The sequence below is a fragment of the Erpetoichthys calabaricus genome, chromosome 9 (genome assembly GCF_900747795.2).
Source record: "Erpetoichthys calabaricus chromosome 9, fErpCal1.3, whole genome shotgun sequence".
Taxonomy (NCBI): domain Eukaryota; kingdom Metazoa; phylum Chordata; class Cladistia; order Polypteriformes; family Polypteridae; genus Erpetoichthys; species Erpetoichthys calabaricus.
In genome coordinates, this window is record NC_041402.2 from 69805781 (window position 1) to 69913276 (window position 107496).

Here is a 107496-nt window from a genome sequence, read left to right on the forward strand (position 1 = left end):
CCAATGTGTCAATGGACACACTCTCACAGGAGCCAATTTGGAATTACCAATTTACCTTCTCCACATATATTTGGGCATGTGGAAGGAATAAAAGAATACCCGCAAGAAAACACATTTAGACATGAGGAGAACATGCAAGCTCCACATGGACAGCAACCATGTGCATGATTTGCTCTTAGGACGTGAGATCTGTGAGGCAGAAGGATACATACTGTACCATTCTAATAATATACAGTGTTTTCCAAAGAAAATAAATACTGCCAAAGCACCTTTAAGAAAAATTTTATTGGATGGCCTTTGACTTTTAAAGTGTACACTTTCTCTCTCTCATATATATGAGAGATATTGTGAGGTTTCTGAACTCTTTTGGGGCATAAGGCAGGAGATGGATACAAAAAAATCTCAAAGGCTTTATCAATCCCAAGGAGCACAATAAAAAGTCCATAAGAAGTGGCAAGCGTTTGGTGCTACTAGGACCCTCCCTGGATCTGGCCATCCCTCCAAACTGGATGGAGGAGCAAGGAGGAAACTGGTTAGAGAGATTACCAAGAGGCCAATGGCCACTTTGAAGGAGTTATAGGATTTTATGGAAAAGAGTGGTTGCTGTTTGCATGTGACAGCAATTTCACAAGCGCTCCACAATTGTGGCTTGTTCGGGAGGGTCACAAGAAAAAAGCCACTTCTCAAGAAAGGCTATATTAAGGCTCATTTGAGCTTTGCCAGAATGCACCTTGAAGATTCTGATGCTAAGTGGAAAAAGGTCTTATGGTCAGAGAAGACCAAAATCGAACTATTTGGCCTCAATACCAAACGGTACACCTGGCGGAAATCCAATGCAGCTCACCATCCACAACACACCATACGTACACTAAAGTATGGAGGTGGCAGCATCCTGTTGTGGGGGTGTTTCTCTGCTGCAGGGCCTGGGGTTCTCGTTAGGGTAGAAGGAAAAATGGATGGGGAAAATACCATCAAATTATTGAGGAAAACCTGCTACCCTCTGCCAGAAAGTTGAAGATGGGCAGAATGTTCACCTTTCAACACGACAACGACCCGAAGCACACAGCAAAATTGACCACACAGTGGATGAAAGAGAAAAAAGTGAATGTCCTGCTGTGGGCCAGTCAGAGCCCAGACCTAACTCCCATTGAAAATCTGTGGAAAGATTTGAAGATAGAAGTCCACCAACGCTCACCATCCAATTTGACCAAACGAACAGTTCTGTTAAAAAGAGTGGGCAAATATTGCTCAATCTAGATGTGCAAAGCTGATAGAAAAGTATCCCAACAGACTCAAGGCTGTCATTAAAGCAAAAGGTGGTTCAACAAAATCCTTTATTAATCTCAGTATGTCTTGTTTTTGATTTGTTTTATAATTTTTCTGAACTGTAGCTGTGATATTTTTCACTTGGATGTTATAGGTTGCATTGAGTAAGTAAAGCTGGGAAGAAATATTTTTTGTGTGTGTTTTCATTTAAGGCTGTAAAGCAAAAAAAATGGGATTCTTTTCTATACCCACTATACATGTATACATACCTATACACACACATATACATTTATAAAGGTTGATCAAATAGTTTTGAGCCTGATCTATTAGGAGAAACAACAATATAACCAAGCAAGATTTATTTGTTAACATAATCTTCATGAACACTAAAACAGTTCTTATAACACTTATAAAGGTTTTCTATATCACTCACATAAAACATTTTGCCTTACATGTCCAATGACTTTTCTGTTCCTGATATGTTTGTTGTCTTCGGCATGGAGCATACTACAATATTGACAGGTCAGACTGTGGGCAGGTGGTAGTTACAGTCATGGCCGAAATTATCGGCAGCCCTGGAATTTTCCTTGAAAATGCACCATTTCTCCTAGAAAATTGCTGCAATTACAAATGTTTTGATATACACATGTTTATTTCCTTTATGTGCATTGGAACAACACAAAAAAACAGAGAAAAAAAGCCAAATCTGACATCATTTCACACAAAACTCAAAAACCGGGCTGGACAAAATTATTGGCACCCTCTACTTAATATTTGGTTGCACACCCTTTGGAAAAAATAACTGAAATCAAGTGCTTCCTATAACCATCAACAAGCTTGTTACACCTCTCAACTGGAATTTCCGACCACTCTTCTTTTGCAAACTGCTCAAGGTTTCTCAGATTTGAAGGGCACCTTCTCCCAACAGCAATTTTGAGATCTCTCCATAAGTGTTCAATCGGATTTAGATCCAGACTCATTGCTGGCCACTTCAGAACTCACCAGCGCTTTGTCTTCAACCATTTCTGAGTGCTTTTAGAGGTATGTTTGGGGTCATTGTCCTGCTGAAACACCCATGACCTCTGACACAGACCCAGCTTTCTGATACTGGGCCCTACATTGCGCCCCAATATCTTTTGGTAGTCTTCAGATTTCATGATGCCTTGCACACAGTCAAGGCATCCAGTGCCAGAGGCAGCAAAACATCCCCAAAACATCTTAGAACCTCCACCATGTTCGACTGTAGGTACTGTACTGTGTTCTTTTCTTCGTAGGCCTCATTCCATTTTCTGTAAACAGTAGAATGATGAGCTTTACCAAAAAGCTCTACCTTGGTCTCATCTGTCCACAAGACGTTCGCCCAGAAGGAATTTGGCTTCCTCAAGTACATTTTGGCAAACTCCAGTCTGGCTTTTTTATGTTTCTGTGTCAGAAGTGGGGTCCTCCTGGCTCTCCTGCCATAGCGTTTCATTTCGTTCCGATGTCGACGGATAGTCCGAGCTGACACTGTTGCACCCTGAGTCTGCAGAACAGCTTGAATATGTTTTGAAGTTGATTGGGGTTGTTTATCCACCATTCGGGCCATCCTTCGTTGCATTCTTTTATCAATTTTTCTCTTCCGTCCACGTCCAGGGAGATTAGCTACAGTGCCATTTGTTGTGAACATCTTGATTATATTGCGAACAGCGGGCAAAGGAAAATAAAGATCTCTGGAGATGGACTTGTAGCCTTGAGACTGTTGATATTTTTCCACAATTTTTGTTCTCAAGTCCTCAGACAATTCTCTGCTCTTCTTTCTGTTCTCCATGCTTAGTGTGGCACACTCAGACACACAACAGAAAGGTTGAGTCAACTTTTCTCCATTTTAACTGGCTTCAGGTGTGATTGCTATATTTCCAGCACCTGTTTCTTGCCACAGGTGACTTCAAACGAGCATCATATGCTTGAAATAAAATGATTTACCCACAATTTTGAAAGGGTGCCAATAATTTTGTCCGGCCCATTTGTGGAGTTCTGTGTGACATGATGTCAGATTTGGCTTTTTTTCTCTGTTTTTTGTGTTGTTCCAATGCACATAAAGGAAATAAACATGTATATACAAAAATATTTGTAATTGCAATAATTTTCTGGGAAAATTCCAGGGGAGCCGATAATTTCGGCCATGACTGTACATGGGCCAGGTGTGGAGAATGGGGTAGGTGGGGTATCTCTTCAAATTACAATTTTGAATAGTAGCCTTTACAAACCATGCAGCATCAGAAGGGGGTCTTTGTTGTAAAAAAGAGGAATAGTCAACATATTCTGTTTCACCCAGATCGACTACCACATATGTTAAAGGAAATCAGTATAATATTGGCCCCTTATGTGAACTACGCCTTTAATATCGTCACAAATTGTGCATATGATTTTGCAAACATTGGTTGGACCTTGAATTTCATTGGTGTTGGAGAATCACTATACAGTACTTCATTAGTTTTTATTGTTAAAATTGTTGTTTCTTAAAATTCTTCTACTCTAAATTGAGATTTTCCCTTGTAGTTATTCCATGACTAATTTCACTAGTGTTTGTTATCTCACAAACCACCATTATTTTATTCTCCATTACTTTTCACTCCATACTAGCAACAATTTCTTGTGCCATTGATGTTGAAGGCTGACCATACCTAGGGTCATCTTCAAGACATACTACTACAATGGAATATCACCCATCTCCTGACTAACATTTGAAAGGGACTGTTCCTGGTATTCATTAGTTAGATGAGAATGACTCTTTAAAGGAATATTATTCTATAACATTAGAAATGTACTTATGGCACAATCCTGTATTTTGCAATTTTCAGTATCCATGTTGGCTAGTTTCTGAAACAAGAAACATACACTATAAACAACGAATCCAAGAATGCTGTAATTGACATCAAAGATTGAATCTGGGTAAGAGTAACTTCCTTGACTTATTTTGGCTTGGCCATTCTTTTTCAGACTCCCATTAAAACAATGGTCCAAACAAATGGCATACTAAATATCAGCATGGCAAGGCCAGGTCAGTCTTGTAAATGATTAAAATGGCTAGATTTATCTAGCCATTATGCTAATAACAACCATTAAAAGGCTGCAGGGGCAACGCCCTGGAGTGGCATAATACAGACCAGCCCACCCCCAATTCAGGCATGGGGGAACATTATTACTAGATCACCAGCTAAAGATGAGACATATACAACTCCTAAATTGGTTGTCTCTTGCTCTTTTCAATGCACTCATGTAGATGCTGGAGCAATAAGTTGCCATAGTGAAGTGTATTGCCTTGTAGAGTACAGGGAGCTTCAGCTTTGTACCCTTGATTGTTAAGACCATGCTTTACAAACACTTTCACCACATCGACAACATGTTCTGTCTTGGGGATTGCTGGAGGTGGTAGAAAAAAAACACATCAAGATCTTTGGACTGGAGACGTGCAAAATCATCAAAGTTTGTCGCATCCATCTCTACATTCCTTTCATTTGCCTGAGTATCTCTTCCTTTATCCTACTCAGCTGTTGTTACCTCTGTTATGCACCTATAAGTCCAACCCACTCTTGTCTCTGGCATAGATACAGAAGTTGAAGTAACCTCCATCCTTTTCTACAGGGCAAGCCTCATCTTAACCCCTACTAAACTCAGCCCCATTTTTTGGAGCTGCTGGTGGTACTGAACAATGATGCAAAATTAATGAAATAAAAACTGCACATAATCATTGACTCCCTTATTGCTATAATTAAAAGTACAGTGCTTGCCTTTAAAATGCCATATTGCATACCCTGATATGCCTAAAAAATGCCTATTAACACCTGCTCCCGTAATGGCTTTCTTGAATTTCTAATTTATTTGCATACAATTTGATGGACAGACTGTTGACCAAAAGACAATTGAGAGGGGATTTTCATCTTTCAAATGACACCACATTCCACTTTCTATGTTTTTCACATTCTATATTTTACAATTTCATAAGAGCTGCACGTCAAAATGATGCGAAAGCCATAGGCCTTCAATAATGGTTACGTAGTCTATGGATACTTATTTGAAAACAGTAAAAGCAGAAAAAAAAAAAAACCTTTTTGTGCTGCTTGAAAACAGTAAAACTAGACATATGACTTGCAGATATTTCATACTTTTTTCTGGGTGCGCCTCACATATTTGCAGACACTTTTATAGTATTTGGAAGTTTATTCCAACATCTATGCAAATAAGTACATTTATTGGAAAAAAAAACATTACTGAAAGTTGCAATTTATTCTGCTGCAACATATGTGTACAATTTAACTAATTCTCCAGGTAAAAATTCAAAAAGAGAAAAGACTCACTTTTTTTTTTTTTGAGGGGCGGAACATGAATCTTATATCTATAATAATAAAAGGCAAAGCCCTCACTGACTGACTGACTCACTCACTGACTCACTCATCACTAATTCTCCAACTTCCCGTGTAGGTGGAAGGCTGAAATTTGGCAGGCTCATTCCTTACAGCAGGGGTGTGCAAAGTCATTCCTGGAGGGCCGCAGTGGCCGCGGGTTTTTGTTCCAACCCAGTTGTTTAATTAGAAAACAATCCTTGCCAATAATTACATTTCATGGCTTGTTAGTGCTTTAACTCTGCTATGTCAAATCATTCTCAAATCCTAGATTTTTTTTCCCATTCTAAAGATATCATCCAAATATTTTGAAGTGTAAAACGGATGGGTAATTCTCAATCCTTCACTTTTTTCTCTTCTCTTTCCTTCCAAGTATTTAATTAAACCAAATAGTGCCTGATAAATACACACAGGCGTAAAGGGTAACAAGCAAAATGGAGAACTGCTGGTTTCTTTTGTCATTTGCATCTTATTGCTAATAAGGAGCAATTACAAACCAAGAATGCAGCTGTTTAAGACTTAAATAAGCAATAAGGGTTCAAAATCTTAACGAGGGAGATAACTAAAATGAAGCAGAAGTGTTTCTAGAGCAATTAGTGCTTCTTATTAAGCAATTGGGTTGGAACAAAAACCTGCTGCCACTGCGGCCCTCCAGGAATGACTTTGCACACCCCTGCCTTACAGCTTACTTACAAAAGTTAGGCAGGTTTCATTTCGAAATTCAAAGCGTAATGGTCATAACTGGAACATATTTTTTGTCCATACACTGTAATGGAGGAGGCGGAGTCACGTATCGCGTCATCACGCCTCCTACGTAATCACGTGAACTAAAAACAAGGAAGACATTTACAGCACGAGTCACACGCGGGAACGAAGGTAAATTACGTTAATTTTTGACTGTCTTTTAATACTGTGTGAGCATACATATTAACACATGTGCAATTAAACGTGTGCATTTACGGGGTGATTTCTCAGGCTTAAAAGCTCACCTTTTATCAAACGCGGGAAGAAAGGTAACTGACGTTGTTCACTGTCTTAATACTGTGTAACCATACATATTAACACATGTCCAATTAAACGTCTGCATTTACGGGGTGATTTCTCAGGCTTAAAAGCTCGCCTTTTACTAAAAAGGTAAATGCAAAACTATTTTCAATCAGTTTATTGAAACGCTCCCGTTAAGGATTGCAATAACATATTCGCGAGATAAAAGAACGAAGTAGGGGGAAATGGAGGAACAGCCGCAAACAGCGAAGAGCAAAAAATTAATTAAACAATTGAGAACGGAGCGAGTTAAGCATACAAGCATGTTCATAAGGGAAACAAAGCACGGTGTAAAACGTAACTTTAAATTAAGTTAATAGAAACGCTCCCGCTGCGGATTGCAATAACATATTCGCGAGATAAAAGTTTAATGAGAAGACACGAGGTATAAACGAAGCACACGCCGTGGCGCAACGTTAGGGGCAACAGTTTCAACCGTTCTATGATCTGCTTCTCGCAACTGAAAGACGGCACATGGCGGATGTTAGCCGACTTGCTGACCGCAACGTTAGGGGCTTCAACTATGGCGCTGACGCAACATCTCAGTGCCAACACTTTGCAGACTGTACTTAAAAGACACGCCCTCCTCACTGGACAGTTAAAAACACCAATCAAACTAACGATGACATCAAGTATTACCCAATCAAAAGTAGGAAAGGAGGCATCTTCATAAAATGCGTGTGGGATGATTTGCATGAGACGCTGCTTTAAAAAAAAAATAAATCCCGTCCAGTATTGATTCAAAACGGGACGCGCAATTTCATTCTCAAACGCGGCACGATTCCGTATTTTAAAGGACGGGTGGCAACCCTACAGTGCCAGGTAACCACCCATACAATCAGATTGTGATTCAGACTAGGAATGCAATGAATGTAATTACCTCGATCTACATACAAGGCGAAAGTCTTGCAACATTCAATGATGATGGTTTGGGATAATTAGTACTTATTAAGTACAACATTGAACATAAAAGAGCTTATGAAGCCTTGAACCGAAAAAAGCAAGATCTCAGAGATCGTAAAAAAAAAAGGAGGTAATGTCGTTTTACTCGCTGTAGATTTTACTCAAACATTACCAGTTATTCCACGACGGAGACCAGCAGATGAACTCAACGCGTGTTTAAAATCCATGCTTCTCCCACGGTCGGTTATATGTCGCGTGTTCTCGGGTAGGTACACCAAAACATTTATACATTTAAGCATGTAATGGGCAAAGAAAAAATGAGGTATACCCGAAGGCACTGCAGTAGTACTCAATGTAACTTTACTTCTTAAATGTTAATGTTTTACTGTTTAATAATTTATACGCTTCTTATATATTGTTAATTCTTTTATGAAAATACCAGTGACAGCGCAATGCACGATAACATGGAGTGAATACACCATACGCATCTGCCCACGGCCGCCCTGGTGTGCGCAGATAGGAGTTGATTCTAAAATAAAATAAACATAAAAAGAGTAATACATTCATCACCCATAAAGCGGATAGCAGACGTGACGTATTATATGTCTACCACATTTCAAGTCAATACGTGAAACGGTTTGCAAGCTACATGTGATTTAAAATCCTGGACAGACCAACGAAAAGCCATGGTAGCAAATTATTGAAGAAGATTTTACTGTTTAATAATTTATATTTATATGAAATGTGCTTCTTATATATTACTTCATATTCTCATATGATAATGATGTTAATGTTGTTTATATTGATTTCTATGTTATTGTAAGTGCATCTATGTGTGTATATGTATGTATGTGTATATATATATATGTATATATATATATATATAAAAAATATATATATAAAAAATATGTGTATATGTATATATAATATATCTGTATATGTGTGTATATGTATATATATATGACAGCAACACTCATAACAATGACAACACAATTACATTGACAATCATGTTATGTTATTTTTAAAATGTTTCCTTTACTTTTTCATAACCTCTTTAACACACTACTTCTCCGCTGCGAAGCGCGGGTATTTTGCTAGTACTAAATAAAGGATGATGAAGTTACAGCTGTTTGTGGGAGCGGAACTGACACTCATCTGAAGCGTTTTGTTCTCTATGTTCACTAGACATTTTTTCCTTTCATAATAGGCTATACAAAGCCAAAATTCTAAAGCCTGCAGCTACTTACGAAAGGTAGGTAGCAGCGCTAAATTACAATTACTCTTGTTAGCCGGTAAGTTTAATGAGCTGACGTTAACAGTGGTGTCCGCACGTAGGGTTACTTTACTTTCCGGACCAAAACAAAAAAATCTGAAAAAAAAAAACCACGAATCCCCTGGGTGTTTTTCCCCAATTCAGTGGCCAGTTTGGATGGTGTGTGCTGGCGTTACCCTCCCTTGCAATTGTTCTTCTTAAGTGCGTGTGTAATAACCCGTTGCGAGTTCGTGTTCTGTTTGTTAAGTGCACAGAGGAAAGAAAAACAAACACACCTGGTTGGGAACGACCCGGCCGCAGTGTGAAAAACCTGAACAACCTGATAGTTTTGTAAAACTCGCCTGGATTTCAGGATAGACGTTAAAAAAGATCATATTTCCGGGAAACCCGGACATATGGTAATGTCCGCAAGTCAAAGTCAGGTAGTCACGCCGTGTTAATAACAAATCAGCGATATGACAAGAGTGTAAAGCCTGTCACATGTTCTACTGTAGCGAGTGAGCTATTTTGCCGTCACCTACTGAAGTCACGAACCAAAGTAGTGTTATAATGCTAACGGATGTGAACATTTCTCACCTGTGCTAAATAAATCCTAAATTTTTCGTACATTACGCTGCATCCGTTTCCATCGCCGTTTTCTTTGCTTAATCCTTATGTTCTCAGCATCACCTTTCTTGTTTCTTTTACCTTTGGTGTCCATTGTAAAATGGTTGAATGCAGCTATGAAAGAAGAATTAGCAGTGAGCAGGTTAAGAAAATGGATGGATGGCTTGTTTCAATACACATGCGCGGGGTTATTACCTAGAATGTATACCTGCAAGCAAAGCGGGGTTATAACACTTGGGTGGCGGCGGTCTTTTTTACAGATTTACTAATTGCGTGTGCATTTACTTATGATAATTTGAAAAGATGTGCAGGGCAGCTCGAAAATTGCCCGGTGTTCCTGATTGCCACTCCACCCCTGGAAGGCTGCCATTTCCATTGGTTTGCTTCAGATCTTACCCAGAATGATCGGATCAAATTACTGGTTTTCTTGAAGCCTATTGTTTAGCACACGGTACCCATACTGGATGTTTGGATGTGACTGTAGACGGATGTTGGTGACATCAATTATAAGCATGCCCAGTTTTCATGGAATCCATGACCCAGTTTCTTCTGTTACAATAAATTAAATGTCTCTTTATTAATTTACCAAAATCCCAGTGCTTCTTTCCATCAAGGTTCTGGGAATAGAACAGTCATTGTTTATCATTACTAATGTGAGGGTGGCTAGCATCAGGTCTAATTCTAAAAAGGCTTTAAGTATATATGTGGTAGTAACACATGAAGTTGTAAGATTGAAATACACATCAGAACTGGCTGTGCCTCGTTGTGGGATGCTATTGCCTTGGACAGTCAGTTACATAACAATTATTTACATCTGCCTATTAGTGTCACATCAAGGGGCTCCAGTTAAACAGCTCCTGTCAAATACATACAAACCTTTCATGGCAAGTCTTCCTATTGCTGTTTTGCAATAAGAAGATGCCTGCATGGCTCTTGAAATGGCCAATTTAATAACATTCCCGGTCCCTGTAAGAGCACATGAACAATGCTTAGTTAGGTGTACTTTAGGACACTGTTTGGCATCTGTATGACTCCATGTCTTGATGTAAAACTGCTTGAAACACCAATAATGGGAGTTTTATCCCAACGTTAAGCATATTCTGAACCAATAAATATTCCCTTTGTGCTAGTTTTGGGATAATTTCTTACTTATGGATCACCTGTTATATTCACTGTTTTTACTCAAGCTACAACACTGCTTTCAGATGCTACTTGTTTCGTTACATACACACTCAAATACACAAATCATATATATATATATATATGATTGTTGTGAGTGGAGGGTTTAATAATCTAACTTTATCTTTTGTCTTGAATATTGTTGAGGGCTGAAACCAAAGCCTGGGACTAGAACCTTACAGCAAATAATGAAACCTGACACCTACAGTACAATAAGGCTTTATTTGACCCTGTGCTCTGTGTGCCCCTAGACAGAGACCAAACACAGGCTTAGCAGGAAAGGTTTAACCTAAAGAGTACAGAGGGCATGAAGAAAAAAGGAATGCCAAGTGTGCGTGGTGGTACTGGTTGTACAACATAGTTCTGCTGGACTGAACTAAGCAAATTAATGATTGAGTTTCAAAGGTACATTATTTCATGTTTTAATAATATTTCCTCGCCACCCTTGGTAAAGTCATCAAACAAAATGTGATTAGTTTTGCTAAAATGGTTAATTCAGTAATTTTAATAGCAGTTTACTGACTGATACATAGCATTCCCAAACTCACTCAATTCAGTTTAGGGTCCTGTGGGGTTGCAACATACCCTAGCAACACCAAGTGTAAGGCAGAAAACAGTTGTAGACAAAAGGCCAACCCACTGCACTATCACTCACGTTCACATCCATACAATTAATTACCCTAAGCAGTACATCTTTAGGAATATGGGAGAAACACCCATACAGAGAATGTACAAACTTCATGAAGCAGCAGTGCTAGTAACCATAAAAACATGCCTCCACAGACAGATACATGGTATGTAAGCATGAAATAAAATAAACATGTCTATAAAGTGATTTAAGGATTTTCTCTTCAGTTCCCCTTGACCTTAAAAATTTAGAAAATCTGATTATCCTGACATTGGGTCACTGGACATTGTGGGAGAAAATGTATAGGCAACCACAAAATAGCCGGGGTGCTCAGGTCTACAGTGTTTTGTAGCTTTCAGAAAGCCAAAGTACTTCATAGAAAACCTTCAATAGGGAAGTCTCCAAAGCTTGTGTACTATTTCACAAACAAAATTCTGCCAATGATTTATTGAAACAGTAATATATTTTATATATGCATCCAAACAAAAGAACAATAATACATAAAATAGAAGACCAACAGAAATATTAAGGAAATGTAACATAACATTCTTAGAAACATTTAATTCAACTGAGGTTTGAAGGGAGACCCAGAGCCTATCCAGGGTACACATGGAGAGAACATGCAAGTTCCACATGGAAAATATCAAGCATGGGACACAAATTTAGGAGGCTGGATTCATGAGGCATCGCCACTACCCCCTGCACCACCATGTGACTCCAGACTGAAATATTGTATGCTGTTTTTCTTATACATACTCATACTTGCACTTGAAGAAGGGCTATTTTAGTTTCATTAATTAATTAACCTAACATGCATGTCTTTAGACGACAAGATTAATTGCTGACTCTAAGGTGTCCCAATGTGAGTGAAAGTGTGTGTGTTTATGTCTGTGCTCTGTGAGGGATTTTCAGGAATAGTTCCTGTCTTGTGTCCAATGACACTAGAATAGGCACTAGCATCCCATAATCCATCCATCCTTTTCCTAAACCAGCTTCATCTTGTACAGTGTCTCAGGTGAGCTGAAGCCTATCCCAGCAAGCACAGGGTACAAGGCAGGAACAATCCCTGGACAAGGCACCAGTTCATCACTGGGTGAACAGACACACACACCTACACACTCATACTTAACATACATTATGTATGCACACAATAGGGCTAATTTAGCTTTGTGTATACACCTATCCTGCATGACTTTGGACTGTGGGAGGAAACTTGAACACCCAGAGGAAACACATGCAGAAATGGGGAAAACATGCACGCTCCATGCAGAAAGGATTCAGTACATGAACCCTGGTCTTGTTACTGTGAGGTAGCAGCATCACCACTGTGCCTCCCACATCCCATAATCCTAAACTGGATAGGCAGTTTTAAAAATGATGGATGGACAATAATTTTTATTTGCAAATGTAAAAAACAGTTTTTATCCTTACTAATTTGAAGCAAACATAAGCGTTTGAATACTTTTTGATAAATGATATTAAAGTTTTAGGGTTATTCATGTTACATGACCAGTAAGTGAGATGGAGTCCATTTATTACTAAGCACCCTTCACCACAACTTCCACAGATAAATGAGATGTGAAACAAAAGTTGTAAGAGTTCCCAATGCAACAAAATCGTACAATACATTCAAGAAAGACAGGTAAGCCCCGGCCAAGATTCTCATTTTGTCAACTTTTAAGGGACATTAAAGTTCAAGATCACTTATAGTACATATCTCGAAAAACAGATTGCTTTACTTTGGCATTAAAGAGATTTTACATTTTTAGATTGTGGCAAAATCTTTTTCAATGATCCTCTGTAACTGATTCTAACCATAAACATCCTCTGCATGTTTGAGGCCTAATAATTTTCTTTCTTTTCAAAGTGTTGGTACATGGCTGGTTTTGGCAAGCTCTTCTATTGTTTGCATCAGTCTTGTTCTGCTAAACTATAAAGTTGTAGTCTAGCACTTGTTCTTGGAATGAACATTTCTACTTCGTAAAACTCAGGGAACATTGTTCTTCCAGAAGAGTTTATAGTCATGGCCAAATGTTTTGAGAATGACACAAATATTAATTTTCACAAAGTTTGATGCCTCAGTTTTTATGATGACAATTTGCATATACCCCTGAATGTTATGAAGAGTGATCGGATGAATTGCAATTAATTGTAAAGTCCCTCTTTGCCATGAAAATGAACTTAATCCCAAAAAACCCATTTCTCTGCTGTTGTGAAGAAGGCTTCAGGGTGCCCAAGAAAGGCCAGCAAGCAACAGGACCATCTCCTAAAATTGATTCAGCTGCAGGATCTGGGCACCATCAGTGCAGAGCTTACTCAGGAATGGCGGCAGGCAGGTGTGAGTGCATCTGCATGAACAGTGAGGCAAAGAGTTTTGGAGGATGGACTAGTGTCAAGAAGGGCAGAAAAGAAGCCACTTCTCTCCAAGAAAAACATCAGGGACAGACTGATATTCTGCAAAAGGTACAGGGATTGGACCACTGAGGACTGGGGTAAATTCATTTTCTACAATGAATCCCCTTTCTGATTGTTTGGGGTATCCGGAAAAAAGATTGTCCGGAGAAAAAAAGGTGAGCGCTACCATCAGTCCTGTGTCATGCCAACAGTAAAGCATCCTGAGACCATTCATGTGTGGAGTTGCTTCTCAGGCAAGGGAGTGGGCTCACTTACAATTTTGCCTAAGAACACAGCTATGAATAAACAATGGTATCAAAACATCCTCCGAGAGCAACTTCTCCCAACCATCCAAGAACAGTTTGGTGATGAACAATGCCTTTTCCAGCATGATGGAACACTGTGCCATAAGGCAAAAGTGATAACTAAGTGGCCCGGGGAACAAAACATTGAACATTTAGGTCCATGGCCAGGAAACTCCCCAGACCTTAATCTCATTGAGAACTTGTGGTCAATCCTCAAGTGGCGAATGAATATACAAAAACCTACAAATTTTGACAAACTCCCAAGCATTGATTATGCAAGAATGGGCTGCCATCTGTCAGTATTTGGCCCAGAAGTTGATTAACAGCATGCCAGGGCATACTACAGAGGTCTTGAAAAAGAAGGTCCAACACTGCTAATATTGACTCTTTGCATAAACTTAATGTAATTGTCAATAAAAGCCTTTGAAACTTATGAAACGCTTGTAGTTATACTTCAAAATACCATAGAAACATCTAACAAAAAGTTCTAAAAACACTGAAGCAGCAAACTTTGTGAAAACCAATTTCGTTATTCTCAAAATTTTTGGCCACGACTGTATGTAGTTTTAAAGAGATGCCTCGTCACATCTGACCTTTGAATGCAAGCTCAAGCTACTTTTAAGAAATTAATCAGGAAATAGAATTAAGTAACCTATGTGTAAAAGTTGCACAATTTATCAAATTAAACAGGGAGCTCAGTTAAAGGAAAGAATATGCAGAGTGGCTAAGGCAGTGCATGTTATAAATGTCAAGGCTGCTGGGGTATAGTGACTCACTGTGTGAACAAGCAGAACATGTTGTGGAAAAAACTTTCCTCTATATTAAAATAAATCATTCCTGGAGGCCAGATGAAAATGCAGAGCGACTGCTTATTTGCACATAGATATGCACAAATGTCTCAGTCCATGAAGTGAGCAATCAGAAAAACAATTCATTCCCTTTTATACTTTTCTATTACTATTACTTTATCTAATACATCATCTGACTTTTACTGCTGTATCATTTTAACCAATCAATCACAGCCACCATTAACATTGTATACTGTACATGTTGATTCATCCATTATTCTGAGAACAATTCATTAATAGGGGTGTCCTACGAGTTTTACCATTAATCATATCACCACTTCTGGGGTTTTTGGGGATGTTCATTACAAATTTATTTCATTTTAACCTTAGCAACTATCTTGGTTGGCTCCTCTAGATGAGGAAAAAGCCTCACGTGCCCAAGCTTTAAGCAGTTATTAGTTAACCCTTTAGTTACCTTCAGTCATTTTCCTTATGTGTTAATAATCCATTGTTACAACTTCATTTAAGTATACTGTATAGGTTGGGAGCAAGCCCTGATAGTGCGTTGCTGCACCATTCAAACGACGAACCACCTGGATTGGGAACCGAGTGAAGCGGTTAAAACCTCAGCAACACACTGGAACAATGTGAGTTTTTTTTTTTTATGGTGGCTGGAGTGCCAACCCTGCCACCAACCCCCAAGTTTTCCCTGCAAGTTGGAGGACCTGCTTGCAGAACTGGCTATGTTTTTATTAAATTGTAAAAATTATGATGTATTGATTAAAAATATTTTATTAAAACTCTATAGTCACTTAACATGTCTGTGTTCCAACTGTAAAAAATACACTTGTACAAAACTCTGAAATTACTGTATGTTTATTATGATGTATGGTATGTAATTGGTTTTCCCAATTACTGAAGACATACAACCCTTATGTCACTTTTATAACTGTACAAATATCTGTCAACTAAAAAGATATTTTTTATGTATAAAGTGTTGATATTTAAAATGTCGATACAACATTTATTTATTTAAACAATGTAACTCAAAGTGCTTTACAATATGACAAAAAGAAAGTTATATGAAACAAAAACAAATAAGATTAGGCTGTAATATTAAAGAGTAGGAAACAAAAAAAGTAAGGTCAGATGGCTGCGAGGACAGAAAAAAACAAAAAAACTCCATTTAGGCTTGAGAAAAAAACCAAAACCTGCAGAGGTTCCAAAACTTAAAAAGACTTCCGAGCCCCCACTGAGCATCCTACCTAACATAAATGTTCTTAAATCAGTCTTCTTGGTTTTCAGGCTTCACATGATGGACAGCTGGGACTCATCCACCTTCAAACAATCAATGCAGGGGGCTGTGTGGTGCCTTGATCAGATGGTGGTGGTGCAGATAACCATCACTGAAGAACCGGAATAGACAGCAGAGAATAGTACAGATTAATAAGGATTGTGGATCCCTGAAGAATATGATAACTCTATGTCCATATAGTCCATCAGGAATATAACTAAACTGTTGCTATGAAAAATCCATATTAAATTAATGGGTTTTAACAATTTGTTTTTTTTAAATGATCCACAGTATTAGCCTGTCAAATTTCTATCAGTAAAGTATTACAGATTTTGGGTGCATAACAGCAAAAGGCCAACTCACCAACTCTTTTAAGTTTAGCTCTTGGAATTATAAGCAGACCTCCATTTGAAGATCTAAGGTTACAACTTGGAGTGTAGGGGATAGGTTTCTAAAATATAGCACAGAACAAGATTATTTAAAGCTTTGTAAACCATTAGCAGAATTTTAAAGTCAGTTGTGAATGACACTGTAACCAATGAAACAATGCTAAAGCTGGTGAGATGTGCTCAGTTTCTTTTCCTACTTAAGATTCTGACTGTTGCTGTCTTTCTTAGGAGAGCATTAAAGTAATGTAGTTGACTGAAAACAAAAGTGTGAGCTAATTTTTCAGTGTCTTGTAAAATTATAAGAGATTGAACTTTTGCTATTTTCCTTAAGTGAAAAAAATGCAGACTAAGCAATCTGGTTAATAGGCAATTTAAAGTTTAGGTCAGAGTCAATAATTATCCCTAAGGGATGCGGTTTATTTCTAATACCCTTGCTATATCCACATTTGTTAATCACTAAAATTTTTGCACAAACAAGTAGAGCCCCCTAAAACTCTTTGCAACATTTTTAAAAAGGAGATACCTTTTGCAAATTAACTGCTTTTATGCAAAATAGTCATTTTTAATAAACAATCTTAAAAAAAAACTGTGGACACTTTTTGTGACTGAAGACAGAGAAGAAAATTAAAATTAGTAAAAACCCTTTATTGATACATACCAGACAAGGGTAAAATGACAGAGAAATACAGTCCTAGGACACCGCACTTCATCTGCCTCGAGCGCAGATGTCCTTGCTCTTTTATACCTTTCTAGTCTCCTGATCGTTGACCACGTAAGCAATAAAAATAGCGTCCTGACTCATTTTGTATTATTCCAATTTGTAAAGTCCTTACCCTAAAGGTATATTTTCTTGTCACACACATCATTGAAAGAAAACTTCCAGAAAGTATACATGCTTTTTGTCACGTACGCAAAACACAAACAAGTTTGATCATTCTGTTCTATTTTCTGTACTTACACACATACATTTTGTTCAATTACATCATTTTATGTTTTTACACTCCTCCCTTTTTGAACAAAATGATGTGGGCAGTAGAATTAAATTGAAATGGTTGATGAAGAGGAAGGGGGGGGAAAGGGGTTTGGGAGGAGAAAATGGAAGAAGCTATACGAGACATGTGCTCCTCATGTAGCATAAATGCCCTTTCCATAGAGGCGGTAAAGTACTTAGATAGAGATCACCACCCATCCTTGGGTAGCCTGAGAGGGTGCGGGTAACAGTCAACAGAAAAAGTATTTTTAAGATAGCCATTTCTTGCAATGTGATGCGTGGATCCAGGCAGGCAGTCCTTCAACTTTCACGGCATGTGGTGTGGATAGAAGAATTTGGAATGGTCCTCTCCACCTAGGCTGATGCCAGTGTTTCCTCCGAGTATCTCGAACCAGGATCCAGGTGCCCAAGGGAATTGGTAAATCCTTGGAAAGGGGGCTGGTCCTCCAGGCTTGATTAACCTGCTGGTGGATTTCCTTCAACGAGGTTCGCAAACCTGCAAGACTAGAGAGAAGATCATTGTCCACAGTATGCAAATTCACATTTCCTACAACCATGCCAATGGGCATGGGACGTCCGGTCAGAATCTCAAACGGCGATAGTCCCAGTTGTCGGTGTGTCCGTCCCCTTAGTCCCATTAAAGCTAAGGGTAGTGCATCCGGCCATGATAAATTAGTTTGTTCACAAATTTTTGCGAGTTTAGCTTTTAAAGTGCCATTGCATCGTTCTACGATGCCTCCGCTTTGGGGATGGTATTTAACAGCACAAACTGGAAAATATCTAAAAAACTGCACTCTGTCCAAGCCCTATTTTTTCCAAATTAAAAATATTTTTAAAATTACCTGATTCGCAACATTATTGTGTGAAGCTGTAATACAAATGATGATTATATGGCTATCACATTGACTTTGTTTGAACAGAAATGAACAACATTACTGCCAGTTGTATTATAGAAACAGATACATACAGTACAGCTTACAAACACTCTTGTACTGATTTCAATCAACTTAAAGGCAAATTTTTCCCAGAAAAAGTTGTTTTCAAAGTTTTGAGTAAACTGAACAACTAATTGCAATATACCCTGGAAAATGATTTGTGTAATTGGTGCTGGTGTTTAAAACAATGAAATCCACTTAAGTTGTTCAGAATTATACTTGTAAATAAATGTCACACCCAAGAAAATACACTTCAGTTAACTAGAAAATGATACATAAAGCCTTAAAACATGCTAATTTTCAGTAAATTCAATTTAAATTGTATGGCCCATATGGGACAACCGTGGGTCGAGCCTTCAAGAAGTTGTAGTACTTTTACAAGTACTGAACACTGTAAAATTCCTACTAGCAGGGATAAGTGCTAGACCAGAATGACTTGCGATTTATTCAAAATATGTATGTTTACTTATTTGGCTTACGCATTTATTCAAGGCAACATTTTTGATACAACTGGTTACATTTCTTTTGGTTTGGAGGACAGGCAGGTGAAGTGACCTGCTCATGGTCACACAGTGTCAGTGCCTTAACCACTACACCACACTGCCGTTCTATTACATTATGTATTTTGATAAAGTCTTGCTTATCATGACGTCGAAGAGTGGCGAACTATTAGTACTTCACAGAACATCATTCACAGCGAGAAAAAAACGCTTTACAAAGCAATCAGGAAGCGAGCGATAGTAAGCTGTACTAAAACTGTAACCAAGAAGGAGTCCCAAAATTACACCAGCGCTCTCAAAAAACAATGAACAAACAAGTGAAAGTGTCACAAATGGCATATACCGAAAAACGTAAATTTTGTAAATACTATTACGTATATGATGTATGATTAACCAGATTTTTCTGAACTACAGAAGTGTTTGTTTAAAGCCTATCCTGAAAGCATCCAGCAAAATTAAGAGAACCGCCCCGAACGAGCGCTTGTCACCATGGAAAAATCTAAAAATGTTCTATTTTGTTTTTAGTGAACATATACGACACAAATGTTAGATTTTTAAGTTCTATTAAGCATTTTGAAGTCCAAAACCTGTCCATTAATTTCATTTAACAAAATGCAAACCCCAGACCAGCAAACTATTTGCTCTTCGCTTTGCAGTTCCTTGACTACCGCATCCTGATGGAAGATTGTTGAGCGCGGGGTGGGGGGTGGGTCGGTGGTGACGCCTATCAGTCATGTGACGAGAGGCAACGTTTCAACTGTACCTGAATTGAAGCGCCATGCATGCAAAGGCTGTTGGTGCATCGTGGCCTGGGCGTATAACCGAGTGATGAGGCTGGTTCACATTTGCAGCACAAGGGAACGCGGAGGTAAGCGGTTGGCTTGGTCTTGTACACGAATCTCACCAGTGTTGTGGGAATGTATAAGTTAACCGTGTATGTCCCGTGCTGGCTCGTGCCATTCCCGGTGTCCCCTTCTCAGTAGGAGATCGGCGGTCGCATTGCCGCCGCGAAGCGCTATGCGGTCGTTAAGGTGTCGTGGATAGCTTAAAGCTTCCGCGGTGATGTCACGCAGTGCAGCTTTCCAGGACAAGTTGCGGATGCGTTTTGTGACTGAGGCTGAGACTCCGGTTCTTACCCACAGTTCATCAAGTTTTATACACAGATTTATCCAAAAGGAAGTTTGTGAAAAACGCTTCCTTGTTTCTTTGTGCTGAGCGTGTACTGGCGGTGTTGTCGTTTTATGTCTTTTTTCTACATATATTCTACAAATATAATACATGCATCCTATATGTGGTGGTTAGGTAGGATGGATCTTGAGTTCGGTAGACTTGGCTCAAGCACGTTATGCAAAGTGTCTGTGTGATTTGTGTCTTTGATTGAATTATTTTTATATATGTATTTATTTTGAATAAACGATAGACCCATTAAGTTTTTAAGGTCGGATTGGTTAACTACTATAGTCGATTGCCCCGTAGTTCTGTTGTTTATCAACGAGATAACTGTATTTACAGGCTGTACGAGTTTGGTGGTTGTCGTTATGGTTTGGTATTCAGAAGCGAGAATCGCGAAGGAAGCCTTTCCCTGTGTCACGAATAGAGTGACCGATTTTACTCATAAGCAGGGCAATACAAGAAAGGTCGCTGTTTGTTAAACGGGGGGCAGGGCTAATACTTCCTGTATAGATAAGAAGGTTGCATCATTCAATATATGAGAATGGCACTAAATCGGAGGGAGAACACACGGACACATCCAGAAGTTTTAAGTCATCAGTACATTTGCAGGACAACCATGGTCCATAGAGCTTTAAGGAAAACGTACGAACAACACATAATAACCAGACACGAATTCAAACCCGCTCTTCTAGAACTCTAATCCTGCAGGACTAAGACTTGCTCCAGTGCCATCAGCCACTAAGCAAGATGTATTAAAGCTTAAAGTTTTACATTCTTTTCAACGCATTTTGACAAATATTTCTTTAAATGGAAAGGCAGTGCTGATGTTGGAGGTTTGCCTTTTGCTTCTAATTATCTGTTGACTGTTTTTCATAAAGTGTCTGGAATAAGTGGTTTAATTTTGTTCAGAGTGGTGATACAGGGCTTGGCACAGCTGCCGCACACCTCCTGGGACCAGGATTTAATTCTCAAATGGGTCATTATTTGTGCAGTGTTACTTTTCATCTTGGAGTGGATTTTCCCAGGTACCTTTGGTTTACACTCACAATCCAGAAATGAGCTTATTTGACCATTTAGTGACGATTCCTGCTTTGTGCTGGATAATTTTGTCAGCTGTTAAGTTACACACAAATAAATAGGTTCATGAGTGAACCATACAATGGACTGCTTATCCTGACTAGGGCTGTTTTCTTCTTTGTGCCCAGTGCTACTTAGGGTGTACTCTGGCCCCAGTGACCCTAATTTTATGGTTTTGAGAATGTGATATTATTCAATTACTGAAAATACAGGAAATAGGCTGATGTCAAATTGATCTTTTGTCAGTCTGCCAAAAACGTTTGTGTTACAAAGAAAATTCAAAATGCAATGCAAGGGAATATGCAAAAATGTCATAGTAAGATTACGTTTAGTCAGTCAGTCAGTCATTTTCCAACCCACTATATCCTAACACAGGGTCACGGGGGGTCCCCTGGAGCCAATCTCAGCCAACACAGGATGCAAGACAGGAACAAATCCCAGGCAGGGCACCAGCCCATCGTAGGACACACACACACACAAGCATACACTAGGGACAATTTAGGATCGCCAATGCACCTAACCTGCATGTCTTTGGACAGTGGGAGGAAACCGGAGCACCCGGAGGAAACCATGCAAACACTGGAAGAACATGCAAACTCCACTCAGGAAGGACTCGGGAAGCGAACCCAGGTCTCCTTACTGTGAGGCAGCAGCGCTACCACTGCGCCACCGTGCTGCCCCAGATTACGTTTACTGCTGGGTTGTTCAAATGACTTTTGAATGCATATTTAAGTATCAGCATTTTTATCTTCTTTCCTAATCCCACAAGTTGCCCTGAATGCATTCATTCATTTCCTTTGCAGTAATAGTGAATCTGACTTTGGAAAGGATGTTAGAAGGAAACCAGGAAGTTTTCATTAAAAATAAGAACACGATTGACATTAACAGACATTTAGTGTGCAAACACACTTCTCAGGTAGTCTTCACTTGGGTCTGATTGAATTAAAGCAGAAACTGCTATTTTGTGTGTAATAGCAAGTTAAATGCACAGTGAGCTGAAAATGATAGTAAGTAAAATCCAAATTATCTCTTAGTAGCATAGATTAGTTTTATATGTTTTCTGTTTTCATAAAACTGTATAAATATTTTTTCTTAAGTTGATAGGCAAATATTTAATTAAACAAGTTAAAGCTCTTGCTATTAAGAGCAATGGTAAATAATGGTCACACAATTATAGTATTATTTTAAATAAATTGTATAGCAGCCAGTGATTGCCACATGAATGCTAGTTTTGCATTATCAGCTTTAAAATGAAAATGAAAATTTGGCTGTTTTTTTAATTAAGCCTGTTCAGTCTCAGTGATAAAACTTTGTTTTTCTTTATCAAACACCTAACAACTTTTATCTGTGAATTTTTTAACATATTGACAGAGAGGGTGAGGTGGTTGAATTCGTTAGTGCATGTGTTTTTGCATCTTGAGCTTAGCATCCCACATTTCTTCTTCAACTCATTCTCTTTGTGTTCTTGGGCCCCTATAAGAGAAAAAAATCTTCAAGAGCTGATTTCTCTGTAGACATACCCAGGAGTTAATGATAAACTCGCACTTAGTTTTAAAGGTGCTATTTAAATGAAGTCAAAATTATGTACTGTGTAGTGAATGTGCATAACTTAAGTGGCAAATTGGATAGAATGTGTATGAGAATGTTGTCACATTTTTTGTATCAAATAGGCATATAATAAAAGAAAAATTGTTTTGAATCTTATTTTACAAAGATGTGATTGCTGTTTTTTGTTATTCTAAAATTGGTGGCATATTATACAGCTTAAAGTTGGAGTGGATGTCAGACTTAATAACTGCAGTTGCAAATCATGTCAGATTACACAACTAGAAATCACAGGGAAGAACACTGATGACATCACAGCACAGTTTAAAAACTGTCCAGACATTGCAAGCCTGCATGCTAACAGCCTGATTGCGCTTGTGTGATACCAAGGCTTTCAATGTATGGCAAGTTCAGCCGCAATTTAGTCCCTTTTTATCCTTTTTGCATTCTGTAATGATATGACAAACACGCAACATCAGGTCATATGAATCACTTTTCTGTTTGCACACACCTGTGTTTCTTACTCTTGAAGGCTATATTCAGTGTTTTGTACTTCTGAGTGAGTGCTCATTGGTTGTCAACTCTCATATACACACAACCTGTTTGATTTAGTTAAGGCGAGTTACAGACATTTCTGACTGAGTCACTGGGAATGTTAAACTACATGACTGACTGTGTCAGCAGAGCGACATAATCGACACTAAGAATTTATAAATTAAATTTGTTATTGAAAAATTGCTTGAAGAATCATGTAGTGTGATAAGGCATTAATGTAAACACACGATTACAGGTATGTACTGCCACTGTTTATTATTCCTGTTCTTTGGGATTCCATCTTAAGAATTCTTTAATTTCATCCTCGACACATGGGACATTTGCTACCTTTCAAGTAATGGAGCCATTTAAAATGTTTTATTATTATTTGTTGAAAATTGTAAACTGTCAACCTGCTTCTGCCTACACTGTCAATTTCAGGACTCCATTCAAGTGTGGAATTTTAAAAATAACGCAACAGTGCTGTCTCTTGCATCAGCTGGGAAAGCAAGGAATGAGAATGACATCAGTGCTTTGTCTGTAGTAGGCAGCATTATGAGCTGGGTTTAACTTATTCAAATGAGCAGCTTTAGTGCCACCCACAGGAGAGTCAACAAAAAAGGATAAGGCTGCCACAGTCACACGGTCATAGTTATAGTGTGGCGAAAGTGAGCAGTCCTACATATAGCAAACTATCTAAAAGAACAATAAAATGAGCAATAATCCATTGGGCCAACGCTGGTAAGCACCATGTAGTGGTACAGTACTTTAATATTTTTAACATTAAATGGTTCATTAACTGCGGTGGGTTGGCACCCTGCCCAGGATTGGTTCCCTGCCTTGTGCCCTGTGTTGGCTGGGATTGGCTCCAGCAGACCCCCGTGACCCTGTGTTCGGATTTAGCGGGTTGGAAAATGGATGGATGGATGGTTCATTAAGTGCAGTTGAATAAAGATGTTTTAGTTCTTACAGCAGCCACTTTTAATAGTCAAAGAAATTTGATGTCCAAGGGATCTACCAGGTTTAGCTTAGAGAGACTGAATAGCCTCTTTCCTCTTTTCCTGTATTCATTATTTATTTACAGTTTGAAAGGCATTTTGATGTTCAAAGTAAAATATAATTTTATTATTCCATACAAAGAATTTTGAATATCACTTCACAGAATTGAGATGTAAAATATTTTATTCACTATAATCTTGGTTTTAAATTTCAGTATATAATTACAATGCCTGCATTACCCATCACCCCCAAACTCAGTTTTATATATGGACCAGTGGTGGCTGATAGTGAGTGGGCTCGATGGGCTGCAAAAAATGTTTTGGATTCAGCTAATAAAGTAATCATAAACTATTAAATTAAACTTTAACATTCTGTTTACTTGGCCACAGCAACATCTATACATATGTATTATAGCACATGGGTTGATGATACTCTGACTGATTTTTTCCTCTGTGGTCAGTAATACTGTTTGTGTGTTAGCTTTAGATGTAAAAGAGGCTTGTTTGTTTAATTATTGGAGTAATCATTAAAAAAGTTCTAGTGGACTCTTAAACCTGGGCAATATGATCATCTGTAAGGCTAACAGATCCCTATTCGTCTTAATCATTTTGAGGAATCATTACTGCAAACACTGATTTCCAAGGAACACCAAATGATTCTTGGGTTTTGTGTTTAGCATGGAAAGCTTATAATTTTAAAGTAATTTGGTCTCATCCATTTCGAGATGTATGTTGACTCCGTTAGCAGCGGTGTTACATACTTTTTTTTTAAAAAAAAAGGAAAAGTAAGTATGACTGGCAGAAAAAAGGCTCACAAAGGAATAGAAAAGACAGCTAAAGTTTCATCTAAGTCTAAACAGGCCTCAAGTTCAAGATACAGCCTAGCAGAGACTGACCTGGAACAGATAGACGAAAGAATGGATCTCCCGGGACATGACGCCACAGCTGAATTCTGGCTGAATCTTGGCTATCAAACGAAATGCCATTAACAGACATTTGGACATAAACCCAGCATATGCAAACTTAAGAAGAATATCCTCATAATAAATAAAACCTTACGACCAATACCCCTCCCAACCCCACCTCATTACCCCCCCACACCTTATTTTGCTATATATTGCCTTTGATTCTTGTATGTCTAATCATTATCCTCTGATGACGGCTCCTGGCAGGAGCTGAAAGCTCAGGAATAAAAACTGTTTTATGATACATGATTCATTTTCTCACATTGTGGATCTCCAGCTACAAATATCCAAACCATATCATTGACCTTCGCTTCCAAATATATATATATATATATATTAATATATTTATGATCCACACACATATATACACATCCTGTATATTGTGGTGGGTGGCCGGGACGCCCCTTCTACACATGTTCCAGGGGAGCAACCATGGACTACTCAATACCCACCCCCCCGGGATGCTTGATGGCAGCCTCCGTGGCTAACGATGGTGCCTCAGTTTCCCGCAGGGCTCCATGGGAGATGGAGTCCTCCACAGCCCTGTTGGGATCGGGGGTGGTCGCCAGGGGAAGCTGCATGGGTCTCGGAGCCCTGCTGGAAAAGTCTTCATCCCCACCCGGAAGTGCAATTGGAACCAGGTGGTCAAGCACCTGGAACACTTCCGGGTGGGCTATAAAAGGGGCCAGCCACCACCACTCAACAGCCAGAGCCGGGAGGAGAGGACGAAGCTTCAAGGGAGGAGTGGTGGTGCCAGAAGGGCATGTTTTGGTTTGGTTGTGTTGTGCTTATTGTGGGACTGTGTTGGGCCTGTGGGGTTCACGGGGAAGACGTACCCCACAGGTGAAGAAAATAAACAGTTTTTGTGTTATTTTTATGCGTGCCTCCGTGTCAGTCTGTGTCAGGTCAGCACCAATAAAGCGCTTTTGTTACAATATATATAAAATATATATATACCAGTAACGGCGTACTGCACAATAACATGCAGTGAATACACTTGACTTGAGCATTCCTAGTTTTTATACTCTTTCTCTGTATGTTTACCATTCGTTTGCTCAGAGGTTGATGCGCTTGCTGCTTCCTGAGCAGCTCTTCTTTTCTCCATCCTAGCGGCCCGCTGTTTCTCTTCTTTTGTCAGCATCTTTTTGCGTTAAAACTGATTAAGTTAGTTTTTGTGTTGCAATTACTTAGTACGTTTTCTTTAGTTTTTCACTTAAGTACCAATCTGCCTCAAGAATGATTAGTGAAGGTGGTAGGGAATGAGAACGGCACCCATACGCATGCGCCGCACGGCCGCCCTGCTGTGCGCTGCTGAGAGTTAATTCTACAATAAAATAAAAATAAAAAGAGTAATAAAAATCATCACCCCAAAAGCAGATAGTAGACGTCACGTAGTATATGTGTACCAAATTTCAAGTTAATAGGTGAAATGGTTTGCGAGCTACAGGTGATTTAAAATCCTGGACAGACAAATGAACAGCCACGATAGTGTATTATATAAGAAGATACACATATATACATACATACAGTATATAAAACAAATTTTGAGTCCAGATATCTTTTGAACAAAAGTGCTTTTTCAAGTGAATTCTCTACCAAATAAAACTAGATTGGACACCTTCCCTTTTATCATTGTGGATCAGTTTAAATACATAGGGGTCAACATCACAAGTAAATATAAAGCTCTTTTTCAATGAAATTTTGCTGTTTGCATTGACAAAATTAAACCAGACATGCATAAATGGTCTACCATCCATCTTACTTTAGCAGGGAGAATTAACATTGTCAAGATGTATATCCTCCCTAAGCTTCTGTTCCTATTTGAAAACATCCCCATATACATTAACCAATCATAACCACATTTATTTGGAATTCGAAAAACCCATACATTCAAAAGGTGACCCTACAATGACCTAAATCAGAAGCCGGCATGGCTCTACCTAGTTTTTAATTTTATTACTGGGTGGCAAACTTACAAGCTATAAAAACCAGGACATTAACAGAAATAGATGAACACACATCTGCAATAGAAATGAAATCCTGCAGTCCTCCTTTATATTCCTTGCTTTGTACCCCAGTACAGTAATCCCTCGCTATATCGCGCTTTGCCTTTCGCGGCTTCACTCCATCGCGGATTTTATATGTAAGCATATTTAAATATATATCGCAGATTTTTTGCTGGTTCGCGGATTTCTGCGGACAATGGGTCTTTTAATTTCTGGTACATGCTTCCTCAGTTGGTTTGCCCAGTTGATTTCATACAAGGGATGCTATTGGCAGATGGCTGAGAAGCTACCCAACTTACTTTTCTTTCTCTCTCTCTTGCGCTGACTATCTGTGATCCTGACGTAGGGGGTGTGAGCAGGGGGGCTGTTCGCACACCTAGACGATAAGGACGTTCGTCTAAAAATGCTGAAAGATTATCTTCACGTTGCTCTCTTTTGTGCAGCTGCTTCCTGAAACGACATGCTGCACGGTGCTTCGCATACTTAAAAGCTCGAAGGGCACATATTGATTTTTGTTTGAAAAACAAACTCTGTCTCTCTCTCCCTGCTCCTGACGGAGGGGGTGTGAGCTGCCGCCTTCAGCAGCTTTGTGCCGCGGTGCTTCGCATACTTAAAAGCAAACAGCCCTATTGATTTGTTTGCTTTCCTCTGCCTTTCTGACAGACTCTGCTCCTGATGTGCACTCCTTTGAAGAGGAAAATATGTTTGCATTCTTTTAATTGTGAGACGGAACTGTCATCTCTGTCTTGTCATGGAGCACAGTTTAAACTTTTGAAAAAGAGACAAATGTTTGTTTGCAGTGTTTGAATAATGTTCCTGTCTCTCTACAACCTCCTGTGTTTCTGCACAAATCTGTGACCCAAGCATGACAATATAAAAATAACCATATAAACATATGGTTTCAACTTCGCGGATTTTCTTATTTCGCGGGTGGCTCTGGAACGCAACCCCCGCGATGGAGGAGGGATTACTGTAAATGCAAAGTATCGTCAATTTCCTAACAACTCAATTGTTCTTCATTCATTCAGAGTATGGAACCAATATAGGAAGCACTTTAAGTTAGAGAATATTTTATCTGTGGCACCTCTACATGATAACCACCTTTTTACACCCTTGAACTTGCAGTTTTTAATGTTTGGAAAAATGAACGGGATTAAATCTTTTAGAGATTTGTATATAAATAATGTCTTTGCGTCCTATGATCAATTATTCTCCAAATTTAGTCTGCCATCAACACAGTTTTTCCACTATCTCCAAATTAGAAACTTTGCTAAACGAAATCTGCCCAATTGTCCTCACCTACCACCAAGTTCTATTCCAGAAGAGATATTGATCAGTGTTGGGAACACAGACAGAATTTCTATAATATAGAAAAACATTTTAAAGTCCCTTCCTTTTAAAGTTTCCAGGGTACAGTGGAAAAAGGATCTCTTACACAACATTTCAGAAACTGAGTGGAAGGTAGCCACACACAGAATTCACTCTAGCTCCATTTGTGCAAAGCATTCAATTATTCAACTCAAAATCTTTTAATCAGCACATCTGTCTCGTTTAAAATTGACCAAAATGTTTCCAGGGCAAGATTCAACTTGCGAACATTGCAATTGAGCTCCAGCTTCACTTGGCCACATGTTTTGGGTGTGTACCAAAGTAACATCTTTCTGGGCAAAAATTTTGAAATGCCTATCACACACCGTTTGTGTCACAATCACTCCTAACCCATTTAAAGCTGTGTTTGGTGTACTCCCAGATGAGCTTAAACTGGAGAAGGACAAACAACTGTAATTGCCTTTACTTCACTATTAGCACGTAGACTTATCGTGCTCAACTGGAAGAATCCTAACCCACCTCTTTTAAGTCCGTGGGTAACTGATGTTATATACTATTTGAAATTGGAAAAAATAAAATTCTCACTTGGAGGATCTGTTCAAAACTTTTTTAAAACCTGGCAGGGCCTAAACAATAATATTTTAGAATAAGCATTTATATTGGGGGAAAAGACTCCTTTCTCTCTTTACTACTCTCAGTTGTTTTACTCTGGCTGTTGGCCTTCCTCTTATTCTCAAGGGAGGGGGTTGATTGAATTTAGTTTTGTTAAGTTTTGAGTTAATGTATGAAATGTTATATGTTTTAGTCACTTTATATATATATATATATATATATTTTATTGAACTAATCTCTGTATAAGAATGTGGTGTGCCTTTTATTGGAATTCAACTAATTTGTTTTCTGTACTCTGCTTTGACGGAAAATACACATTTATATGTTGTTTTGACCACAGCTTTGTGCATGTTACTGCAAATTTCATCTCACTTAGTACATAGAGCATAATGTTCCAGTAACTTTTTTATCCTTACGTTTATTTCCTGCCCTGCTTGTGCAGTTCATCTAACACTGAGTATGGCACTAGCCTATTGCTCGGCACATGTACACACCCACTGCTAGGGTTGAGCAATATGTAAAATTCTAATGTTTATCATCATTCCCTTAAACATCGTCAGTATCCAATATTATTGGATTAGGTTTCAAGGCTAAGTCAGCATTTTTACAGAAAAATCCAAAATTGCTTTTATTGCAGTTCCTATAGCCTTAAATTTGGCCACTGGATGTCCTCATTGTTAATTACCATGCATTATAACAAGGATGAAAATATCCTTGTTTAATATAGATGTTGAAATGGTTGGCTAAGAAGAAATCAGCTTTGCCTATCCTGTAACAGTTTGCCTTTAAAACAGCAGCCTTCAACGCCTCCAAAATGGCAAACCTGTACAAAAAAATACCCTGGAGTTACATTAAGCGATGGCATCCCTTTCGATTGTAATAATCCTTGTCAAATGTTTTTGGGTACTGTAACAGGGGTACGTGAGCTATTGATTGCACTGCCACACTGAGTCACTTCCCTTGTGTGAACCTGATGAGGTGATTGGAGAGCACAATATATTTCTCAGATGCACTGGTTCACTCGCTGGTGGTTGTTTTATTCCAGAAAGACTGAACAAGGTGTTATAGAAGTACCAGTGGTAATATACCATGATGCTGGATGAGACACACTTTTTATCAAGTATATATTTTTGAAATCTCATGTCTTTTTTTCTCTGCAGCTTGAGAGGGTGCAGTCTTTTGCAAATGCAGAAAAATGTGTAACAGCTCCTGCAGATACTCTGCAGCAGTAGCGGTCATTAACAATCAAAGCAGGAGGTTTTCTAACCAGTCTTTATTCCATTCACATATTCATTCTGACTGCAGCAAAGTTTCAGCTTTGGCTAGAGCTGCAGTAGTATCTGTTCAATCTTCTCCAATATATCACAATAGTTTCTTCCATCGGCCTTCAAAATGGCGTGCCTACTACATTAAACCCCATGACAGAGGAGGTTGTCAGGTTCCTTATTTGTATCTATTTAGTGAAAACATATTTGGACTTGTAGCTTTCTAGTGTGAATAACTGCAGTGCATTTGCATCCTATCTGCGTACAATATTGTGATTCAAGCGCATAATGTGTTTAATCACTTAGTTCAAATGCCCAGCAAAGGGAAGTCCATTGACACTGTAAGTAATAAATCAACAATTGGCATTGATAACGCTTATTGGCACAAGCCTCCTAAGTACTAACAAAGAAACGTATATAGTCTTTTCCTGATAAACCATCTGCCAACACAGCATCAGGGTGTAGAGCAGCATTCAGAGACTCAAATATGCTAATACATTGTCATGTGAGTACAGGTGCCTGCCTGTCATCCACTACATCACACCTGATGTCTGCTGCCTGTTCAAAAACGCATTAACTTTCTATCCTAACATGTGCTTGTTATTATTACATCACGAAAAGTGGACAAAAATGCACCAGTTTACTACATGTTGCCAATTCAGTTCCATCCCACATTGTGATGTTCTTGCTTCATTGTTACAATATAGTACCCTTGATTTAAAAAAACAAAAAAAAAAACACACACTTGTGAAACTAATAGCATGGTCTGTGCATTTAACATTGGCAGTATTTAGAGAGCTTGTCGCAACAACGTTAAGATTATGACCAAAATACTAAAACCAAACCAGCCCAGCTGGCTTACAGCTGTACTTACAATTAATAATGCAACAAGTGTAATAAAGGCTACTGCATTTTTCTTCAGTTTTCTATTCATCGGGCACAGCACACAATCCATCAGCAGAGTTCTCTGCTGTGTGCTGCTCGAGGAAGACCCTGTTTTTTTTTAAATTTACTGGTTTATGTTTTTCATCTGACTTCAAACTAAAAAAACTGCCAAATGACTATCAATTTTCTTCCAAATCTGCCACCTTCAAATAGTGGTTAGTGACTGCTAGTTCCTAGTTACTGTGTTCAAAGCTGGAAATGTTGCTACAATAATCCATATTACTAACCGAAGGTTATGACGCAGGGCGCATCGAAGCGCACGCGTACTGCCGCACTGCAACGAGCCCGCCCATAGCTAACGACACAGCCACAGAAAACACGCCCACCAGTGTGATCACCACTACAACGAGCCCACCCATAGCTAATGACACAGCCACAGAAAACACACCCGCTAGACAAATGAAGCGCACGAAACAGCTCCCAGGCAAAGGAGTCACGGCTGAAAAACGAAACAGCTCAACTAACGGAAATACAAATCCGAGCCCATAGCTAACGACACAGCCACGGAGAAAACAAAAACGAAACGATTCAGCGCATATGTGAATCACATTACAGTATTACAGTACGGAATCCCCAGACGTCCAGACTACACAGCATATTTGAATCACATTACAGTATTACAGTACGGAATCCACAAAGGTCCAGCCTACACAGCATATTTGAATCACATTTCAGTATTACAGTAATACATTATAGAACTCAACTAAATACAAACACAAGCCCGTATGGCTACGACCTGTAAACGAGCCTGTATGGATAAAAAGAATGAACGAGGGTGCCCACACAAAGAAACCGCTTTAGTACAAATATGTTTATTTAATTAAATGAAAACTTTACCATGGCTACAACCTGTACACTAAACCTGAGGTAAAGCGTGCACGCCAGGTTATACAGCCGCCCGAGCGCGACCGCCCACACCACCGCATATACCACGTTCATTTAGTAATGTAGCCCTCCATGCCCGGATCCGCCGCCATGGCCACTTCAGCATGCGAATCCGCCGCCGTCAGCAAACGACTTCTCGCTGACGACACAGCCATAGAAAAACAAACACGCGACTGCATGGCTGAAAACAATAAACGAAGGCACCTACAACTGAGTCACAGCTCCAAAAGAAACCGCTTTAGTACAAATATGTTTATTTAATTAAATGAACTGTCCCCGGGACGCACCCACCCTCCATGATATTTCATCCCTCCAAGTATCAGAGGGAACAGAAAGTGATTGCCATTCTTGGATTTGCGATTCTTTTGAGAATCGCGGGCTTGCTGGTATCATCATATTGCCCAAGTCTACTCAACACTCAGTCATACTCAACACTATTACAGAGTTACCAGTTGTTTATCAGTTATCCCATGCATGTCTTTGGGACACTTAGCCTTTTTAATTTCCTTTGCACATTACTTGAAAGATGAGAATGCTGAGTCAACACAAACACCTTATATCTTTTTAGAGTCTTCTTCTTGTGCACCATCATGCATTTCTAATTAATGTTCTTTTTCCTGCTTGTTTTAATTTGCTACTGTTTTTCAATTTCGGGTCATTGATCATCTTACCTCATGTTGAGTTAATCTCATTTTACCACCTTGCAAGTCCAGCATTGTAACTTTAAGTTACCGTTGTTGCCTGTGTCTTTTTCTGCTTCAATCAACTGATCTCAAAAGGTTGTTTAAGCATCGTTTTGACAAAGTATTTTTCCTCTTTAATTCCTTATCCCCTTTAATCCCATGCTGTCTGTTATTTCGACACAGGATAGGGCGCCGCCGTGAGTGGCAGCCTTTTCAGCAGCTACGTGTATGACTGTATATGTATGTGTACTTTTCTACTTTTATTTTTCTATTTTTTATTTATTGATCACTCCTACCACTTTATTTTATGTGGATTCCTTCCCTGGACACACTTACTTTTACAACGTGGGCATGGATTTTAACACGCCGAGACTCGCCTATTCAAGTACTCAACTTCGGGCGCTGAGAACAAATGCCAGTGCCGGTGTGGTTCCATATTTACCCGACGAGGTAAGAAGGCGGTATCGTGGCAGCAGAGCCGGCACTAAGCTAAAAAAGAAGCGGCTTGCGAGAAAGTGGCGTTTCAAGCCTTCGGTGCCTTCTGTGATTCTGGGGAATGTAAACTCAATCTCAAATAAGATCGACGAACTGGCTGCGCTGGTGAAAAATGTAAGGACCTACAGAGAATGCAGTTTGTTGTGTTTTTGCGAAACCTGGCTAAATAACACCATCCCAGATGCCAACGTGGAGCTACCCGGGTTTAGCACAGTTAGAGCGGACAGAGATGCAAGTACCTGTGGTAAGCACAAAGGAGGAGGACTCGCTCTCTATGTTAATACACGGTGGCGTCACTCTGGACATGTTAACGTCAAAATCTCCACTTGCTGCAGGGATATCGAACTGTTGGCCGTAAGTTTACGTCCCTACTATTTGCCCAGAGAGTTTGGACACGTCATTGTTGTTATTGTATACATTCCTCCTCGGGCAGACGTGGAGTCAGCGAGTGACATCATCCATTCCGCTGTTGCTAAGTTACAAACGCAGCACCCCTGAGGCGCTTGTGCTAATCGCTGGAGACTTTAACCATGTGACGCTGGACAAAACATTACCTGCATTCTCCCAGTATGTGGACTGTAACACCCGGGGAAATAAGACTATTGATTTACTGTATGCAAACGTTAAAGACGCATACAGCGCCACCCCGCTGCCTGCGCTTGGGAAAGGAGATCATAACCTGGTTCTGCTTCAGCCTCACTATAAACCAAAAGTTAGAGTCCTACCTGTAACCACACGATCATTCAGGAAGTGGACCCCGGAGGCTGAGAATACTCTGAGAGAACTTTTTGGAACTACAGACTGGGATATCCTGCAGGGATCTCATAATGAGAACATTGAGGAAGTTGTTGACTGCACTACTGACTACATCAACTTCTGTATGGACATTGTAGTTCCAGTAAGAACAGTACGCTGCTATGCTAACAACAAGCCATGGATTACAAGTAACATCAAGGGCCTTTTGAATCAGAAGAAAAGGGCTTTTAAAGACGGTGATCAGCATGAGCTCAAGCGCGTGCAGAAGGAACTCCGAGTCCAACTCAGGGCGGCGAAGGAGCAGTACAGGAGAAAGCTGGAGCAGAAGTTGCAGAATAGCAGCATGAAGGAAGTGTGGGATGGGATGAAGATCATCACTGGCTGCAGCTCGAAGCGGGGTACCACCATTGAGAGAGACGTGAAGAGAGCAAAACCAAATGAACAACTTTTTTAACAGGTTTGACCACCCTAACCCACTCTCACTCTCACCTCGGAGTACTGCACCCTCCACACATCCTTCTGCTGATACCAGCATAGGAAAAACATCCCCACCCATAATAACAACAGCGCAAGTGAGCAGAGAGCTGAGGAGACTTCGTGCCAGCAAAGCAGCGGGTCCAGATGGAGTATCGCCACGACTGCTGAAGGTCTGTGCATCGGAGCTGGGGGGTCCTCTACAGCGCATCTTCAACCTGAGCCTGGAACAGGGGAGAGTCCCGAGGCTTTGGAAAACATCTTGTATCACCCCAGTCCCAAAGGTATCACGTCCTAGTGAGCTGAATGACTTTCGGCCTGTTGCTCTGACATCACATGTGATGAAGACCATGGAGAGGCTGCTGCTTCACCACCTTAGGCCACAGGTTCAACACGCCCTTGACCCTCTGCAGTTTGCATATCAGGAGAAGGTGGGAGCGGAGGATGCCATCATCTATATGCTACACCGATCCCTCTCTCACTTGGACAGAGGCAGTGGTGCTGTAAGAATTATGTTTCTAGACTTCTCTAGCGCCTTCAACACAATCCAACCTCTGCTCCTTAGGGACAAGCTGACAGAGATGGGATTAGATTCATACCTAGTGGCATGGATCGTGGACTATCTTAAAGACAGACCTCAGTATGTGCGTCTTGGGAACTGCACGTCTGACATTGTGGTCAGCAACACAGGAGCGCCACAAGGGACTGTACTTTCTCCGGTCCTGTTCAGCCTATATACATCGGACTTCCAATACAACTCGGAGTCCTGCCATGTGCAAAAGTTCGCTGATGACACTGCTATCGTGGGCTGTATCAGGAATGGGCTGGAGGAGGAGTATAGGGACCTAATCAATGACTTTGTTAAATGGTGCGACTCACCCAGACCCAGTGATCATCAGAGGTGACTGTGTGCAGATGGTGCAGACCTATAAATATCTGGGAGTGCAGCTGGATGATAAATTAGACTGGACTGCCAATACTGATGCGCTGTGCAAGAAAGGACAAAGCCGGTTATACTTCCTTAGAAGGCTGGCTTCCTTCAACATCTGCAATAAGATGCTGCAGATGTTCTATCAAACAGTTGTGGCGAGCGCCCTCTTCTACGCAGTGGTGTGCTGGGGAGGCAGCATTAAGAGGAAAGACGCCTCACGCCTGGACAAACTGGTGAGGAAGGCAGGCTCTATTGTTGGCATGGAGCTGGACAGTTTAACATCTGTTGCAGAGCGAAGGGCTCAGAAGGCTCCTATCAATTATGGAGAATCCACTGCATCCACTTAATAGTATCATCTCCAGACAGAAGAGCAGCTTCAGCGACAGACTGCTGTCACTGTCCTGCTCCACAGACAGATTGAGGAGATCGTTCCTCCCCCAAACTATGCGACTCTTTAATTCCACCAGGGGGGGTAAACGTTAATATTTAACATTATACATAGTTATTGTCTGTTTTTTTCACCTGTATTATTATCATTCTTTAATTTAATATTATTTATTGTATCAGTATGCTGCTGCTGAAGAATGTGAATTTCCCATTGGGATTAATAAAGTATCTATCTATCTATCTATCTACAGTACAGGTTGTGTAGCTTCAGATTTTGGATATTATTGGATTTCTGAAAGTTTGCATATACATAATGAGATAAGTTGGAATAATTCATATCACCCAGCTGTTGTTACAATGTGCATTGACATGTCAAGCATAGTAAACCTTAAAGTGATGAATATGATGTACAGACTGTATTTTAGTTCCCTTTTAAGAGGACCAATTCTGCATATTTGCATTGAAAAGCTTTTTGTGTTTTTAATTTGTTTTATATAGGCTACCTGTTTTCAGTTCTCAGGGATGTGGCCATTATTGCTGAAATATCTCAGTCCACTTTCACTCCATTATGCACACTGTGCTGGAAGTCATTAACTGACTGACAAGACACTACATTGTTTTCATATGGTTTGAGTATATATAAATAAAATGGAATATTTTTGCCAACTTAAAAATGCAATGCAGTGCCCGGTTTTCCTAGTGTTATTGGAGCAATTTACTGCACTTATATTGCAATAATAGCACCTAACAAGAATGAAGTTGCTTTTGTTAACCGTAAGCAGTGAGATTCCATTAACATATAGCTCGTGTTATCGCTTCCTTCCCAAAACCCCTGCACAGCATACTGAAACTATGCAGCATCTCTCCAGCATTACCGCACTTTACAGGGGATTCCCAGCTTCATTTTCCTAACAGTCGATTGAGTGACTATATTTTGTGGTGCTTGCTGTTTCTTTGGGGACTCCAAACCTGCCCTCATATCTTAGAATGAATAAATCAGTTTAGAATTTGCAGAAATGTTGGTCACATCTGCTCAGCAGAAAATACAAGGAATATAGCTGACCTCATGTTGGCACTCAAAACGTGTTAAATTTTGGACAATTTTAGTTTCCACTAGTTTTATGCTAATAATGTGACATTTGTTGGCCTGTAATGACAGGCTGTTCATCTGTCAGGCAAAAAACCACAAACCACTGAGCCTTGAATCTTGATCCTTGGTCTCAGTTGAGAGCTTATGTTGTGATATGCATAATGCAACCCAGTGCCTATCTCAGCCATGAAACTGGGCTTTGGGTCCTTCTCATGACAAGTGGCAGTGTGGGACCTTGCTGTGGCGTACAAGAATAGCACACAACCTAAGTATTGAAAGTTTGGGCTTCCTCCACCACATTATTGAGCTTTGTGTCCTTCGTATGACAGGCAGCAGTTGACCACATTGCATGGTTATCAAAAAAACAACAGCAGCTTGAGCATATCTTGTCAAGACGAGAGCCATGGTGACAACAGATGGAAGTGAAGGTCATTACAGCAGCCTTGGTGGTGTGACCTACGGTGATGTGTTTGGTAAGAGGTGCATGACCCAACTCTCTTTGAGGACCGGAGGTCTGAGTTTTACAAGTAACATTTAATTTGTTTCACCACTGCTGGTAAAATATCAATGGGAGCTGGTATTTTGTCTTTAATATCCATGGTGCGCATCTAATGGTCATGACTGATTGACAATAATGGATCAATTAATTAGGTCCTAGATTGTGAAGAAATCGGTGTTTAGTCCTGCAGGCACTTTTATATTAGCCACTTATGTACTATACAAAGTTTCTTTGAAAATTATTTAGCAATACTTAATTAATGTTTGTTGTTTTAAATACCCCTTTTAATACATATTTGTACAAATTTCAGTTTAGTAACATACAATTTAATCAAATATTCTGCAGTTTAATCAAATATTCTTTTGACCACATTACCCCAAAAAACCTTTGGATTGTTAGTATTTTTCTAATAGAATATTAGTCTTGTGATGTTTTTATGATGTCAGTGCATTATTGATTAGTTCTAAATTTAGATACACAATTCTGTGTATTTCTTTTTATTTGTTGGTTATATATTTAAAAATATGTTGTTGCTCTCTTTAACTATTTTAGAACACTACATGCTGATCTTCTTTATCAGTATGCTGCTGCTGGAGTATGTGAATTTCCCGTTGGGATTAATAAAGTATCTATCTATCTATCTATCTATCTATCTATCTATCTATCTATCTATCTATCTATCTATCTATCTATCTATCTATCTATCTATCTATCTATCTATCATTGCAAAGCAAAACCACACCTGATTGTTTAATGACACTAGGCCCACATTACAATTTGATCAGCACTAGATACTACATTTATACAGTTACAGAAAGTTCAGGTTTGAAGGTAGTATTTTAACAAACATGCAACTTAAACGTTAACTGAAATTAAAGGGCATTTCTTTAGTTGATCACAGTTTGTAACACTGTTTTAAAATTCATGTTGAAGTATTTTAAAGTCTGCATTTAATTGAATTAGTTTGATTTACAAATGCTTATTTAAAAAAAATCCTTACATTTTTAATACCTTATTTATGTTATTTGAATAATTCTGTGAAAAATACAGCTTACAGAAAATACATTACTTGTGTCTGAAATTTTCTTTACTAGAACAAACTGCAGTACTACAGTTTACAGAATTACCATTTCTGTCTGCTATAGAGACACTGCACAGGTAGGCTGGGAATTTCAAAATGATACCAATATTTACAGAATATAGATGGCATAAAACAAAGCTGCAAAGAAAATTGCATATTCACAGTGGATAAGAACAATTTCATTTGAGCTCTGCATTTTCTAGAATTGATATTATTTGGTAGAAAAAAAATAATTTAACTAATATACATATACATTCCATTTGAATAAAGTTGTTTCTAATTAATGAAAACTGTTACTTGGTTGTCTTTTTATTTGTGAATAGGCAAATGCCAGTAGATTACAGGAATGGTTTGTCTGAGAAGTTCCAGATTTTTTTATGTGAAAAGGCATTTGACTTGCACTTTGGTACATGGTTTCCATAGATCTGGTTCAAGGCTCTTTGAAACAACCGGGGTGCTTATAATTGGCATTTATCAAGTCGTAAGGATTAGTTCAATATTAATTTTTAGTAAATTGATAAATTTGGCAGTAATTCTTTCTGTTAAATTTAATGTAACCAACAGCTGGGACATTTTGACCTGGGCTCATTGTAAAAAAGGACGGTGCATAGCAGCTGCATAGTCAACTGCCTTCATAAGGCACTAACTCTGACATTGAGGTGAAAGACTGTAAATTTCCATCCATCCATCCATTTTCCAACCCGCTGAATCCGAACACAGGGTCACGGGGGTCTGCTGGAGCCAATCCCAGCCAACACAGGGCACAAGGCAGGAACCAATCCCGGGCAGGGTGCCAACCCACCGCAGGACACATACAAACACACCCACACACCAAGCACACACTAGGGCCAATTTAGAATCGCCAATCCACCTAACCTGCATGTCTTTGGACTGTGGGAGGAAACCGGAGCGCCCGGAGGAAACCCACGCAGACACGGGGAGAACATGCAAACTCCACGCAGGGAGGACCCGGGAAGCGAACCCAGGTCCCCAGGTCTCCCAACTGCGAGGCAGCAGCGCTACCCACTGCGCCACCGTGCCGCCCGACTGTAAATTTGAAAACACAATATGTATTAGTAGTATTGTGATGTGTATAGTGACTAGTGAAGTTCTTATTTGCATGTCTGACCAACTTACGGTATGTGCAGCTGGTATACCAATTTAATATTTGGAATTGAGTGTAGACGTTTTTAACATGTCCCCAGTCTGCATATGGTGGAAAGGATTGCACCTTAGGGGGGGAGCTCTAACGGGTTTACTGCAGAATACTATGTGAGACTTTACTTTTACATTGATTACAAAAGATAAATAACACAATGTGTATATCCTGAAGAATCATTTTAATGACTTATGTTCACCCAAGTTTAATGTGTTGAGTAGGTAGTTTATATGTGTTAGTAGAGACATCACATGCTTGCTGTTTCAAAACATATACAAAAAAGTGTGGTACATAGCGGCCACTGTACAAAAATAATGGTATAACATAAAAAGGAGCATATATTTTGTAGCTTGTGCAAAAAAATTGTTGCAAACTTAGTGAGCAGCAAAGCTAAATTTCATTCATGGGCCTTTGTGAGTGAACTCTGAACTGATTTATACATCTACTGCTTTTGAAATCATTGTAATCCTCTACCCCAGGGGTGTCAAACTCCAGGCCTGGAGGGCCGCAGTGGCTGCAGGTTTTCATTCTGACCCTTTTCCTAATCAGTGACCAGTTTTCACTGCTATTTAACTCCTTTTCCCTTCATCTTAATAGCCCTGGTTTTAAGGATTCAGTCCTCTGAATTGATTCATTTCTTCATGAAATGGCAGCCAAACAGAAATGAGACATGAAACGAGCCAACAGATGAGCAGCTAAACTGGGATTTCAAACTCCAACCAATTTCACTCCAACCAATCTATTAATGAGAAGCTGATTCTTGCTATTAATTAAGCCCGTTATTTAATTTTGTGGCCTGTTGCTGCTTTCATTCTGCCACAGCAGACATTTCCAAAACTGTTGATTTTCTGTTCATCAAAATGTTTTGGTGACCTGAAAGATCAACCTTACCGAGACCTTCACTTTTCTTTATTTTCAGATATTGTGTGAACGGGCACAGGTGAGCTGGTCATGTGGCGGCTCGTTGTGTCTCATTATTGTTTGGCTGCTAATTAAAAAAAGAGACTACTAAGGGTCCTGAGTCAAGTTAATCAAAATTAAAGCAAAAGAAGTTAATTAGCATTAAAAACTGGTCACTAATGAAGACGATGGTTAGAATGAAAACCTGTAGCCACTGCGGCCCTCCAGGCCTGGAGTTCGACACCCGTGCTCTACCCAGATTCCTCAAAATATTTTATTTTTACCAACAACTTGTTACAGTTGCCCCAGTTATCATTTTTAGATGACCACTCTATCTCTGTTCTAAGTATTTAAAAAAAAAAAAAGTTTATTGTATACTACTGTATGCAGCTTTTACAGACAAGGGGTTTTCTTCCCATTATAGTTTAGTTAAGTCAGGTTTAACTAAATCTATTGACCGCAATTAAAACATTAGCAAAAAAAAAGAAAAACAAAGATTAAGTACAGACATAACATGACCTGGCAATCTGCAAGCTATGAACTCTTAAAGCATCACTTTCTTTTGATGTTTCATGGATTAATTTTACAGACAATCTCTGTGATGAAACTCATGTATATTTTTTATTAATATTGTGCATTAAAGTATTTCAAAAATCATAAATAGGCATTTTTTGTTTGCAAAAACGTTTTCATTTTACCTTAAGTGAAATTGGCAAAACCAGTAAAAAAAAAAGCTGCATCTAATAATACATTCAAATAGTAATATTTATGCATCTTAATCTGTTCTAATGTGCACTAATCTGAAGTGAGTCAGGTACAGAATAGAATGAAAAAAATCAGTTGTAATTTGAGATGGAACAGAAATGTGTGAGTATACATTCTTATCAGAATGAAATAGGGTGTGAAAAACAAATATCCTGTTGCTTTAAGAAGGTGAAATAGTGTAATGGTTGGGTAAACTGCTGAAAGCAGTGACTGTTTCCCATGTTCACAAGAAAATACTTCAACCACTATTGGAAGGTCAAAACTAAAATAAATGAAAGAAATGTGCCTTTGTGTGAAGCGCTTATAAAATTGAGTTCAGATGCAAAAGTCCTTGATTGTTTATTCTAATGTCTGAATTGCCTTCAGAATTTGTTGTTGCAAAATGCAACATAAGTGAAATTCAACAAGCAATTTGACTCTGAGTATCAATCAGTGCTACCATGTAAGCAGTATACAGAGGTGCAGTATATTGTAATGTATAATTCCGTTTTTGTCTTATCCCTATATGCAAAATCTGGTACAATCAATAAGAAAAACCTCTGACTCTCTTTATCCCACATAAATACAGTAAATGTTTTTTATGTAGAAATTCATTTCAAATATCTCAGCAGGCTACACATTATGATTAGAAATTAAACAGTTACAGCATGTAGCTTAAACGCACATGAGCCCTATTTAGTTGTGGGTTTGTCCTTATGACATGAGCCCTTATGTTTGGCATAAAAATAGTAAGTTATAGTGCTGTATGGTTCAACCTGATTGGAGATTCTATGCAAACAGGCAGAAGGACAAAAAAAGTGACAACTTCTGCTCTGTTTGCCTGGTAGTGAGTGTGTGAAAGAATCATACTCTACTTTTGTTGGTTTGAGAGGGGTGAACACCTACAGTTGAATACATTGCAGTAGCAGAGGATTAACAAGCTTTTTGATAAGAGGATTGTCCATATGTGTAATTAATCAATAATATAGTTATTTGTTGAAAGTTAAATTTCAGTTGAAAAGTATATGCAAACACATTATATCATCACAAGTTTTAGTTATACCATGGTATGAATTTAGGCTATACTGCTTACTCCGAAACTGCAGCAGACCAAACTGACACAAAAAAAAATTACATTCTTAGGCATATCTGTCCAATACAGTCTTTTCTTTTTAACCTGCTCTCCCAGTCACCTCTTTTTCAGAGTGTGTGAGTTCTTGAAAACACTACTGTTCTGTCTCCATTCATCTGACTGGGATGCAAATCCTCTTTTTAAAGTTCACCCTGGGTTTATTTATGGCACAATTGGTTGCATAGTCCAGAAGTGCTTCTAGGTAAGACTAAACCTTTGTGAAAATATAAATAAGGCTGTCTCTCCAGAGAATCCTGAAAATGCTGCCTCCCAGAGCTTTAATTTCCAGACATCCCAGAGGGGATCCAAAGCAGGGCAGGATTTAACTGCTTGTATCTACAATCTCATTTTTTTTTGCCCATGGTCGTAGTTGAGGATGGATAAGTATACTAACTGGTAAACAAAGATTGTTTTTCTATGAACTTGACTTTATCCCTCACCATTTTCTGATTAGAAGTTGATGTTTTCTTTCCAAGCTGTGTCATACTAGACTGTGAAATTCGCCAATGCACAGAAAGTTAGCCAAGTAAAGTCTGATGGGGCCCTTGCTTTCCTGCCCATGAAGATTATAAACAAGAGAGAATATACTCCTTGTTCCCTCAAATTCAAAATGACAATGAACATACAAACACAGCTTAGACTATACAAACAATGAGAACAAATAGCACACAACAGGTATACCCAGAGCTACATACATTTGTATTGTAACCAAGGAAATACCACAGAGGAAACATCACATGCCTTCGCCAAGTCCACACAACATACATCCGAGAATGCTGAATTTCAAAACTATCTTGACCCTTCAGATATCTGTGCAAGGACAAAGAGTTGGTCCACTAAAAGGCATTGCTACAGTTGTTTTTGAGACTTGTCTAGTTGTTAATAGTTTTTATTTACCATATCATGCTCACCAAAGTCTCCTCTTTGCTACTTAATTTTGTTTTGAAGAGCAATTTTCATCCCCTCAAACTCCACTGGGGGCTTGAGTCTCACAAAATCTGACCCAGGGAGACTATGTAAGGCAACCTTTGAGAAGTCTGGGTCCAAAGCATATGCTGTGTACAGGGTAGAATCTGATTGTAGTATATGTAACTTATGTAGCACAGGCTTTGGCTCTTTTCTAGTTCTCTGGCATAACAACTAGTATCTTTTTCCAAGATCTAGTATGTCTAACTCTATGCCATTCGTGTTTGTTATCTGAAGGTCATTGCTTCTGAATCTCTACATTCACCTTGCAGGTAGTAAACCTGTGCCTTGCTGCTGTCTAGAAAGTTAATGAAAATATGTTGGCATGGTGGTAGTGGGTGCATCAGAGTTTCTGCTCTAGGTTCACACTAGCCAACCCACGGCGTAGCATACGCCTTATAATTATGTATTGATGGGTGAACACTTCCTGAACGACACAGTTGTCCAAATGGGATGGGTTTGTGGATACCACTGTAAGTGAATGAAAAGATAGACCTCTGGAGAGAGCAACATATAATTGTCTGTGACTGAAAGTGGGATTGTCTGTGACGAAGAAGGCCACGCTGGTGAAAGTTATTTCGTCGGTAGGGATAAGTGTCGGTACTTGTAGATTAAGGTGTAGCAAGTCTTCGTTGTTGACGCTTAATATAGCTTGCGTACTGAGATGTTCTGGAGTCACAGTTGAGAAACACTTTTTTAATGTCTTTTAAGCACAGGGGAAAAAATGAACATATGAAACATCCGTAATGTAATAAGCCACCAAGAAAAGTAACATTGCAACAATGCTATCTACGACCCGATCTCTGTAAACAGAAGTGAAAACAAAATCGAGCCCGGTGTATTCTTTAACTGCCTTGTGGCGCTGTAGTAGTGCTGCTGCTTTGCAGTAAGGAGACTGTGGAAGATTGTGGTTTCGCTTCCTGGTTCCTCCCTGTATGGATTGCGCTTTGAATACTGAGAACACCGCTGTATAAATGTAACAAAGTATTAACAGGAAATTGTCTTTGTGTAATAGTAAAAGGCAAATTATCCGCGACAAACAAACTGTTTTACACACTGCATACCAACCCGCGGCGTAGTATATGCTGCATAATCACACCGCTTTTTAAATGTTTTTTAAGCAGAGGGAAAAAAATGAACATTTGCAAAATCCGCAACGCTGCTTTCAGTAAGTACAATGCACACGCGTTTAATTTGTCGGCCACTTTTTTGCCAGCCGTCTTTTCTGGTTTGGGCTGCCTTTGCAGTGTTACCGCTTGTGCATATTAAATCTTGAAATCCTTCGAGTAACTAATTAACTAACTAACACCAACCCACCCACACACACAGCTTGTGTGAAACAAATGCGCCCGTACTTTCATAATTTTGTTGCAGCCTATAGTGGAGTCAGGCACAGAGAAGGTCAGCTGCTGAGAGAGCGTCTCGACTGTTGCGGGGCCTGCATCGGTGAAGCAGGTGAGACGCTAATGAAACAGAGGCACAGGGCTTATTGGTTTTTAAAGACTGCTTCCTTCATTGTGTTTTAACCTCAGTTTTAAAGGATTGTTTTAAGGATCCCATGGGATACCCCTCGCAAACTGTTTTAGACTCTGCATTCAGCAATTCACATCCGCGACAAACATGCGGATGTGACCTGTGGTCCTGCCGCGTCCACCCTCGTTCTCAAAGCATACACACCGCCTGGTCATGTGCCCGCTCGCAAGAGCAACTCATGGAGACCCGCCCACCAACTCTAAGACCATGGCATGTAAAACAGTTTGCGATGGTGGTGCGTGCGTCATAACCGAAAAGAATAATGAAAAGTCAACGTGGCTCAGAGGTGCATATGGACTCCTAGCACAGACCAAAGCGACTTACGGGGTGGTCGGTGAGTTGTTGCGTACGGACACATGAGCAGGCAGTGGGAATGCCTAGAGAGTGAGGGTGGACGCGGGCCGGGGAATAAGGAGTGTTGGTGGGCGGGGAAACGTTTTCCGTGTTCCTGCAGGACCATCTAAGAAGACGCATGTTTGTCGTGGATGCGGGCTGGGGAATAAAGAGTGTTGGTGGGTGGGGAAACGTTTTCCGTATTCCTGCAGGACCATCTAAGAAGACGCATGTTTGGCGCGGATGCGAATTGCTGTATGTAGCGTGTAAAACAGTTTGCCATGTTGCACGTGGTGGTGCGTCGTAACCGAAAAGTCAACGTGGCTCAGAGCTGCATGTGGACTGTAGCACAGACAAACAGAAATGACGGCGTATTTTCCGAGGCATCGCGTCCGAGTTGGTGTGCGTGGCTCTGCGAGTTTTCGTCGTATCGAATGGTCTTAGAGTTGGTGGCCGTGGCTCCTTCCTGCGTGCTTTCATGGGTGTGGGCGTGGCTCCTTCCTGCGTGCTTTCATGGGTGTCTTGCCCGCTCTGGCGGCGGCTTAGAGAATTATATATATAGATGATTTAATACTAGTATTACAGGAAGGGAGGGAGGATGAGAAACTAATTTAGTTTCAGTAATTCAGATTTCTTTAATAATGTGAATAAAAGGCACCTGAATGCATTTCATGTATTTAATAGCATGCAAGCTTTCAGCAGCAAAAAATTGTCTGACAATGAATTATTTGAGATATTTATGGATTCCTAAGAAAATAGTTCACTTTTTTCAAAGATTGCACTGTATTATTCACAGTCTAAAATTTCTAACTGGCATAGACAACATCAAGGAGTTATTGCTGCCACACGCATACAACGTCTTTTATTGATGTGCCATTAAAGTGTGCAGCCCAATGAAAAATCCAGCCAATGTTTCCCAAAACACATACTAGGAATCAGTGTTCTCCCCAGAAATTTTTTCCAGCCGAGTGGCATGAAAAAGTAGCCGGGTAGGGCAGGGTGGGGAAATTTGGTGGTGGGGAAAATTAAATGTGCACTATTTTTATTAGTTAATTATTATTATTTTCCATTGCTCAATATGACTTCCTTTTTTAAGGTTTGACACTTGCGCCAGAATATTTTTATTAAATTTAAGAAGTATCCAATTCAGGATCCTGCAACAGTAAAAAAAAATTTAAATAACAATTGTTATGACATAAACCAAGAGGCACAAGTATTGTTGCTGTCGGGTAGAAAAGTGAAAACAATGAAAAAAAAAGTATGGGAAACCTAATGAAGAAAAATGAAAAAATATTTTTCAAAGCCAACTTGCATATGCAGAAGGTGTCTTCAGTTAAATATTTATTCTTCTTTTCTTCCTAGAGGCCCATTTGTTTGCAGCTTTTCCATAATCAAAGTCCTCAGGATCTGGGCTCTCCAAGGAGATCAGCATGAGATTATTTAGCGTGCTTTGATTCATGCGATTTCTCAAACAAGTCTTGATCCTTTTAAGGGCAGAAAACCCCCTTTCACATTCAGCTGTGCTCACTAGGATCGCTCGCCCAATATGAGCTAGTTTGGCTAAATTTGGAAACAACTCTTTGAGCTCTGATGTCGTTGCCATTTTTAGTAAAATCTGTTTTGGACTGAAGTCTTTGTATGATTGACTTCTGATCATTTTTGACACAACTGTCCATTCTTGCCTGCTACTTTCATATTTTAAAATTGAAGGGCTACCATTTTTGGAGTAATGATAGAAAAGAATGTGGTATAGCGGGTCCGTGGCTTCAAAAAAAAAAAAAGGGGGGGGCAGTTTTAAATCCATAGAGCCGTGTTGCTCTCCGTGGGCGCGATTGCACAACCGCATGGAGTTAATGAGGTAGTTGGAGCGAGTCGTACCTGCACGTGTAGGTGTGATCGTTCTCAATTGCTTCATTGCCTTCCTGCGGCGGATGATTAAGGCGCTGCACCCACGGAGTGCAGTCGGCACAAGGAAAGGGGGAGAATTCAAAGGGAAAGAATTCAAAGATGGAAAAATCAAAAAATAAAAGAAACAGAAGGAGGTTAAAGGACGTGAAAGGCAGTCTTAGAAGGATGATCTGGCCACCTGAAAGGAGGAGACCGCACGAGCTGGGGCCCCGTGAAGGAGCGTTAGCTGTGGCGCTCTAGGGGGTAGTTCGCCCCACTGAACATCCAGGTGGAGTGTGGCAAGCAAGGCAGGTGCCCTCCCTAGGCTTTCGAGGTGCGACCAAGTGAGCGTGAAGGAAGAAGGGAGTAGAGCCGACCTCGGACAGTCTGGCCGTGATGCCTGGAGGCAGCCAAGATGGAGGTCAGCCGAAAGGAGCTCGTGGCTGCTGAGTCTCCGCTGGCTACGCGAGCAATGGGTGAACTGGGGAGAAAGAGAAGAAGGTGGGCTGAGATCAGGAGGAGTTAGACTGCATTTTTAACCACAGATTTTTTAATGTATTTATTTATTGATTTTTATTCACACTTTTTATTGGATTTTTTTATGGATTTATATATGTACTTTTTTCATGGTCCAGCAAGCTTTCTTTTCGAATTCTTGTGCATGGCACGTTTACCCAAGGTAACTCCCTCCTTGTGGGGGTGTTTGTTTGAATATTTCATGCACAATGAGCACCACATACCATTTCCTTTGACCATTAGCCAATCAAAATCTTTAAACCATTGTTGGTTGATGCTGGATAAGCAGTGCTTAGATTTATCAATTGGCAGAGTGTGTGCTGAAGAGATTTCCTCTGATGGACCAGCCTCTGCAATGTCTTTGTCTGAAATTGCCACATCAGGAGTTGACGCTGCACCGTCATTAGTTTGTGGCGTCTCTTTTCTGATATGTTGGTAAAACGTTTGGAAAAAAATTAAAAATGCCTATGAATAAGACTTTTGAGTGGGAAAGTGGGAGCCTGTTGGATATTCAATGCACACTTGCACTATGGTAGGGCAATATATGAACAAAAACAGGAATGGGAAGGGTCACTTTAACAAAACCCTCAGCAATTCAGTGTCAAAACTTTTGCTCAGGACACAGTGTGTGCTGCAAGGGTTTCTGCACACTTTATGCAATATGTACGCAGGTCCAAATATGAGAAAATATAAAAACGGCAGAGGGAGTCACTTTAACAGGAACCACAGTGAGTATTACAAGGATTTTTGCACACAGAACACACCTAATTCTTAAACAACTATATATATATTGGTTTGCTATGTACTGAACAAGAAGAGAGCAGCTGTACGTTACACAGACTGCACTGACACTGAGAACAGAGACTTCACTTCCTGACGCCCTTTTTCTGATATCTGACAGGCTGGTTCCACTAGATTTTTTTTTTATTTTATCAGTCCTCCTCTTGCCCGACCACCTCCACATCCTCTTTGCTAGTGAACTGCCGCTCCGCCCCTGCTATTACCATTTACAGCCCCCTCTTGAAAGCCCACCTCCCCATACTCTTTGCTTGTGAACTCCGTTCCGCCTCGTCCCTGCTATTAGCTTGTTCAGCACCGAGTGACGGCAACATTCCGCCCCGCGCCTCTCCCCGCGCCACATGCGATCCTGCTTCTAAAATATTTGCCCACCTGCCCGCTCGTCCCTTGCCATCTCTGCAGATCATTAGATCTGCCTGTGTCTGTAGATCTGAGGCGGTCATCTCACAATGTCATGCAAGATGACAGCCGGGCGCTCAACTAAATTAGCTGGCTTTGCCCGGCTGAAAGACGCTAGGGAGAACACTGGGAATGCACATTATGATACATTTTGATATTCAAATGTTCATAAAAGTGAATGTGTAGATGTTTGGTTAATCACAAAAAAGTGGAAATAACAAAATAAGTGTTTCACCAGTTTGTTATCTGAAAATAGGAAGGTATGCTTAATTTGATGTTAATGAAATTTGTTTGTTTGAGAATTTAAGTAATTACACATTAAAGCTTAAACATGTACTTAATTAAAGTAAATTTAAAATGTTATTTAATGCCAACATGGGCTAAGGCAACATTCAGTTCATAGTTTTTAAAAAATAAAACTTCTGTGCTTACACACTCAGGGAAAGTCTGTCTCTGAGCTTGTTAATAGTTATGGTAGTAGTGGAAAAATACCCTTTCAGAAGGCTCTGACATTGCAGGAACAAAGAGACAGTGCTGGGCTAAGTATCCGAGTTTTGGAAATCTATTTTTATAGTTTTTCCACCACAGAAAGCAGTGTTCAGCTGAGAAAAGTTGAAACTCATCCTGTGTTGTGGTACATTTAGTAACATAATCATTGCTGAACAGAACTGTGACACCATCTTCTGTCATTAACTTTTTTCTTGCTGGTTGTAGTGCACGAGTGAGTGTTTTGCTTTCAGCTGTGTCTTTGATTTGTTCAGAGAGCGTGTGGAAATTTTCTTCAAGTTTTTGCTTTATAAACGTCATGGAAGCTCGGATGTTTATTCTGGGATCAATAGCTTGGGCAAGCATTGCAAGTTTGACTGCTCTCACAGAATTGGGTTTTATCTGCCTGCAAAGTAATTCTGCCACTGTATTTTTACACTCACACTTTGTAAGATTCTCCATCCTTAGAAGCCTATTTTGAAGTGTGCTGGTCACAGGCTAGACCATGGATATAGACATTGCACTCGCTGCACAAAGCAGTGGTAGCACATTTAAGTGTGCTAAACACAGGTGTTATTTCTTTGAGAGTCTGCTAGCCATTATTTATTGGTTCAAGCTTTCTGACTTATGTTAACTTGGCCACATTCCTTTCAGACAATGTAGCACAAATTGCACATCGCTGCTCATGCATGCATTCAAACGTGTCATACACACTTTCCAACAGGTCCAACAAAACAATGTAAGTTTGTGCTTGGGCAAATTTTGCTGTTGTTGTTTGTCTTTCAATGCATTAGTAGCAACACTGGTGTGACGAAAGTCGCATGCTAATCTGCTGCAGGTTCCCATCAGACAATTTGTGTTAGTCACTTTGAATCCATCAGTAAAAGCAAGTTGAAGCATATGAGCGAAACATGCCACATACTCCCATTCCAACAAAGCATTTCCTGAAATCATATCACTGGTATTTTCATGTACACATTGCGATGGAACCAGGGGCATCAGCAAGCCCCAATCCCCCAAACACGATCGCACAAAGTCCCGGGTTCAAATAATGAAAGGTTTATTTATCAAAATCCTCCAAAAGTAACACAAGCACAGATACAGAGGTTCTCTCTCTCTCTCTCTCTCTCTCCACAATACCTCTCTTCTTCTCCCCAACACACTGCCCTCTTCCGCTGAGTGTTGCTCCATGTCCTCCCTTTTATTACGGACCCGGGAGTACTTCCGATGCCTGGGCGATTACCTAATGGAAGTACTTCCGAGTCACACGGACATCCCATATATTGTGGAGTGCATCTTCCTACAGTGCCCACCTGTGGCACCCATGGTTCCCAGCAGGGCTATATTGCCGAAGTACATCTCCCAACATTCCCTGCTGGTTTCTGAATGGGCGCCATCATGGAGGGCTGCTGCCGTCTAGTGTCTGGGGGGAATAGAAAATCCCCAGCAATCCCTTCCACTTCTGGTGAGCTGTCCGTCCATCTTTTCTGGGTCATCTCTTCCAGGTCTGGCCCCTTTCTCTTCCGTGACCGGGATGCTCGTCTGCCTTTCGGGAGCCTCCTGCCTGGTTAAGGAACCATCCCCTCTTCTAGTTCCAATGCATTCTAGCCCATGTGGTATCTACAACATTTATCGACTTTGTTTTGCAAGCCCCAGGCATCGATAGCTGTTCTGTGTTGATAACACAACATATTTCAGTTCCCACTGCTATGACAGGTTGTTGTAATGAAAGACTCCATTGTTAATGCAGTCTAAAGGTTTGCTGTAATTGCCACATACTTTGCTGTTTGGGGCTTATTTTTTGTGGCAGTTGCTAGTTCTTCAAACTGCCATTATTCTACCTTCTTAGTTATGACTTTTTTGGAGGGTACTTTATACTCTGGCTCAACATAATTTAGTAGCTCTTTAAAGCTCTTCCCCTTAACAAACCTGATCGGCAGCATCTTTTTCACTGTCATGTTTGCAACAAGTTCTGATGTTGTTCCGCTCATTTTCAGCACATTTTTGAGGAGCGGTAGTAAATGCTGCTACAGCCAGTTGTTTCTGTTTGTCTGTTGATTCAAACGTTTTTCCAGGATTCTTTAGTCTCAAATGAATGAGCACTGTATTAGTTGAATTGAGGAGGAAAGTTTAGCATTGCATATTTTGTACATAACAGTGCTGAACTTTCTGTTAAAAATACTGCTAAACCTGACTTCTCTTTTTTGTAGATATTGGAAAGTCTGACATCCCAGCATACGACATGAATAGAACACCCATATGGTTAATGGCATTCAAATAATAGCACCCCAAATGGTTAACCATTAATTCAACTCCCTGAGCATGTCCTTAACACATACAGTACATTAAATGTTTCGTTAGACAAGTGGCCAACTCACCTTTTCTATCTTACATGGGAAAACACTTGAATATACAAACAGTGTTGGACATTATGCAAGTGGTGGATTTATACAATGTTATTTCTTTTTACTTAGCCATGTGTTTCAATCTCCTGCTTTTTCTATTCCCTCCGTTTTCAATCCTGTAATCCTGTATTAATATTTGTACAGCAGCATCTAATGGTTTCCAGTTATCTAGAAAATTTCTATGATTTACGTCAAAGATACAAAAAAGTGATGGTGTAGTTAAGAGCGTACCAGCTGCTTGAGTTAGTTGCTAATTTTTTCAAGGCCTGTTGTTCATTTATCTTGAGAGAATGGTTGAAATGTGGCAGGAGAGCAAGGAGTGTAAAATGCAGTAAAAAAGGAAAAAGAGAGCCTATGCTTACTTCATAGATTTTTTACTATGTAAACTAAAAGATATACAGTAATTCCTCCTCCATCGCGGGGGTTGCGTTTCAGAGCCACCCGCGAAATAAGAAAATCCGCGAAGTAGAAACCATATGTTTATATGGTTATTTTTATATATTTTAAGCCCTTATAAACTCTCCCACACTATTATAAACATTTCACGCACAGTTATACAGCATAAACCCTTTGTGTTCTCTTAGATACTAGGGGGCTCCGCCCCCTGCTCGCTTCGCTCGCCAACCCCTGGTGTTGGGAATGACAAAGAGCGTGATGTATGAATGAGATATAGAATAGTGTGACGGTGTAGATGATGCAAATAGAAAGCAAACAATAAAGTGTGTGGCACAGTGTAAAGGTTTATTGGAAAATTTCTTTGTACACGCCGTTTAAGTGTAAAAGGTAATTCCAGCTCAGAACTTGTAAGGTCATTTAAGATGGTTATTGTTGTGATCAGAGTCAAGTTTGTCAGAGCTTAGAAAGAGTTGTGTCTCTCCAGGAAGTAATGGAATGACTTGGGTATTAATGTTTTCCATATTAATATTTTTTGGACATAATATAGTGCGTTGTGTTAAAAGGGGCATTTGGTCTAATGAGATTGCTGTTCGAAATGTCTCTGTAACTAAGTTGTCGCAGATAAAGGCTTGAGGAATTGTAATAATCTGTGGCTGAAGTCCATCTGTATTGGTGAGTGTACCATCTCTCAGTTGTAATAAGCAATTGTTATGATCTGGTTCTGGACATCGTATCTTTTTTACTAACTGTATCTTTTGAAAGCAATGCCAATTGTCTGCGTATTTTAAGGTGCACTGAACAATAGCTGAGTGCATGGCATCTGGAAGAATAGCTAAGCACTGTCTAAAATCTCCTCCTCATAAAAGTACCTTTCCTTCAAATCGAATATTATTATTCATAAACGTTTGTAGAAGTTTATGAATGGTGTTGAGTAAGTGACTTCATGCCATTGAACATTCATCAATAAACAACATTTTTTTCAAGACGGATGTCACGTGCAGTGCCACCGTTAATGTTCATAGTGGATACCGATTTGTAGGATCTAATGTAGTTGATAAAGATTTAACTTTCAGGTACATCGTTAGTTAGAAGCTTTTGTAGATATTCAGTATATGAATGTAAAGGAGGCAGTCTAATTTGACCCTTTTGACAACAACGTGTAAATGTATAACTTGTATTTCCAGTTGTTTCTTCAGGGAAGTGAACTGAATGACAATGATTGCAAATGACATTCATTAATCCGAATGAATTTTACTGGTGTATGTTTTTCTTGTGCCGTTTGAGAGGCGCGTTGTTGCATGTGTAGTATTTGGGACGTGTTGTTTTGGAGCTGTAATCGATTTGCCTGTGCTGTGTGAGAAGCCCGTTGTAGCCTTCGCTGCCATTAACGTATGTCTGAGACGGGAGGTGTTTCGTTTTGAATCCGTGCCTGTTGCGATGCAGCACTTTGATTGATAGTTTGCGTCATGTGGATCTAGGATGTAGATTTGTGCATATTTTCGTTGTTGATTTGTTTCAGGGTGCACTGCTCCAATGCGATGCAGTATTTGTGCACATATGCGAAAGCAGTACGGGCCATTGCCTTTTGGTGGCCTGATATTTACTCCGGTATATGCAAAAGCAAATGAACCATTGTAGGATCTAATGCAGTTCATAAAGTTTTTACTTTTAGGTACATCGTTAGTTAGAAGCTTTAGTTGAGCTTTGCGTTTTTGGAGTCGAGACATTTTTTCTTTTAGAAATATGGATAAGTAATAAGGAGAATTGCACTCACTGTTAATACGGAGCCTTTTCTGCGGTTGAACGGTTAATAGTGCCTTATTGTAATGAGATCCACCTATGCTGCATAGCCGTCTATTTTGTTGTTTCTTTCGTTTTCGTGTGTTTGTTCCTGTTATCCTTTCCTTTTCGTTTTGTACCCGTGACCGTGTATTCATGACTTGTTTCTTTCTCAGCATGCGAAATATGGATAAGTAATAAGAAGGATCGCAGTCACTGTTAATATGTTTCTTTTTCTGCAGTTGAACGGTTAATAGTGCTTTATTGTAAGGAGATCCACCAATGCTGACACCTATGCTGTCTAGTGTGAAGGTGTTGATGTTCACTTTAGAATATGTGGCTTTGGGTGTCACTTCTTATGGATGTGTGTGTGTGTGTGGGGGGGTTGAGGATTGTTGTCGCGCAAGCGTCTTCTTTCTTTTTGTGTTCCTGTGTCTTGTTGAATCCCCCTCTTTGTGTGTGTCTCGTCCCTTGCTTGTAGGGTCTGTGGGGTGGTTTTGTGTTCTTTTTTTTGTGTTCCATGGGCTTGTTGAATCCCCCTCTTGGTGTGTGTCCCGTCCGGTGCCTGTAGGGGGGGGTGCCTTGCTGTTGTGCGCGAGCCTTTTTTTTTTTTTTTTTTTGGGGTCTAGTTTCGTGTGCAATGTGTTTCGTGCTTTGCTTGCGTTTGAATACTTTTTTATGTGCCATTTCCTTTTTTCGGTGCTCTTTGCGCCTCATTTCTCAATTTTTCCTGTGCTCACTCCTTTTTTCTGTGGTCTTGTCCGCCTCTCGCGGCCCCTCATCCGCCTCTCTCGCCCTCTTCTATCCGCCTTTCTCGGCTCCTCAGCCGACCCTCGCGGACTCTTTTTGCGCCTGCGCAGTACGTCTTTTTGCAGCTACGGCCCATTGCCGGATGTGCCTGCGTCCATCATCCGGTTTAGCATTCTCGGTTAGTAATATGGATTAGGTAAGATTCGTTGAAATTATGTATGTAAACACAGTTTACATACAGTAAAACCTAAATATTATTTTAAAGATATCGAGCGTCTCCGATATCAATACGTTACAGCCATTACAGCAGACAGGCCACCAGCAATAAATACGTACAATGCAAGAAAAATTGTATACAGTAAAATGTGTGTACAGCGACACTAAACTATGTACATGTAATAAGTACTGTACGTAAATAATTAATTATGGTTACTCACCAACAATGACACGACGACTTGTCCGATAATGATGAGTTTAATTTTACTGCACAACAAAGGATAGCGTTACAGCTCTTCTAAAGGAGCCTCTTCAGGCGACTGTTTAGCACTGCCGTTGTTCTTCTTCCATCACTCTTCAATCCAAATCCCTAAAGCAGATTCCATCCATACTACTGCCTTATCACGTCCACTTGCAACTCGTTTTGCGCCCTGATTAAAGGACACTGCGGCCGTAGATCTTATATGCTTTTCCTCCTTTTTAAATAAAAAGAATCGTGGACTCATTGATGCTGTAATTGTGTCCTGCAGCGGTGTAGCTGTTTCCCTTCCTTCAACATATCCAAAACTTTTACCTTTTCTGCAATCCTGAAGCATTAGCAGTAACGTGCATTAATGTTGAATGAGTGAGATTAGACTTCCTGGTTAATGCAGAACTCCGTTGCTGAGCCAATCAGCAGCACACAGGAACTTAACCGCGTGCTCTGATTGGGTAGCTTCTCAGCCATCCGCCAATAGCGTCCCTTGTTTGAATTCAAATGCGTCCCTTGTTTGAATTCAAATGGGCAAATCAACTGAGGAAGCACACGTACTGTAGACCCGCAGACATCCGCGAAGCAGTGAAAAATTCCGCGATATATATTCACATATGCTTACATTTAAAATCCGCGATGGAGTGAAGCCGCGAAAGATGAAGCGCGATATAGCGAGGGATCACTGTATATAGTTTCAAGAAATAAAAATGTAAAAAATATACCTGACTGTCTAATGATGCATTTTAGTTTGCTTTGTATTTTCATTGCATTGTTTAAATCTGCAGTGCAGTATTTCATATTTAGAATTTTAACTAATTCCCTGATAAAATCAAGCAAGACATCCTTGCTGTTTTTTGCAGAATAATAACTAAAAAATGTGTGCATAAGCAAGCTAAGGTTAGTGAACACATTCCCTGGGTTTAGTTAATTTCAGGATTCCTGTGAAGTCAGTTGAAAATGTTGTGGACCTTTTGTAAAGACTTTACTTCCTAAACGAAGTCAAAACATTCTTGTTGCCTGACTAGTTTTCTCATCAAGCAATATAGGTAATTGATTCCGAAGTTTCTGTTTTATACTTAATCAATACAATATACTGTGTCTTTGTTGACCAGATTTAAAAATATACAGAGAATCGATCCATTTGTAATTTTTTTTATTTTGTTTACAGACTGACCACAGTGATTGTCTTGCAAAAGACTTTCAGGATGGACAAGGAAAACCACTGTGCCTTGCCCTACACACCTACTACAGAAGAAAATGGTGAAAGCAATGTCTTAAATGGAGAAGTACAACAAACAAATGAAACAATGCAACTAAAGAAGGAGATATCTCTTCTTAATGGGGTCAGCCTCATTGTGGGAAACATGATTGGCTCAGGGATTTTTGTTTCTCCCAAAGGTGTGCTGATATACAGTGCCTCCTACGGACTGTCCTTGGTGATCTGGGTAATTGGGGGTATATTTTCAGTAATTGGTGCTCTGTGCTATGCAGAATTAGGAACCACTATCACCAAGTCAGGGGCTAGCTATGCATACATTCTGGAGTCATTTGGGGGATTTATTGCATTCATTCGTCTCTGGACATCACTTCTAATCATTGAGCCTACCAGCCAGGCAGTAATTGCAATAACCTTTGCTAACTACCTTGTGCAGCCCTTGTTCCCCACCTGTCAACCTCCCTACACTGCATCCAGACTGATTGCGGCTGCTTGTATCTGTAAGTATGTCTTTATGCAGTATCTTTAAAATGTATAGAAGAGCAGTAAAAAGGTGATGAACGTTCTTTGCTTGTTATTGTGTGTGATGTTACTGCTGTCAGTTAAATATAAAGTTAATTTCCCTTCATACCAAATTTCTAAATTTTTGCTACATTTTACTGCTTAATTAGCACAATATTTTGCTTTGAAAACTGTATTTCAAGAAGTTTCAATGTAATATGTTCATAGCTAAAAAGAAGAAATATAAAAATACTTCGCACCCCTCTCCTCACGAGAGGAAGCAACATGTTATAAAATACTGTGGATTTTTGCTAACTGTACCTAAACTGCTTTTACCAACACATCTAAAGGAACTAAAAGTTTTTGGCCAGACTGACCATTATTTAAAAAAAAACTCTCGGCATTCCTAATATTTTTTCTAAAAGTAAAGAATGCAGCTATGCTTGGAAATTTCAGTTTGATTGAGTGAGTATTTGTCAAATTTACATAATTGTTTACTAACACGTGTTTTTTCTGCCATAACCCATAAATTACTTGCAAATTAGTGGTACTTTTATAGTATTGTAAGAGATAATATTGTGCCCATGTATAACTTATTATATCACAACAGATAACAACATTTTTTTATGCAATAACTGAATACAACTGTTATTGTCATATGGAAAAAGTAAACACACCCCCATGATTTTTTTTTTCTTCACAAATTTGAACATATTAAGATATGAACTTCATTTAAGCAATAACTTTAACTGAAGGCAAATGGGAAAGAAAACATGTCTTCTGGTACTGTGACCAAATAACTCTATCTTGGCATCATCTGTACAGAGCACATTGTTTGAGAAATCTTGGTCTTCGCTTAGGTGTTCATGAACAAACGTTTACTCTTATCCTGACATTCTTTATGGACACCAAAGTTTTCCTTCTAGCTTAGATCACATATAAGTTTAATTTGTACAGACACTTTCTAACGGTAAACTTAATGCACTTTTGTGATAGCTGTGGCAACAGCTACCTATAGGCCCCATGATAAAATTCTGAGGTCTTTGGAGACTCCTTTCATCATCTTATGTTCTGCTCTTAGACTAAACTTGTTTTTTGGTTGATAAGTAATAACACTTGGAAGATTGTATAAGGGAATTTACCATATTCTTCAAAAAGAAAACGTATGGATGAGGAAGTCCTACAAAATTAACAGAATGATTGTGATACGGAAATTGAAGATCCTGGGGCACAGTTTTGACTCTATTGATAACAAGTAATTTGTTTAAAACTCTGAAATGCTTTGTTTTTAAGTAGTGTTTATAGTATAACACTGAAGCAACATGGCGTGCAGTTTTACATTTCAAGCATCACTGGCTGAATTACTATATCCATACGCTGTTTGCTGCACATTTTCCCTATGTTCGTTTTCTGAGTAGCTACATTTCTTATTATACAAGTGAAGTACCGTTATGCTGTATCAGCTCGAAGTTTCAAATGAGGACCCCCTTCTTTTGATCGAATGTCACTGAATCATGGTGTGTGAACTTTCATGTAGGAACCGCTCATGAATCAAATCTATTTGCATTATGCTATGCTCTGTGTCACTGCTTGTGGTGAAACCCCTGATCCGATTGAATGTCACCGAATCACACCATACAAACTTTCACGAGGGACCACTTTTCCATCGTATGTATTTGAATTGTACCCTGCCATGCCATACCACCACTTGCAGTATCACATGGTAAATCACACCGCCCAAACATTCATAGGTGACTGCTCTTTGATTGAATGTATTTGTGTCACACTCCACTGCCACTTGCAGTTTCATGTGGGGACCCTCCCTGTAACCTATCAAATGTCACCGAATCACACCACGCAAACTTACACAGGGGACTGCTTTTTGATTGAACGTTACTGATTCATGATGTGCCACGCCATGCTGCTGCTTGCAGTTTCATTTGGGGAACCCCTCAACCTTCGATCGAATGTCACTGTTCCATTTCTGAGTATGCCAGTTTTTGAATTGCATACCGAAAATGTGCTGTTTTGGTTGATTGGACACTCTTTATCGGCCTTGTGTGAATGGTTTAGGTGTATATGTGTGACTTGTCCAGGGCTGTTTCCTACCCTGCACCCAGGACTGCCAGGAAAGGCACTGCCTCCAGCACTGGAAGAAGCTGGTGTGAAAATGTACTTCTGTATTTAGTATATACCAGGTGTGAAATACAAGAAAAAAGCAGCAACAACAAAATGAATTAAAAAATCAGTCAATCAATAAATACAAATTAAGCCATTGTGTGGCAACTGCAGCAGAAGGCAGGAAAAAATGTGTCAATTGCAACACAAAAAAACAATTTGTTGTACATACAAATTGTAAGGTTTCTCTGTGTCTAGTGATAAACAGAATTTGTTACTGGTGTTTCATTTTTTTTACCTTCTGTTGGCTCAAAATGAGGCAGTGGCATTAGTCTAAACAGTTTTTATAGCTGTTTCATGTTCAAAAAGACAAATGCTTGAATATTCACTGCTCAAAAAATTAAGGTGAACACTACTTAAATCACACAACAGATCTTAATGAACAAAATATTCAAGTGGAAACTCTTTACTGAGTACTGTAATACAAATACTGTGTAATTCATTGAGAACAAAGTGATGAAACAACAGTCAATGGAAACCAGAATCACAAACCCATTGAGGTCTGGATTCAACATCACACTAAAAATCAATGTCAAAAATTGAAATCAAAGGCTGATCCAACTTGTGTGAATTTGATAACAACAACTCATAATGTGACTCAATAGTGTGTATGGCTCCTACGTGCCTTTATGCACTCCTGACAACATATGGGCATGCTCTTGATGAAACGGTGGATGGTGTCCTTGGAGATCTCCTCCCAGACATGGATCAGGGCATCAGTAAGGTCGTGGACAGTCTGTGGCGCTACTTGGTGCCATTAGACGCACCAATACATAATGTTCCAGAGGTTCTCAGTTGAATTCAGGTCTGGGGAAGGTGTGGGCCAGTCAATGGCATCAATGCCTTCATCATCCAAGAACCCAGGGCTCATGGCACTAGTGTAAGGTCTGACAGTGGCTCTGAGGATTTCATTCTAGTACCTAACAGCAGGCAGGTTACCATTGCCTGGCACGTGGAGGTCTGTTTGACTCTCCAAGGATATGCATCCCTAGACCATCACTGCCAAACTGGTCATGCTGGATGATGTTGCAGGCTGCATAACGTTCACCATTGCATCTCCAGACACATTCATGTCTGTCGCATGTGCTCAGAGTGAACCTGCTCTCATCTGTGAATAGAACTGGACGCCAATGACTGAGCTGGCAATTGTGGTATTGGAGAATGCCAAACAAACTGTATGGTGATGGGCTGTGAGCACAGTTCCCACCAGACATTGGGCCCTGTTCCCACCCTCATAGAGTCAGCTTCTAACAGTTTGGTCAGAAACCTGTATACCAGTAGCCAGATACAAATCCTGTTACTGGGTTGATGCCCCTTCTTCGGCCCTGTCCAGCTCTCCCCGTGTAATGAACTGATATCTCCTCCATGCCCTTGAGACTGCTGCAAGACGCAGCAAACCTTCTTGCGATGGCACATATGGACCTGTCATCCTGGAGGTGGAATACCTGTGTGACCTCAATCGGCTGCAGGTACTGCTGCATGTTGCCACTAGTGACAAGGACACTAGCAAGATGCAAAACTAGAGAAGAATCAGTCTGGAAAAATTAGTAGAGAGCATTATTGTCTGTAGCCATCCACCCGCAAAACCATTGCCATTTTGGGGGTTGTCTTACTGTTGACTCTACAGTGCATCTGTTTTCACTTTAATTTGCACCGAAACAGGAGAACAGGTGAAGTTGTTTTGCAATCGCCTATGCTTCTTAACTGGACATATTGATATCTCAGAAGCTTGATTGACTTGGTGTTAGACTGTGACAATTAAGTGTTCCCTTATTTTTTTGAGCAGTGTATTTAAATTACTTCCTCTAACTAAACAGTTAGAAAACCATTTAACAATAAAGTCCATTTTGGCTATCTTATAAACCCACTGTCTCCCTTCCTCTAGTTGCAACTTGGCATCTGAATGTTAGAATGTTTTGTCCTCGGTTTTTTCAGTAGCTCAGAATTGTTTTTGTTTGCTTCCTATATTTCAAAATGTATGATTTCAAAAGTGGTTGTATGTTATCATGCTAGTGATCTGGTCTTTATTTCCTGCCTTGAAAACCAATAGTACAGTTCTGTACTTCTTTCTGTTTGGCCATATTGCATATGGCTGAATTTGTCCACTCTGAATATAAACTTTATTCACTATTAAAATTAGATAATACAACTTAATAAAGCATCTCTAACACATTGTATAAAATGTTTTGTGAACAGTAAATAGTAAAAATTTAATGTCACTTAACAGCATCTCCAAACACCCATTGTTTTCAATCGAAAATTGTTATTAGTGTATAAAGTATGTTGTTGATGGAGTGGACTCTTGGAGTAGTTGCAGAAATAAATAAGTAGTACTGCTAATTACATTACACAATATAATAATATGTGTATTATGGAGTGTAATACAAAATTTTATAACTTTAAAGGAATACATACAGATTTTTAATTAAATTACAATAAAAGCATGAGCACAAAAAAGGCATGCATGCAAATTTTTAAACTTGCATTTACAAAAGGCATGTCAACAAAAAAGGTATACACATTTTTAATCACACTTTCTAACTTATAATAAACAGAATGCTTTTGTTTGCTTGTCATTATAAATTATTGAAATGGAGTGATAATTGCAAGAGTGCATTGGCTTTGGGGGGCAAAGGGGATCATGTTATTTCCTTAAGTTAGAGAAACATCTCACAGTGAGTTTTGGGTAGATGGCATATTACATTTAAGGACTATAGTAAGGCAGTCAGATTGAAAGTCATTATTCAGATATAATTTGAATTTATTTGAAAAAGATATTATTTAAAGGCAAGCTCATATCTGATTATAAAAACTTTTTTTATAAATTTTTTTAATATAATTTTTTTAGCACGTCAGCCTTGATCACCCTTTATAAAATTTTGAATCATTAGCTTATCTTAATTAGTAAAACCTACAGTTTGTCCTTTCACTGCATATTTTGGGACAGCTTTTGCTGATCCGCTGTTCTTTTATTTGATCTGCATATGTACTCAGAGCGAATTTACAATATAAACATCTCTGCGGTACACTAACATGTCACCTGTGTCTGATCCTGTACCTTTTCAGTCTTAAACCTAAGATCATTCATTGTTGTTTTATACTAAGACATTAATGCAAATAAAAAATAACTCATAACTCTGTTTTTATTATGTTATGACTGGTAGTTTCATTCATAAAGCCTAAAACAATGAGGCATAATTAAAAATATTCATCCATCCATCCATCAATTTTCCAACCCGCTGAATCCGAACACAGGGTCACGGGGGTCTGCTGGAGCCAGTCCTAGCCAACACAGGGCACATAACCAGATGCAGCAAAGCCTTTTGTCCTATACTAAAGTGTTAACTTTGGTATTTTTTTAATTAAAGTATAGACCACTGGTGTTACCCGTTTATTTTTAATTAACAAAATTAAATTCTGTAGGCTTCAGGGACCATACATATACAGAAATCAACAAAATTCTCTTAAAATACATACTTTTTAGCTAATAAAATATGTAGAGAAAAAGAAATTATCCATAAAACATATGTCATTAAAGAAAAACAAATGTGCCTCATAATTACAAGCTGTGATAATGTACTTCATAATGTATAATATGAAAGCTTAATTTAAAAAGAGTAGTTTTCACTATTTGTCTAAAAATATATATATTCCTAGACATTAATGTAATTAGTAGATACTGGCAGTTAAACACTGCTTAAATATAAATATACATGCAATTAAAAGGTTTTAATCATTAATTGCACTACAGATTTTATACTATTAAAATATGCATTTACTATTATTTATATAGGATTTTTATTTCTTCCATTTCACCAGCTAGACATTCCTCATTTTTGAGATGTAATTATAAATATGGATTAGCATTTTAATTATGCAGTACTTGTTTCTTACCAAAACATATAATGAGTGACACATACAAACAAATAAAAAACCACAACATAAACCTAAGGAGCTTCAGTGAACTAATAGTATTACCCCTGGATAAACAATAACAAATATTGTATACAGAAAAGCACTCAGTTACATAGTACTTCTAATACATCAGATTAACTGATACCACTATAACCTAAGTCACTATTTCTTGGGTGTGTGTGTGAGTGAGTGAGTGAATACATCACTGTCCGTATTACATGTTTTTGTTGACATTTGAATTTAAAAAAAAAACAAGTAAATACAACTTAGTGTGCGTGGTATGCTGAAACAGAAAAAAGTACCTAAAAGTCCAATTTTTAAAATGGTAAGTTACCAACATTTTGTTAATTTCAGCACTGGCAGTAAACTGTAGTTTTTAAGTACCGCTCACTCAATTATTTCTAAGTGTGATCTGATCTGATCTGTAAGGCAAGCCGGACTGTTGATTTGTATTAAATTTAGCTCATATCATCAAGGGGCCCATATCACACTTCGAATATATATACAGTATATATTATATACACAGTCATCCCTCACCTATCATGGGGGTTACTTTCCAGAACCCCCCTGCGAAAGTGAAAATCCGCAAAGTAAAAACCATATGTTTATATGGTTATTTTTATATATTTTAAGCCCTTATAAACTCTCCCACACTCTTATAAACATTTCCCGCATAGTTATGCAGCATAAACCCTTTGTATTCTCTTAGATATTAGGTAAGATTCATTGAAATTATGTATGTAAACACACTGTTTATATACAGTAAAACCTAAATATTATCGAGCGTCTCCGATATCACATATGTTACATGTTATGTTACAGCCATTACGATAGACAGGCCACTAGCAATAAATACGTACAATGCAAGAAAAATTGTATATAGTAAAATGTGTGTACAGTGACACTAAACGTACGTACGTGTACTAATTACTGTACATAGAAAATTAATTATGGTTACTCACCAACAATGACACGACGACTTGTCTGATAACAAAGAGTTTAATTTTACTGCACAACAAAGGAGAGCGTTACAGCTCTTCCAAAGAAGCCTGTTCAGGCGACTGTGCAGCACCGCCATGTTCTTCTTCCAGCAGTCTTCAATCCAAATCCCTAAAGCAGATTCCATCCGGACTAGCGTCTTATTACATCCACTTACAACTCGTTTTGCGCCCTGGTTAAAGAACACTGCGTCCGTAGATCTTACATTTTTGTCCTCCTTTTTAAATAAAAAGAACCGTGGACTCATTGATGCCGTAATGGCGTCCTACAGCGGTGTAGCTGTTCCCTTCCTTCAACAAATCCAAAACGTTTACCTTTTCGGCAATCATTAGCATCTTCCGTTGGAGCTTGGGCACGGCCCCTGAAGCAGTAGCAGAAGCAGAGCGTTTTGGAGCCATAACGAAGGGCTTGACTATGCACAAAGATAAACACAAAATAGCACAAAAGTTAACACTTTACACAGCGAAACACGTTGATACTGAATGAGCGAGACGAAATTTCCTGGTTAACGCAGCGGAATCGAATTCAGCGCTCCGTTGCTGAGCCAATCAGCACACAGGAACTTAACTGTGTGCTCTGATTGGTTAGCTTCTCAGCCATCCGGCAGTAGTGTCCCTTGTATGAAATCAACTGGGCAAACCAACTGAGGAAGCATGTAGCAGAAGTAAAAAGACCTATTTTCCAAGCAGAAACCCGCAAAGCAGCAAAAAATCAGCATTATATATTTAGATAGATAGATAGATAGATATGCTTACATATAAAATCCGCGATAGAGTGAAGCCGCGAGAGTCGAAGCACGATATAGCGAGGGATTACCATATATATATATATTCATTGCATTCGTAGTCTGTGTCACAATCTGATTGTATGGGTGGTTACCTACCAGGTAACGCTTGTGGTTGGTCAGCAAGTCAGCTAACATCCACTACGGTGCCCTCATTTCAGTTGCGAGAAGCAGATCATAGAATGGTTGAAATAGTTTACTGTCAAATAATGCAAAGAATACGTGACACGTGTTTCGCCCTAATTCTGGGCTCATCAGGCGTACACACTCACTGCACCCCCCTCTCAGGGAATTGAACCTCGGACATCAGTGCCAGAGGCGAAGCCTCTAACGTTGCGCCACGGCGTGTGGTTCATTCATTTGACAGCATGTAGATTGGGGTAATTACATTCATTGCATTCGTAGTCTGTGTCACAATCTGATTGTATGGGTGGTTACCTACCAGATAACGCTTGTGGTTGGTCAGCAAGTCAGCTAACATCCGCCATGGTGCCCTCATTTCAGTTGCGAGAAGCAGATCATGTAATTAGGGCGAAACACGTGTCGCGTATTCTTTGCATTATTTGACAGTAAACTATTTCAACCATATATATATATATATATATATATATATTGTGACAGATAGGGGGGCTTCCGCTCCCTTGGACACCACGCCAGACACCAGGTAAAATCCAAATGTTGAATTTATTATAATAATTACGTGCACAAAGCACCCTCCTCTCCACAATACTCATATACAATAACCAATAATAAACAATAATCAATCCTCCACTCTCCCAGACGCGTTGCCACCGTTCCACCCAGCTCAGCTCCACGTCTGGAATTTCCCACAGTCCTTTTATAGTCCTTGACCCGGAAGTGTTTCGCTCTCTCTGTCCATGTGACTAGGAACACTTCCGGGTCAGATAAAAACTCTTCTTCTTCTTCCTGGAAGCACGTCATTCCTCCTGTCGCTGTGACTAAGACGTACTTCCGGGTTATAGTGCACGTATGAGTCTCTGGGCCTCCCTGCAGTGTCCTCTGTTGGCCCACATGGTATCCATTAGCAGGGCTGTGGATAAAAACTCCATTGTCCAGGATTCCCTGCTGGCCTTCGGAGCACCTCCATGCTGCAGGGAGATTTCCACCTGGCAGCCTGGGGGTATTGGCCGGGATGAACAGCCGGCCATATATTGCAATATATATATATATACAGAGTGGAACGGTTTGCAAGTAACTTGGTTTACGAGTGTTTTGCAAGATGAGCTAAAATTTTTAATAAATTTTGACTTGATAAACGAGCGAGGTCTTGCAATATGAGTAGTATGTATACGCTTTGTCTGCTGAGCGTCATGTGATCACAATTGAGCTGATAATTCTTCTCTCTCTCTCACTGTGGGATTGTGGGCAATCGTCTCCTATTGTCCGTCTGAGTCAGTGTGCCTCACTCATATAGTCAACATCTGTACGAGAATATACTGTTTTAGTACAGCATTGTGAATGTGTGTTTGTGTGTGTGTGTGTGTGTGTGTGTGCTGTGACGTGCGAGTCCCCGTCTTGCACCCCAAAACACGAAGCTGAGTCTCAGTACTTTAGCAACACCAGCTTTATTCAGCTTGAAACAGCAATAGCGCGGTTATTTATTGTAGCAGGATCTGCCACTCTCCTATACACAGACACAGCAGTCAGGCAAGGTCGTGGCCAAGTAGTACTGTGCCCTGCGCATTTATAATGTTCCTTGTTCCTTGTATCACCCATCGACGGCAGGCGCTTATAGCATGTTCGCGATCTTTTCGGATTTGCCTTTACAGCGAACTGCTACAGCGCTGGGAGACTGCGATTGCTTTGGGACGCTCTTCTGCGTGTTGTCCCGTTGGGTGGAATCCCACAAGAGTTTAGAAACTCACTCACACCAGTCATGATTCTTTTCAAAGGTAAAGTTCAGGTTAATTTGTTTTATGTATTTTTACTTTATGTTTTGTATTAATCATTTTTATATGAATAGTTTTCCACTGTATGTATGTATAATATATATATATATATATATATATATATATATATATATATATATATATATATATATATATATATATATTATATCATGGGTGTGGAAATCAAATTTTTTTCTACTTGTCCACGGACAAGTAAACTTAGAAAATCCACTTGTCCGCCAGTTAAATTCACTTGTCCATAAACAAATAACAAAAGTGAAAAATAGTTTATTTTTTCTGATCTCTTTTATCGATACCAAAACTGCCTTCCATTTTAAAACTGAAAAAAGTTCTTTCAGGGAGTAGTATTTTGCCATCTTGCTCTAGAACATTTTATAAAAGATTCCCTTATCATTTTAACTCACTAATAAACAATGCCTTCATTATAGCTACACTAGTTCTGTTTCACATGCTACAGTTACAGTGAAGATTTTTATAGATATTTCATAACCTTTGGAAACCGTTAGAATGTTTTCTTCTTTATTTTTAATAAACTGACAGCGCGAAACCAACTTGTTTTATATGAAATATTCGCTAATCAAAAACAATCTATTGTCAGCTCATCAAAATTGATGTTGTCACACAATAAATTTCTTAACTCCTCAATATATCATAACCTACACGAAATCGCAAATTTCAGGAAAGATTAACTGCCTAACAAGCTTTGTTATGTGGTGAAAACAATTGTATTGTAAGTAAAATGACTGCATTTTTATGTAGAAACAATGAATTTTATCAGTCTTCTTCTATAATACGCTAACATGGCTGTTCATTTGTCTGTCCAGGATTTTAAATCACCTGTAGCTCGCAAACCATTTCACCTTTTGACTTGAAATTTGGTACACATACAGTATACTACGTGACGTCTACTATCCGCTTTCGGGGTGATGATTTGTATTACTCTTTATTTTTATTTTATTTTATTGTTGAATCAACTCTCGGCAGTGCGCAGCAGGGCGGCACATGCGTATGGGAGCCGTTCTCATTCCCCACCACCTTCGCTAATCATTCTTGAGGCAGATTGAAGACTTAAGTGCCAGTTTAAGTGAAAAATTAAAGAAAACGTACTAAGTAATTGCAACACAAAAACTAACTTAATCAGTTTTAACGCGAAAAAATGCCAACGAAAGAAGAGAAGCAGCGGGCCGCTACGGTGGAAAAAAGAAGAGCTGCTCAGGAAGCAGCAAGCGCATCAACCTCTGAGCAAATGAATGCTAAACGTACAGAGAAAGAGGATGAAAACTAGGAATGTTCAAGTCAAGTGTATTTATTCACTGCATGTTATTGTGCAGTACGCCATTACTGGTAATATATAAAAGTTATTGATTATAATGAAAAATCATCAGATTACATCGTAATGTCGGCATGAAAAAAATGATCGCATCTCCAAGCGTGTACGTATTAGGGTAAAATACTTATGTAAGACCGTAAGAGTGCTTCCCCTTCATTTTGTAAACAATATTGAAGACCAATTTGAGACATGAAGAACATGCCTAAGTAGACTGTTTCCGCACAAAGTACGTACCCAAATGTTTAAAATGTGAAAGTAGTGGTAAAATGTGCCCTGCACAGCACATATATTTTTCTCCAGAAAATTGCACTTGTCCGCGGACAACTGACACAGAAAAACACGCTTGTCCGACGGTCAATTTACCCGTGTCGGACGAGTTGGGCATTGGATTTCCGCACCCCTGTGTGTGTGTATATATATATATATATATATATATATATATATATAATATATATATATATATACAGTAATCCCTCACTTATCACGGGAGATAGGTTCCAAGGCCGACCGCGATAACTGAATTTCCGCGAAGTAGGGACACCATATTTATTTAATTATTTAACTTGTATTTGGACGTTTTTAAACCCTCCCTGTATTGTTTACAACCCACCCTTTACTCTGTTAATAACAGGGACAACTGCTAAGCAATATGAAATCAGTAGATAAGTTTACACGTACTGTATAGCGAAGTACACGTAGCAGCTTGTAGGAGGTCATGACGTCGTCGACCTTGTTGCAAAGATTCCTAAAGCAGATTCCATCCAGACTACTGCCTTATCACGTCCACTTGCAACTCGTTTTGCGCCATGGTTAAAGGACACTGCGGCCGTAGATCTTATATGCTTTTCCTCCTTTTTAAATAAAAAGAATCGTGGACTCATTGATGCTGTGATGGTGTCCTGCAGCGGTGTAGCTGTTCCCTTCCTTCAACATATCCAAAACTTTTACCTTTTCTGCAATCATTTGCATCTTCTGTTGGCGCTTGGACATGGCCCCTGAAGCAGTAGCATGTTAATGCTGAATGAGTGAGATGAGACTTACTGGTTAATGCAGCACTCCGTCGCTGAGCCAATCAGCAGCACACAGGAACTTAACTGCGTGCTCTGATTGGGTAGCTTCTCAGCCATCCGCCAATAGCATCTCTTGTATGAAATCAACTGGGCAAACCAACTTAGGAAGCAAGTACCAGAAGTAAAAAGACCCATTGTCCGCAGAAACCCGCGAAGCAGCGAAAAATCCGTGTTATATATTTAGATATGCTTACATATAAAATCCGCGAAGTCGTGAATCCGCGAAAAGTGAACCGCGAAGTAGCGAGGGATTACTGTGTATGTATATATATATATATATATATATATATATATATATATATATATATATATAGTGGTCCACCAGGCTGGCACTGACAGTTTAACCCAACACAGACACGTGTGGGACACAAGTTCATGGCACACAGGTTTTATTTTTCCTTTTTTTTCCTTTGTGGGAAACGCCTTCCCCGTTCCTCACAAGTATAACACAGTCCCAGCACAAGCACAGTACAATACGATACGTCTCTTCTCTTTATCTTTCTCTTTCTCCACCTTCACTCCTCGGGTCAAGCTTCGTCACTCCTCCTCCTGACTCTGGCTCCCCGAGTACTGGCTGCTGGCTCCTTTTATAATGCACCTGGAAGTGATCCAGGTGCTTGATTACTCGTTTTCGGCAGCACTTCCGGGTGTGGCTAAAAAACTGCTCATAAGGGCTCAGCAACTCCTGCTGCAACACCCCCTGGCGGCGCCTGCAGATCCCAACAGGGCTGCACCACACTCCAACTCCCATGCAGCCCTGCAGGAGTCCGTGGCACCGCTGCAACCCAGGGGGGTTGCCATCTAGCGTCCCGGGGAAGGTAACGCTCTGGGCCCATTTTCTCTGCCCGTCTTCTCAGCGTGGAGGCGTTCCAACCGGGCAAGTGCCTAGGCCGCACACTACAATAAATATATCTTCTTCTACACCGCGTTCCAAAGTATTATGCAAATTGTATTTAAGTGTCATAAAGATTAAATATTTTGTTTTCAATTAAACTCATGGATGGTATTGTGTCTCAGGGCTCTTTTGATCACTGAAATTAATCTCGGACACCTGTGATAATTAGTTTGCCAGGTGAGCCCAATTAAAGGAAAAACTACTAAAGAAGGATGTTCCACATTATTAAGCAGACCACCATTTTCAAGCAATATGGGAAAGAAAAAGGATCTCTCTGCTGCCGAAAAGCGTGAAATAGTTGAATGCCTTGGACAAGGTATGAAAACCTTAGATATTTCACGAAAACTTAAGCGTGATCATCGTGCTGTTAAAAGATTTGTGGCTGACTCAGAGCACACATGGGTTCATGCAGATAAAGGCAAAATGAAGAAGGATTCTGCCGGACAAATACATCGAATTAAGAGAGCAGCTGCTAAAATGCCATTACAAAGCAGCAAACAGGTATTTGTGCCTCTGGAGTCCCACGAACATCAAGGAGCAGGATCCTTCAGAGGATTGCAGTTATGCATAAACCTTCTATTCAACCACCCCTAACCAATGCTCACATGCAGAAACGGCTGCAGTGGGCCCAGAACTACATGAAGACTAATTTTCGAACAGTCTTGTTTACAGATGAGTGCCGTGCAACCCTGGATGGTCCAGATGGATGGAGTGGTGGATGGTTAGTGGACGGCCACCATGTCCCAACAAGGCTGCGACGTCAGCAAGGAGGTGGCGGAGTCATGTTTTGGGCCGGATCATAAAAGGAGGGAAACTCATGGTGTGGCCCCCATCCTCCCCTGACCTCAGTCCTATTGAGAACCTTTGGAGCATCCTCAAGCAAAAGATCTATGAGGGTGGGAGGCAGTTTACATTCAAAAAGCAGCTCTGGGAGGCTATTCTGACATCTTGCAAAGAAATTCAAGCAGAAACTCTCCAAAAACTCACAAGTTCAATGGATGCAAGAATTGTGAAGCTGCTATCAAATAAGGGGTCCAATGTTAATATGTAACTTGACCTGTTAAGATGTTTTTGATTGAAATAGCTTTTGATTTCAATAAATATGACCTCCTAATGCTGCAAATTCAACAAATGACCATTTTCAGTTCTTTCAAAACATTTTATAGGTTGTAAACTCTGTTGTGCGTAATAATTTGGAACAGTGCATTTTAAGTTTTTTATTTTTGAAAAACATTCCGTTATCATTAGGAGGTTTGTTCAGTAACATTCGAATTATACTCTAATGGTTGATGACTCAAAAATTATGCTGACTGCCACTTGCATCGACTATTTAGGAAAATCAGAGAAAAATATCATTTGCATAATAATTTGGAATGCGGTGTATAATACGTTACCGTGGCTGTTCGTTTGTCCAGGATTTTAAATCACCTGTAGCTCGCAAACCGTTTCACCTATTGACTTCAAATTTGGTACACATATACTACGTGACGTCTACTATCCGCTTTTGGGGTGATGATTTTATTACTCTTTTTATTTTTATTTTACTTTATTGTAGAATCAATTCTCGGCAGCGCACAGCAGGGCGGCCGTGCGGCACATGCGTATGGGCGCCGTTCTCATTCCCTACCACCTTCACTAATCATTCTTGAGGCAGATTGAAGACTAAAGTGCCAGCTTAAGTGAAAAATTAAAGAAAATGTACTAAGTAATTGCAACACAAAAACTAACTTAATCAGTTTCAATACGAAAAAATGCTGACAAATGAAGAGAAGCAGCGGGCCGCTTGGGTGGAGAAAAGAAGAGCTGCTCAGGAAGCAGCAAGCACATCAAACTCTGAGCAAACGAATGCTAAATGTACAGAGAAAGAGAATAAAAACTAGGAATGCTCAAGTGTATTCACTGCACGCTGAATAGTTCCAAAAGGAGGATCTTGTTATCGATTTATGGAGTGCAGTGCACATGGAAGGCGCATGATTGTTCAGAAGAACAGCGAGACATGCGTGCATGTGGCCTCTGGGAACAAAGCAGCTGTGAGACGGGGGGTTGAATTCATGGACATCATCTGTTTGCTTCAGAACCCTTTTAGTACTGGTATTGAGGTCCAGTAGCTTGTATCAATACCAAAGTCATAGTTTTAGTATTGATCCAACACTAATACAATGTGAAAAGTGAAGCAGAAAGAGCCATTATTTCCCTTCTCTATTGATTTAACTAGACACATGGATGTAGCTGCAGGGAAAGCAGTTTCCTTGACACTACTCTGTGAATCCCACAGTTCCTGCATGGACCTCTGAATACCTGAAATAATGCTACAGACATCGAGGAATGACCCCAGGAAGGCATTAAGGGTTTACACTTGATTTGTGCAAGGCATTAATATAGTCCTATAGAACATATCCCAGTCATCAATTTATGTAATGCAGCAACATTGTTTTAATTCCAGAAAATTGTGACATATTTTACTGGGAACATAGCATGACAGTGTTCCCTTTCTTTACAGCTGTCTTGGTCCACAGCCAAGACATGTTGGTCAAGAACCTTATGTTATACATCCAATGTAATATTAAACAGCTTATGATAGGAGAGGCAGATTTACTTGCATTGAAATTTGTCATTTTAATTTTTTTTATCATTTATATCATTTATTAGTGGAACTTCACAAATCAACCCTCCTCTGTTGTTTCAGTTTACTTCTTATTGATCTAGAAAAGTGGTAACAGTGTTAAGTATAAGAACAACATCTTTGTATGCAGTTCTATTGCTATGAGCAAAGGAAATGACCGAATGCTTTGTATATCTCTTTTAGGTTTGCTAACCTTTATCAACTCTGCATATGTTAAGTGGGGCACAAGAGTTCAGGATATGTTTACCTATGCTAAGGTCATTGCCCTTATTGTCATCATCATAACAGGACTTGTAAAACTATGCCAAGGTAAGTAATAAAATATAGTGCAAAATTCAGAGAAAACTTGCAAATCAAAAATTTTTAATCAGACTATCTAAAGTATCTGTTTCTGATGAAAAACGTAATTTAAATATGTACCGATACTGCCTAGAAGACAAGTGTGTTTTTACAATTGTCCTAGTCTTCCTGGTATAATCGGCATGGATTTCAAATATAAATCAGACACACCACTAATGTAACATTTTGTGATACTGCTTAGTACAATTTTAGGATGATGGGATGGCCAACTTCCTAGACTGTCCCTGGAACATTTACACACTCGCTCACATTGACTCATACTGGATGACTCATTTTTTGATATGGGAGGGAAACTAGAGTAATTTGAGAGACATTCACACAGAGACGGAGATAATTTGCAAGTTCTGCACAGTTGGTGACAGGGAAGTGATATATGTATTTAATACTGTAATTTAAGTATATGCAGAGATCCTGTTTGTAGTCCTTTAAAATCATATACTGTAGTGCTGTTTGCTAAAACATGATACTAATGGGATGTGTAAGATAAATGACAGTGGGGTTTTATTGTGATTATTGTTTATTTTCATTTTACTAAAAAACATCTTGAGTCCTTGAATAATATAATTTTACTTGTCAAAGTTCTTGCCTAGTTTGCTGTTTTGTGCTGAGAAAACTGCTTTTCATTTCTGCTATCCATTTATATTAATGTCCATTTATGTAGATTGTTTTCTACTTTAGCATTCTATTAATGAAATTCTAACATCTATTAAATGCTTTAGGTAAGAAAAGTATCCTATTAAAACTTTATTTAGCTGAAACTTGGCAAAAACAGATGAGAGTTGAATTACCACACCCCTAGTAAAATGTGTTAGTTTGTCAAAAAGAAAACCAAGGCCATTGAATCAATATGTTTGAGTTAGTGTTCATTTCAAATTAATTATGTAGTAGAGATGTATTAATTATAGAAACTGATAATTGTTCTTATTTTTCACTTGAAGAAACACTGTGGTAATTTGACAGAACAGTATCCAGCATTGTGTTATCTTCAAATTTTGCTTCACTCTCTAGCAATTGGAAGACTGGTGTGGTGGATGATGCCTCACTTGATTGAGTATAACTGTTTAAAAGAAGTACAAGAAAACTTTTTGGAAGTAATGTGCTGAACTAAATCCGTATGTCTTTGGCAGGACATACTAAAAATTTGGAGTCTACATTTGAAGGCTCTTCCACAAACCCAGGAGACATTGCTCTGGCTCTCTACTCTGCACTTTTCTCCTATGCAGGCTGGGACACTCTGAACTTTGTTACTGAAGAGATCAAGAATCCAGAAAGGTTCTTTAGTGTTTTACTTCACTAGTATTGGGGTCCAATGATCTTCCACCAAGGGAATGCTCTGCAATAAGAAAAATTATTAGACTCTCATTGTATATACAAATATTGTGCTTTTTTCCTTTACAGAAATTTGCCTCTGGCAATTGCAATTTCTATGCCAGTGGTAACCATCATATATATCCTGACAAATGTGGCCTATTATGTGGTTCTGGACTTCAGCTCCATTATCGATAGTGATGCTGTGGCAGTGGTGAGTGTACAGCAGTAAATTTTATTGTTAAATGTATTTCTGTATATCATTAGTATAAATTTTATATTCCTTATAGTACATCACTAGGGGGCTTCGCTCGCCAACCCCCGTGTTTGGCTAAGCTGATATACAATGTACATTTTTTTTTTCTTTGGAATTGTTTCAATTTCATTATTTGCACTTTTACTTTAAAGCTTCATTAAAAACAATTTTGTTTGGAGACACATTGTGACAATGCCCTTAAGTAAATATTGTTTCTGTTTCTCTAATAAATAATCTGAGTTTTTCAGATTCTCATAGCGTATGGTCCATCATTGTGTAAATCCACGTTTTGTGCATTGAATGATGCAAATGCGAAAAGACTGTTGTTTACTCTTTGCCTTTTATTTGTGACCCTGATTTGTCCTGCTATTTTTTCAATTACACCTGGCTCTGATGATTAATCACCTTTTGTTTGCGGTAATGCAATCTTTTCTATCTTTTCTTTGATACTGTAGCGAATGACATGATAAAGTGTCATAAATGTTTTACTTGAACAATCGCCGACTTCCTAACCCCAAACACAACTTTCTAGCACCCTCTCCAACGCCCCCCCCTTACCGCATCAATCAATACCCCGCTATCAGTCTTCCGTGCTGTACTCCACTCTCCCTCTATCGGACCTAACAGTCATGTAAAACCAAACAGCCCTCAACCTGGCTGGGATGCTACAATACTTTTGGTGTTTACTGCTTACATATTCTGTACCTTCGTCTGCATGTGTATCGCGCCATCGTTTGTTGGAGCCTTTCGAATTCCACCGCTTTCATAATCTCTTATCTGCTTTTTTCACGTTTCACTCTGGGGCGGGGGGCTGAATCTTCTTTTTTGTGTGTCTGTGTTGTCGCCTATGGGTGCGTTGCCTCATTTCTTATTTAAGTTAGGCGCTTATTTACGTCAGTTGAGCTCCTTTGCTTTTGAGCCGTGAGGCGTGGTGGGTTTGACTATGCTGTGGTTTGTGGACGTCTCGGGACTCCATACTTTGTGAGATTTGACTGTAGGGCGGGACGCCGAGGCTTTGACTATGCTGTGGTTTGTGGACGTCTCGGGACTCCGTACATTGTGAGATTTGACTGTGGGGCGGGACACCGAGGCCTCTTGCGGTTGTCTGTGAGTACTCATATTATTGTAATACTGTGATGTGATGATTCACATATGCTGTGGACGACTTCCTAACCCCAAACACAACTTTCTAGCACCCTCTGAAATTTAACTTGTCGTTCCTTTAACTGTTGTGGGACCACAGATTCTCATAGCATATGGTCCATTATTGTGTAAATCCACGTTTTGTCCATTGAATGATGCGAATGCGAAAAGACTTTGTTGTCTGCTCTTTTTTTCAGACCTCAATTTGTCCTGGTATTTTTCAATTACACCTGGTTCTGATGATTAATCACCTTTTGTTTGCGGTAATGCAATCGTTTCTATCTTTTCTTTGATACTGTAGTGACTGACATGATAAAGTGTCACAAAAGTTTTACCTGAACAGTCGCTGACTTCCTAACCCCAAACACAACTTTCTAGCACCCTCTCCAACGCCCCCCCTTACCGCATGAAATCAATACCCCGCTATCAGTTCTCCGTGCTGCACTCCGCCTTCCCTCAATCGGACCTAACAGTCACTTAAAACCAAAAATCCCTCAACCTGGCTGGGACGCTAAAATACTTTTGGTGTTTACTGCTTACATATTCTGTACCTTCGTCTGCATGTGTATCGCGCCATCGTTTGTTTGAGCCTTTCGAATTCCACTGCTTTCATAATCTCTTATCTGCCTTTTTTTCTCTCCAATGCCTTTGGGTCTCTATTCTCCGTATTGTCCTTATACGCTTTATATGCGCTGAGAGCACATGATTTGTGTGTACTATGTGCTTTTACACGATTGATTTTTTTTTTGATGGGTGTGCTCTTATATATTCCGTACTATCTTTGTGGACCTTTGCGGACCACGTAGTGTCTTACATTTGACTCTGGGGTGCAGTGCAGAATCCTCTTTTCTGTGTGGCTGTGTCGTTAGTCGTTAGTTATGGGCGCGTTGTTTATCCAGGCGGGCTCGTGTTTGTATATCCGTCAGTCGAGCTCGTTCGTTTTGAACCGTGCCTGCTTTGCTTCCGCAGTTTCAGACGTGCGTTGTAGGCGCCTGCGTTCATTGATCTTATCCAGGTGGGCTTGTGTGTGTATCGTTGAGCTGTATTGTGTTTGAATTTGGTGTAAAGCGTTCAGCGGTTTGTACAATCCCAAGCAGCACATTATTCCTAACTTCACTCCGCAGTAGTTCCACTCACAATATGGTGGTTGTTTTATTTGCTATTTCTGTTAGTTGAGCTGTATGTGCCTGCGCAGTACGTCTCATGGTCCCATCGCCGTGTACCTGCGTCCATGCCATCCGGTTTACCATTCTCGGTTAGTAATATGGATTATTACAAAAGTACTCTGTAGTACCACATCACTTAAAGTATCTTCCCTCTGTACACGAAGAGCATGTGCTTAAAAAAAGAAAAGTAAGCACAGTAAATGCTGAAAACTTAAAAAATGATTGCATATGAGCTAAATCTGCTACATTCTTGTGTAATCTATCAAGAAGATACAGAGCAAAGACGTGTGGAATAGTTGGAGAAAGCAAAATGCCAGAAAAACGTGTAAAAACAAAGTAAGAGTCAGAAGTAAAATTTGCTTTGACATTCACATTTTTATAGTCGGGGAAGGTGAAATCTAGATCAGTAATCTTTTGCAGAGGTCTGTAATCCTAATGGCTCCGGTGTGTTTTCTGAAACACAGTCATATGAAAAAGTTTGGGAACCCCTCTTAATTCTTTGGATTTTTGTTTATCATTGGCTGAGCTTTCAAAGTAGCATCTTCCTTTTAATATATGACATGCTGTATGGAAACAGTAGTATTTCAGCAGTGACATTAAGTTTATTGAATTAACAGAAAATATGCAATATGCATCATAACAAAATTAGACAGGTGCATAAATTTGGGCACCCGATCAGAGATATTACATCAATACTTAGTTGAGCCTCCTTTTGCAAAAGTTTAAATCCAAACAATATATTCGATCTCTTTTTGCTGTTCTGTTATTACACACAGTAATAATTTCCATTTGTTTGCGCTGATGCGATCTTTACTATCATTTTTCTGAGACTTTCTAATTTTAGTACTTCCATTATCTCTAACCTGCTCTGCATGTGTATCACACCAACATTTTTGAATTCTTTGCAACGTTCTACTTTGTCATCTACTCTTTGTCTTTTATTTCCGGCCCCAGGCGTAGTTAAATCTCTTGGCACAAAGTCTCGTCTCACGGGATGTGAAAGTATCTTTCTGAAAAAGTCACGTCTCATCCCAGGCTAAAAAGTCTTGTCTCGTCCCAGGATTTTTTTTATTATAATAGAGAGATGTAACACAGCAAGGGTTTCATATTGAGCACTTAATGTTTAAGAAAGACTATTTTCATTCACATCTGATACATTTGTCTGCATGGGTACTTAACTAGGTAAATTTAGAGGCCTACCACCTGAGTATGATAGATCTGACAGATTATTGGATTTTGAGGTTGAATTCCTATGCAAATGTAGGCAATGGCTGTGTTTAAGTTTGTTTTCTAATAATTGAAAATGAATTATAATTATGTTTTATGTTTGTTTTTGTTTCTGAATAAATTTGTAACTGATTTTCTGAGCTCAGTTGTACTTTTTCATATTTGTGTAACAGAAGCAGGTTCTGGATAAATTTTACTTTCCTTACTGAAAGTCTAATGCACAAGAGAGGGGGAATTGTACCAGATAATAATTTTAGCAACCTCCTGAATATTTGGGTGGTTGATGGGGTGAAGTCTTGTTCTTAAGGTAGAAAGAGACTGCATTTGGTATTGCATGCAGTTTGCTGTACAGTGATCCCTCGCAATATCGCGCTTCGCCTTTCGCGGCTTCACTCTATCGCAGATTTTATATGTAAGCATATTTAAGTATATATCGCGGATTTTTTGCTGGTTCGCGGATTTCTGAGGACAATGGGTCTTTTAATTTCTGGTACATGCTTCCTCAGTTGGTTTGCCCAGTTGATTTCATACAAGGGACAATATTGGCAGATGGCTGAGAAGCTACCCAACTTACTTTTCTTTCTCTCTCTCTTGCGCTGACTATCTGTGATCCTGACGTAGGGGGTGTGAGCAGGGGGGATGTTCACACACCTAGACGATACGGACGCTCGTCTAAAAATGCTGAAAGATTATCTTCACGTTGCTACCTTCTGTGTGCAGCTTTTAAGTATGCTGCACGGTGTTTCGCATACTTAAAAGCTCAAAGGGCACGTATTGATTTTTGACTTTGTTTTTCTCTCTCTCTCTCTCTGCTCCTGACGGAGGGGGTGTGAGCTGCCGCCTTCAACAGCTTTGTACCGGCGGTGCTTCGCATACTTAAGCCAAACAGCCCTATTGATTTGTTTGCTTTCCTCTCTGTTTCCTTTGAAGAGGAAGATATGTTTGCATTCTTTTAATTGTGAGACAGAACTGTCATCTCTGTCTTGTCATGGAGCACAGTTTAAACTTTTGAAAAAGAGACAAATGTTTGTTTGCAGTGTTTGAATAATGTTCCTGTCTCTCTACAACCTCCTGTGTTTCTTCGCAAATCTGTGACCCAAGCATGACAATATAAAAATAACCATATAAACATATGGTTTCTACTTCGCGGATTTTCTTATTTCGCGGGTGGCTCTGGAACGCAACCCCCGCGATGGAGGAGGGATTACTGTAATATGTTAATGTATTTGCTGTATCTTCCCGTTCAGATGTGTTTTTTTAGGAAATTAAAGAGCAAGTTCAGTAGAGAAGGTGTATTATTTTGCCTGTTAATCAGACATATTTAGTAACTATAGACACCCAGTTTTTGTGACAATTATAATGCTTCCAAACTTAATGTTAATTTAAACACTTTGTGTTCACAATACTCTTGTTACATATTTTGTCAAAGCTCCAAAAGTCAAAATGTGGCCCAAGACCTGTATAATTTTATTAAACTTTTTTTGATATATTGTGTGATAAGCAGTTACAAAATGAAATGCATATATGAAAACTATCAACCCTTTTGTTATTGCTTTGTGTGTAACCAATATAAGCTGCACCTAAATGTGGTGAACAACTCAACAGATGCTCATTTAGGAAAACATGCCGCCGAATAAATTGTCAATTACTTCTTCATATTTAAAAATGTCCCTTTACCTTAGCTTGAATATTGGTGTTAGTATAGTGAGAGGCTATCAACATTTGAGTATAATGGTTGACGGTGCCATGCAACTTTGCTCATTTCTCACACCTGTCATTTTGAACTTCAGCAGCATAACACATACTCCTCACTAGCATCAAAAAAGTAACATCCTGTGTTTTTACATTCCGTTACATTCCGTCCAGTAAACTCAGCTACTTTTTATTTGACATTTGCTTTAATATAGTTTTTAAATGTCTTTACGCAGATAACTATGGTAGTAAGAATTTAATCTGATGAATAAGTGAAATGAAAGCCAATAATGCTAGAAGCAGATCTAAATGAAAAGCCTTTCACGTGTTCAAGAGAAGACCTATCAGATAACATAAAAACATAAGAACTGGGGCTGGGCGGTATGACCAAAATTCTATATCACGGTATTTTTCAAAATAATTCCAGTTTTACGGTATTCAACTGTATTTTTTTCCCCCATGCATGAGTGATTGTTAACCACATTTTCCACTGCAATTACTGCAGTAGACTGGCTAAGAATAACTTATTCCACTGTCATGAGAATTGTATATTGTACAAGAAAACATTTTAATGTGCACACAAGTACGAGGGTTGTCTGGGTTCCACGCGGAATCACTCGAAATAAGTAGCCAAGGATTTTTTTTTTCTATTTTTCTCATGTACTTCGATCCTTTTTAAACTTTTTCCAAGTATTCACCGCCAACATCAATGCACTTTTGGGCACTTCTGACCCACGCCGCAAAACACTCGCGAAAGGCTGTCTTAGGGAGGTTGTCCAGCTGTTCTTTGACAGCTGCAATCAGTTCCTCTCGAGTTTCGAAGTTGTGGCCTCGCAGGGGTTCTGTCACCTTCGGGAAGAGCCAAAAGTCACATGGTGCAAGATCAGGCGAGTAGGGTGGCGGGTTCAAAACGTTGACACCACTGTCTTCAATGAAATGCTTCGTCGCATTAGCCGTGTGGGCTGGCGCATTGTCATGATGCAAAAAGTGCCTTCGCAGGTTCTTGGACCGGCCTCTAGCCATCGCAGAAAAAACGTCAGGTAGGCACTGAATGGTGTACCACTCAGAGGTCACAGTTGTTCTCTCCATCAGCGGAATTGACACGACAATGCCATCGATGTTGAAAAAGATGGCAAACATGGTGCGTTCCACCGAGCGGATTAAACCATCAGAAAAGTCATAAAAAATCATCACTCGAAAGTCACGCACGCACGGAGTCGGGAGCTTCGCCGCTAGCGCCGGCTGCACACTCTCAGTTCATTTGCTTCTAGTGTTCATTCTGAAGGAAGAGAGGGAGCAAAACATCTGAACAAAAACATGCAACCACTTGAATAATCCCTCTACACAGCAGAACAGGTTTCGACAGGCTGACACTCGACAAACGATAAAATTCTGCGCGGAACCCAGACAACCCTCGTATTAATACAGGTTTGCATGGCCCCATAAAGTGATAGTTTTCAGGGGCGTGGCACTAATGAAGAGAAGGAAGCACACTGCATTACAGTTGCAGTCAAAATATAGAACCATTTTATTGAACAAATTTTGCAAACAACTTAAACTATAATTTTGACAAAATATGTTCAACCATCCAAAGAGGCATTTAGACTTAGTAAAATATTCAGAGGTGCTTGTCAAAAGTTGTATTGCACTGAACATGTCTTAGAAAAGGAATAAAGAGTAAATATTTTTTGTAAACCAACTACACTTTCTGTTAATGAACAGTCTCTGTCCACTGACATGTTAGCTATATGGATTGTAATGGCGTTGGTTATCTCGATCCACCGCTTGATTTTTTTGTCGTAGGCAGTACCTCTAGCAAATGCGTCTACAAGTAACGTCTGACTTGAGTGTCCTGTAGCTTTTTCAGTTTTACCTGAGGACGTGGCGTGTGCCAATCTTAGTTCCATACATTCATGGTACTCCAAAGCATGTTTGCGGCTAAGGTGGTGCAGCAAGTTGCTCGTGTTGCCACTTCCAGCAACAACTTTAGCTCTACAGCATTTGCAGTAAATAATTGTTGGTCCACATCCGACCTTTTAAAACCAAAATCTCCATACAACAGACGTAGATCCTTTTTTCGGCAAAAGTTCTTCAGTGTCATCATGTTCAACTTTATTGTCTGCTACAGCTTCAGTTTCAAAATGTTCTCTGTCCATTTTCACCGCTCAATACCTCCACCAACGCATGCACTCCGTTGCATGCGTGTTTAGTGGTGTAGCAGTGCAAAAAGTCCCCCCTTAAACAGTTTCCCGCTGTGCCACCTTCCGACCGTTGTTTAGGCTATTTAAACCGGTATTGCAGTATAAGAAAAATCCATATCATAATAAAAATTAAAAACGGGTTTCGGTATGAACTGGTATACCTCCCAGCACTAATAAGAACTTTGACAAACGAAAGAAGATCATTCAGTCCATTAGACATGTTTGTTTAGCTAGTAGCTAAGATGTCCCAATATCTCATCCAGATACTTAAATGTTGTCAAGGTTTCTGCTTCAGCTACATGACTTGGTAGTTTGTTCCAGATTCCCACAACTCTACTTTTAAAGTAAAGAAGTGCTTCCTGGCCTAATTCTTAAATGCACTTCCCCTTAACATCCACTGGAAGAGGTTTAATTCTATTGAGGCTGTCAGAGTAGGATATGTCCTTAAGTCCTGGGATACCCTTGTTTGGTCGTCTCTGCACAGTATTAAATGGTACTATGTCATTTTTTGTAGCATTGTCACCAGAACTGCACACATTAGTCCAGACGTGATGTTACTAGTGCGTTATGCATTATATAATCTGAGCTTTATGTCCCTTGATTTATATGCAAGTGTTTACAATATAACATTTTATATGCATTTTTGGCCCATGTCCTTGTTGAAATGGGGTCAGTAAACTCCCAGGTTTGAGACTGTTGAAGATAATGTCAAGAAGTGGTTAAAGAATAATACGTTCAGAAAAAAGTTGAAGGTTTGGTCTAGAAAATTGAAACAGTTTTATTTAATAATATGAAGAATATAAACAGTCATGTCACAGTTGTGGAATAATTCTTGCTTATGTGAACAGTGTGTCAGCAAAGTTTGCTGTCCTGTGTTGACCCCCAAAAATCGTGCAAAGAGACAATTTACAATTGAGGATTAACAAAGCATATCAAATCAAAGTTAACATTGAAAATACAGTTTGAGATTTAGAACAATGACCGGAAATCAGTTTTATAACTACAAAGTCTGAGAGAGAATGGAAAAGCCACAAAAAGGTAACAGTTTGAATCATTATATTTAAAATAAACAAACATTCTGGCTTCAAAACGTTCTTTGACCAGTAACTGTATAGTTTATGAAAAAACTGGTCTTTTAAAGCAAAAAAAAAAAATCTGGATTCTTTTGTCCTCTAAAAAGTGTCTGTTCTTGGCTTTCTTCCTGTTTAAATGATAAACGAGTTTTAGTAAGATAGTACATTGGTCATTTTTACTCCAACAAGTACAAGATGTTGTGTTTCTCCCTTGTCCCACACTCTATTTAGGACGTTTTCCTTCTGCACATGCCATAAGTGCAGGCCTAAGGGTCTGTCTTGACTAGTTTTAAGTGAAATGTCCAATGTTTTCTCAGTCAATAGAATACCATATGCAAGGAACATTTGCATACTTTCATTTAGGCCATCCACTTAACTCTGTAAGGCTTTCTGTGTGCTCCACATGTTATAATCATGAATGGCTATTTTTTGTACAAAGTTTGTGGCTAATATGTGTTGAAGATTTTCAAGCAGAGGTTACACATATACAATATTCTACAGTGCCACAAATTTGCAATTTGGTTTTTTTAGGTCTAGTTGTGCAATTAAAAGTTAATTAAAAATAAAATAGGCTAACATTGTCAATATTGTATTTGCAGACATTTGCTGATCAGACACTGGGTGTAATGAGGTGGAGCATTCCCATTGCTGTTGCCTTGTCTTGCTATGGTGGATTGAATTCATCAATCATTGCTGCTTCTAGGTGGGTACATTTTATACTTTTTAAATATCTTTCACGTTCTGTTTTTGAAATGGAATTTAGCATCTTTTGGCTCATTAATGTCATTTGGTTGTATTTTTTAATTTTTCTTTTTTTGTACAGGCTGTTTTTCGTGGGATCACGTGAAGGCCACCTTCCAGATGCACTATCTATGATACATGTCAACAGATTCACCCCCATTCCTGCACTGCTATTTAATGTAGGTATTTTGTAGCTTATTGAAACCTGGACATTAAACCTTAAGCATCCATCCATCCATCCATTTTCCAACCCGCTGAATCCGAACACAGGGTCACGAGGGTCTGCTGGAGCCAATCCCAGCCAACACAGGGCACAAGGCAGGGAACCAATCCTGGGCTGGGTGCCAACTCACCGCAGAAACCTTAAGCAACAATAGCAATTTCATTAAATAGAACCCATTTAAATATGCTAAATAATAATAATAATAAGGTTGTATTGTTTTGATTGATAGGTTATGTTATAAAATTGCATAAGTAAATATATCTGGAGACTGAAGGGAGCATATTCATGTGGAGCACACTGCTTCTGTCAGAATATTAACATTCAGTCACCTGTAAAACATAATGTCTCGAGTATTTTAAATTGCTGTATCTGTGTTTTATTTTAATATCTAATATTCAGTCTACTCTTATTTTTCCTTTTTTTAATCCTCCTTCCTACTGTATGCTTCATAATGTATGTGAATTTGTCTATTGCTTGAGATTGTTGAAAAGTTAATAGTTAAAAAGTTTCTTAAACTGATAGTGACATATACTGTATCAGACCATCCAATATTATATTGCTGTTGAGCAGAATTAACATGGCTGTTACCATTTAATGTTGTTTCTCTGCCCTGAATATTTAATATCAAACATTTGTGTTTGGACAAGTTACCTTTTACATCTCTCTACTATAATGTCAAATGTAAGCATTGTTGTGTCTGAAGTAAATCCTAGAGCACTCAAACATACCTATACCTATTATTTACTAAATATGTGTTGTAAAAGGAAACTGTATAATCCAATTTGCTTTTTTATAAAATATTCCAAGATTATGGCCCAACGTGTTCATTTTAAAAGCCAAGTGTAATTGACAGATAAGTTTCACTGTGGGCGGCACAGTGGCGCAGTGGGTAGCACTGCTGCCTCGCAGTTGGGAGACCTGGGGACCTGAGTTCACTTCCCAGGTCCTCCCTGCGTGGAGTTTGCATGTTCTCCCCGTGTCTGGGTGGGTTTCCTCCGGGCGCTCCAGTTTCCTCCCACAGTCTAAAGACATGCAGGTTAGGTGGATTGGCGATGAAGTTTCACTGATGATGAGGTTACTAGCACACTCTATTTTAATCTGTTTGTCTCAGAAAAAAGTGTATTATTCTGTGCAACACTTTGGTCCTATAAAGGCTACTGTTAATGATGCCACACTGGATGAATTAAATGTTGGTTAATGCACTTCAAATGAAGCTTAACCGTACATACCAAGGGACATATTATACCATGATAAAGTGTGAGAAATTACTTTGTAGCGTTTTCTATACTAATTAAGTTAGTCTCTTTTTTTGGACAATTTACACACTTCTTTTGATAATGGCATGATGACCCAAGATGTGTTTTATTTTTAATACTATTTAGTCTCAATGATGAAGTTAATTAGAAAGGAATTCTAAAAAATCAATTCTAACTCACCTCCCCATGTATCAACCCAAGTGAAGTAAATAGTACATCCCTTTTTTCTAACAGAGCACTAACTCACAAAAACACCTTGTATACTGTTCATGATAGCATAAGAAAGGCTGTCAATTCATCTCCCTATTCTTAACCCACAGGTATAGTTAAAAAAGCAATTTTCGCTTATGAGTCATTTCGGAGACAGCCACAGTTAGGGCGTGCCATTAGACCATGAAAGGTTCATTCATTTCAATTCATTTTTATATAGTATTTTTCACTGAGTGCAGGAGAGCAGTGCAGTGACAAGTTCTCACTGAAAATAATCCATTTTACAATTTACGAAATACAGAAATAGTACACATAAAGACACATTTGTTTAAACATATGATACAGCAAATTAGTTTGAATCTGATTAAAATAAGTCATAACCAACCTTTATTGCATTATTGAACTATGGCAAGGTGACAACAGATAAGGCAACGATAAGTCAGATGAAACTCTGGAAGGTGATAATGTAAAATACATACTCCATGGCAGAGTGAACAAAAACATTTTCAACCCATATTTATAAACATTCTCAATTCATATTTATAAACTCTAATCTATAGTATCTGCCATTACAGCAGAACATCTATTTATTATGAAATGTACTCTATATAAAGCCCTAATTTTGCTGCTACTATGAAATTCTCAAAAAATACACTACAGTTTTCTGGATTAGTTTTAACCTTTACACAAAGATAAAATTGTGTTTTGAATGGTGTAAAAATAAAATCAGCAACCGAGCCCTCCGAGATGAGTGTTTTGTCCAGTAAGCTGTATGCTGTCATTTTTTCATTTCTTACAAGAGATGTGCTCTTATTATGATACTGAGATTTCTCTAAATATAAATCTAAAGGTGTTCATTCTCTTGGATTGGCTTATATTTATTTGTTATTTTTCAGTGTGCCATGGCTCTGATGTATCTTTCAGTGGAGGATGTCTTTCAGTTAATCAATTACTTCAGCTTTAGCTACTGGTTTTTTGTGGGTCTGTCAGTTGCAGGACAGATCTATCTTCGTTTTAAAGAACCAGACAGACCCCGGCCTGTCAAGGTAAGATTCCAGTATTCAAAGTAAAACGACAAATGAAATGTACATATGAAATTGACAACATTTAAACTAAAAAAAATACAATTATGCTCACTTCTGCATCTTTATTCAAGTATAAATCTGATGAAGAATCATTATTGTCTGCAGTGATGACTAAGATTAACAATAGGAGTGCTTGTTTTACTCTTCACTTTCGCTTGCATTTGTATTTGTTTCTTTCTTGTAAACTTGCTTATATTTTAGAATTTTTGTAATTTAGTAGTAGTCGTGATTATTTATAAACTGATCAACCTTACAATTTCCATCATACTACAGTAGATTCCTTCACATTAAAATTGCCTTTGTTTGTTCCATAAACCTTTTTTTTACCATAAACCATTTTGTGGTTTCATTTAGTAATAGCAACATTTGTTTGTACAACACATTTTTATAAAATATTTTATTTGTTTGTCACTTGGTTCAGTAAAGCATGTTATGACCATCTGTCCATCTGTATATTAGATTTCTTACCTGCTTTTTCAGTTTAGAATATAACCTATAAAATGCAGTTGTCTGCTGTCTCGAACAAAGGATTTCAGTACATGTTAGCATAACATTCTCAACCCCCCCTTAATCCAGTTCAGAGTTGTGTGGAGCTAGATCTTTCCTGTTGCAGTCCACTTGTCTCATCATGTTGAGCAAGATGAGCAGTGACAAACAAATAAAATAGAACGAAACATGTTTTTAAACTGTTAACTTATCAGTCTGCCAAAGCTTAACATAGAATTCATTTTACTTAATAATCATTTTTCATAGCCTTCTTACTAAATGTGTGGTTAGCTACAGTGTTTCAACTGTTCCTATGTCAATTTTTTAGAAATTACTAATATTACTAGCTCTTAAAATGTAACCTTCTACCATATTTTTTGAATGCTCAGGGCCTGGATTTAGCAAAGATCTTATCTTTATTTGCATAATTCCTAACAATATCAAATGGTAAATATTTTGTGGGCTAGATTGCATTCAGCTGTTTTTTTCGACTGTCTATACATTTCTTGGTCATTTTAACATCAGTTTGTGGTTTCCATGAATCTTATTTAAGTGGTGTTGGGCATTTAAAACTCTTTTCAAAGTATGCTGTTGTATTTGGTATTATTTTTTTATGATGAAAAGATCCATAACAGCTTCTCTTTGTGCATTGTAGTTAGCATTACATATTTCTTCTTTTGTAAGCATTGTATTAGAAAAGTTAAGAATAAGATAAAAAGAGGTTTTTGATATAATTGTAGTGCTATTGCCCAATTCTTATTTTTAATTAATTTTCACAGTGATGCAGCACAGTTGTATAACAAGAATATTCTTTTGAGTCAGTGTTTAATTGCAGATGATGCAGTAGTTGGTCCTCTGTTTAGTTTTCTTCTTCTGATTTTTTTTCCCCCTTCTACAGCTTAGCCTCTTCTTTCCTATTACCTTCTGCCTCTGCACCGTGTTTTTGATTGCTGTACCATTATACAGTGACACTATAAACTCCCTAATTGGAATTGGAATAGCACTGTCAGGAGTACCTGTCTACTTGCTGGGAATTTACCTCCCTGAGTCTAGACGTCCCCCAATCATTGGCAGAATGCTGCGTAAGTAATTACTAAATTTCAGTCTAGGTCATGCTTAGAATTGTTTATGTACACTTCAGTTCAAATGATCTAGCAACTTTACATTTTTAGGAGACAACTATCATCATGTCCATTGTTGTTTCTCACTTTGTGTCCAATGCTGCCAGGATACCCCCACCAATTTCAGATGAATTGAACATTGAGAATGTTTTGTTATGTTACAAGTAAAATATGTTTTTATAATGCAGCACTTCTTTGTTTAATTTTATGAAATTTATTTGTACTGTTTGCTTATCTGTCCTGTAAAGGAGAACCATCACATTTTTCTATCATTTAGAAGAAAAAATTACTCTTTCATGTAGTTTGAAATGATGCAGCTTTTTGTTATGAATTGACAAAAAATAAATAAGTAAATACATAAAAGCACATCACACCCAGTTGTCAATGAATGTTTTAGGGATGTGGTCAGAAAACTAGAGCATCTGTAGAAAACCCACACAGATTTTGGAAGAACATTCATGCTCCACATGATCGAGAAGTGAGCTTGGGATTTAAACCTAGAACACTGAATCTGAGAAGCAGCAGCACTCATACATTGCTACTTGTGACCCCTAATTGTAGTATTTATCCATAAATATGAGACTTTGTGATTTGTATAATCTCACAAAAACTGTGTTAAGTTTTGTGGTTTTTGACTAAGAGGGCAGTAGTTTTCCAGTGTAACCAGTTTCTTAATCAGAAGCCAAACTTGTTAATGGAATATAATTAAATTATACTGTATCATTTTTAGTCCTCTGATTCTGCTACATTGTAACATTGTAGGTTTTCATATTATGAGAATACCAGTTCATTATTTTCTGTCTCTCATTTTTAATTGAAACAGAACATATGATAGACCTACTTTTGTTTGTTGGTTCTCCAATTACATACATATCATTGTTAATTGACAACTGGATGAAAAAAAGAAATTAAATCCTGCAAATTAACAAGTGGATACCCTGAATCATAAAAAAGGCCATGAAAGGTTATCCCCATTAGTAGCAATTGTTTGCCTTTAATTATTAAAAGAAAATTACTGAAAGAAAAATGTAGCCATTTTGTACTTCCAGAATGAAGAATTGAAGCCTAGTATATGCTTTCACTGATAACTTGAAATCTGCAGTAGAAAGCAAATATTGTACCAATTTAGGAAATTGATAGCCACAATTGAAATATGGCTACATGCCTTTACAGTTTATTTACTACAGCTGCAGTCCGGTCCTAATTTGGGATCCTGAGATGGTTCGTCATGGAGTGGGTGCGGCAATGTGTTGTATCAGTACATGCTCCCAACCTCTCCTCTCCTCCTCCTTACTGGTTTCAGTTTTAATAATGAAATAAATAAAAGATGATGGCAGAGGTTGTAGTGCTGCTACATCACAGATTGAACATCCTGGTTTTGAATTCTACACCGAGTTATCGTCTGTGTGGTTTTCACATTCGTCTTTTTTGTGTAGAATTTTCTACCTGTTTTCCTCTCACATTCCCAAAGGTATGCAGATTATATTTTTTTATCTGTTTCTTACCCTGGTTGGTTGGTTTTCATGTCTGTGAAATTTTTTAATCTTGTTTTAATGGAGGACCGAGATCACACTTCAGTTGGGGCCAAAACTTATCAAAAGCAAACAACATTAAAACATCCATGAAAAGAAAAGAAAAAAAACTGAAGGTACTAGTGTTGCATAATCCACATGTCAGCTATCTAATGTTTCTGGAAAATTAGAGCAGTGCATGATAGTGATGAGTGCACAAGCAAGATTGTGCTTTTGAAATGAACGTTTGTAATATTTATATGATGTGAGTAACCTGAGATTTTTCGTGGATGTTTTAATGTTGTTTGTTGTTGTTCAGTATTGACCCATCGCTGACCCTCCACTAAAGCCCTTAAGATTACAGTTTTTTCCTTGGCCATCACTATACAAACAACACAGGATAAGTAAAAGATAAAAATGTATAATTTTAAGCGAATTGTTCCTTTAAAGCCTTTATCACAACATGTATATTTTCTGCTTGCTTAATTAATGGTGTGCTTTGTTTTTCCTCTTTCTTCCCTCCCACCATCCTTGTTTCTTACAGGTGCCTTAACACGGATCACTCAGCTTACATGTTTCTGTGTGCTCACGGACATAGACTTCACTGAATAAGCTACTGAAAATACCCACTTGTAATTGGAGTGGAGTGTATGGGAAATGCAAACTATGATTCACAAACGACAGGATGTGAATTATGAGGAGACTTTGTTTGAAAAGTGGTATTAGAATGGTTAATGTGAAGTACTTGTGCAATTAGGGGATAATCTTGTCCTAAATACTGTTAAAAAATCTGCCAAAAGGTCAGCACTGAAAAGCTTTACAGGTAAATGTTGTGCCGGTTTCCAATAGCTGCCAATACCTTGAATGTTTCCATTGAAATATGGCTAAAATTGACAAATGCATATACAGTGCATATCTAAAATTAACAAACTAAATACCATCGGTGCAGAATGTCATCTGTTAAAAAAACTGGTTGTGTGAATTGCATCCAAATAAAACAAGATACTGTTTTCTAAACTCACTTGGTTAAAAAATTATAAGCCCTGTTACTGTAGCCTTTTTTTTGTTAAGCCTTTGAAAAGAACCATCAGTGAACTAAACCAAAGCCATAATAATCAACACAAGCTTAGAGGATACGATCAAGAGCCAGGCATAAAGGTTAAACAGGAGTGAGAAACTGAACTCTGAAATAGTAACTTTAAATGAACAAGTTAAAGTGGTAGTTTTTAGACATTTTAGGGTGACATTCTTGAAAGCACAGGGATAAATGATCAAATGCAAATAAGCTTTAAGTGAAAGTTGTTGTTTAAAAAATTCATATGCAACTTTTATGCATTTTCATACTGCAGACAAAAAATGGAGACTTATATATATGGCGTATTGATCTGTCTTTAAGGTTCTCCTTATTTTATGTCACTTAAACACTCAAATATCTTTGCTCTCTGGTAGGAACAGAACAACTGCCTCCTCAGTCTTGCAGGTTGAAATTAATGGGGGTTTTTTTGGTCTATTTAAAAAAAAGTTCATTTACAAGCAAATACGTTTATATTTGCTTTTTTTTTTTTTTAAACCGTTCACAATATGGAAAGTGTTTAATGTGTTTGTTACAATAGAACAGAGTATGTCTAAATATGCAATAGCACCTAGCTCAAAATTTACTGTAAAACTACTGAGATACTGTGATAGTTTAAATGTCTAAGAATGGTTGGATTTTACATAAACGTCTGTAAAATTCCTTTTTTATTTTTCAAAGGTTTATCTATTTTGGGTTTCAATTAGTTACAATTTATAGAAAGTTTCTAAGAAAATTTATCTCTCAACAGATGGTCATGTAGCAATCTCTACATTATAGGATTTTGTATTATTTCTATTATTAAATTAAAGCCCATAAAGTGCACCTAATCAGCAATGGCTGTGTTTTAATCAGGTTTGTGTAATATCTTAAAAATAAATTCTAAAAAAATATTTTTCTTAACTTCTGGGTGCTTATTAAAATTATTAAATACATCAGGGCATTTGCGGATCCTAAATAATAGCATTATTTCATACCCTATGCCTGGTTATCTATTCTTAATTGAGTGAATTGATTCCTTAGGGCACTGACATTCACAAGACTTTACCTTTGGCTATTTGAACCTCGAGGCCAGTGACACTTCAGGATCAAAGTTGCTTTAGGTAGATAAAGGAGAAAATGTTTGTTAAATGTTGATTTTGTAAAACAGTATGCATAAAGCATATTCTTGCTAGTAAACAGTTGGTTTACTAATTTTACTTTTTGTTTGCAAATTTGGACTAATTTTGGTTTGTTCCTCACGTACAGAACTATGCTAAATGACCAACTGAAAGTGTACATTGACTGCTGCTGCATTTGTGTGGTCACTCATTAGGCATTGACCATCATGCCTTGGGGATGACTTTAGAAATGGAAAATAAGCTGTTAGTGTGATAGCAAAGGCCAACATGTTAAACTTACAGAGCCAGGTTTGATTTAGCTTTTGATTTTGCTAGTAATACCAAATATCAATTTTTCTGTATTTAATATTATTCAGAGGTTAATATTTATGTTATCATACTTGAGCCTTGTCAGGAGATTACGAGTTCATGCTGCACATGCCTTATGTAAATGAACGTGCAGTCAAAATCTTAAATTAGCATTAAATGTTGAAACCTCTTTATGTACTTACAGTGTTTTGAGTTTTGGAGTTGAGGGTTGTAGAATTGGGAAACCCTTGCAACTCAGGGCCCTTCACAGTGCACTGAAAGTTTTCTCTTTGGACTTAAACCAGAGAAAGTCTGAGATTGGCACAAAAATGTTTGCCCAACTCTTTAAGGGGATATGGAAGGCTTTTTAGATGTCGTGAGGCAAGGAGCTGCCAGAGGGAGTTCTGACTTAGGATTTTTCCAAAGTGACCCTAGCTGGGGGGGAGAAACTGCATTGTGGAGCAAAGGCTTAGCTAGCAGGAGAAAGAGGCCAGGATCAGTAGAGAATGGGTGGTGGTGAGTAAGGGACAGATTTGGTATAGTTATTTAGTGAGGGCAGGTAGATAAACTAAATTTGGCAGGTACAAGGGTTCAAGAGGTGTGTACTCAATCTTTTCTTGCCTGAAATGTGTGTTTAATTTTATGTTGTTCCTTATTTATCCTGTCCTATGTGGTGTATATTTAAGAAATACAGTTTTAATAAATAAAATGTAATAAATGCACTTTGATAAAATAACTTTTTGTTATTCATTCTTACAAGAGATCAGCAAGTGGAGTGTTTCATATGGGCAGCCAATGATAATGTTGTCTACATCAACCTTTCTTATTTAATTTTTCTGGTTGTTACAGCTTTTGTCATTCTCTTGTCTTTTGCCATACTGATATGGTGTGCTGCAGCTACTGTAATACTGAAGATTTATTTCATGGCTAGAATTTAATACTTTTTTATCCACATGGAAATAAATTGATTTACAAATACAGCTAAGAAATTATGACTCTTGCTTAAAGGCTGTTACTGCTTGAAATTACTAAGTTTTAATTTATTCTTCACACAAGACTGCAAAGCCCCATTTTTTAGCAACCATTCCTTTAGTGTCTTAATGGTCAAAGGTAGCTTATCCTTATTCATTTTAATTGTAATTGCTTTAGTACTACTGACACCTTGTTAATATGTTCACTTGGGTTACAAGGTATTGGCAATCCCAAAGTACAGTACTGGGTTCAAAAATGGCCAAAATGAAACTCCTTTCTCAAGAAACATGTACGCCTATTGTGTTTTTTAGCAGATTGAACATTCTTTCATGTGACAGATTGCCAAGAAACTGAAGATTTCTTTTTTTTTATTATTGATTTTATTGAAATCACACAACATTCTATACAAATAGATCAATTTTACAAGAATAGGATTGAAGATGAATCAACCCCCACCCCTGAGAAAGAGAGCATGAGCAGCAGAATAAAACTTAAACCTAGTAAAAATAAGCAAATAGATTAATAAGTGAATATAGATAAATGGAAACTGAAGATTTCATACAAAGACTGTCTGTCTTGAGAGAAGAGGGCAAAGTGATCTAACAAGGATAGCAAAAGAAGGAGAAGGCTGAGGTACACAACTACATAAGAGGGTAAGGACATCAGAGTCTGTAGTTTGAGAAATACACACCTTACAGGTCCTCAGTTGTCTTCTTTCTTAGATGCATACCAAATATCTGTGTCATTACAATAGTGAAAAAATGAATCCAGACCATATTATGCTTTTCCAGTTATCTTCTGTCCAATGCCTGTGTTCTTTTGTCCATTTTTACCTTTTTCATTTGTCAGTTTCAAACATCGCTTTCTCTTTGAAACTCTGCCTGTAAGGCCATCATCCCCTTCTTTTTCTATCCTGGTTAGATCCACTTTCAAGACAGTAATAGACACCATTCTATGAAATCTTCTGTTTCTTGGTAATTTGTCACTTGGAATAATCTTCATTCTGCTAAAAACAAACAAAAAAAAAAACAATACACTGACATGCTTCTTCAGAAAGCTGTTCTGTTTTGGCCATTTTTGAACAGTGAACAGAATAGCAGGTTTCAGCAATGCCAATGTAATTACAAACGTTTTTATAATTAGGTAGTATCTGCATGAATAATTAACGATGAGCGAAGAGTTGACCATTAGTTCACTGAAAGAATGGATGCTGAAAAGGAGGATTTGCTGTCAGATGTGAGTAATAAATTTAAAATTGGTCATTTCAAGCAGTAATAGCTACTATTAGCACTAGTAATGTGTTGGCTGTATTCTAATCAACTTAATGAACTAATAACATTAGCACTGATAAAGGAAATAACAAATATCGTATACAGCAAAGTACTGTTAGTTACATACTTTTATTTCTGATGTATTCAATTGACTGACAGCACTTTCACTGAGGCAATTGTCTTAAGAAATTTCCCGAGCTAAGGCAGGTAACATAGCTTATGTATGTACATGACAATGAGACACATCTTGGCTATAATATTTCCAGCTCAGATTTTGCTTTGAGATATTTAAGATGTTGAGGCACAGCATACTGTATGTGTATTTATGGAACATAAACACTAGGGTGGAGTGCATTGCAGCATGAATATTATGACAAAGACAACTTTGAAAACAACTAAAAAGCACATAGATGACAAGAACACCACACATTGAGGAGATAAACATAATTTATTGAGCAGGGTGTTGATCAGATTGCAGGGAGTCTGACGCCATGCTTCATACCCTCAGTTTATAGTGATTTGTTGAAAATGGAAACTGTTCTCATTGATAGCAAACCTCTGTTGACCTTTGCAGAAGCTACAGACAGACAGCACAAGAACACCATGTAATTCAGGGAAATAGTTGAAAATGAGCTGATCTGTACATATGTCATAATTTCATGTAAGATATCAGTTCTGTTTTATTTTTTTCCCCCATGTATATTGTTCTTTTTATTATGTCTGGAATCATACACTGCTTTTGTATTTCTCGATTTGTGGCACTGCTGAAAGTCTCCAGATCAATTCTAATGGTTTCACTGCTAATCCTAAGTTTTCTTGAGGAGATTTTGACTATTGCTGTTTTAGGATTTAAATCACACTGCAATATTAAATGGGAGAATTAACTCAATGAAATAAGTATTTTAATTTACAGGAGGAATGGATTTTGTTTTCTCGGATTCCTCAAGAATAAAAAAATGCATTTAGAAAGTGTTACGTTGCTATTATGTCAGAAACTGAATTCCACTCAGTGGCGGTATTCCATAGCCTTGTATCATTCTACAGACTGATCACTTGCTTCAGAAGACCAAGCTGTTGCTGCCGCTTCTTCATTTTGGCAAACTTTATGCCACAATAAGAAACAAAAAAAAGTGAGAAACACTTTTCCTATAGGTCACCTTTCAGATAGACTGACCGTCTAACATGGAAAGACAAGTGGAGTTGGTTTTCTAAAATAACAGCACTTGGTGCTGTTAATCCACTTAAGCTATCACTTGCTAAATTAAAAGGAGGCCAGTGGAGACATTCTAGCGCTGTACCTGCACAAGGAAGTGACTCACCCAGTAGGTAACAAGTAATGCTATCCTTAAAATGTCAGCCATAGCGGGAAAAAAGAATAAATGACTTGATCTAAAGGGGCTTAACTTTCTCTAATGGAGACATTACCAACAACTGAAGAGAAGTATAGTATGTTCCTACAAGTCTTAAGTGTGGGGAGAATCAGTCTAACTACATAACCTGAGGAAAAGACCAGAAGGAGCCCATCTGCCTAGTATGGTTATTGGGCTTGTGCAAAATTCCACTCCATTCCAAACATGTTAATATCAGCCAGTCAATTTCGGCCTAAAACCTTTTAACAATATAATTCAAATTTAATAATATCTAGTAATAATGCAAATCTACAGGTACAGTTGTGGTCAAAATAATAGCAGTGTGTTTAAAAAAAAAGTGAAGAAAGCTCAAAATCCTTATAATAGCTTTTATTTCCATACACGCAAATGCATTTCGAACACTCCACATTCTGTGAAGAAACATCAAATTTGTGTTATTCCTTTACAGAAAGTGAAGAAAAGGGAAGATTATGTGTTGTAAAAAAGACACAAATAGTCAATAAAGGTTTGGGGTTTTCCGGCCCCGTATACTGTGGGAAAAGTGCGATTCAATAATACTTTTAGTACAATTGTCATAACACCGTTCGCCATCATGGCGGACGGGGGGAACATTTATGAGGGAGGGACCGGAAATGGATGAAGCGCTGCTGGGAAGGAACCGAGATGGATGATGGGACTGCTGACGTCATTGGGCTGCGACAGAGGGAAGGCGGAAGTGGCGTGTTGAGATTCCATGTTCAGACGTTCATGGCGGTGTTGTGTCTTTCTTTCTGTTTGGAAATAAATAGAGAAAGGTTAGTACTCCGCCATTCCCGACTGGTATATGTCTTCGCGCAACAGTTTAGGTCGTTCCGCGGCTCCCTAATCGCGCGTGCGTGACATGACCCCCCCCCCTCAGCCCAGACCCACCGGGTCGGGCGGACCGAACCGAGAGGTCGTGAACCCGGGAGAGGGCATCAGCATTGGCCTGAAGGGGACCCCGGCGATAAGTAACGGTAAACTTGTATGGCTGCAGGTCCAAAAACCACCTGGTGACACGAGGGTTCGACTCCTTGTGCAGGGCCATCCACTGCAGGGCGGCATGGTCCGTTACCAGAGTGAACTCACGACCCAGCAGGTAGTACCGCAGATGAGTCACCGCCCACTTAATGGCCAAGGCTTCCCTCTCAACCGCCGCGTACCGGGTCTCTCGGTCCAACAGTTTCCGGCTCAGGTAAAACACGGGGTGTTCGGCACCGTCGACACTCTGGCTCAACACTGCACCCAGGCCTGTGTCCGAAGCATCGGTCTGGAGAAGAAAAGGTAAAGAGAAATCAGGGGTGTGTAATATAGGTGCCGACGTCAGGGCCGTTTTCAAGTCACTGAATGCCAGTTCCGCTTTCTGGTTCCATACCACATAGACAGGAGACCCTTTCTTTGTCAGATCAGTCAAGGGTGCTGCCTTTTCAGAGAAACGGGGAACAAACCGGCGGTAATACCCCGCCAACCCTAAGAAAGCCTGCACCTGTTTCTTGGTCATCGGACGGGGCCATTCTAAGATGTCTTTTATTTTGGAGCATTGGGGTTTCACCTGTCCCCGCCCAACTAGGTAGCCTAAATATTTGGCCTCCTTTAAGCCAAAGTAACACTTACGGGGGTTAATGCGGAGGCCGGCTTTCGCTAGTGTGGCAAGAACAGCATACACCTGCAGTATATGTTCCTCCCAGGTGCCGGAATAAATGACTACGTCATCCAAGTAGGCGGCACAATAGGATTGATGGGGTCGTAGCACTCTGTCCACCAGACGCTGGAACGTAGCAGGTGCCCCGTGCAACCCGAATGGGAGGACCTTATACTGCCAATGTCCACTAGGGGTACTGAATGCTGTTTTCTCTCTGGCGGATGCCGTTAGGGGAATTTGCCAGTACCCTTTTGTCATGTCCAAGGTAGTCAAGTATTGTGCCCTCCCTAGGCGCTCCAAGAGATCGTCCACTCGGGGCATAGGGTAGGCATCGAACTTAGAGACTTGGTTCAGACGCCTGAAGTCGTTGCAGAACCTCCAGGACCCGTCTGGCTTAGATACGAGGACGATAGGACTGGACCAGGGACTATAGCTTTCCTCAATAATATTCATGTCCAGCATCCTTTGGATTTCCAATTCCACTTCCGTCCTCTTTGCTTCCGGGAGGCGATAGGGTCTCTCCCTGACTATCACCCCCGGGTCAGTAACAATATCGTGCTCAATCAAGGAAGTACGGCCAGGTACCTCGCTAACCACTTCGGGGACGGCATGGATAGCATGTTCCAGCTCCAGCCGTTGTGATGGGGTTAAGTCTGGTCCGAGGTTAAGTGTGAGTTTACGTGCGCAAAGGGAGAGGGCGGTACCGGAGGGTGGAGCCTCGTCCCTATCTCTCCACGGCTTTAACAAGTTCACGTGGTACACTCGGCAGGTCTACGATTCGGTTGTTTCACCAAATAATCCACCAGCCCTTTCCGCTCCTTTACCTCATAGGGACCCTGCCAATGGGCCAGCAATTTAGAATGGGATGTGGGTACGAGCACCATTACGCGGTCTCCGGGGTGAAATTCCCGGAGGACAGCATTTTTATTATAGGACCGGGCTTGCGTTGCTTGAGCACGGGTCATGTGATCTTTTAGGATGGGTCGGATTTTGTTCATTCTATCGCGCATTTGCGCGATGTACTCCAAAACATTACAGCCAGGCAGAGCCTCCTCCTCCCAGCCTTCTTTTAATATATCTAAAAGCCCCCGGGGCTGACGTCCATATAAGAGTTCAAAGGGGGAGAAACCCGTGGAGGCCTGTGGGACTTCCCGGTAAGCAAAGAGCACGAAGGGCAAAAGCTCGTCCCAGTTCCGACCGTCCGCGCTGACTACCTTACGTAACATCTGTTTAAGTGTCTGATTAAACCGCTCCACTAAGCCATCGGTTTGCGGGTGATAAACCGACGTCCTCAGATGTTTGATTTTCAGTAACTTAGCAACCTCCCTGAACGTATCCGAAGTAAAGGGAGTACCTTGGTCCGTGAGGACTTCTTTAGGTATTCCCACTCGGGCAAAGAGCCTGACTAATTCCCGTGCGATATTCTTGGAAGTAGCGGACCGTAAGGGTACCGCTTCTGGGTATCGAGTTGCGTAATCTACCATGACCAATATGTATTTTTGGCCACGGGTCGAAGGTTCCAGGGGACCTACAAGATCAATACCGATCCTCTCGAAGGGAACATCAATAAGGGGAATAGGAACTAAAGGAGCGCGGTCCCTCCTAGGAATCTGACGGATCTGACACTCCGGGCAGGACTGACAGAAACGTCGGACCTCCTCATTTATTCCTGGCCAATAAAACCGCTGTTTAATTCTCTCCAGCGTTTTTTCGGTTCCCAAATGGGCGCCCAGGAGGTGGGAGTGTGCCAGTTCGCAAACCTCCCGCCGGAAGGTTCGCGGCACTAACAATAACTTCCGCGCTCCACCTTCGTGACTCGCAACTCGATACAACAGATCATGTTCTAATACAAAGTAGGGCTCCGGTGGTAAGGAACCATCAGACAAATGGTCATTTATTGAAACAATTGCATTCCGGGCGTTTTTTAGGGAATCATCATTCCATTGCTCCCTTTTAAATGACGCAGGGGGTAGACCGGAACTGATTGATCATAGAGTCTATTGGGTCCGCATATACGGGAGCTCTGCAGACTCTTTGGCTCGTGCCCTCGCCCGGATCATCTTCCGGGTCGGGGTCCGACGCTAGAGACTCTTCCCCCCGGTCACTGTTATTTACGGCGGTCGCCCGTGTGCACGGCCTGGGAGCCGCGGGGGTGGTGCTTCGCGTACCCATAACAAGACCCAACTTAGCCCTAGGAGTGGTTAATTGTTTCCCGCTGTTGCTATTGGACCAGTCGTGTCCCAAAATGACAGGAAAAGGTGGCTCGGGTAACACTGCGACTGTTAATCGAGACAAGCCACCATTCCATGACAGAAAACACTTTGCGGACTTATAAGACTTGGTCTCCCCATGTACACAAGTTACACTAACGTACTGGTATCGCCATTGTTGCGGTAAAACATAACGGCGAGCAACAATGGTAATGTTACTGCCGGAATCAAACAATGCAAGCACAGAATGACCATTTACTAAAACCACTCCCGTATTTGGAATAGCCAGAGGGTTTGACAGAGCACAGTACCTTTCGGTGGTGGCCCAAGTTCAGTCCATTGGCTCCTGGAGTGGCTGATACAACGGGCAGGCAGACAACAGGTGACCGAGGTCCCCGCACTTGAAACAGCGCGGTGGCCCGGGTCTGTCCTTGGCTTTCAGCGGTGCTTCCGCCACGCGACGTGTGGGCTCGGAGTGACTGGACCGTCCCTGTCGGGCGCCACGAGCCGGCTTTTCCGATCCCCCGGCTCGGTGAACCGCAAGTTGACGCTCCAGGACCTCCAAGAGTCCTTTCATGTCTTTATAAGGATGTCTACGGACCTGCTGGGCGAGATATCCTGGCATAGCGTTTACTAAGCCCTCACAAGCCACCTGCTCTACGACTTTACGCGCCTGGGGACCTTCTGGTCTTAACCAACGCCCCATCTTGCTCCAGAACTCGAAAGCCTGGGCTCGGGCAGGGTGGTCGGGGTTGAACTGCCAGGTTCGCCACTCACTCGCCTGCTGGTCCGTAGTGATGCCGTAGCGACTAAGGATCTCTGGCTTTAGGAGGTCGTAATCTGCGGCCTCCTCCTCGGGGAGATCATAATAGGCCCGCTGCGCAGCACCCTTCAGGTACGGAGCCAAAATGGACGCCCACTCCGCCCGCGGCCACTGGTTGCGAGAGGCGGTCCTCTCAAATATGCCGAGGTACGACTCTATATCGTCGGCATCGGACAACGGTACCATCGGAGGAGGCGGAGGTCTGGAGGGCTCCGGTCTTACCGCTTCTGCCGTTGTCAGCCTTGCCTTAGTTGCTTCAAGCTCCCTCGTTGTTTCTGCGTGTGCGATCCGAAGATTCTGAATTTGGGCAGCCATCCCGGTCAACACTTCGTTCAGGTCCTGTCCTTCTGTCATGTTCGGACAACCTTTCTATCCTGTCGACTACGCCACTGTAAAAAAGACACAAATAGTCAATAAAGGTTTGGGGTTTTCCGGCCCCGTATACTGTGGGAAAAGTGCGATTCAATAATACTTTTAGTACAATTGTCATAACACCGTTCGCCATCATGGCGGACGGGGGGAACATTTATGAGGGAGGGACCGGAAATGGATGAAGCGCTGCTGGGAAGGAACCGAGATGGATGATGGGACTGCTGACGTCATTGGGCTGCGACAGAGGGAAGGCGGAAGTGGCGTGTTGAGATTCCATGTTCAGACGTTCATGGCGGTGTTGTGTCTTTCTTTCTGTTTGGAAATAAATAGAGAAAGGTTAGTACTCCGCCATTCCCGTCTGGTATATGTCTTCGCGCAACAGTTTAGGTCGTTCCGCGGCTCCCTAATCGCGCGTGCGTGACAGTGTACAGGACACATGATGCTTCAGAAGGACTTGAATCAAAGCGTTTGCGTGACTTTTATTTTGATAAGTTATTGGGTGTCTTTGGTTTACATAATTAATTGTGCAGTTTTTGCCAAGAATAGGAAAGGAAAATGGCGACATATGGGGTTAACAAACAAGCACCTCGCTGAAAAGTGAACAAGGTATTAATTTCTCTGTGTTATATGTAAAACAAAAGTTACGAATGTTTATGTTAAGTTATTTACATGCTTTTTATTTTGTACTTTGCCTTTATAGCTCTTATTGTGTTTATGAAACAAGGTCACTGCTATTATTTTGAACACAACTGTATATGTTGTGCTCTCTGCCACAAAGCATTTAACGTGCTACTTTAGCTACGATGGGATTTGACAAACTAGTAAATTAAACGATTTTAAAATGATGTTTATGATGTTCTACTTTAATGACAAAATAAACGATGTGATTAAAGTGGAAATTTAGAGATTAAAGTGGACATTTCGTGCTTTTTCCCCCATTGTGTGCCTTTTTTTTTTCTCTACCCTAATAAGTTTTCATATGACACTCAGACAGTGGGCTACGACTCGACTTTTCACGGCAACTTTGATATGTGACAACTTCTTTTTTATTTCGGGCACTGTGCGACTTTGTGAACTTGAGCTTTCGAGCTTCTCCGACACGCTATGTCACTCGATCAACTTCCTTTTGTTGTTTATACCACTGTTCAAACCAACAAATAGTATGTTTTTTCCTTGCCTCCACTTGGTATACGCTGAAATTCTTTATTTTCCCCCATGTTTTTCCCATTGTCTTTTACACAGAACGCTGAGCTTAAGGGCTATTTATATTGATTTGCATATTCAAAGAGGCGTAATTCTGGGAGGAGTTGGGGCAGGACAGCAGGCTCGTGCACGTGCGTTACTTTTCACACTGACCGGGATTTATATAGCAGAAGAACGTGGGACCTGACGTTCGCACAGATTTATGCATCTGGATTTTTTTGTGCGTAAGCACATTTCCGCTTTTGTCCGCACGCCATATTATAGTGTGAATTCTACGCACACCGTTATACATGAGGCCCCAGCTCTCCTAGAGTAACTGCCTATCTCCTGGAATCTCCTCCATGCCCTTGAGACTGTGCTGGGACACCCAGCAAACCTTTTGACAATGGCATGTATTGATGTGCCATCCTGAAAATGTTGGACTACCTGTGCAACCTCTGTAGGGTCCAGGTATCACCTCCTGCTACCAGTAGTGACACTGACTATAGCCAAATGCAAAACTAGTGAAAAACAAGATGAGGAGGGAAAAATGTCAGTGGCCTCCACCTGTTAAACCATTCATTCCTGTTTTGGGGGTTTATTAACACCAAAGCAACGACATTCCCGTAGTTCAAGCTGAGCCTGCAAACTGAAAGAGTGCCACTCACTCTAGCCTTCAAGTTATTTCTCGTAGAAGTCACTTCATATTCCTAATTGTTGATTAATGGAAAAAGGTTCATTAAATGGTAAGTTAAGTTTCAAAACTTTGCCCGATGGCTCACTCAGTAAAACTAAGGTTGTGTGTAGTTACTGTCAAGCCGAGTTTAGTTATCACCGGAATACAAGCAGCCTACCGGTACAATATTACATGCAAGCCAAACATCCATTTTACACTAATAGCATTAGCCCGGGTAATATGCGACAGACCACGCTCTAGAGTGTTTGGCAGAAACCAATGGACGCGTCAACCTCCAGCAAATTAACGGTAACAATTGCTAAATGGATAGCCACAGCATGCAGGCTGATTTACAGAGGACGAAGGTCTGCGCGACATAATTTGGATCACGTCCAAAGACCCAACTTATGAATTAACCTCGAGAGCCACAGTCGTAACTAGGATACATGAGCTGTATGACCCAGAGAGGGCAATACTACCTAAGGAGTTGGAGATCATGGAGACAGTCGCCCTTACTGGTGACTACTGGACATCACTTGGAAATCATAGCTACCTTGGAGTTACAACCCATTATATCGACGAACAGTGCAAACTGCATTCACATGCTTTAACGGCCATGAAAACATCGGAGAGACATCATGCCGAAACATGCGCAGAACATTTTATGGATGTAGCAAAGCAGTAGAACATTGGGAATAAAGTAAGCACACTCAGTAGGCCTACAGATAGTGCACAAAATTTAATTTCAGCGGCGAGACCACTGCCTTTCGAACAATTGCCATGTATCGCGCACAGCATTCAACGTTCTGTCACAGTGTCTCTGTAGAATAGTGCATTTGACGGCGCACTTTCCAAATGCCGAAAGGTGGTGGGGCACTTCAGGCAGAGTCCATCAAATACTGCAGAACTTGAGAAACAGCAAGTCGCACATGGCCTGAAGACTGAGACACTCGTACAAGACGTACCGACTAGATGGAGCTCCACTCTGGAGATGGTGAAGCATGTGCGAAGAAACGAGCAACCACTAAGAGATGCACTAGCCCTACATAAAACTAATGTGGTCATGCCAACAAATGCTGAGCTGGAGAAATTTCAGAAGCTGAAGGCATTGTTCGAGCCCTGCAGGTAATACACTTTTTTTTTTTTTCTAGCAATCTTGCACAGGAGGAGGAGGAGGACTGTATTCAAAAATGTCTGGAGCACTATAAAGCAGAGCCTGTCATCAGCATGGAGGATTGCCCCCTAAAGTGGTGGCCCACACATGCTCTGGCAACACCTGTTACATCAGTGCCTTGTGAGAGGTTGTTTTCACTCTCTGGGCATATTGTGCAGATAAAGTGAGCTGCCTTGTCCTCTGGAAATGTGACCAAGCTTGCATCTTTAAGCAACTGGCTTGGTTTAATAAAATAGAAATTGTGTATTATTCATAATACTGTAATCCAAAAGGCCAACCTGCTGTTTCTGCTGAGAAATTAACTTGGCTAACTACATTAACAATTTCGAATTGTATTGTTTATAAAATCCTGTTTCTGGAGTTTTGTATGGCTTTTGAATGAGATTTATTAAGCATTATTGAGAAATACATGGAGACTGCAGTATGAGACTACATGTCTTAAATATGTCATCTGTTTTACAAATATAAGCCCAATTGTTTGTTTTCTATGTGCTGCATTGCACAGCCCTAGAGCATGAGTGAATAAAGCCTCCTCACAGTTGAAGTTTTGTCTTTATTTCCTCTTGTTCAAGTTACCTGAATACATGAAGTACATTTATATGCCCATTATATTGTGTCCATTCTTCTTAATATGTTCTGATTGCACTTAAAAATCTTTGTGGTAAAATTTCAACATAAAAAAATAAACATGAGATTAATCACAATTAATTATACAAAGTCATGCAATTAATCATGATTAAACTTTTTGATCACTTGACAGCTCTAATATATATATATATATATATATATATATATATATATATATATATATATATATATATATACACACACATACATACAGTCAAAGTAAAAAGTATGTGAACCCCTAGGAATTATCTATCTTTATGTCTAATTCCCATATAAAACATGGCCATATCTTCATGTCAGTCACAATAATGAACAAACACAGTCTCCTATAACTAAAGATACACAGATTTTCACAGAATTTTTGACCATATTGAATAAATCATTCAAACTGTGAAACTGAAGGTTGGAAAAAGTAAGTGAACCCTAGGCTAATGTCTTTTTAAAAAGCTCATTGCAGTCAGGATTTAGCACAGCCTGGAGTTCATTTAATGAAACAAGTTCAGAGATGTGGCCTAGAATTGCTTTGATTGATAAAAAACACTATAAAGTTTGAGTTTGAGCTTTTGACAAGAAGCATGTCCAGATAGGAATCATGCCTCGCACAAAAGAGCTGCCTGAAGAGCTACAATTGAGAATTGTTAATCTACATAAGGCTGGAAAGGGTTACAAAGTCATCTCAAAGATTTTAGATATTTATTAGTCTACTATTAGGCAAGTTGTCTATAAATGGAAACAATTTGGTATTGTGGCTACTCTGCCTAGAAGTGGGTGCCCTGCCAAGATGGCCCCAAGAGCACAACGCAAAGTCAGCAATGAGGTAAAGAAGAACCCTAGATTGACAGGAAAGGACTTGGATAAGTCATTAGAACGGGCTAACATCTCTGTTCATGAGTCAACTATACACAAAACATGGAACAAGAAAGGAATCCATGGCGGGATACCAAGAAGGAAGCCACTGCAATCAAAAAAGAACATTGAACGCCTGACGTTTGCGAAAAAGCACTTGGACACTCCACAACGGTACTGGGAAAATGTTTTGTGGAGTGATGAAACCAAAATTGAATTATTTTGGAGGAACAAGCAGAACTTCATTTGGCGTAAAAAGGGTACTGCATATCAACATCAAAACATCATCCCTACAGTAAAGTATGGTGGAGGGAACATCATGATTAGGGCCTGGACAGCTTGCCATCATTGAGGGGAAAATCAATTCACAAGTTTATCAACAAATTCTCCAGGATAATATGAGGTTGTCTGTCCATCAACCTAAGCTCAGAAGAGGCTGGGTGATGGAACAGGCCAATGACACCAAACATCGCAGCAAATCCACAGCACAATGGCTTCAGAAGAACAAACTCCGCTTTTTGGAGTGGCCCAGTCAGAGCCCAGATATCAATCCTATTGAGATGCTGTGGAATGACTTGAAGAGAGCCATACACAGAAGACAACCAAAGAATATGGAAGAGTTAAGGCAGTTCTGCAGGTAAGAATGGACTAAAATTCCTCCCGCACGATATGCAGGTCTGATCTGCAGTTACAGGAGGTGCCTGGTTGAGGTCATTGCTGCCAAAGGAGTGTCAACCAGTTATTAAATGCCAAAATTCACTTACTTTTTTCCACTACTACTGTGAACATTGAATGAGTTTGTAAAATAAAGACATGAAAGAGTAGAATTTTTTTTGTGTGTCATTGGCTTAAGCTCATTGTGTTTATCAGTACCTGTGACTTAGATGAAGATCAGATCACTTTTTATGACCAATTCATGCAGTAAACCAGATAATTCCAAAGGGTTCACATGCTTTTTACTTTGACTGTATGTATATATTTTATATATATATATATATATACTAGCAAAATACCCGCGCTTCGCAGCGGAGAAGTAGTGTGTTAAAGAGGTTATGAAAAAAAAAAGGAAACATTTTAAAAATAACGTAACATGATTGTCAATGTAATTGTGTTGTCATTGTTATGAGTGTTGCTGTCTTTTATATATATATAATATACACACACACACACATAAACATATATATACATATACATATATATATACATATCTACATATACACATATCTACATATACATACGTATATACACATCCACATAAACATATATATACATATACAAATTTACATATCCATATATATATATATATATAGACATACATATATACATACATACATTCACATATATATATATATATATATATATATACTGTATATATAAAGATATGTACTTATTGGCTCCTGTATTTAGGATATAGCAGGTTGGATAATGGACGGATGGACATCTGTATGCATAGCCCCATTTGCCCGTTTTCGTTTTTTTTCTTTCTTCAGTAATATTTCAGCAAACCCGGAGCTTGTCAGTTCAAATCCTGGTACTGACACCACTGTGTGACCCTGAGGAAGTCACTTCACCTGCCTGTGCTGCAAAAAACAAAAGTAATGTAACAAATTGTACCTCAGATGTTGTAAGTTGGTGGAATAAAGGCATAAGTAAAATAGATAAATATGTATTATACACATAGGAACTATTCATTTATTTTCAGTTAAGTCATCTGCAGCAAACTTTTATAAATGAGGGTTTCTGATTTTTAGATGGTGCAAACTGTTTCTTCTTCATTGACGTTTTCTCTTGGAGAGCTTTTTTCATTTCATTGAAAATGAAAGCAGCAGCTGCCAAAATATGTAGCTTTCTTATTAATTTTTCAACATTGTGTAAAATAAATGTATAAAGTAACATAAAAGGTTTAAATACTGGTTATCCTTTTACAGTAAAATATTACTAAAGAGATACAAAAAAAGTAAAATGGATATGTTTTTTTTCTTTAAGGAGATTAAATATTACTGAAGAAAGAAAAAAAAATAATTAAACAGCCAAATGGGGCTATGCATACGAACTTAAAAGGTTTAAATAAA

At 39.3% G+C, this 107496-nt stretch overlaps 1 protein-coding gene across 1 annotated transcript; it reads left to right on the top strand.

Moving 5' to 3' along the window:
- The first annotated feature begins 19622 nt into the window (after positions 1 to 19622).
- slc7a6 (solute carrier family 7 member 6) lies at positions 19623 to 92574 on the top strand. The gene is made up of 10 exons (XM_028809701.2): positions 19623 to 19745; positions 56428 to 56975; positions 72885 to 73010; positions 74189 to 74333; positions 74460 to 74583; positions 83727 to 83830; positions 83951 to 84047; positions 86454 to 86603; positions 88027 to 88210; positions 90305 to 92574. The coding sequence occupies exons 2-10, from the start codon at positions 56465 to 56467 to the stop codon at positions 90370 to 90372; spliced, it is 1509 nt and encodes a 502-aa protein (XP_028665534.2). The 5' UTR covers positions 19623 to 19745; positions 56428 to 56464; the 3' UTR covers positions 90373 to 92574.
- The last annotated feature ends 14922 nt before the right edge of the window (positions 92575 to 107496 follow it).

Bases quoted from the DNA above. Each gene is read 5' to 3' on its own strand.
- slc7a6 (XM_028809701.2), top strand. From the start codon at position 56,465: ATGGACAAGGAAAACCACTGTGCCTTGCCCTACACACCTACTACAGAA. The intron at 56,976-72,884 runs GTAAGTATGTCT...TATCTCTTTTAG, and splicing joins GATTGCGGCTGCTTGTATCT to GTTTGCTAACCTTTATCAAC. The intron at 86,604-88,026 runs GTAAGATTCCAG...CCCCTTCTACAG, and splicing joins ACAGACCCCGGCCTGTCAAG to CTTAGCCTCTTCTTTCCTAT.